This window comes from Myxocyprinus asiaticus, chromosome 49 (assembly GCF_019703515.2).
Source record: "Myxocyprinus asiaticus isolate MX2 ecotype Aquarium Trade chromosome 49, UBuf_Myxa_2, whole genome shotgun sequence".
Classification (NCBI taxonomy): domain Eukaryota; kingdom Metazoa; phylum Chordata; class Actinopteri; order Cypriniformes; family Catostomidae; genus Myxocyprinus; species Myxocyprinus asiaticus.
In genome coordinates this window covers 20,536,202-20,680,380 of record NC_059392.1, presented here as the reverse complement: position 1 = coordinate 20,680,380, position 144,179 = coordinate 20,536,202, and the positions used below count along the sequence as shown (strand labels likewise).

General features: G+C 37.4%; 1 protein-coding gene across 7 annotated transcripts; it reads right to left on the bottom strand.

The window, feature by feature from the left end:
* Positions 1-69,449: 69,449 nt before the first annotated feature.
* Positions 69,450-133,710, bottom strand: LOC127438130 (ephrin type-B receptor 3-like). Of its 7 annotated transcripts, XM_051693449.1 has the most exons (17): positions 133,609-133,710; positions 133,156-133,317; positions 100,101-100,165; positions 93,692-94,364; positions 89,408-89,563; positions 87,741-88,076; positions 83,822-83,946; positions 83,291-83,453; positions 83,021-83,129; positions 81,671-81,723; positions 80,747-80,968; positions 79,256-79,503; positions 78,348-78,563; positions 78,034-78,183; positions 77,757-77,950; positions 74,532-74,687; positions 69,450-71,081 (listed from the first exon to the last, which is right to left on the bottom strand). In XM_051693449.1, the coding sequence occupies exons 2-17, from the start codon at positions 133,217-133,219 to the stop codon at positions 70,973-70,975; spliced, it is 3,039 nt and encodes a 1,012-aa protein (XP_051549409.1). In that variant the 5' UTR covers positions 133,220-133,317; positions 133,609-133,710; the 3' UTR covers positions 69,450-70,972. The 7 variants fall into 7 exon arrangements, with proteins under 7 accessions (XP_051549409.1, XP_051549405.1, XP_051549407.1 ...); XM_051693445.1 differs by having other exon boundaries at positions 133,156-133,704; XM_051693447.1 differs by having other exon boundaries at positions 80,834-80,968; positions 133,156-133,704.
* Between the last annotated feature and the right edge of the window lie 10,469 nt (positions 133,711-144,179).

The following is a 144,179-nucleotide window of genomic DNA, read 5'->3' as shown; positions in this document are numbered from 1 at the left end:
CCAGGAGGCTGAATCCCTCCAGACCACGCCTTGTTCCCTCATGGGACCTCTATAGTTCTTCAGGGTCTACAGAGAGCCCCCTTTGAGCCTTTGCAGTCAGCTGGGCTTAAGGCACTCTCCTTGAAGACTGCCCTCCTGACTGCGCTCACTTCCATCAAGAGGGTAGGAGACCTGTAAGCATTCTCTGTCAGCTAAACATGCCTGGAGTTCGGTCCAGGTTACTCTTACGTGATCTTGAGACCCCGACCGGGCTATGTGCCCAAGGTTCCCACGACCCCTTTTAGGGACCAGGTGGTGAACCTGCAAGCGCTGCCCCAGGAGGAGGCAGACCCAGCCCTGTCGTTACTGTGTCCAGTGCACGCTTTACGCATCTATTTAGATCACACGCAGAGCTTTAGAGTCTCTGAGCAGCTCTTTGTCTGCTTTGGTGCACAGCGGAAAGGAAGCGCTGTCTCTAAGCAAAGGATCGGCCACTGGCTCATTGATGCCATAGCTATGGCATATCACGCCCAGGACATGCCACCCCCGGTAGGGCTACGAGCCCATTCTACCAGGGGTGTAGCGGCCTCCTGGGCCCTGGCCAGGGGTGCCTCTCTAACAGACATTTGCAGAGCAGCAGGCTGGGTAACACCCAACACCTTTGCGAGGTTCTACAACCTCCGGGTGGAGAGGTGTCTCGGGCTCCCAAGAGTGACCCCTAGTGTCACTACATCAACACAACGTCTCGTTCCCTCCATCAGGGAACGGAGGTTACACAAGTAACCATGACGTTTCTTAGCAAAATTATGTACATTAAATTGTATAGTATAAAGGCACCAATATATTTCAAGCAAAATAAAAGAATGGGTGTGACTTCATTTTGAACAAAACCTAGTCAGTAAGGTGTTTTTGAGTACATACCAGTAGTTACAAAGAGCTTGTGCACAGCAAACTTTCAGGGAAACTTCATGCCAGCAGTTTAACAATTTCTTACAGCCACTGTCCACATGATAGGTGGGCGTGGCCCTGTGCTTCACCTACTTTGACACCAACTTTTTCTGGTTAATTTTTTTCACTCATTTGAGATCAGTCAACATGAACTCAATGGACTGCAGATTTGCCACCCTTTTATGCAGCCATCTTAGCAGTAGTATTGATGTTGCTCTTTAAAAAAACAAATATTAAAAATCTTCACATGATGAAGATGTGGCTTTTTTGTTTTTAAATTAATCATAAAATACAATACTTGAGGGTAAACAGTGCATATTATGACCACACATAGCACGTTAACGCCATGAATGCAGAATGTTAGCATGACAAATTAAAAATTTTCTATTGCACATATTCATCCTCCACTGAAAATGTTTTGGCCACCCAAGCAAAATATCAGGACACTGAGGCAAATTGTATGATATTTATCTCACGTTCTGCACTTTATAATCACTAAATTTGCTTTTCATCGGAACAAGGGAAACAGACCTCCCTAGATATCTCAGCACAGACCATAAAACTGATGCAACACATTTCAATGATGAAAATGTGTTAAACTCTTGAAGCAATTTTTCACACACAAATTTAAAAGTACACCATTTACACAATACTGTGGACTGACTGCCAAAAAATAGTCTAATTTAGAGCTATTTTAAAGACTTTTATATTCATATGAATATTTCTACCACATAACAAGTAGGTGGTGCTTATTTGCAGTGCAGATGTTTTAAGGCCTTATTTTGTTATTTGATGTAACATAAATGCAGAAGTGATGGTTGTCTATGAACATTTCAGATTCTAAGCTTCAAACGATACCACATATGTCTGACTTACGTATACGGGGACTTGAGCATTTTAAGCATAACTCTTTTTTCACGATATAGCACTCCCACAGAGTTTAAAAGTTAAGATATTGTTTATTTTATTTTCTGTATCATTAAAAATAACACTATTATTGACCTACTTCCATCTGCGTTATTTATATTGTTGGTTTACATACTCACGCGTCAGATGGACGCTTTTGGAGCATCTCACTTTTGTTACGTCAAATATTAATAGTTTTCAGCGTCTTTAGTCATAAGTGCTGTGTTTTTAGGATGCTGTGTCAAGTTAAGTGTAATTTTAAACTTTGAAATACACTTTTCGAGATCCCTGCCTTTTGTTGTGCTTGGTTCAGCTGACTTTGAGTGCAAGAGAGCATTATCTGTGGAAGGTTATGCTGCCTGCTGGACTCATTTGCTGTTACTAAGGTTAGGTTATGGGTTCCATTTAGTGGTAGGGTTAAGATTATGGTTAGGTTTAGGGGTAGGTGTAAGGTTTCTGTAAGACTCTAAATAAATACAAAAAAAAACAGTGTATGAACATTCAATGTGGCTCTCGTGAGACTTTGGGTAACTGGGGGGTTACCTTCTAGACACAACCTGCCTGCTGCTCTCATTGGTTTGATTGTTCATGTTGCCTGTACAGATGCACAGAGTTGTGCTGACTGCCCCTTACTGCCAACATCATGAAAACCTCAATATGGTGCATCAAGCTTGAATTGCTCCAATGGTATGAGCATTCCTTATTACAGAATTTATGTACGGGTCGAGGGAATGATTAATTGCAATTTTTTTAACATTCGTTTTCATATAATTAATCACACTAAATTAGCGTGTTAAATCAACAGCCCTGTGGTTAAAACAGCCTCTTCTGCTGATCTCATGTGGAATCTATTTATAGAATGAGGAGTATAGTCAATGATAACACATTTTAATTGGTTTAAATTGGTTTTACATGTAGTAAACCAGGATAGATCCAGATCTGTTTTCAGGATAGCATATGTGCCATATTTAAATGCTTCCTAATTGTTGGCCCAGTGGCATGGGCATTGTCTGACTGTTTGCACAGTATACCATTGCTCAGCTATTTCGACCTTCTTTCCAGCTCTGAGCGAAGAATGAAGAATAATTTCATCATGAGTGTGTCGGACCCATAACAATTAGAATACCCCAATGTACTGATTATTCAAGTTTCAATTTTTGTATTTTTTTTATTGCTAAATAATCTAGCAGACAACTTCGGTCAAATGAATGATTGATTTGCCAAGAATATAAATGTACAAATAAGCTGCAAAGATTTTGCCTGTAAACAAAATCTAATATGGAAGCCAGTGAATGAGGGCAGGGATAAGCAAGACTGCCAGATTCTGATCAAAGTCAAGATTAGAGAGGAGAAAGAGAGAGAGAGAGAGAGAACGAGAAAGGATGTCTTCGAGAAAAGGGGCAGTGATCAAAGCTCGAGATGAAGGGGATGCAGCAAACTGGGAAAAGAAGGCAGAGGAAGTGAAAGGAAACTGCAGCACCTTTCAGATTCACTGAACTTGACTGTAGTGTGTGCCTTCTGGCTTCATTATTTCCTGTTCATAACTTTACAGTGGCTGGCTGAAATAGACATGATAAAAGAGAATGGCAAAGCTCCTACTGTGTGTCCCTGTCTGGTTTGTTGCCGAGACCATAAAGATAATGTTGAGGAACTGTCATGTGATCAAACAGCCACAATGCAATTTACCACAACCTCAACTACAGTTCAGATTCACTAATGAGCTATACACAACAGTAGAAGAAAAATTCTAAAGTTTATCTTTCAATGCATTAAAGCAGATGTTCCCAAACTAGGGTCCCAGAGTTCACAAGAGGGGCCCGGAACCACATATACTTTGATGAGGTCAAAGCTATATAAAATGCGCCACACCATAACACAGCACGTCAGCCTCCTCATCTAACATGATATACACAAAATCTCAACCTAAACATTACAAAACTGTCCAAAGACCCTGACACCTTGGAAACTGTAGCAAAACTTCATCAAATCTCGCTTTACCAACAATCTTTGCACAACTGCATGAGGATGAAGTGCACCAAGTGCTTATATGTTTCTTTTTATTGGATCTTAAACACGCATATAATTGATTCTCAAGTTAAAAATGCCGGGAGCCACTTGATTAAATGATTGGTTTAGCCAAAAAAATAATAATAATGTTCTGTCATTATTTACTCACCCTCATGTCATTTCAGTCCAGTAAGACTTTCTTTCTTTGTGGAACACAAATGTAGACATTTAGAAGAATGCACTGATCACTGTTTTCCATGAAATTACAATGAATGAGGACTTGATTTTAAGTCAGTATTGGTTGAATGGTAAAAAAGTGATTGTTTCATACCAGAATGGAGCCAGAACTGAATGTTAGTTTGCAGTGGATTGTGGATGGCTACTCCCCTCCTGCAACACTGCCAGCACCTACTTTAGAGGCAGCTTTTTGACAGCAACTTGTAGGCTGAAGGTCAATTTCATCCGGAGCATCCTTACAAATTCCAATGGTAACACTTCTTATTCAAATCTATTCACCTTTTTCCTGAACGCAGAAGTGTTCCATGATTCAACTGTTTTCAGTTTTCAGTCTCCAATGTTATCACTCACATCAGCGTATATTCTTAGCGGGTAATGTAATGTTTAAGGTATTACATTTGTAAAAACTGTCAAAAAAAAAAATAATTCACAGAGTCTAGATGACCATTTTTAGACAGCCAACAATGACACAAGTTGAGCCTGAATCGTTTTTACACAAAGCAACACTTACATTTTTGCTCTTCTTCTCTGGATTGCTCGTTTCCAATTTGGAATGCCCAATTCCCAATGCACTCTAAGTCCTCGTAGTGGCGTAGTGACTCACCTCAATCCGGGCGGCGGAGGACGAATGTCAGTTGCTTCCGTGTCTGAGACCGTCAATCTGTGCATCTTATCATGTGGCTTGTTGAGCTCGTTACCGCGGAGACATTGCGCGTGTGGAGGCTTCACGCCATCCACTGCGGCATCCACGCACAACTCACCACGTGCCCCACCGAGAGCGAACCACATTATAGCGACCATGAGGAGGTTACCCCATGTGACTCTACCCTCCCTAGCAACCGGGCCAATTTGGTTGCTTAGGAGACCTGGCTGGAGTCACTCAGCAAGCCCTGGGATTCAAACTCGCGAACTCCAGGGGTGGTAGTCAGCGTCTTTACACACTGAGCTACCCAGGTCCCTGTTTTGGCAGTTTTTACTAGGCGTCTCGAGACCAGAAATACAAAACAATTAGAATCATCATGGCGTCACCCAGTGTTTAGTCATGAAAACTGTGGATTGTTAATTGCAATCGTTGGCGTAATCTTCATTTAAGTGATGTCAACTTGTATTATGCTTTAAAGGAATATTCCGGGTTCAATACAAGATAAGCTCAATCGACAGCATTTGTGGCAATAATGTTGATTACCACAAAAAAATTATTTTTACTCATCCTTCCTTTTCTTAAATAAAGCAAATTTAAGGCTTCATGCAAGATCATGACATTAAAGGAAGTCATTTGTACTTTTTAAAATTCATTTTTCACCCCACATTTAAAATAGTTGTAAAAGCAATACAAAATAAAACGTGCACTTTTCAAGTTTAAAGTTTTTATTGGTCACATACATAACCATACACAGTACAACATGTAGTGAAATTCTTGGTACGACTTTTCTCCCCATTATATAGATAAGGAGTAGAAATAGAAGTAAAAAAAACACAATTAAAAAACACAATAAAATACACAATAAAATAGGAGAAAGAAGAAATATACTGTATGTACAAAGTATTCATATGAATATGAAATAGTGCATAATGACAGATGTAAAGGTGGTAGCAGCAACAGTTGACTCGCAATATGTACATGATTTATGTGTGTGTGTGTGTGTGGGGGGGGCAGGTTTGGGTGGTTTACGAGGGAAAAAAAATAGGTTACAAACTGGTAATTACAAGGGTATTATGCTATAAATGTGGTTTATGAGGACATTTCTAGTGTCCCCATAAATCAAATGGCTTAAAAAACATACTAAATGATGTTTTTTGAAAATGTAAAAATGCAGAAATGCAATCTTTTTTTGTGAGGGTTAGGTTTAGGGCTAGGGTTAGGGGATAGAATCTATAGTTTGTACAGTATAAAAATCATTATGTCTATGGAGAGTCCTCATCAGGATAGCCACACCAACATGCGTGTGTGGATAGAGTAGCACCCCTTCCCACAACTCGATTTAACCCTCAAAAAATCTGCTCACCTGAACTATAACGCAATGGGTAAATTACACAAGAATATGGTCAGAGGTGTCTTACAGAGATATTTTTAATGACTTTGTGTTGTCTCTTGGAGTATCAGGAACATAGAGGCATATCAGTATGTCCACAGCTTGAAGGTAGTATCTTATGGATTTATGAATGAAGTACTCTTGTTTTAAAATCTACCCGATCTGCTTTCCGTTGTTATGACATCCCCTGAACACTTTAAAATACTCATGATAGCTTTTGGTAACTCTACAACCTGTAAATCCACTTTGCTAGCTAATTACACTTAGACATCAGCACCATAGATATCTATATTGAACCACTAGACCGGAAATTCCGTGACAAAATTTTCAAGATGGCTGCACGCTAGTTTCTCTGGTGCATAAGGTAATCACACTAAAACCATGTTAACATGCATATTGTTAATGTTTTGTGGCTATACTTTTGAAACATTTTAGTTTCAAAACATGAGTATTTTAACATTTATGGGTTGGCCACATTAACTTTCACTGTAAGTGTATCACCGGAACCCTGATTTTTGCTTTTTTTAAAGATAAAGAGAGGCAAGTCAAAATAAATGTTTGTGGTAATCAGCATTATGCCACACATTCTGTCAACGGAGCTTAACTTTTATTGAACCTGGAATATTTCTATTGGCAATATATTAGAAAGGCGGCATTGTTTACACATTAGCCTAAAATAGTGCCTAAATTGCATTTGGCTATTGTTTAACATGATTGTCCTCATCTGTGCAGCTTAATTCCAAACACGTTTTTTGTAGACTCCGAAGGCTTTATTCTTTGAAATGATGTGCACTGATGAATTATGCATAATAAGTCCAGGGACATGTATTAAGAAAGTAAATATGGCCAATTTTGACTTTATGTTGACTTTAACCAGCTCAACCATATCCCCTCAATCATATGCCTCGAGGTCAGCTGACTTCTCAAAACATGTCACCGTGTTACTTTTTGATAAAGATTGTGAATTGATGCCAGAGTTTATCAACAAATTCACAGGACCCCCTTTTCAATATTTTACACAAACATTTGGTCCAACCACTCACTTCTTCCTGCTCTAGCCTCTTAAATGTTTGTATATCCTGGATACAAACCCCTTTTTAGGGTTAAACTAGTTAAACTCACCAGCAATGGGACCAAATAGAATACAATAAGGCAGTCAGACGAACTCATTCTTCCAGAACCTAAACCAATGTCGTAGCACTACTATGTGAAATGTATATTCATTAGTCTTCTGCTTACTTAACTGAGCTTCTGAGGACAATTATGGCATATTAATGTATATTTGTGGCAAAGAGTACAAGTAGTTGTGTACACAGTCAGTTTCTTGGTGAAACAGCACCTTACATAAAAACAACACAACCGACTGGGATTTGTGTTTAAAAGTTTAACGCTGAATATTTGTTACCACATGAAGTTATAGAGTAACAAAAATAAAAGAAAAAGAGTTTGACCTTCTAGCTTACTAAAACGATGCACAAAATTCACTAATTTTCGTAAATTGCATTTTAAACCATGTATTTGCAATTCCAAACAACTGACCAGGATTTAAATTGTATTTACTCCCCAAAAGCTGTGGGAAAGATCATTTTTACGTACTAATTTCGAACCTTGGTCCCAACAGTGCAAATAAAATGCTTTTTTACTTTAGATTCCCTTTCAAGGCAAGTCAGTCCACTTGGCGACCATCTTGGGAACACTACCAGGCAGCCATTTTCTAGGCAATATAAAAGTCTGCTTGAATGGGGAAAATCTCCAAAATGGTTGGTCAATATTATGATCAAATAACATATTTCAAATTAGCAATAAAATTGGCAAAAATGGTGGCCTATCATACATTGATTGTCTCTTTTATCTATAAGGTTGGACCTTTTCTACGCCCGCCATATTGGGCATTCCAATTTCTCCCATTCATTTTAATACACATGCTCTGTCTCGAGCTAAACAGTCTTTGTTTACTTGCATTCATTATATCACTTACTTGACCAAACGTTTTATGATCAATATTGTTATTAAATAAATATTGTTGTTACAAGTCATTATGTTAATGGAAAAATTTGCTGCGATGAAGATTTTAAGTACAAACAATAGATTCCAATGGAGCCATTCACACTTGAAGTGTACATTCGCATGCTGAAACGGTGAGTGTTTCAAATTTACGTTCCGCGATGAAATGGCCTGACCTTTAAAATATGAGCTTTAGATCACATCTCAGTTTGTACCATTCTTATGGATATTTTTATGCCAAACATTAATTATATTAATACTATTGCTGTGACTAGCAGAGCACCCTGTATATGTCTTTGTATCAAAATAAGGGATACAAATCTTTGGGAATTTAATGATTCCGGTTCCGATTCGTAATTGCAGGTTTTTGAACCAATGTACATAACACATGTATATATACATGGCAATAAGATATAATCAATAGTCTTCCAATTGAGATGTGCAAACTTATATGTGCATGGCAATGGTATTGGCTGAGTTCGGAATTGCATACTACCCATACTACTTCTGCCATCTCTGTCTATGGCAGAAATAGTTAAAGTAGTATGGTAGTATGCAATTCTGAACTTAGCGATACTATCTTCATTGTTCTTCTCATCCGTGATGGGCGGAGGACAGACCAGCTCAAAGGTCACGTTGCACCACTTACTGTACACGAGTACAAGTACTTGATTAGTGCCACCTATTGTAAAGGTGTGAATTTGCTAACAACAATCATTCGCCTCGCTTTTAATGTGAATTGGCCACTTATCGCCAATTTGTCTCTCGTTTTCGCATTGCCTTTGATGTGAAAAGGCTGTCACAGAAACAGGTGTAATTTCTCGCAACACCTATTTCAGTGGTATCTGCCATGTGTTGACATTTTATGTTGTGCTATTCCACATTTGCTGCACCCTACACTTCCTAGCTTCCTAAAAAGATGTGCTACGCTCACTGATTTTCATTGATATGTTAATCTTGGACCTTGCTCATGAACTGCTCCTGTACATGCAGAGCATTAATTAGCATAACCTTGTTAATTTGCAGCATATTAACAAACAGCTCAAAGTTGAGGAAGTGCTATAAATGCAAGCCAAGTGATAATGTTGAGGGAAAGTGAATGAGTTGAAGGATACGAAAGGTGCCAAAGCACCCTGTTTTTGAACTCTAATCAATGATGTATGGGCTAGTTTAAATATGGTTGAGGAAGAAGTTTCTTAAAAAAAATAAAATAAATAAATAACTAAATAAATAAATAAATAAAAATTGACATCAAGTGTTCTGGACTTCCCTGACCTTAGCTCATTTCTAGCCAGGAAAATGCAGAGAAATTATTCGGGGAAGTTAGACGGCTAGAAAGCAAACTAACAGCGGATGAAGTTAGGGTATGAAAGGTGGCAAAAGAGAGCGAGGCACAGAGTGGGAGAAGAAGATAAAAGAGAATTGGTTAAATAAGGATGAAAGGAAGTTAGCGTTGAGGAGGAAGGTGAAAGAAAGGCTGTTTCTCGATGTGAGTTCTTATGTGTTCTTACGTTTTCGTGGACTCGATCAACATCATCATCCACTGTTGAATGTCAATTCCAATCCTCAAGAACACAAGTACCAAGATTGCATTAAATTACCCAGATGTGTTTTTGATTACGCCGAATATTGAGGATGCATCAGATAGTGACTTGTCGCAAGCACCCATTTGAAGTCACAGAAGTCACAGCGGCACTACGGTGGCAACCAGAGGACAGTTATCATGTTTTCCGTCAAGAGTTTCCCGCTGTAAGCTCGTGAAAAGTCTGATGGCTCATGAGAATCTTTTTTGCAGCACACATACACTGCTACTCTAATGAATGAGCACTTGCTCAGCTCTTGAAACATACAGTGTGGCCTCAGGAGTTGGTGGCAATTCTAAGCATTCATGATTTAAACTTTCAGACATGCTGTAATTCAGATGAATATGCCGGTTTGTTTTACAACATGTGTAAGAATAACATGTGTATGAATATTAAGCTGCCCATTTTCTAGAGTCATTATGGTAGTAATTCTGGCTCGCTGCACAGTGAGCATGGAGAGAATAAAAAGTCTGCAAATGGGCATAAAAACTAAATAAACAACAAATAAACATGCAATTACAAATTTGAATATACGTGATGTAACGTGAGTCGTGACAATCAGACGGTGTGTGTGGAGCGATAGAGACTGTTTGAGCGATCATGAGCGCTATTAGCTTCTCTTCCTTCAACATGAGCGTTCTCGTGTCAATCATACAAGCGCACTCTCCAGGTGCTCTCAATATCTCATCAGTCACTCATCTCAGCGCTATTCCCAGTTTAATTGAGGATCCCAGTTTAAATCAGACTGATGTTGGTCGCAATGCCACTAATAACAGATATAACTGTTTAACCTTAAATAATGGCACAGTGTCTTCACGCATTTGCTTAATAATATGTGATTTGTATTGCAACAAAATGCCAAAGGCAGTAAGCAAATCATAAATACTAATGATCCCTCACAGAAGCAGTTTTGGAGCTAATTGTAACATTGCTGAGCGATAAGGTAAACGAAGAGACAATGGAATGATGGAACCCAAGTGCAGTTTATTTCCAAATATGATAACCAGTAACCCTAACTATAAATGTGAACAAAACATAAACATGAATGACTTAACTAAACTTAACTTGACATGACTTGACTATTGACTTGACATAAACATAACATGACTTGACATGGCATGGCATGAACTATCCAACAATGTTACAATCACAATACCTGACAAACAACAATGGAAAACATGAGGGGTTAAATACATGGACATGGGAGAACATAAACCAATGAACAAACAGAACTCTAAACAAGATAATCAAACAATAAACTAATGAAAACAAGACAAATGAACATGGAGGGAAAACAGGACATCACATGACTAGGGACACATGACATGAAACAGGAACTAAACTTTTCAAAATAAAAGACATGAAAAACATGAATCAACAAAATACACATGACATATCCCCCCACTAAGGGGCGGCTCCTGATGCCCCAAGACATGAACAAACACATAAAATATGAATCAACCTAAAGTTCTGTAGGGAGCTGGGGGGGGGCCTTGAAGCGTGGCTATGAATGGCATGGCGTGGGGTGTGGCCTGGTGAGACAGGGCATGGGGCGTGGGACCAGGGCAGAGTCAATGGAAGGTGGCAGGGAGGACCAAGGTGGTACTAGAGGCTCAGAGGAGCAAGGTGGAGCTGTGGGATCAGAAGACTGAGGCGGAGCCGGTGGGACTGAGGACCAAGGTGGAGCCATAGGGAAGAAGGTCCCCAGTGGAGCTGACGGATCGGAGGGACAAGTCGTAGCCAGAGGATCGGAGAGCCAAGGCAGAGCCAGGTGACCGACAGACCAAGGAGGAGCCGGAGGGACGAAGGACCCTGGCAAAGCCGACAGGCTGAAGGACTGCAGTGGAGCTGAGGGAATGCAGAGCCGAGGCGATGTTGAGGGACCGACAGGTCAAGGCTGAGTCCAGGGTTCGGAGGGTCCAGGCGGGGTCAGAGGGTTGAAAGTTCCCCTTGCCTGCTCAGGAGAACTAAGGGTGGGTACAGGGGTGGGAACCATCTCCAGGTCTAATTGCTCAGATGTGGCTATGACAAGGCGTGGAGCAGACTCAGGCTGAGGCGTTGCTGTGACATGGCATGGAGCAGGCTGAGGCGTTGCCGTGACATGGCATGGAGCAGGCTGAGGCGTTGCCGTGACATGGCATGGAGCAGGCTGAGGCATTGCCGTGACATGGCATGGAGCAGGCTGAGGCGTTGCCGTGACATGGCATGGAGCAGGCTGAGGCGTTGCAGTGACATGGCATGGAGCAGATGGAGGTGTTGCCGTGACATGGCTGTAAGCCCCAAATAGCTAAAAACTTTATATATCTGCTCTTACCTTAGGCAGTTTTCTAAAAAATTAGCCTTTTTTTTTTTATTTGTCTGTGATCTTGCTTGGCTGAATAATCTAATGTTATATCTTGTTATAATGTTATATATGGTCAGAACAAAAACATTTATTTTCAGTTACAAGTATGTCTTTTTGTGGTTTGAGAGCTTGAACGATGCCCATTCAATGTTACACACAGTGAAATTGCATAATAAACCTCGCCATTTCTAATCATTCAGTTTGCGCAGTTACAATAGTTTCATACAAACCTACTTTGTGATCAACGTCGCTCAGTTTATTCTTGAAGGAAAAAACCTTGGTAACTTTTGTGATTACTGTCTGCCACCTGAATCGCATTGACGTGCCCTGTTTTTGAAACCTGTGCCGCGTCCTACCCGCAACGCATCGTGACACTTCTCGTCCAGGTTGCAACCGCCTTAAGACTTCAGGTTGATCCAATTGATTTTGTGTGAGAACAGGCCAAAATATACGTATTTTTTCATTATAAAACTTGACATTAGCAGTCCCCTTTGCAATCATAATTTCAAGCTCGATTACTCTTCCTAGCACCATCTAGCACTCTGCGCATGCGTCACTGGTTGCATTGAGTGTTGTTCATTGTAGATACAAAAAATAAACATCTCTTAAGGCTCATTCATTTGGGGAAAAATGTCCACTTGTAGGGCTGTATATTGTGCACTATAGTTTTAAAAGAACCAACTTCAAAACCAACTGGATTTAGACTCCACTAGCCATGCTGTGTGTTTTGCGCTGCAGATATTTAATGTGTTATCAATGACGTTATGCCTTATTCTATGAGTAAAATTCACAATAGATCAGTAAAAGATGCTTTTTAACCACTTTATGATGATTTAATGTAATATCTGCAAGAGAAAATGTGCATTTTGTCTTGCTTACATTCTGAATTCATGATGCTAATGTGCTAACACACTACACGAAGCCATAATATGTGCCGATTACACTCTGTTATTGTAATTTATGATGACAAATACTACTGCAAAGATATAAAAGAGTGTTAATGGGAAAAATACAGACTAAAGAATGATGATAGGCCTACCTTATTATGGGCAGATGTGTGAATGGCTTTCACTGAAGAAGGCACATGTGTGAAGCAGCATATAAAACAAAAGAGTGAATGGGCTATTAAGAGTATTTGAGTAGATTTGTAGACAATTTGTAGACTAACTAAACAAAAAATATCTACGCAAACAAACGTACAGATCTAGATAAATTTGCAACAGCTCGGCAATAACTGCATGCTGGTGTGTCCTTGTTGACTGATCTTAACTGATTGAATGCCGTGAACAGGAATTAGCTGCCGGCCTCAAGGAAGGTGGAGCTCCAGGTCACACCTATCAATGATGTGGACCAATGGCAGTAAGGAGTTGTTTAGCAGCCGGTAAGATGTTTTGATAAAAGTTTGCCTCAGTTCCTGGCCGAGAGCAAACTATAGGAGCTGTGGGACTGCTGACTCCTCGCCTTCACCAGGAAGACCTGTTGGTCACAAAACAAATGTCTCTATAAAAAGATGTGCACACGTTTGATATTGGCCTCAGAGCAGTACTGCGAGCTATCCAGAAGGGTGGTGAACTGCTCGTTTGTTCCTGGAGAACTGTGCGCTTTTGCTCGAGTTCTGGCAGGTGTGCAGGCATATAGAAACACACACTCTGCAGTTCTCATCGATTGTCTGGCAGATATGCTTATGTGTGTGTGTAGGTGCAATCCTTAAGGAAGGGAGAAGTAAGTTGTATTTCTCCTAGAATTTGTGCAGTACCTTACTGAATCAATGTATTATTAAAGGAATATTTCAACCAAAATTGAACATTTTGTCATCGTTTACTCATCCTCATTCCTATCATATTATTTTCTTTCTTTCTTTTTTTTTTTTTTTTTTTTTTTTTTGTGGAATACAAAATGAGATTCTAGGCAGAATGTCCGAATTGCTCTTTGTGGAAGTATGCTTTTCCAAGTCTACCATACAATTGCTTTGTGTGAGAACAGACCACAATTGAAGTCATTATTTGCTGAAAGTTTTCTTCTTCATTGTAGTTTCCCGACTTTTGTGGTCGCATATATTCAAGCTTCTGTCCAAATCAGTCATGTGACATGGGTATTTATTTTTCAGGTGATTAATCTTATTAAAAAAGTAATTAGTTACTGTAATATAATTACTTTAAAGTCAGAAAGGAATGTAACATTACATTTAAAAAATCTGTAATCAGATTAATCACCTGACTTTCAGTTAAATATTATTTATGTGCGATACTTTTAAAATATGCATTCATGTGTTCATATGTATGCGCTCATTTGTTTGTGTTTCTGACAGCTGAAGGGTGTGTAGCAATGAACAAGGAGGAGTGAGTGGACAAACAAAACAAATAATCAGTCAAATGTTATACAGAGTATCTTAAAAGGAAAATAGTAATGTGATTAAAGGTGCTGTAAGTGATTTTTTTCATGCAAAAAAAAAAAAAAAAATTCCTACTACCTGAAAGATATTAATGAAATAAGTGTTGTGAGATATCTCACCCATCTCTGTGACAGCTCTAGACTCTGTAAACAGCAAACAAATATGTGTCAACCTGTCAATCATTTTGCGAGTATTGTAGTTGCAGCGAATTATTGAGGCTTACTGCCATTTTTATGCCATGTTGTTCATAACAGTTGTCAGTTGAGGGCACTATTTTGCTGCTGTTGTTTATAACAACCATTTCTGTATGATGGCAGTCTCATTAAAGCTAATTTGGTATCTTTGGAGTGCAGAGTTTTGGAAGGAGGGGCAATTTAATTTTGTGTTGCATGTAAACAACTTTACTGCCATTCTTACCGACTTATCCAATGTGTGCAGGTGTTGTGCGCATGCCAGTTTACGTTTTGATGTCAAAAGCAGAGACTTGTCCAATAATTAAAAATCTTATGTAAACACGGATTTGTTAAATGGATTGTTTTGATAAGCTGATTTTTGAAAGTAACCAGTGATGTCATCCCTGTCGTGATGCGTCTAAAGGAGCTATTATTGAATCAAACACAAGTAAAATATGAGAGCTATGGCAGAAGGAATCATTTTCAGTGAATATCAACTTGCTATCGTATGGATTTAGAAGGCTACTTTTCTAATAGTTTATGGTGTTTGTTGTCCTTTTGAAGAATCACTATAAATCACCACAACAACTACATTTGTTATATGGAATAGAGCAATTCGGACAATCTGTCTAACATCTCCTTTTGTGTTCCACTAAAGAAAGTCATTCAGGAACGACATGAGGGTGAGTAAATAACAGAATTTTAATTTTTGGGTGAACAATCCTTTTAATATTTAATTACAAAACCTACACTGCTTCCTCAACAGATAAGAACAAGAGGTTCTATTCTGTACAGTTGATTGAATCTGATGCACGTGTGTCTGGAAGTATCTGTCATGTATACAAATTCAATTTCAACAAATGCCTAACTATAAAGCTGAAGTATGTTACTTTCTCAGTGTTAAAATAATTTCTTCTATCCCAGCTTAATATGCAGAAACAACTACACTGATGAGCCAAAAGATTATGACCAGCTGCCTAATAAGCTGTTGGTCCTCCGCATGCTTCCAAAACAGCGCTGACATGCCGAGGCATGGAGATTTGAAGGCCAGAGCAACACCTTAAACTCTTCATTATGTTCTTCAAACCATTCCCGAACAATGTGTGCAGTGTGGCAAGGCACATTATCCTGCTGAAAGAGGCCACTGCCATCAGGGAATAACATTGCCATGAAGGGGTGTACCAGGTCTGCAACGATGTTTAGGTAGGTGGCACGTGTCAAATAGATGTCCACATGAATGGCCGGACCCAGGGTTTCCCGGCAGAACATTGCCCAGACCATCACACTCTCTCCACCAACTTGTCATCTTCCCACAGTGTATCCTGGTGCCATCACTTCCACAAGTAAACGGCGCACACATACACGGCTGTCCAGATGATGTAAAAGAAAACGGGACTCATCAAACAAGGTGAGTTTTCTTCCACTGCTCCAAGGTGCAGTTCCGACACTTGCGTGCCCATTGTAGGTGCTTTCGACAGTGGACAGGGGTCATCATAGGCATTCTGACCAGTCTGTGGCGATGCAGCCCCAGATGATGCACTGTGTGTTGTGGCACATTCCTCCTGTAACCATAATTAAAATGTTCTGTGACTTATGCCACAGTAGACCTTCTGTTGGTTCAGACCAGATGGGATAGCCTTCGTTGTCCTCGTGCATCAATGAGCATTGGGCGCCAAACTCCCTGTAGCCAGTTTGTGGTTTGTCCCTCTTCGGACCACTGTCTGTAGTTACTCACCACTGCTGACCGGGAGCACACTACAAGCCTTGCCATTTCAGAGATGCTCTGACCTAGTTGTCTAGCCATTACAATTTGGCCCTTGTCAAAGTCACTCATGCCTTTACTCCTGCCAGTTTCTTCTGCATTCAACACATGAACTGCAAGAACTGATTGTTCACTTACCATCTTATATACCCAGACCTTGACATGTGCCCTTGTTAAGAGATGATCAATGTAATTCGCTTCACCTGTATCATAATGTTTTGGCTCATCGGTGTATAAGTAAAACATTCATAGGTTAATTTTCTCAAAAACTGAAAACACTGTCTCTGTGGTGCAACCAATGGTATGAGTTGGAGGCGGGACTTCTGACTATTTGAACAACTGCAAATGAGGGGCGTATTAAGAAAGCTGTTTTGAAAACATTGTTATTTTTGCAATTTTGTTCGGTGGCGCTAGTGTAGCTGAAATAACATTCTTCAGCTTAAGTACTAAATTTCAATACTTATTTTGTGCTGTCTGTGCTATGGATAATTATGGCAATATGAAACATGCAGCTTGTTGAGCAGAGGTGTGCTATTACTTTTCTAAGCAATTATACATAAGGTTTTGCCTGGCAAACTATAAAACGGGTGAAAAAAACTATAGACATAGATTGAAGGAGAGAGCTGAGCCATATATAGGGACCAAAATATCATACAGACTTGCCGATGGGTATTTCTAACTTGGGACAGTTAGCAACCACTCTGAACACCCTAGCAACCACATAGAAATACCTTGACAACCACACACAATACTCAATAGCATGAGTTTTGTATGAGCAAAATACAGATTAATTGCAATACATAACAATAAATTCGAACTCACAGTATACTGCACAAGAGAGGCATTAATGCTTTTTGCTTGCTCTGCTTGAATTTCTGAACAGTAGTAGTATTTATTGTTGACTGAAAATTAAAGATAAAATTGGGTACACATTTATGTGTTTTTTTCCCCATTTCAATGAATCTAATTACTCATGGGGATGTGTGCATGGTTTAATGTGTTGTTTATTGTTAAGAGTGTCATTATGGTAATATCCCAAAGTGTCTTTGAAAATTTCTTGAATTAATTGGCTCATTTAGCTTGATGTAGCTAAAAGAAAAAGACATATAGGATATCTTCACACAGCCAGAATATACCTAACAGAAAACAGCCCTATCTGTCTCATTGTGTGAATTTCTCTTTTTTCTCTTTCCAAAGAGTGTTTTTCATCACCTTTCCTATAAATTCAGTTTCTTAATAAGTGTGCTTTATTTATGTATTTATTTGGGCAGAAAGATAGTCAGAAAGAGACCACTGTCATTCAGTTTGGTGAATTGCAAGGTTCTGGCGCTGGAAATACACTGATGAGCCAAAACATAATGACAACACACAGGTGAAGCGAATAACATTGATCATCTCCTAACAAGGCCACATGTCAAAGTCTGGGTAGATTAGATGGTAAGCGAACAGTCAGTTCTTGTAGTCAATGTGTTGAATGCAGGAGAAAAGGGCAGGAGTAAAGACCTGAGCGACTTTGACAAGGGCCAAATTGTTATGGCCAGACGACTGGCTCAGAGCATCTCTGAAACGGCAAGGCTTGTGGGGTTCTCCCAGTCGGCAGTGGCGAGTACCTACTGACAGTGGTCCGAGGAGGGACAAACCATAAACCGGCGACAGGGTGTTAGCGCCCAAGGATCATCGATGTGCGAGGGCAACAAAGGCTACCCCGTCTGGTCCAAACCAACAGAAGGTCTACTGTGGCACAAGTCACAGAACATTTTAATGATGCTTAAAGGAGGAATGTGTAGGGCTTTACTGGTTGTTTAGATCAGTGTTACTATCAGAAATAATTAATAAATATTTCTGTAGTTATTAATCAATATTTAAATTAATTAATTGGATCTAACTCATTAAAACCTCATATGGGACTCCAATAAATGTAGAGTGCTACGTTTAGGAGCAAGTTTGGTTATTAGCAATAATTAATAATTATCAAAGATAATTATTAATTATTAAAATCAATAGAACATTGATGAGAATCAATGTTAGCTTTTTTTAATCCTTTAAATCAACAGTTATCAAAGATAATCGTTAATTGTTAATGTCGATGAAACATTAATTAAAATTAACACTAGCTTGCTGATCATTCAAATTCAATCAAAGATAATTATCAATTATCAAAAATCAATAGAATATTAATAAGGATTAACATTGACGGGGCACCACCCTGAAATCAGGGACTAATAACCGAATATTAAAACAGTCTCAATATTAGATTGTTTTCTTAGGAAAATCGACATCCGAAGAATATCGATTTTCAGAAAAAAAAACAATGAATGAAGGTTTGAATCCGAGCACTGACATCCCGTCAGCATGACACAGGCGTATGCAAAACAAACCAAAACACTTCTCTTTTTAATATAAACAAAGTTTATTTCTGCAGTAATATCAATTAATAATTAATACAATGCAGTCAATAAACTTCCGACTTACAACCACAAACTAAACAGTGATATGATTAGATATGGAAATAAAAATAATCCTATAACACATAAGGTGTGTGTGTGACAGTGTGTGTGTGTGTGTGTGTGTGTCAGTGTGGTTAGTGAGAGAGAGAGAGAGAGAGAGAGAGAGAGAGAGAGATGATTAAGTGACAGCCCGAAAGCTGATTTCGCGATAGCTGGAGATAAAGCAGCCGTGTTCATCACTCAGAGACGCGGTTTTACGAGCGGGGCTCATAGAAGTCCTGTGTTATTTGACTCTAATGGATGAACTCAGTTGCTGTCTCACCCGCGATGGCGAAAATGCACAACAATCCAATTTGGTTGGACCACAATACAGCAAAACAAATTCGTGATAATTAATACCCTGAGTATTAATAATGAGCGGACATGGCGGTCCGTAAACTGTACAAGCAAAAACCTTGAAACACAAGAATAACACGCTATAATATTCTATCTCTGCCCAGACGTAACCTCTTACTTGAATCGCATGAGGACACAGGTAGAATGTGTTTTACTCCGTCCTTTAACTTTGACCCGGTTTCTTGAGGCTCGTGTGATGACGAGAGGCCATTTCCACGCGCTGTCGGCGGGCGGTACGGCTGTTGATTGTCGGCGGCCGGTACGGCTGTTGATTCTCAGAGGGCGGTACGGCTGTTGATTCTCGGCGGGCTGGCGGAGAACTCAGAAATGTCGACTTGACTGAAGATGGAAGAGAAATCTTTAATCTCTTCACTTCTGTAGGCCAACGGATGAAGATGCGAATTGCTCGGCGGTCTCCTTCGGATCCGTTAGAGTGTTCGGTTGAACACAGAGTAATCTCAACTCGTCCAGCGAGATGGAGATTGTATGGCCACAGTTTCAGGTCGGACATTACTTCCTTATGCCACGAGGTTGCACCAGAGAGCAGCAAAAAGCTACGTCCGTATTCTGTGAACGAAGTCGCTGGAAGCCACTTTGGAAGCATTTCAGAATTATTTGAAGTCCTGATGATGTCATGTTTGAGGGACGTTCTGTGGTGTGCCTCATCCAATAGGAGTTGAGAGCTCGATCCTTTAGAGGGCAAGGCTTCCTGGATCTGTAGTCTGTTTTGGACTCCCTTTGTTTGATTTTGGCGCGATTTTTATCAGTAAAATTTACGACTTAGAAGGAGGGGGCTTGAGGAATGTTTTTGACTGTTAGGCCTGCCTTTGTCTTCTATCCGAATACATGAGGCCCAACAAATGTGTCACAACACACAGTGCATCGCACCCTGCTGTATATGGGGCTGCATAGCCGCAGACCAGTCAGAGTGCCCATGCTGACCCCCGTCCAACGTCAAAAGCACTTACAATGGGCATGCAAGTGTCGGAACTGGACCTTGGAGCAGTGGAAGAATGTCGCCTTGTCCCATGAGTCCCGTTTTCTTTTACATCATGTGGACAGCTGAGTATGTGTGCACCATATACCTGGAGAAGTGATGGCACCAGGATGCACTGTGGGAAGACGACCAGCCAGTGGAGAGAGTGTGATGCTCTGGGCAATGATCTGCAGGGAAACCCTGGGTCTGGCCATTCATGTGGATGTCAGTTTGACAGGTGCCACCTATCTAAACATTGTTACAGACCAGGTACACCCCTTCATGGCAGTGGTATTCCCTGATGGCAGTGGCCTTTCAGCAGGATAATGTGCTCTGCCATGCTGCACACATTGTTTGGGAATGGTTTGAGGAACACGATGAAGAGTTTAAGGTGTTGCCCTGGCCTCTAAATTCCCCAGATCTCAATGCGATTGAGCATCTGTGGGATGTGCTGGACCTACAAGTCCAATCCATAGCGGCTCCACCTCACATCTTACAGGACTTGAAGGATCTGCTGCTAATGTCTTGGTGCCAGATACCACAGGAAACCTTCAGGGGTCTTGTAGAGTCCATGCCTCGGCAGGTCGGTGCTGTTTTGGTGGCACACGGAGGACCAACAGCATATTAGGCATGTGGTCATAAATTTTTGGCTCATTGGTGTAAATAATGACAATCAAATTAGTTTGGAGAAATATTGGTGTGCTGAAACAACATAAATCCACATGAAATCACTTTTCCACAGACATCCTGCAGCAATGTTCCAGCAATCTGCCAATCATTGTCTTAAACTGAGTTTAATGGAAGTATTTACTGCTGTTTTATCATATCAGGAGTTCACTAATGAACAAACACAAGAGAGGCTATATGTTGTTGTCAAGTCATGTCAAAATGATAATATTTATGAGATGAGCGCACATGAATGCCACTACAATTCATCAGAATCAGGTCTATTCATCAGAAACTCAGGATTTTCTTTAAAGGGATAGTTCACCTAAAAATGACAATTCTGGAATCATTTACTTACCCTTCATTTCATTCCAAACTCCTTGTGGGAAATTCATGAAGAATGAATAGCGCCTGGTTAAAGTGCCTGTTATTTGCATGCTCTGTCTGCGCTTGTTCAGCGCCCAATTCACTAAAGGAATTATGCAGATCAGGCAATGGTGCAAACACACTCGCAAAATCACTGCTTAAAGCAATTTGCACATGTACTTCCGATCGTGTGGGCTGATTCTTAGCGATGTTTAGCGAAGGATGCAGCACACCACCATGAGCTGACATACTCTAGTGGGACTGTATATCATCAGCCCAGTACTGTGATCCAGACACTCTTTAACATGCCGAAAGCACATTTGACTGCAACCGCACATCTGGATATATGGCAGGTTATTCTCCTTAATTTGACCATTATTTGATAAATTACTGTTGATATGGTTGAAAGTGTACACAAACATCTCTTTTAAATAAAATGTATATAACTGCCTGCTTTCATATGGCGGTAATAGCGGAAAGTCAACTGTTTAGTGAATTTTCCCCTTTGTGCCTTCCGAGGACAAAAGTTCGTACAACGTAATGGTGAGTAAATTATGATGACATTTCCATTTATGGGTGAACTATCCCTCTAAGCTCCCATTTTCTGATTGTGTGGCTTGTCAGTTTTATTTAAAAAAAAATGGTCTTTGGTATCAGGGTTCCCATTTTTACAATGCATAATTTTCCATTACATTTTATGTGCCCAATGGGCAAAAACACACAAGAGGTCATGATGCATATTGTAGTTATTGAATGGTTATTTTTTCTGAATGCATTACACACATTAATTTTGAAGTGCACAGCACATGCAGATTATATATTTGTTTAATTAAATTGCAGCCTTTTGCAGTTTAATAATCAGGTTAGGACATATCACAATTTTAATTTGATTATTTGTGCATTCTAACTTTTTTTTTCGTGCCAAATATGTCAAATTATGAGACATTCTGCATTCAATAGCTAATGCCATTTTTATGACTGGATCCAGTGATTCCGTCCCTGGTTTTCACATTGTGAAAATCATAGGGCCCTACATGTGGTAACCACATTATAAGCGGACTCGGATCGTTCATTTATTATTTAAAAATACATTACATTCATATCCCGAGATGTAAAGGAAGCATCACCACGCTACCATCTTGGCTTGTTAACTCGTTTAAAAAAACAAATCAGATGTCTGACCGTCAACCATTGTCTAAGATTTACAACTTAAATGTTTTTGTTGTTAACACAACAGTAATGTTAGAACAACAGCAACAACAACAACAACAACAAATCATATTTTTCACTTTATCAATACATAAACAATTTTGTCGGAGCAAAGTAGAGAATGTATGTGACAGGACTTCGTTCATGACAGTCAACCTTTGACGTTGTTTCACAAGGTGCAGCCGCCGGCAGTGTCAAAACAACTGATGCACCGATGGATCGGCTGCCGATGTTTATCGACCAGTTTTTGACCAAATTAAAACCACTGGCATATCACTTATAATCATGAAGACACCGATATGAAACGTTTGATTTAATTAATTAGAAACACGCTTTATAAAAGCTCTGTGAATTTAAATCCAGAAATAATTAAAATAGAAAGTAGTTAGTATTCTATTTTTATTCTTTCTCGTTCTTATGTTAATGTGAAAAAAACTGCCATAAATGGATGGGACAGTTGTGAAAACAGCGCTTACCTATAGGCTACATGATGAGGGAAACCATCATAAAACACTTTGAAACCAGCAGACGTTGACTTCATGACAGTTTGACCTGTCATGTGTTCAACAGACCCTTTCCCTGTTCAATGGAAAAAAAAATGTGTTAGTACATTAAATATATATATTTATTTTGGAATTATGCTTTAAAAATTTACAAAGCGGTACATTTTATATATATATATATAAAATGTACCGCTTTGTACATTTTTAAAGCATAATTCCAAAATAAATAAAATGATCTGATAACAAAATATTGTAAAGGGAAAAAATATCAGTATTGGCCTATGGTTTTTGTTCAAATCAGAATTGGTCAAAAATTTTCAGATTGGTGCATCCCTAGACAAAACTATAAGAATTAGTGTATTTGACACCTATCCCAAGTCCCGATCATTACAATGTTTTTGTACATTTAACAAAAACCATGTTAGCCACACAGTCAAACTTATTATTATACTTAAATATATTCCAGGACAAATAATTATTTTCCAGGACATTTAGGTATTTTTCTAATTTTCCATGATTTTTCCATGACTGGAAAACTGCACTGCAAAATTTTCCAGGTTTTCCAGGTTATGTGAGAACCCTGGGTATTGGTCATAATTGAGGTTTATTTGTAAATGTTGAATGTTGTGCAATGTTGTGCACAACTGCCCAATGCAACCTTTATATTCAGACAAAAATGAATTAAACCAGCGATTGTCAATACCCCCCAACCTAATCTGGTCAAAAAAGCAAAAAAAAAACAAAAAACGATTTTTTTTTTTTTTTTTTAAACACTGTTCTGTTATTTTTTATATATGCTTTCTGTCACAAAAATAAAGCATTTTAAACATATACTTTAAAATATCAAAAAATAGAACAAATAAAAAAATGCTATACTGCTTCTTAATCAAGCTAAAATAAAAATAAAATAAATAAATAAATAAAAAACACACAAATTCAGGGCCATTTCTAGGCATAGCTGCTGAGAAGGCGCCAAAGGGAGGCCTCTGCCATACCAAACCCTCTCCCCACAATGGGGGCGCCAATAGGGATCTTGCCTAGAGTGCCAGAATGGTCTGAAATGGTACTGCACAAAGTCATTCTAATGACAAATCGTAAGAATTTGTACGAGACGGCAAAATTTTAAGAATTCGGTGTCATACAAAAGTGTACGACTTTCATAAACCAATGGTCGATCTGTCAATGTTTTCCAAAGTTAAACGCCAAACCCAGCCCCACACCAAAACCTAATAAAGTCATACCTCATAAGAGACAAGTTGTACAATATGTTACGTATGTTATGTTTTCATTTTTGTTAGAAATCGTAAGAAATCTTTTCTGTAAGATTATATTTTTTAAAAGAAATCGTAAGAATCATAAGAAATATCTTACTAAATTGTATGAAATTGTACAATCTGTACAACCTAAACCTAAAAAAGTCAAACCCTTTCGTAAGAGATAAATTGGATATGTTACAATTAGGCCATCTTGTACAAATTATTGCGAGTTGTCATGAGACTATGTTGTCCATGTCACTGTGTACTATATTTCAAGTCATCCAAAGCCATAAAATAGCATTGTGTCAAAAACAGACCAAAATTCAATTTAATCTTCTCCTTACCCATTCAACATGTTTGTTTACATGTCATGCAGTAAGTGCAGTGCGTTGAGCACACCTGATAACATATAAAAGGCAATAGTGGTGAGAAATAAATTGCGCACAAGCTTCATTGGTTCTTCCGTGAATTGTCAGCTTCGCAGCTAGCTGTGAAGTTTCCCACCAGGGGATGATTTGCATTAAGTTCTCCCCCTGACATTTAAGCGTGATACGCTCTATAAGTTAAGCAGGACACTGTTTGTGTGTGTGTGTACTGTATATGCTGTAGAGAGATGCTTGAGTGTGGTAGATGGGGAAGTAATTGTGTGTAAATGTGCGATAGCCCCCTGGTGTTTGAGAGATAAGTCTGTCTGACTGTGAACTGAGACGCTGTGGTTAAGGCCACATTAACCACCTGTGGAGTCAAAACACAGAGTAAACACAGCCTAAGGAGATGAGAGCTGCTCAACTACAGGGCACTACAATAAATAAACCATCATATTTGAAAGAGGCTTCAAAAGAGTTTCCTTATTATGCCCATAGCGAAAGCCTGTATGCAAAAAAACAAACAAAAAAAAAAAAACAAACAAACAAAAAAAACTAGAAAACATTAGAAAATGTATAGCTCTGATCATGGATGCTGACTGGTGAATATAAAGCATTCCAGTCATGCTAAAATACATGAAATGGTTAAAGCTATGTGTAACGAGTCAGGTGAGGATGGAGGATCTAAATGCAGCTTTTAATAAAACAAAGATAAACAAAGTAACTCAGAACAAAAAGAAACAAAACACAGGTAACAAACGCAGAGCACAGCATAATACATGTGAAGACTGACAAAGAAACCAGGGGAAACAAGGGCTTAAATACACAAGGGAAAACAAGGGAACGAGGAACACTTGGGAAAACAATCAGAGGAAAACCAATCAAGAAATAAAACTACAAAGGACTACAAAACTAACACAGGAAACAGGAATGGGGAACTAAACAAATTTCAACATAAAATCTACACAAAAACCAGGGAATATATGACAGAGCCCCCCTTTAAAGAGCAGATTACAGACGCTACAAACAAATAAATGAAAATAAATTGTCTATGGGGTGTGGGGGAAAGGAGGAAAACATGTAGTTCAGGGGGGCACAAGGGGCAAACAGGCAGTTCAAGGGGGCACAAGGGGCAAGGAGAGCAGAGGAACAAGGCAAAGTCAGGGAAGCTTGAGACCAAGGCAGAGCCGGAGGGATGGAGAGCCAAGGCAATGCTGCAGGATCAGAGGACCAAGCTGGAGCCAGAGGTTCAGAGGGCTGAGGTGGAGCTGGGGCCCGGAAGACCGAGGCAGAGCTGGTGGGAGTGAGGACCAAGGAGACCAGAGCAGATCAGGCAGACGGCCAGGAGACCAAGGAGACCAGAGAAAATCAGGCGGACGGCCAGGTGACCAAGGAGACCAGAGCAGATCAGGCGGATGGCCCGGAGACCAAGGAGACCAGAGCAGATTAGGCAGATGGCCAGGAGACCAGAGCAGATCAGGCGGACGGCCAGGAGACCAAGGAGACCAGAGCAGATCAGGCAGATGGCCGGAGATGACCTCAAGGTGGGGACTGTGTCAGGAGTCCTGGTAGGCGGCCGTAGGGCCAAGACAGGGTCAGAAGGCCTGGGAGGCGGCTGCAGAGCCGAGACAGGGTCAGGAGGCCTGGGAGGCGGCTGCAGGGCTGAGACAGGGTCAGGAGGCCTGGGAGGCGGCAACAGGACAGGGGCTGGGTCAGGCAGCGGAGCCTCTGTAGGAGGAGTCACTGGACTGAACCGCTGGAGGAATAGTCTCTGGACGAGTGGGCGGAGCCGCTGGAGGAATAGTCTCTGGGGTAGTGGGCGGAGCCGCTGGAGGAATAGTCTCTGGGGGAGCGGGCGGAGCTGCTGGAGGAATAGTCTCTGGGGGAGAGGGCAGAGCCGCTGGAGGAATAGTCTCTGGGGGAGCAGGCGGAGCCATGAAGACTCTGTGGGCAGAGCCGTGGAAGACTATGTGGGCAGAGCTGGGAGAGGCTCGACAAAGGCAGGCATAGCCAGGAGAGTCTCAAGGGGTGAAGCCATGGAAGATGGAGCCTTGGGAGGCTCGAGGAGCGAAGCCAAGGAAGGCAAAGCCATGGTAGGCTCGATGGGCGAAGCCATGGAAGGCGGAGCCATGGAAGACTCTGTGGGCAGAGCCATGGAAGACTCTGTGGGTGGAGCCAGGAGAGGCTCGACGAAGGCAGGTGTAGCCAGGAGAATCTCGAGGGGCGAAGCCATGGCAAGCGTGGCCGTTGGTTCCTTGGCCATGGCAGGTGTGGCCATTTGCTCGTTGGCCATGGCAGGCGTGGCTGTTGGCTCGTTGGCCGTGGCAGGCATGGGCGCTGACAATTTGTGAGGTAGGGTCTTCATGGCCCTACGCACTGACATCAGTGGCAGATCATTCAACTTGGAGCAAGGAGTCACGGAAGGCTTGGCTGTGACATGGTGTAGAGCAGACTCAGACTTGGCTGTGACATGGCGTGGAGCAGATCGGACTTGGCTGTGACATGGCGCGGAGCAGAGCCGTGGAAGACTATGTGGGCAGAGCTGGGAGAGGCTCGACAAAGGCAGGCGTAGCCAGGAGAGTCTCAAGGGGTGAAGCCATGGAAGGTGGAGCCTTGGGAGGCTCGAGGAGCGAAGCCAAGGAAGGCAAAGCCATGGTAGGCTCGATGGGCGAAGCCATGGAAGGCGGAGCCATGGAAGACTCTGTGGGCAGAGCCATGGAAGACTCTGTGGGTGGAGCCAGGAGAGGCTCGACGAAGGCAGGTGTAGCCAGGAGAATCTCGAGGGGCGAAGCCATGGCAAGCATGGCCGTTGGTTCCTTGGCCATGGCAGGTGTGGCCATTTGCTCGTTGGCCATGGCAGGCGTGGCTGTTGGCTCGTTGGCTGTGGCAGGCATGGGCGCTGACAATTTGTGAGGTAGGGTCTTCATGGCCCTACGCACTGACATCAGTGGCAGATCATTCAACTTGGAGCAAGGAGTCGCGGAAGGCTTGGCTGTGACATGGTGTAGAGCAGACTCAGACTTGGCTGTGACATGGCGTGGAGCAGATCGGACTTGGCTGTGACATGGCGTGGAGCAGACTCGGGCGTGGCTGTGACATGGCGTGGAGCAGACTCGGGCGTGGCTGTGACATGGTGTGGAGCAGACTCGGCCGTGGCTGTGACATGGTGTGGAGCAGACTCGGCCGTGGCTGTGACATGGCGTGGAGCAGACTCGGGCGTGGCTGTGACATGGCGTGGAGCAGAATCGGGCGTGGCTGTGACATGGCGTGGAGCAGACTCGGGCGTGGCTGTGACATGGCGTGGAGCAGATTCAGGCATGGGCGCTGGCTTGGAGCAAGAAGCCATGGAAGGCTTGGACAAGGGAGCCGAAGATGCAGGTTTTGGCCCGGGGTTCCCGCCTTAATCCACTGTGTAAAAGGAACCGCAAAGTTCCAGAGCCTTCTCCACATATTCGTAGAGAGTCCAGTGAGGATCAGCCGGAGGCATTAGTTCCTTCAGTGCACTATTCAGACCAGTCTGGAAGAAAACCACCAGAGAGCGGTCTGGATAGTGCACTAAATTCGCTAGCTCTAAAAACTCACGGACGTTATCCTCAGCTGGACGGTCCCCTTGCTTAAGGAGCAGAATTTGGACGGCCGCTAGATCTATTTTTGCTCACTCTTTCTGTAACGAGTCAGGTGAGGATGGAGGATCTAAATGCGGCTTATAATAAAACAAAGATAAACAAGGTAACTCAGAACATAAAGAAACAAAACACAGGGAACAAACGTACAGCATAATACATGTGAAGACTGACAAAGAAACCAGGGGAAACAAGGGCTTAAATACACAAGGGAAAACAAAGGAACGAGGAACACCTGGGGAAAAAATAAGGGGAAAACCAATCAAGAAATAAAACTACAAATGACTACAAAACTAACACAGGAAACAGGAACGGGGAACTAAACAAGAATTTCAACATAAAAGTCTAGACAAAAACCAGGGAATATGTGACACTATGGTGTGAATGACAGCTATACTGTGTAAATGATTGTATAAAAAAAGGACAAATAGCTTTTACCAAGAAAAAAATTACATTTAAAATCATAAGTTCAAATTTAGTATTGGGACGTCTTCATGCTTACATGGTTTAAAAATTTAGCCCATGAACACTTATCATGAACATATTGCATATGCATAGATATCCAACGATGGGAAATGAATATTGAAAGCGACTGAATAAGGAGCTTGTTTGGTTGTGCTTTACTCAATAACTAAGTTGGGCAGCACCTGCTGATAACCGATTAATTAACCGATAGTTTTTAAAATTGATACTGAATGAAAAAATAACACTCAAAGTAAAATAGTGCTGAACTTTATAACAAAAATAAATAGTACTGACTGAACCATGAAAATGTATTGTCTTTTTTTAAAATGAAATAAATATATAAATATTAACATATATGAACTAATATTCTAATTTTAAAGTCAGCTGATTTTTAAATTGATGTTGTTTCCTTAGTTCATGTTATCAAATATTAAGTAAAAAGTAAAATGAGGGGGGAAAACGCTTCAATAGACAGTTCACATGGTGTTACACTTGCACTGATTCCTACTACTCCAGACTCAAGCTTCATAATAACAGCGAAATACCACATTGTTTTTTATTCAGTACAGTTGTATGTAGAGTAGCAATATTCACAGATAGCAGTGGTATTTGGCTGAACTCGGTGGTGAAGCGGCTCAGACTATGAGCACAGAGGCCAGGGGCTGTTCAAACAGACGGAACACAACAGACTGGAACTGAACGCGAGGATCTCGAGACACATGTTTCCAAGTTGAACATCTTTCCTGACAAAGCATTTAAACAACTCATTGCTTGATCTGAGAAACGCTTATAAGAGAGCAAGACGCAATGGCCAAAGACTTCCACCAAATGTAAGGGGCTGTTCACACCGAACGCTTTTGCAACCGTCCATTTGTTTTTCTATGTAAACGCGTGCTAGACCAACGTCTTTGTTTTCCTTTGTTTTTGTTTATTCAGCGTCTCGTGCAGGAGCATTTAGATGCTGTGTCTAATTAAAAAGAACTTTAAAAGCATATTGAGACACCTGCTTTCTAGTCAACAAATTAATTACTTTATAATGATATGACAATGTGTACTGTAGTGTACTGTATACATATCTTTTCATTGTTGATGTTTTAAATCCGCATCTGAAGTGTTCCGCTCAATGCAAAGTCTCACGTGTCAAAACACCACAAAGCATCAGTGAAGTGATAGTTTTTATTTCACCTCTAGAGGCCGCTTTCATACTGTATAATGACAGCGGACCCTTCCCAGCCGCTCCAGCACAGAACGCAACAGGGAAAAACTATCGGTGTGGATTTTTGCCAATAACCGATAGTTCCAGAAATCTGTTATCAGTGCAGATTAATCGGCAAAACAATATATCGGTTAGCCTCTAATTGCTTGCACTATGATGTTGGTTGTTAATAATTTAACAGACAGCGTTATGTTCAATCCAAGCTCACTTTGTTATTTATATGATGTACAGCATAGAAGCACTCTAGACTAGAAGCTGTGAACAGAAATTGCAGAGTTTGCATTTTCATCTGCAATCAGGATAATATTTACCCCAGGCAAAGTCAGTCTATCTGAGAAGATTGTGGTGCCCAATTTAATATCAAATTTTGGAAATCCCTGCTTGAAACTCATGTGACCGTAGAGCACAAAAAGTTAATTTTTAAAGAAAACCCTTGCCACTCTTTTCCATATAATGAAAGTGAATGAGGACTGAAGCTTTAAAGCTGCAAAAAAAAAAAAAAAAAAAAAAATCATCATTAATGTATCAAAACATATATATATATATATATATAAACTGTTTGCTAATTGTAATATGTTTACAGCTATGTTTAACGATTTTTGAGCTTTTGTGATAAATTCAATGAGACGGCATCCACTAATAGCTTGTCCAGAATATCTTCCGATGCATAACACTGATTCACCTCGTACCAAAAGCACACTAATCAGTCTAAGCAAATCACACTTGGTCTATTGACAAATTTACAAGCTCAGCAAACTAATGAAGAAAATGAAAATTTGCCAAAGGCCTCATTTGAGTCTTTTGTGCAAACGTTGCTTGCAGAAAATCAGTCTGAAAGGATTAGTGGAATCAGAATTATATTTGCTCTTCCAAAACAACACCCAAGTGCCACATTATTCAGAGGTGGAAACGTTTATAGCCAAATAGGTATTGAGGTATGTGCAATATCACTAAATACTACTGCTCATATTTAGTTTTAGGGATTTAAACAAACCCCTAAACATAAAAACAAAACTTTAACTTGTCCCACACCGTATGTGCTACAGACATGAATGATAACTCAAATCATGTGGCATGCAGAGTTATGATTTTCTGGTATTATATCATCTGGCGAACAATTTAACGAGCAAAGTTTCTCATAGACATGCATTGAAGGAGGGACCCAAGCCATATATGGGTGTCTCTTCAACTGCAGCTCTTTTAGCACTGGATTTCTAGAGAGTAAAGTCTTGTTAAAACACTTTTCACACTTTTCTTATTTGTCAACTATGAATGTCAAATAGTGTATGTACATACAATATATCACAGGAGTTTTAGGTTACTTTGTTTCTGAAAGTCATGAAAATTTCCACCACAGTATCATTGTCAGCACATCTCAAATTCTGTATTGTCTTTAACTGCTTAATACATAGTGTCACATATTTTTAGCATTTGCAACAAAACTGCTTTTCCCATCATTAAATGTGGTTGCAAAAGAATAATAAAATAGGTAGATAAAACATTAAATACACACCTAATGTGTGGCTTTGCTCTTCATTTTGTTGCATTGGTGCTAAAAAAAAAAAAAAAAACGTTCTGCCAAAGCTAGTATGTAAAAATAAATAAATAAATATGAAATTGTAAACGGGTCCGTTCTTTCCAACTAAAATCACTTGAACACATCAAAAAGTATTTACGATATACAACCTCAGGATTCAGTTTTTGCAATCCTAAATGTTTAGGACCAACCAACAATGGTCCGAGGAGGGACAAACCACAAACCGGCGACAGGGTGTTGGACGCCCAAGGCACATCGATGCACAATGGCAACGAATACTATCCCATCTGGTCTGAGCCGACAGTAGGTCTACTGTGGCACAATTCAGAGAAAATTTTAATGATGGTTGCGGGAGTAATATGTCACAACACACAGTGCATCGCACTCTGCTGTGTATGGGACTGTGTAGCTGCAGACCGGTCAGAGTGCCCATGATGACCCCTGTCCACCATCAAAAGCTCCTACAATAGACATGCGAGCGTCGGAACTGGACCTTGGAGCAGTGGAAGAAGGTTGCCTGGTCTGATGAGTCCTCTTTTATTTTACATCATGTGGACGGCCGTGTACGTGTGTGTCATTGACCTGTGGAATTGATGGTACCAGGATGCACTGTGGGAAGACAACAAGCCGGTGGAGGGAGTGTGATGCTCTGGGCAATGTTCTGCTGGGAAAACCTGAGTCCGGCCATTCATGTGGACGTCAATTTGATACGTGCCACCTACCTAAACATCATTTAGATTACATTACTGACCTTGAGTAATCTAACGTAATACGTTACAAATTACATTTTACAGCATGCATTCTGTAATCTGTAGTGGAATACTTTTTAAAAGTAACGTTTCAGTTGAAATTGTGTTTTTTAATATCATGTGTGCTTTATGACACTATTGGTTAGGTTTAGGTTTAAGGTTTAGACCTAGGTTAGGTTTATCGGAACTATCGCAATAATTGTAATGAACCACGTGATATCATTTTGCTAAAAAGTCACCATGATCACGTCATTTTCATGAGATCAGTCTGTAATTTTTGTGAGGTTTATAATTGCCAATGGGGTAAGCAAAATAAACTTAATTTAAGATATATTCTCTGAAAACAAGTCTTGTTTTATTTCATAATTATGCAGTTTTTTTTACTGATTTTTTTATTCTTAATTGTCTGACGTGTCCAAAAGTAATTTTGTGATTCTAATGGCATTTATTCTGAATAAAAAGAGAATACAGGCAAGGATATGACCTGATTTCCCTCTATTACATCCATTGAAGAAGAAAATGGTTTTACCATCATTTCATTCATCATAATTATTCCTTTGATATTGTGTGAACACAGCCTTGAGACGACAATCAGTTTTATACTTCATTTCCATGCAACGTTAATTGACTGCAAAGTGCTTAAATGAGCTCAGTCATTATCTAATTCGTTTAAGGTAACAAGGAAAATTCTGGTGGAATGTGTATTGATTGGTTGTAGTATATGAGCTGACATTCTGCACATCACGTGGGTGTCAGGAAATGGTTTGAGATGGAGGAATTATTTTTAGATTAGTCGCAGTTAGAATTCATTATTAGGCAGCTCTGCTGTCAAACGGACTGAAACAAGGAATTTTGCACATGTTGGGAGCTTGTATTTAAAAGTGAAGTGTGCAATTTTTTATGTCTTGGAATAAATTGGATTTGAACCACAGTATTGGATGCAAGTACAATGTCTGACCTCAGAAGGAGGGATTGAGGGGTGGATGGGTCACTTCTGCCAGCACACCCTCTCTTCATTCATCCTATGTGGGCCTAAATCTGGGCAAACAGTCGCCGATGATGAAGCCTAAGTCTGTTAATTGCAATCGCACACCAAACCCCACAGATGGCTAATCTGCCCTTTGTCTCCCCTCACTCGGCAAACACACATCCCCTCCATCCCCCCGACATTCACTGAGACTGTATTTATTTCATTCTGTAAGTTCTTAATCCTGTTTAGCAACACTCTTTGCACCCTGAATGGCCTTTTCCACTCCTTCCCCTCCCGCTCTTTTGTTTTTCCCATCTAAAAGAGCCCTAAAAAGGAGATATTCTTTATCCTTTATTCGCGACAGCTGATTGGTGGAGAGAAGATGCTTCTAGATTTCAGTTCTTTTGCTTTATTCTTTTTTCTGAGGGTTCATGCCCCAACTAATTGATGATTATGATAGCTACCCAGCAAGCGCACAATGTTTTGCAACATTTCGCAATGTTGCATTTTGGTTTCAGTTAGGTTATGTCGCAGTACAACTTTTAAAAATGCTCTAGAGACCACACCTAAAAAAATTAAATACAAAATGAATATGTATTGTACTACGTTCTAAAATATTTAATCACTAAAATTTGCTCTTTGTTAGTTCATTATTAAAACTTATTTTCTAGTTATAGATAAGACATGAAAATTCATTGGTCAACAAGAATGGGAACCTCTATGCCATGTCAAAACTTATATGTTGAAAATGCATACATTTTAAATACATTTAAATACTTCTCATCCACACTAAATAGTGTTCTCCTCCACTGAAAATGGAGCATTTTGAAAACGAAAAAAAAAAATACAAAAAAATAAAAATAGTTTAGTAGTGTGGATGTGGCCTGTTTAACCTTACAAAAATCGAGAGTTCCTGGAGACTTGCTTCTCTGCAGAAAAAAAAAAAAAATGCTTTTTCAAACCTGGATAGGCGTTTTTCAACCACTTTACATTATTTGCCTACTACATTGAGATTCCCTATTTTCGCTGGAAAGTTGAGAAACACCTATCCTGGTATGGAAACACCCACTGATTGGGAAATGCCCATTATTGTTTCACAGAAACCTATACTTCAGTTTATGGCAAATTCAACCTTGCAGCAAATTTGCCACTGATAATTTTAACATGCAAAATGAGATTTGCGACAAACTTGCGGCAAATTGTCCATTGTTGCCAAAAGTTTGCTGCAGATTCACCACTACCGGTGAAGAGCTGCAAACTTCAAACAGTTTCTTCAAATCAGATCCTTCTGAGTGATGAATAGTGATTATTTGTAGCACAAACTCTGATTGGAATCCTTATCCAGGAATCATGAACAACTGGACAAGACATGGCAGTTAATTCATTAACAAGTGTGGGAACCCTGAGGCGACGTCCATACTAATATATTTTCATTCGAAAATACATTAATTTCACCAAATTTACACCTCTTATCCACACTGGAATGGTGTTTTCTTCCATCAAAAACAGGGCAATTTTGGTGAAAATGCACCCACTTAACTCATACTTTGGGAAATTACAATGTTAGGAAATTGAACACGAAAACGTGTTAGTGTGGATGTGGCCTGAATGTTTCCGAAACATGTAGTGCAGTTTACATTTTAGGATGACCAAAAATTATCATATCAAATGGAAACTAAAAAAAAGAAGAAAAAAAAAGAAATACATTTTGGCTGCAAATACATCTTAATTTAATACAACCACAATAAAACGTCAAGGAAAGATTGTGGTTTGAAGTAGCCTTAAAATGTCAATATAAAGTTTTTTTTTTTTTTTTTTTACTACACAAAAGATCAAACTGCAAGATTTATGGAACATTTTATTTAACTTGTAAAATAATGAAAAAATTGTCATGTAAATTAAACATTTAAAATTGTAGAGAAAATACTTCGGTTTTGACGCAGACTGTACAGTCGAACGCTAACTTTTCAAAGTAAGATACAGGCGGTCTGCGCATGCACGCTACGACTGCTATGAGAGACTGGACTATTTATCTTCAAGAATTTAGACCCTAAAATATGTCTTTATATGTCACCACCTTCTTATTATTATTGTCACCACCATATGGACCCACTAAATAGTGCAAATAATTCCTTGCGCATAATGCGCGTTCAGAGTACGTGTGGTTACAAAAATCGGGCTGCACGCATTCAGTGCCTGAGCACTCTGCTGATGATTAAATTTGCATCACGAGTCCTGTCTGGATACTTTGGGCTTAATGCAACATCTGACTAAAATGTGCATTCTGTACCACACAGCAGCATTTTGTGTAACTGTGATATAGATGATACTCTAAATTTTGTACACATTTCGGTTGACACATTTCTACCAGTATATAAGTTTAACCAGTATAACGCCCACCCCTGGGCCGATACGAGTTAAACCTCAGAACAACACAAACATTCTGACCAATTAAGGGGCAGTTAGCTTACATGTGACTTCTATTTTATTTTTATTTTTTAAATGTAACCTTTTGAAAGAGAGCCGAACCAAGAAGACAATGCATCATTGCAACAATTTAGTTCCTGTTTTGAAACAAAGCAAATGAACAACAGGTCTGAAAATGCCTTCACGTGCTGTCGAAATTATAGTAAATACGAGTTTCCCACTCGGAAGTTGCACATGAATGACCCTTCAAGTCGTAATTCCAACTGGGAAACTCGGCGGAGAGTACGGTTTCTGTAGTGAATGACAGGTTTTATTATTAAAAAGAAAAAAAAAACAGCTAATTGTTAGCGCTTGCCGTTTTGGTCATTTTCATTTATGTATATCAGCAACCATTTGATGCATGTTGAACATTTTTACACCATGAAAATAGCTTGTATTTGACCCAAATTCCAGTAATATGTATTATGGTGTCAAAATAAAAGTTTCTCAAAAAATATGTATGAATGAACCTGGCGTCGTCCACGTTTCCTGTTCTTTCTGACAACAAAGCACTTGAACGTGACATGTTCGTAAATACCACTTCAGAAGTGGGAAGTAGGATCATTCCAACAGTACATGAAAGCAGCATGAGACTATGATCTTTCATGTGATTGATGGCTTGGCTCAACCATGATAAACTCCAGTAATTACGAAATCAAGCCAAACCAAAAATGTTTGGAGGTATTTTCTGATTTTCATTGTTGGTATAGTTACTGTGTTTTGCCTTTATAGGGCAGTAAAACCTACAACATAATTAAAATCCATAATAAATAAATAAATAAACAAATAAACTACATTTGTTTTATAAAGTATGTGGGATCAAAATGTTATCATAATCTATTCTCAACTTTTGTGAAATGTCTTGATGTAGTTGGCCAATTAAGACGATAAAAAAGAAAGAAAAAAAAAGAAACCGAAAACGAAATGCTGACATTTTCAAATTCCTAAACTTATCTGTTTCTCCTCTTGTCCAAGATCCACTGTCACTGTTTTCCCACAAGCACTCAGCGGCTGTCAGAAGATAGAGCAGTCTGCTAAGCATCTGCTTTGAGTCGCAGCCGAGCGACAAACACACACACGGTGTCCAAATCCAGCACAGACCATTCCCTGCGGAATTTTAAACAAGGATCATTCAGCTTGCGGCATTCCCATACTGTCTTTGTTCTTCCTTTGTTTCCAGTATCAAAGTTCCTCCACATTTATTTTATTTGATAAGACACACTGGCATTTCTAGAGGTTAACTCAATGTGACTACCCACCCTAGCAACAAGGCCAACTGGTTGCTTAGGAAGCCTGACTGGAATCAAATGAAAGCTCTCATTCTCATGAATGCGACTGCACAGTTTGTCTGTCCAGAACAAAATATGCAGTCCAACGGGGGATCTCAACGTTCTAATGATTTCATCTAGATTGAGCTTCTAGTCCACTCAGAGGCCAAGAGATACAATGGAACAATGGGGGTGGTGCATGAATTTAAAATTAGACTGAATTTCTATGGTCGAGCACATCTGTGAGGCCTAAAATGCATTAGAGCGCCACCTACATTTCAGATCGGCATTTTGGATTTCAGATTTTGTGAGAGAATGTGATAGATGAAAACTATTTCTTTCTAATACTTTATACCATCTAGTGAATGAAAGAAGACTTTTTGGAGGGAGATGGGTTTAACAGGACCAGAATTGCATGCTTACAAAATTAGGACAATTTTTTTTTTTTTTTAAACTTAAAAAAATTGACAAATTTTGCCAATTAGTCCACAGTATGTATAAATGTTACACTTTTAAATTTGAGTGTGAAATAATTGCGGACGGCAGCCCCAAACTGCCCCATAGTTTGAGGCCCAAACACTGGCTACAAAACAACAAATTGAATGTTTTTCTTTTATCCACTGGCTTAAAAGATTATTAGTAATGAAAAGACTTTACACATTATGCACCTGCTTGTTTTGATCTCATCTGATTTTGAACAAACATCATATCCCTTACAAAAACTTGCCGCAAATTCGCCACTGATAATTTTCACATGCAAATGAGCTTTGTGGCAAACTTGCAAATTGGCAAATTGTCCATTGTTGCCAAAGGTTTTCCGGAGGTTCACCACTACCAGTGAAGAGCTGCAAACTTCTGGCAAACATTTGCGGCAAATCACAAGCTCATTTGCATGTGAAAATAATGAGAGGCAAACTTATAGCAAATCTGCATGTACAATTGGACATGTATCAGTAATGTCCTCCACATCAAAGGCTTATTGTGGACTTTGAAGTAAAACATAAGACGAGACACCTGCTTTTCAGCCATAATGACTGAGCAGTCAGCCCACATTTAAACTCTTGCTGAATAATAGAGTGAAGGCGTTGTGTTGAAAAGTCAACTGTACTTAAGCTGAAATCCAGTTAGGTTTTACTGACTAACGATCAAAGCGACTGCAAAGCAAACTGCACTTACCCACATAGGTTTATATTCTTCAATCACGAACATTTCAAGTTCAATAATATCTTTTCAAGCCTGCTTTTGGAAATGAAATGACAATACAAATATGCTTAGTCATTCAACAACTACTCAAGTAAAGAAAGAATTGGCAGGTAAGACAAAACAAAAAACTTGCACTTAAAAGCACAAGGTGTAACAAAGGCAGTCTTCAAAAGCACAAATGAGTAATGCACTGTTTTGAAGAACACAGAACAAAAGAAAGCAGTTAGTTGGAATGAATATGAATAGAGATAGCCCCAAATGTGAATAAAACACATTGAAGTTAGATGAAAAGAAAGTATGATAGTGACAACTGAATAAAATTTGTGTTAGAAGCAAAATTGTGATTTTCTTTGATTTCAGACACAGCCTACGTATTTAGCTTTAAAAGGCTGTTGTCAAACTCAAGAATCTTCAGTTCCATCAGTTTTCACCAAACTAAAAGACTCCACCAAAATAAAGACTCCACCAAAATAAAAGCTTGATGGTTTAACTGACTGCATAGCAATGTCACAAGCAAGTTAAGAAATTATTAATTAAATAAATGACTTATAACAATACAAATATATATTTGGTACTTTGTGTTAAATAATAATGAAAATGTTCTATAATAATGAATTAATAATAAAAGTTATTATTAGGGCTGTGGATTTAACGTGTTAGTTCAGTGCGATTAATTATATAAAAAATAACACGTTAAAAACATTTACGCAATTAATCATGTCCCAGGACCGAAATAAGGAATATTCCTTCATATAAGCAATTCAAGCATGGAGTGCCACCTGTTTTCTCCGGGGGCAGTAAGCGAAACTCGCTGTATAGGCAACGCACAGCTCAAACAAACAGAGAACAAACCACATTTACCGACAGCAGACAGCACAAGATGAGAACACGTTCTTGCGTGCAAACACAGCTTGATAGAGCACAAATCTGAAAGCAGGGATCTTAAGACATGTTTTTTCTAAGTTTCAAACTTTGTTTAACTTGACAAACAGCTACCTAAAAATGGTATGTTTAAAAAAATGCTCCAAAAGTGTTCGTCTGACACAGGTGAACATCGACACATCCTTAGACAAGCCCTTAGAATAAATCTCGGACTGATTGATAAATTCAACTGAAAAATAATTTGCTGTGAACTGTAGACCAATGACTGGCAATAATATGGAAATAAACAATATATTGCTTTCTAAAGCCACTTTTTGTATCGTCTTTTTTAATGTGCCAAAATAATGTAATGCATTTTAATTAGCTGTATTATTATTTTTTATTATATATAAGTACTGTGCAAAAGTTTTAGGCACTTGTGAAAAATGTTGCATAGTGAGGATGTCTTAAAAAATAATGAAATAAATAGTTTTCATTTATCACTTAATGTCATACAAAGTCCAGTAAACATAAAAAATCAAAATCAATATTCAGTGTGACAACCTTTGCCTTTAAAACAGCACCAATTCTCCTATATACACCTGGACACAGTTTTTCTTGGTTGTTGGCAAATAGGATGTTCCAAGCTTCTTGGAGAATTCGCCAACAGTTCTTCTATCTATGTAGGCTGTCTCAATTGCTTCTGTCTCTTTATGTATTCTCAGACTGACACGATGTTCAGTGGGGGGCTTTGTGGGGGCCATGACATCTGTTGCAGGGCTCCCTGTTCTTCTGTTCTAATCTTTTCTATTTGCAAAAGTAATGTTTGGGAATCTAACATTTATATTTCCTATTGATACATTAAAGCTGAAGATATAAATAACCATCTTAAGACAAATGCTTTTGTGAAACATCTTATGTGCCTAAGACTTTTGCACAGTACTGTATATACAGTATATATATATATATATATATATATATATATATATATATATATATATATATATATACACTATATTGCCAAAAGTATTTGCTCATCTGTGTTTAGACGCATATGAACTTAAGTGACATCCCATTCTTAATCCATAGGGTTTAATATGACGTCAGCCCACCCTTTGCAGCTATAACAGCTTCAACTCTTCTGGGAAGGCTTTCCACAAGGTTTAGGAGTGTGTTTATGGGAATTTTTGACCATTCTTCCAGAAGCGCATTTGTGAGGTCAGACACTGATGTTGGACGAGAAGGCCTGGCTCGCAGTCTTCACTCTAATTCATCCCAAAGGTGCTCTATTGGGTTGAGGTCAGGACTCTGTGCAGGCCAGTCAAGTTCTTCCACACCAAACTCGCTCATCCATGTCTTTATGGACCTTGCTTTGTGCACTGGTGCGCAGTCATGTTGGAACAGGAAGGGGCCATCCCCAAACTGTTCCCACAAAGTTGGGAGCATGGAATTGTCCAAAATCTCTTGGTATGCTGAAGCATTCAGAGTTCCTTTCACTGGAACTAAGGGGCCAAGCCCAGCTCCTGAAAAACAACCCCACACCATAATCCCCCCTCCACCAAACTTCACAGTTGGCACAATGCAGTCAGACAAGTACCGTTCTCCTGGCAACCGCCAAACCCAGACTCGTCCATCAGATTGCCAGATGGAGAAGCGTGATTCGTCACTCCAGAGAACGCGTCTCCACTGCTCTAGAGTCCAGTGGCGGCATGCTTTACACCACTGCATCCGACGCTTTGCATTGCACTTGGTGATGTATGGCTTGGATGCAGCTGCTCGGCCATGGAAACCCATTCCATGAAGCTCTCTACGCACTGTTCTTGAGCTAATCTGAAGGCCACATGAACATTGGAGGTCTGTAGTGATTGACTCTGCAGAAAGTTGGCGACCTCTGCGCACTATGCGCCTCAACATCCGCTGACCCCGCTCTGTCATTTTACGTGGCCTACCACTTCATGGCTGAGTTGCTGTCATTCCCAATTATTTCCAATTTTTTATAATACCACTGACAGTTGACTGTGGAATATTTAGTAGCGAGGAAATTTCACGACTGGACTTGTTGCACAGGTGGCATCCTATCACAGTACCACGCTGGAATTCACTGAGCTCCTGAGAGCGGCCCATTCTTTCACAAATGTTTGTAGAAGCAGTCTGCATGCCTAGGTGCTTCATTTTATACACCTGTGGCCGTGGAAGTGATTGGAACACCTGAATTCAATTATTTGGATGGGTGAGCGAATACTTTTGGCAATATAGTGTATATATATATATATATATATATCATTATATATTGAATTATTGTTATTTGAGGGGCTTTCTCAGCAAATATTTATGTATGTGATTAATTGTGATTAATTAGATTAATTAATCAGAATACCGTGTAATTAATTCTATGGCCTACAAAGATAGCAGAAAAAGAGACAGACAGACCTCTGCAGAATCTCTCAGATGAGCCTACACACTTGGCACAGTCACACTGAATCATTGCCCTAAAAAAAGTCCTTGAAAATCAAGGAACTCTACTATGTGGCCACAGTTGCAACCTTAGGACAGTAAATGTGAATGGGTCTGGCATAATTGAAATCATTAATCGTATTTTATTCCATTTGCCGGCTCCCATAAGTCTCCTTCATTTAGAACGATTATGGTGTCTAGGAGAATTCTCGAGATTTACAGTACTCGTGCTGAGGCCGGTGGGTCATTGTCGGTCATATTACAGGTTACTGAACTAGCAAGCTAATTCACAGCCTTTTTTGCCACTTAATCAGTGATCAGCACCATAACATATAAGATTTTTGCAGCTCATTAATGTGGCCTTAATATGTTTATATTGGGGCTCTTGATTTAATAGGCTAAGTGAGATTAATTATGTGCAAAATTATCATGCTATTAACCCTTGTGCGTCAATTTAAAGAAGTTACTCATAGGTCCTTAGAGGACAAAAATGTCTGCGTCAAAATACTGCCATAATAATAATATTATAGAAATATTATTTCCCACTTTCAATTAGATAATTGTTTTAACCAACATTAGTCCTGATCATAACTACAAAATATTAATTTATTTTCAGGATTTAAACCCTTTAAATGCCAGTTTATATAATGCTACTGTTGTTTTTTACACACACACACACACACACACACACACACACATTTCTCAATATACACATACAAAACATACTCTGACATCCATACCAACACACCCACACAATTTTAGCTGCGTCATTCATTCAATTGGCCTGCAGTGCTCTATAATACAGCAAACAGAAAATAGGAAAAAAGCATGTATTTGCTCCATTGGGTAAACATGGGAAAAATGGTGCCATCTGGTGGAAAATATTAAAAATGTACATTTTGAAGCCAGGTCTCAGGAATGAAAGCATAATATCATAGAATTCATGATTTAATGGCACTGGGATTAAATATTGCAGTTTTAATGGGTTTCAATGGGGACATTTTTGTCTTTAAGGTCCTGAGTGTAACTATTTTGTGTACACAGTGTATTATAGATGTACTATAGGAACTGAGGTTGAAATATAAAAAAAAAATCCCCCAAAAATACACACCTTTGGCAAAAATGTATGCCGTTGGCATTAACACAGCCAAAATGATCAAAAAAACAAAAATGAAAAAGACAAAAATGTCCTGAAGATCGCACAAGGGTTAACTTAACACAATAAGTCATTCCCCATCCCGTAGATAAATTCAGCAATAAGTAATATTCCATCCTAGCAATTCAAGCTTGATGTACCACCTTGATGTTTTTGTGAATATGTGGCAGTAGGTGGCGGTCAGCGTAACTCCAGCTGTACAGTCAATGAAACTGACTAGAGCAGGCAGCACAGTCTTACAGAGATGATGTGCTTTTGTGCTCACAGACGGCTGGATCAAGCACAACTGTGCAGCAATTTCGAGGCACGTTTTTCAAAGTTTCAAACAACATTTAACCAGACAGCATCCTAAAAACACAACATTTATGTGTAGAAATACTGAAAATTATTAAGATGTGACACAACCTAGGGAGTCTGTGTAGCTCAGCGAATACTGATGCTGACTACCACCCCTGGTCGCAAGTTTGAATCCAGGGCATGCTGAGTGACTCCAGCCAGTTCTTCTAAGCAACCAAATTGGCCCAGTTGCTAGGCAGGGTAGAGTCAAATGAGGTAACCTCCTCGTGGTCATGATTAGTGGTTCTCGCTCTCAATGGGGCATGTGGTAAGTTGTGCATGGATCGTGGAGAGTAGCATGAGCCTCCACATGCGGAGTCTGTACGGTGTCGTGCACAGCGAGCCATGTGAAAAGATCCGCAGACTGACTGTCTCAGAAGCAGAGGCAACTGAGACTTGTCCTCCGCCACCTGGATTGAGGTGAGTAACCGTGCCACCACGAGGACCTACAAAAGTAGTGGGAATTGGGCATTACAAATTGGGAGAAAAGGGGATAATAAAAAAAAAATAATAAAAAAAGATTTGACACAACCAAAGTGAAGTCCTGTAATTGTCTGATGCATGAGTACACAAACCAACTGAGACCAACAATTAAAAATAACACAGACAGAAGAAGGCCAATAATAAGTTCCAATGACATGGAAATAAAAAAAATAAAAAAAACATTTTGACTTTTATAGCCACTTTTTGTATTATACTATTTTGTATTTGTATTTATGCTACTTGTCTGTTGCCACAATATAAATGTTTATGATGTAATGTATTACATTAGTAATGCTAATGTAGTACAATTATCTGAACTGTAATATTTATTGTATGTCAGTCCTGACAAATCTCGAAAAGGTTTAGCATGTTGATGTACAGTAGGTATGACATATAGATAGGATTTTTGTCTTGGTGGACTATATGTGCTACGCTGGTGCTGCTGCAGAGAAAATACAAAGACATGCTACTGCTAAAACATACACAGACATACTGAGTTAACGTGTACATGCTGTTGCTGCTGCACAAAATGCAAGACATGCTGCACAAATAGACAATACAAACAATCCCCATTTAGCAGATCTAGACAAGTGGTGCTGGGGTGGAGGTGGGTTTTTGCGCTGCAGTGAAACCAGCTTATCTGCAAAATTTAGCAATTTAAATGTTATGCAAGAGAGATGCAAGTTGATTGGCTACCTGATTACACATCAAAGAACCAATCAGCTTACACCAAGTGCACCGATTGGCTTAACATGTCACATATGAGTGAGCCAATTTGCTAAACAGATACCATTCAGAGAACCTATCAGCTTGCACCACACAGAGTTTCATGGCTGAACTTTAGGTAATTTATACTTATTTGAACTATAATATACTAAATTGTTTTTTTATTTGGGTGTCTTTCTCTGTAAATGTTGATGAAGTTCAAATGGAAATGTGACTGAAAATCATGCTTTAAAAATTATTTGTCTTTAGGCCCCTAGTGAGCAAGCCAAAGGCAACTGTGGCAAGGAACCCAAAACTTCATAAGATGTTAGTTAATGGAAAAAAAACATTGGGAGAAGTATTTTAATTTAATCCAGTTTCTTCACAAACTTTCAAAAGATGTTTTATAACATCTATACGAAATTATCCCAGTGAGATCTTGGGTAACAAACATGGCACAATGTGCAACATTATGTCAGACTGTACGATACACGACATAGACTTTGATCCTAATCATCACGTTTGACAACTAGTGTTTTGTCATCTGGCCAGTTTGATGTTTCACAGACTTTACAGTACTTTGTGATTTCAGTCCCGCCCTAATTTAACAGGTCTGTGTTTTCTCTCACAACCCAGGTAAAAATTACGGTGGAAATTACCTACTGTTTTAACTCGGGCGTCCTCTGAGAAATCTAATCCTGTCTGGATGGGAATGTCTGTGATTGCTTCACATTTATTTTGACCTTCATTGAATGTAACTAAAGCTTAAGTCTCTTGTTGCGCTGCCTGGTGCACATTTATTAATGGATTTAAACCTTAGTAAAGGAGACCAGAGTTGGTTGGCTACATGGGTTGGTTGGAGTTAATTTCTGGTAATTTTTCAAAAACATTTTCATTTAAATATTCACTTTCTTGACCTACACTGATTGATTCTATTAGGGCATAAAATCATATTACTTACATAATCATTACTCATATTTATGATCAAAGACAAACATGTGTTGAGTTCTGTCATCCCTGTTTAAAATAAACTGTTGTTTGCTTGCCTGTGCCTACCAATATGTGGTTGGTTAGCACAAATGCACAACATAACTTTGACCATGAATTAACAAAACTCAATAAATATTTGGTGACGTTGAAGGCATTTGATTGTTACCTAATAACTTAAGCTTGCATTTGCACCTACTTGGGAAGTCTTAACATTTGTTTCACCAGAAATATTCAACAAAGGATTGCCAACCAACCCCGATCTCCCCTACCATGGAAAAGAGTTATTACATACAATAAACCCAAACACTACCAAATACTGAGTCATAAGCCCTATTTGGATGTTAATTGTTTCACATGGGGATGTAAAAGAATTTACAGGGGATTCGGAATTATCCGAATCAGAAACGTCTGTGTTTTTCTCCAACCATCTACAACAAAAAATTCCTGGCCGAATTACCTACCTTTTTTTTTTTTTTTTTTTTTTTACAAATACCAAGGTCGTGTGGTAATTTAATGCCTGTCCAAATCCAAATCTCTGGGTTTCAAAGCAAATTAACATGCATGTGTATATTTTTTAACACAATGGAGACTTATATCACAGATTTTTTTATTTTTTTATTATTACCATTAATTATTACTATGCACACAATACAATAATGAATACTATACAAATCTATTCAGTTTATTACATAAAATAAAAAAAAATAAAAAAATGTGTGATCACTTGTGCGATTTGTTTCTAGTATGCTGAGCAGCTGCACGCAGACAGGACGTCTTGTCTCGACATGCAGCGAGCGCAATGTTAAGCAGGGTGTTAATGCATGTCAGTGGAGCAGGCAGAGGTTGTGTCGGCCACAGCAGGGCTCGGCTGTTAGCAAGACAGAGAACATGGTGTCCTGCGAGGTGATAGCACCATTCAAGCAACCTCTGCTCAGTGGAGGTTAAAGTGTCCTCTGTTCGGCTGTGACCTCTGTCTTTCCGCCTGCTGCTTTGAGCCGTAACCGTGTTTATGATGGCAGAAGATGCGAACAGGTCCTCTGTGGCTCAATGCAAAAGCTGAAACCAATGGATTCTGGCCAAAATCATCAATTTCAACACATTTAAAATTTATATTTTAGCTTTGTGAAGAAATTCAAACCTAGGCACAATTTATATTTGTCTTTAAAACAAATTTAGCATTTAAGCACAAGCTTTTAGATGAAAAGGTTTTTATGTTCATGAGAAAAAATAAAAATAAAAAATATCAGTCAAGTGTGTCCAAACGTTTTACTTGTTGAGTAGTTGTGTGTTGAATGCATGCATGCTTGGTTCCTTGACATGCATTTGATTGCACACTACACACGCACATGGCTCTCAAAACATATTAGCATTTTAGACAGATTAAAATATTTCTGGAAAATATGACCCATCAATGACCTTTCAGCTACTGCGGATATCATTAATGAAGAGACAAATCATTGATTGAAGTTCACAGCCTCAACAAGAAATCAACCTGCTACGATGAAGTTCAGCTACTCTGTAAGCATTTTGGAGTCCACGAAGAAATCAAAAGGCATGATAAAGATTGAATAGCATACATCCTGAAAGAAGAAAGTTGGACATATATGATATGTAGTGTAGTATAGTGTTTTTGAAAGCACTTCCACAGAGTTTTTTCTTGAGAGTCTTGGCTTTGCATGTGTAGTGGTACTGATTGATTGATTCATTCATTAATGTAGTTATATATTTATTTTTTCAGTTGGTGAAATAAACAAAATTCAATAACATTGAAAAATATCAAAATTTTTACATTTAACGTTCTGAAGTTTCTAAATTCCTCATTCAGAATTTTTTGTCATTTTTATATATATATATATATATATATTTTTTACTTTCTAATTATTTATTTATTATCATTCTGAAGGGGGAATTCACTCAAAATAAATTGCATCCACTGAAAGTGTTGTTCTGAGTCATAATTCCTGAACTGTATGTCACAGAGACATACTTGGCTCAAGATAAACAAAATGTTTATCTCCGATTCCATTTCCATCATGAAAATGTTTCCGCCATTTTGGATTTTTTGCAAAACCTACTTTTCAAGCTAGTCCTAGGCCCTTTGGCCAATTGGAACCAAACCAGTGCAGAAAGATTCTCTGAAGTTCCAATATCAATAATTATATATTAATTAATCGTTGCAACGGTACGTCAAAATGTACAAAGTGGGTGTGGCCTCTTTTACTTAAATGGTTCTAACTCTTGAGATACAATATTTACACATAACTTGAGAAACTTATGTATGGGGTCATTCTGAGGACACAGGAAAAAATACCTGTTTTGTCCACTTGGTGGCGCTATAAAACTGAATAACCTAAAAATAGCTGTAACTATGGAACCCTTGGTTCCATTGACTTGAAATTTTGCATGCAGTGTCTTTGTCCAAGGTGCCATAAATATCTATGAGGATAGCTTCATATCTTGAAAATTTGACAAGGTTAACAAAGGCCGATCGGAACAAAAAATGGTGGGGATATTTGTCTTTTGGTCCAAGAGACCGGGAGGAGCGATCACATTTAAAAAGCACTATCTGTGCTCTTTTAGCACCCGATTCACAGAAGCAATTCAGGTAACAATGCAACCGGTACAAATGTGCTAGCAAAATCAGTGCTGAATACAATTTCTATGGTGCCGCTTTCTGTTGCCGATAATGGCATGATTATCATGTTGCCACAACAGCAACAATTTTTAAAATCACTGAACTGTGTGGTTTTGAGAAGGGATGTCCCAAAACGGAATCGGGTCAGATACCACTCTCATGTACTTGTAATTGTGCTCAAAACAATGCTCCGATATCATCTGTCTTTCGAATGTCATTCCGTAAATATTCACCGCACAAATTAAAATCAAGTTATGTCCTACTGTGATTGTTGAAACCACAAAGGCTGCGATTTAATGAGATAAATATATAGTTTGCATGTGCTGCACGCATCAAATGTAAGCGCTTGCAATGATGGGCATTAGCTAAAAATAGCGAAGCTATTAGCTTAACTACATTTCTGAGTAGCGAGGTGGTAGCTCCGCTAGTTTTTAATCAAGTAGCTTTTCAGTAGCGAAGCTATATTTTTGATTAGGTAGCGCGTAGCTTTGACAAAAACTACACAGCTATATCATACATCACACCGGTGTTTACTATAACCAGTTTTGAATCAGAACTAAAGATGTCCGACTCAAAAATGAATCGCTCTGAGTCAGTTCTTTACAATGAATTGGTCACACATTATAGCAAAGCGGTCTGAATCGATTCACGATTCAATCTGAACTGAAAGCTCACGCGCGTGCTGCTGAATCAATTGGTGCGTGCTATCATTTGCCAACATGCTCATGGAATATTTCAAAATATGGATAATAAAGAAAAGGCTGGTTGCAGTAGATCTACAATCAATGGAAACCAAACCTACAAATGTGTCTTATCGTATGCCAGTGATGAAGAAGGTCTTTATTAAGTTCAACATGTGTACAGCTTGATTGGCACTGCAGGTAAAGCTTTTACCACCAAAAGAGTATCAAAAGACTTAGTAGTCTATGAAAAAACACATTAAAAAAGTACCATGGTATTACCATCTGATACATTCAGATATCACATTGTTATTGCCCAGATGTGCTCACACACATACATGAAATTTGGCCTCTGATCAGAAGCTTCCAGTACATACAAAAATACAACAGCAAGACACAGAATTACAGGATAAGATGAAAAGTATATGTATGAGTTTTTATACAGGAATGTGCAAAGGAAATTATGTTCAAATGGACATGGGTTTGTAGAGGTAGTACTATAAATATGAAAGATAAAATGTAAAAATAGTGATTTTGCATATTGAACACACTGGTATAGGTAGCATGCATAAATAGGACATGTTTTTACATGAATATTATATTGCACCATACTGCATACTTGTTTACTGTACTGCACTATACTGTACTATGCTGTGCCATGGCTTTGATAAACATCAAGTCTTTTAGATGTTTTGTCTATGAAAGTATGCTCCATGAATCTGATTGAAAAAAATAAATAAAAAATAAGTAGCTTAAATATAGCAAGCTACTTTTGGTGTGTAGCTTGTAGTGTAACTTGTTACTTTCCCTGAAGTGTAGCTTTTAGCTTAGCGTAACTAAATTTTCTGTTGAGTAATTGGTAGCTGAGCTAGCTACATTTTTTGAGTAGCTTGCCCAACACTGAGCGCTTGTGATTGTGTGGCGCCGGTGTTGTTCCGCCTACTCATACCTTTTAGAGCTCCTTGGCTCATACACGGAAAACACCATCACGAGCATTGAGTGCTCTTCTGTAGCAGATGACAGCAGGCAGAGCGCTAATTCACTTTGTAGTGAAAGGCACATGCAGACTACAGATTTATTTAATATGCAGCCTTGTACAGTTTATTAATAACATTAGGTGTGTTTTCCATTCAGAAGTGATTCTCCATATGCCCTATTTCCTTTGAAGACTTTACCATTCACTGTGAGAGCTTTGGAGGGCTGACAGGTTTTAGATATAAAACAAAAATAATAATAATTCGGAACTCACCTTTTAAGTAATTTTTGGGGAAATTATGTTCAAAGTGATCTTGCAACATGTATTCATGTTCAACATGATTGTTCTCCATTGTAAGTGCCATTCAGAGGCTGATTTATCCTGACTGGAACATAGGGTGTCACGAGCGACTTGCTTTTCCGGAGGTGAGAAGCTATCGTCAAAAACACACAGAAACTGAAAGGGCTTCACTCCAAAATAAAAGCTTTCACCAAAATAAAAGCTAAATTTAAATGGAAAAAAATAGGACAGAAATATATCATTACTGTATAGTTATTTAATATCCACTGTAATACTACAACTACTGTTATTACTGATAATAAGTCAGTAGTATTTGTATTTAAGCAATATCTCTCATCTATTGCTCTGTTAGGCAGCACTTTATTTGATAAAAAAGTATACAATATTATCTTAAAATAAAAAAATAAAAAGTATCGGTTTTGGTACTGGTTCTCCTACTCGTTCTCAAAAAAATGGTAACGGGACATAACTAGTTTTAAGTTAAACCTGTTTACTTTGGCAGCCAGTCAAAGTGTTTGATAAGTAAAGCTGGTTTGCTCTAAGAGTTAGTCTCCTTGGTCATGATGAATATTTTAGTTTTGCTTTACCATATACAACCATCTGAAGTTCTGGCTTCAACAGCAGGAGCAACTGAGCGAGCAGCCCACCACACACAGTCTCATACCCTCGACCTGCCGCTTTTAAGTAGATGCAGATTAAATATACGCAAGTCTGAAAATAAAATTCACTTTTATCAAGGTTAAATTATTTTCATATTCATGCAAATGAAGTTCTTAGTTTCCAATCATTTCAACAACTGCTCGGGGTTCCTTTAGAGCAATTACCAGGCCAAACACATTGTAGTCTCGACTGAAACCTATTTATCACAACAAGAGCTCTGCACCGCACTGAGTGGATTTTTTTTGCTTGCAGCACGCAGAACTCGTTTTAAAAGTAACAGGATTTTTTTTTTTTCTAATCATGATAGCACAATTTATTAAACTGATATTCTGGAATAACCTTCCACTTTACATTAAACCTTCTTCTACAGTTGAGACCATTTAAGGAATAATAAATCCAAAAATGAAAATGTTGTAATTATTGTGGCCAGGTCTAAATTTGAGACTTTTTTCATTTCTATGGGCTACGTTTGGAATGGAATACTAGCTTACTACATACTATTTTTTTTTAAATTATTATTATTGTTTTTTTTTTTTAAATAGTATGCAGTATAGTTTATGCTACGCATTATTCAATAAATGGAACAGTACACATTCTGCAACCATAAATGTTGAACATAAACATTTTATTTTGCTTTTGTAATTCAATTTTGTGTAAAAATGTAGCAACTTTTTTCAGTCTGATCAAATAATAAAAATAAAAAAATAAAAAGAGATTGTCCGGTTCATTTGTCACACTGGAAATTGAGTGCATTGCATACAGTGCCCATTACGGTTTAATATATACTGCTGAACTAGCATAAATAATATGTTTGTATGCTATTTCAAACATAGCCATACTTAATTCTCTCATTCATGAAAAAAAAAAAAAAAAAAAAAAACCAGGATATGAGGGAGACACACACACTTACACATACACAGATAGACAATGAATTACTGTTTCACACCAACTAAACTATTTTGGGGAAAATATGACCCATCTGTGACTTCTCATTCAATGCTGGTGGCCGTATGGATTAAGTGTTTTCATCACAGTGGATCAAACAGAAAAGGAGGGGTGAGAGAGACACACACAGGGTGAGAGAGAGATGCACAGATAGTTGTGAACAAAGCTGTTGGGGAAAAAGAAAAAAGCTAGACTCTTAAACTGGCCCCATTTTCCACGGCACAAAGATGCATTAACATAATCGGCATCAGACTCCACCGTCAAATCAATCCAATTGGCCACAGAAACCTCATTACCTGAGTATGCAGGGGGAATTTAGTGGTCTGATGCGTGTGTGTGTGTGTGTGTGTGTGTGTGTGTGTATGGGGGTTGAAAGGACGCTGAATGCTGGGAGTTCCTTGAAACCATCTGAGGCTATGATTATACCAAGACTACACTGAGAGCGAGTGATGCAAGAAAACTAGATTTTTTGCATTTTAATGAAACTTCAGAAACTTCAATACATGTCTCAACATAAGCAACATGAACCACTTTCACTAGACACACAAAGATCATTGTGGATAGCGTCATGGAAGGCCAATTTTTCAAGGTTTCTAGAGAGCAAGAAAGAAAAGTTGTGGATGGGTACAGTATAAACATTACCTAACAAAACAGGAAGCACAATTTAACAGGTCTCAATCGGTGAACTATCGGTAACAACATCTTAGAACTGATACAGGTTCTTTTAAAAATCACCAAAAGAGCAGAAAAAAAAAAAATATCCGAACATTGGATTACAAAACTTTACTTTCTTTTGAAGCTTAGGATCTTGTGGAATATAATGGAATTATTATTATTTTTTATTTTTTATTTTTTTTATTATTCTTTATTTTCAATTTAGTTTAAATTTTAAATATACTTAAAATACTCTGGTAACTTATTATTATTATTATTATTATTATTATTATTTTAGTGCTACCAAAGTTAATGTGCTAACAGACATAATTTAAATATGGTTATAGTTTTGTTTAATTAATTTAGTTTTAGTTTCTATTTAAAATGTAAAATTTCAAGTTAGTTTAGTTTTTGTTACTTTTTACTCTATGAAGTTTAATTTTCAAATGTAGTTGTCATTTTTATAGTATTTTAGCATTTAAATATAGTGAAATATAGTTTAGAATTTTTAATTTAGTGTTAAAGTAATTTTAATTTCCTTTTTTTCTTTCAATTTATTTTTTTATTTTTTATTCTATGACTTTAAATGTACTCTTTAAAATACTCTAATAAAACTCTCAAGTTAGTTTAGTTTTTGTTACTTTTTACTCTATGATGTTTAGTTTTAATTTTATCAGTATTTTAGAATTTTAGGGCTATATACTGTAATTTAAATATGGGTAAAATATAGATTTGAATTTTTAATTTAGTGTTAATATCTATTTTATTTTCCTTTTTAAATTCAATTTAATTTAGTTTTTCATAGCTTTTATTCTAGGACTTTAACTATACTTAATCTAAATACTCTGATAAAACTTTTATTATCATAATCATTATTATTATTATTATTATTTCAGTGCTACCAAAGTTAATGTGCTAACAGATATAATTTAAATATGGTTATAGTTTTGTATTATTGGTTTAGTTTTTGTTACTTTTTACTCTGTAACATTTAATTTACATTTTAGTTTTAATGTTATCAGTATTTTAGGGCTATACAATTTAAATATGGTTAAATATAGTTGTATTTATTTTTTAATTAGTGTTAAAATAAATTGTATTTTCCTTTTTTATTTTTATTTTTTTATTTTTTTTTCAGTTAAGTTCACTGTATGACTTTCCATTTCAGTTCTATCAGAATATTTTAATTTAAACATATTTAGTTATTTCAGTCAGCCAACGTTAATGCATATGATTTAGATATAGTTAACAACATTGCATATCACTATCTAGTAGCATTTTCTTGTTTATTGAAAGCGTCCAATAAAAGTTAAGATATTTATAATACACTGCGTATCAAGAACTCAAAATGAAATCATTCGAGGTCCTTTTTATTTTATGAAAATGTATTTTAGTTTGGTTGATTTTTTATTTTTTTTTTATTTTAGATTTTTATTTGATTTGATTTAACAAAAATATGTTTGGTTTCCCTGTAGTTTTTGTTAACAATAACACTGTGTCACTGTGTAACAGATGTATCTACTGACAGTACTTCTACTTACTCTTTTCCACTTTGTTATTATTTTTACCACCCATGAAATGATACATTATATAAATTGTAATTTAATCGTTAACTGTGCTTCGAAAGTTACGCAGAAAACAGGGTAAAAAAACAAATAGTTTTAACCTGTGCACAACTGGAATTGGGGTAATGGAGCTGTGGTGGTGTAGTGGGCTAAAGCACATAACTGGTAATCCCCACAGCCATCACCATTGTGTCCTTGAGCAAGGCACTTAACTCCTGGTTGCTCCAGGGGGATTGTCCCTGTAATAAGTGCACTGTAAGTCGCTTTGGATAAAAGTGTCTGCCAAATGCATAAATGTAAATGTAAAAATGTAATGCTGTAGCTTGATGGCTCACTCCTTAGAGTTCAATGCATTGGAGAATGTTAACTTGAATCATGCGAAGGGCCTTTACAGTCATTAGAGCTTGCATTGTGTACAGCTTAATTTGTTTTAGTGGGAGCATTCTAGTTTCGACAAGTTGCGTTGCTCATTTATGGTATAGCATCGTTGCTTTGCGTGATGGACATTGAACAGTAAAGGGCCGTGATGTGGGGTAAGTGTGTTTTCAAGGCAGTAGTATTTTGATCCCCTTTCAGTTACACTCTGTCAACCAGATTAATTCTGTTGATAGTTTCATAAAAATTAGAGAATTGAACCATGACATACTGTATACACACACACATACTTACATACACATAAAAACATACTTTTGGTGTGTGCAGGTGCATAACTGTACAATTCAGACATCTGTTGAAAGGTATGAGGGCAAAACAAAACATTTTCAGTAATGCAAGTTTTTCTATGCATTACGGTATTGCATAAATGGTAATTTCTTAATTTCCTTGAAAAAAATAAGTATGACAATGCAAAAAAGTCTTGATGGTCTTACAATTAAGCTTAATTTTCCATAAACAAAATATAATTTCGTATTTCTTTCTGTTGATTTTGGGGTGAATTATAACCTCAACATGTTCTTGACAAGTTTTGTGAGATTCACCGCAAAATGATTAACCTTAATCTTTTTCCCTGTCCTTTTCGCTGTCCAACCGATTTTTTTCCCACCAAAATGCAACATGCCTGCATTGTCCTTTCCATGACCCCACTTGCAATTATGCCAGTCTAGCCAAGAGCGGGTTCACATTTCGGCCACTTTGGTCCAATCAGATGCGTTCAGACAGACTCCGCCCCTGCGTCATGTAACTGAAGCGCAACTGCGATTGACCCATCTGAGTGCGCTCTAAAACTGTAAACGTCGTTAGCGGTGGCAAAGCCCTAAACACAATCCACTTTTAAGTTCACCATCATTCAGTTTCCCATTGTTTTTGCCAAACGTGTCAAATTCCTACTAAGGTCGAGTCTTTTTTCCTGTCCTGCTCTTTGTTTTCGTGTCAGCTCACCACATTTACAGGTCAGCGATAGTAGAAAAAGATAAAGCGTTAGGTGTAATGAGGTGACACATTGTTGAACATTAAAACATCTCCCACTCTAATTCACACAGCTGCAGAAATGTTAACACACAACACTAACCCCCCCCCCACACAGACAGAAGGCAAAGGTTTTGGTAGATGGGCCACCTGGTCCAAAGAGGTCTGCTATTTTACATAAGAATGTATGAATGTCTTTGTTCTTGTTCAAAAGGATGGTTCTAATATATGTCATTCTGATTCATTTTTAGCTACTAATATGCAGAAATTGCATTTAATAAATATGCATTTAATAAATATTAAGTTCCAGTGTTATTCTACTCTTTGAAAGCATTAGGTTTTATAGGGTCAGACTTTCTAAAATAAAATAAAATAAAATAATAAAATTAAAATAATACAAAATAAATTACATTAAAATTGTGGCTCTAGAATACTGTTATCTGTAAAACTCAGTTACAATTATAGAAGCACATTAAAAATTTATGATAAAATTAAAACACTGAGTAAGCGAATAACCTTTACAAACAAAAGAAAATAGCCAGATGGAAATGGTTTGGCAGCTACATAACTCTAAATTGATAATGGCGGGCACTTGGTGAGCACAAAAGGACCTACACACTAAAGAAGCACAATCCAGGTGCACTTACTCTGCTTTTACATAGGCAGATCAAACTTGTCATAAAAAGTGAGGACAATCTACTTACTGAGTAAACAAAACCAGTTGTTAAGAGTCTGTCTGGTATACATACAGATGAGGAAAAAATATACAGTAGGTGTTCTTACCATCACTATATTTACATAATATATTAGTATGTTAATTGTAGGTTTTTATTGTAATTTTTACATTTATTTTAAAAAGTTGAAATATTTAAGGTAGTCTTTTAATATTAAGCCATAAAACTACATGCATGTTGATGATAATAATAATAAAAACAAATAATCATATTTAATTAGCTGGCAAGTTGGGTAGTTAGTTTTGCTTTAATAAAGCACATTTTTCATTTGGTGGTCTCTGCCATTTCTTATAGCCATCAAGGACGCGTGAGAGGACACTGGTCGTCTCTTTGCCGGGAAATAATCACAGCACGTCTGCCTCAAATTTGATTAAGACTGATAAATATCAACGCTCGGTTAATGAGATGTCAGCCGCTAACTGGACGTTCCCAGCCTAACCTTTTCCACCAGGAAAAAAATCATATCAAAACAGGACGCCGTGTTCCCACATATCTCAAGGTCATCTACCAATGCGCTGGTCAGGAGGGAGAGCTATTCATTTTCATCAAAAGACGACAAGTTGAAGACCCTCAAAGCTGGGAATAACATGCTGATTAAAAGTTCAAGGTATCAAGCATTGAAAGGATTCCTCACACTGACATCAAAGCCACTGGATATTGTAGCATATGTGCTTGCCTTAAAAAGTGTGACCACGAGGTGGTCAAGGCTAGTGTAGAAGGTAGGTATAGACCTAGATGCTAAATTTGTAAAATAAATAACAATTGAAATGAACTGAACAACTGTCTCCTCACCCATGTAACACTGTTATGTACTCCCACACTTATGAATACCACAAACATTACAGCATTTAGAAATACCCTGCATGAGATGTTTCAGGCTTTATGATGGGTCATAACTGATATTTTGTTTGAGTTATGTCAGAAGCAGTGTATGTTGAACTAATCCACCCTTAGACACGCAGCTGCACTCAACAAAGGCCTGCTTGTTGTGCCACTGTCAATGCAGGCAGCCATTTTGGATGGATAGTCAAGATGAATAGAAGTTCTTTGGGGGGTTGGGGGTTGGAATGGGCTAATCCTTCTTGACTTTGTGGACTAGGCATGGTGGAGTCTCCCAGAAAGTCAATGGAGAAACATTTAGTTTTTGAAGAACTGTGCCTTTCTAGAATCCATCCTTTCTAGTAAACGCATTAGGAATCATGAACGAACAATGAACAATAATTTGAAAGCACTTAATATTAGTTAATTTCAAAACAAAATTGTTAATTGATAGCTTATGCTAGTAAAGTGGGACAACTACATTTACCTTTAAAAACGCTGTCAAAATGATTAGCAGGCACAACAATGCTGCTACGATTGTTTTGGGTTGAATGGATTATATGACTGTGTCACTTGACAACAAATACATCACCATTTTTGAAAATCTCCATATTCCCTGGCCACACAACAATGCGAAGACAGCATTTTCAAATGTAAAACGCTAGGGAGAGCGTTTTCAAAAAGTTTTTACTGGACAAAAACACCGTCTCAGTGTGGTCTGAAGGCCAAAACCCTGATAGCACATGTACGTCACCTAGACGTCTATTTGATATCGGTGTTTACATCTGGAAGACATATTTTTTACGTCGTTTGCTCATCTTCAATACGTCTATGAGACATTTCCTCTCGGATGTCAATAAGACATTCAGCAGATGTCTTTGAGATGTCTGTGGTTTAGAATGTTGGTAATTCCACTATTTATTAATTAGAATGTTTTTTTTTTGTTGTTGTTTTTCCTGAGGTCCACTTATAATGTAGTAAAGTTTTTTTATTTTATTTTTGCATCAAAACAGTCATAATGTAATAATGATCTGATCATTTTTTTCACCCTGTCTCTGGCCCTCTGACTGAAACACTTGGTTTTCGTTTTTACATTTATGCATTTGGCAGACGCTTTTATCCAAAGCAACTTACAGTGCACTTATTACAGGGACAATCCCCCTGGAGCAACCTGGAGTTTAGTGCTTTGCTCAAGGACACAATGGTGATGGCTGTGGGAATTGAACCAGCAACCTTCTTATTACCAGTTATGTGCTTTAGCCCACTACGCCACCACCACGGTTTTGTTCATCAAATGTAAATGGCCACTGTTATGATTGGCTAACATTATGCAGCCCCTCGAAATCAACCATATCAATTTGAAACCAGGGGCGTCTCTAGGATTTCATAACATCAAGAGCAGAGGCCAAAACATCGGGGACTGAGGGTATCACGAAATCCCCGCCCCCACCACCCCACCAAAGAAAATTATTAATTAATTAATTAAAAAACAATAATCATAAGAGACTGCCTATGTTTTGTTTTTCACATTCAACAGATGTTTCTATCCTTTCATCATTCACCCATTAAATCACATAGTGCTTCCTTATTATGTAGAGGGGTTCGGTGGCATTCTCCCCCTTGAGATTTATTTAATTTTTGTTTTTTTTACAATGTGAATCTGGAGACTTTTGGAGAATCATTTTAACATTCTCAAAGCATCTCTAGGCTTAAAGGATTCACATGACGTTTTCACGTGAGTTCCAAACAAAGATTCAGGGCAAGACCAAAACCATTTGAGGCTGTTTTGCCCTAACAACGCCCCTGTTTGAAGCTCTATCAGAAGAGAATGAACCAGCTCCACAACAATAAAAACTATGTTTCAGGGTTTAAACATAACACACATCCAACACACTGCATCTAAATGTATCAAACTGTTCATGACAGATGAAACATTGGTGAATGAAACTGGTTGCTTACGGTTTTGCGGTAGGGTCCAATAGTGTTTTTAACTGCCACATCTTTCAATAACAGTTCCATTGCAAAGCTTGAATCATATTGTGACTGCTGTGTTTCTTAATAAATTGTCTCCAAGTGCTGGAGACATGGCAAAAATGGCAACATTTGCTTAAACCAAAATGATGAAATTCACCCCATATTGGTTTGATTGTGATGTTGTGATGGAATAAAACTAATTGGAATTCTATCTTTAAAAATTGTTAGTTTAATATTTTTAATATGTTAAAACATGTGATGGTGACATGAAAATGCACTGCGGCACAGAAATATCATACTTGTGTACTAATTTCTTTTTTGGAGCAGTACATATTTTCTCTGTGGTCTTGGCATTGGTTTCAGCTGCCATCTTAGTCTGCTGTCAACTTCTCTACACATACAAACACCCCCATTCTTGTGGGAACCCTCTTCCAATTAAGTGATGTGGCGCTGGGCCTGTAATTAGCATTTCAAGTCAGTTGCTGTCTGCATGTTGCTTAGCCAAGACAGGCCTGATGCTAAACGGCACACTATTTGTCCAACAATTATGTCAGGTCCCCATATCGTGGCACAGACGTGACCAATTAGCCGAACCTCTGCACAGAGCGCGAGGAAGAATCAAGGGATTAGAGCGGAGGAGATGGGTAAGGATGAAAACAGGGTGAGGGGGAGAGAGGGAGTGGGTGGAGAAGAAGATGAGTCTAAAGGGAATAAGAGAAAAGAATGGATAGAAAGCCTTTGCCGGGAGATGCAAGGCTGCTCTCTCTCTCTGTCTGTACTGTGTTTTGGTTAAAGAAATGATTAGTACATCCTCAGAAAACACTAAGTCCATAATATTCATCAAAGGACACAGTGTAATGCTCAGAAAATAGTTGATATTTTCTAATTTTGTGCATAATATGGTTGTGTTAATACATTATAATGCATTCATAATGCATCTTATACTGTAATCAGATATATATTCTCATAAATAATTTTAAACACTTAATAATACACTATGATACTTACCTATTCATGTTGTACACATTTAAAGGATATTTAAGCAGTAGGATACTCAAGGTTGTGATGAAAAATGTTAAATTTAGAGTAAAAGAACGGTCAGCTGTGGTTGCAAAAAATATTTTGACCACGTTTCAGGCATTTTGGGATGCCAATTTGGTGCCTGTACTGTATATTTTACCCCACTAATGAATACAGTATCTTAAATGAGATTGCAAATATACCAACCTACTACAAAAAATAAATAAATCTGCTTTGCAGTGTTAACCACAATAGTAATGCAGGTGGTAAAACAAAGGCCACATGATGACTTACTGTAAAGGAGCAATGGCAAATAAATATGAATAGACAGTGCACAGTGTCACTCACACAAACACAAAACACCATCAGGAAACAAATATAACACTAGCATAATGCAATAAACATTAACTAAACAATATAATGTAACACATGCAATATAAACCACCCCATATAATGTATACTGTATACATAAATAAAGTAATAAGTAGAAATCGATCTATTTCAGTAAAATATAATCAAATGTGATGGGCCGCACAGGGACTTCTGGGAACCCAAACCTTTTCACTTTTTATTTATTTATTTATTGACTGTATTTTTAACTATAATTTACAGTCAAAGGACATGTATTTTTGTATTAAACAATAAAATAAATAATTAAGTACTTTGTAACTATTTATTATTAAAGTGATCATATTTTTATATGATTTAATATTCAATAAATTTTCACTGTTAACTATAAGGTAAATCATACATATAAATCTACAGACATATTTGTACAATATTGTACAATAAAATTACATCTGTCTTGTTAAAAAAAAAAAAAAAAAATAATTTCTAACTGTAAGGTTAGTTATCAGTTAACTACCAGTTAACCAATTTACAGATTTTTTTCTGTAGCTTTTTAAATTCCAATTTTTTTTTTACAGCTTATACTATTTATGCATCCTATATGCTTTTATAAAATGGTTACATACACAATAATAGTATTAAAGACATAAATGTTCATTAAAACATTATTTTATCAAGTAAATTGAGTGCCATCATTCCGATAGAACATACAGTCCCTGATATATACACAGTAGCTGGTGTACAGGTGTTTCGCATCATACCTGTTACTATGTTGTGTATTTTAGCATGGCTGAAATGCTTTATTGTTGTATAGACCAATCAGCATAAAAAACCGTACAGTTTCATTAAATGCATTATAACTACTGCTATTAGTTTTTTGTAGTGAATCGTGATTAATCGCAGATTTTGAAAATGCTGAACTTTGACACCATATATTGTTCTTTTCCTGTCAAAATGCATTTATTTCCATTTTAGGAAAGAAAACAAAACAATATGCACAAATATAACGCCTTATTAACATTTTCCAACAAAGCCTTCAACAGTATAAAGATAGAAATGCACTAAAATAGCACCAATTCAAGTTGCATTAATTGTTTCCCAAAGTCAAATTGGGAGTTTGACTAATCTCCCCATAGGTTGCATTTTAATTGCAATGGGCATTAAATATCTGAAACTCTCATCCTCCCAAATATTAATCTGCCGGTGGACTGGGGATATCCGCTTTCCTACAGCAATCGTGAAGCTGCTTTCATGATTCGCGTCAGAGTGTCAATGCCAGCATCAATTGTTGCTTTGAACTCCACATGAAAAGCTCTTGCAGACAAAAATGTCTCATTCTGCGTTTTGGTGATAGTTAAGACATTTGAACGGATGCAAATTATGTTTTGAGGGCTTTGGTGGAGGGTAATATTTTTTTTAACAATTTGCAGCAGTTTATTCATCACACAAAGCTATTGTGTGGCTCCAGAGGACTTGCAATAAAGCGCAAATCAAATGGACCCCTTTTTTCCACTTTGTGTCCTTTTTGGTGCTTGACGGCACCCATCCCCATTTCCTGCCACTGAATGGAAAAGAGCTTACAGCTCATTCTGCTAAACTAAATTTGTGTTCCACGTTTGTGTTCATTGTAGTTGAACCAAAGCAGTTGTTATAATAGTACAAGATGCAGATCAAGAAAAGTGGTGCTGGGGAGGAGGGGCTTTCAGGGAAAACACTCTTAGGCTGTTTCTCAATGCAAAGAATGCAGAGAATGGACATGCTTTCTTATGAAGACCAGTCTTGTCAAGCTACCTTGGAAGAATGAACTTTGAAGGATAGGAGGACATGTCTGTTGCGAGCTTTGAGATGTGCTGCGATCTTCCTGTTGCGCAGTTAACCGTCACAGCACATTAGAAACCAGTGACAGAACTACTGGCATTATAACACCAGTGACAGCATTATTATCATCAGGTTTTGCAGGACTAGTGACACGTTAAAAGAATAAAGTCTGCAAACACTTGTTTCCTTCATCTGTTTATTACTATTTAAAATTATGCCAACAAAACAACAAATGTTGACGGAGTATAAGGTCCCTCATGAGCTGTCAAACTTTCGCAAGCTTACAGCTGGAAACTGAGGTAAAACACAACAATAAATGTCCTTTGTCTGCCACCGTAGTACTGGGTTCTTGCCCACAAGTCACCATCCGATGCATCCTCGATATTTTGCCTGATCAAGAACACATCCAGGTAATTTTATACATTCTTAGTACTTGCATTCTTGAGTACTGGAATTGAACTTTGGCAGTGGATGATGACGTCGAACAAGCCCATGAGAACATAAAAACACAAAAGAACACACACTGAGAAACAGCCTTAGTGTGCTGCTGTAAAATCGGCTTACCTGGCAACAACTAAGGCGATTTAAAAGTTAGACAAAGAGAAAGTACGCAAGTTGACTGGCTAACAGATTACTTGTCAATGAATGCATTGTTAATCTGAATTAAAATGTAATGCAATACTGATCTGTAAGCAAAAATCTGTCAAAATATTTTGCCATATAGGATGTGCGGTTATCCCGTCTGGAGGCACCTCTGTTTCTCTTTCCAATCTGACAATAGCTCTTGTGTGAGTGCCAGCCACTATAATGTCATGCATTTCACCGCTGCCACTGACAGCGGCTGGTTACCATTGCAAATCAAGAGATAGCACACAATACAAGCACTGTGTCATCACATTCCAGCCACTGAGTATCTGTCTGGGCTTGCGTATATCAAGTATGGCCTGGGGAACGCTAACCATCTTGAGTTTGGTTTGGTTTGTTTGGTGAGATTGCTTTTGTATCCCCTCTCTCTCTCTCTCTCTCTCTCTCTCTCTCTCTCTCTCTCTCTCTCTCTCTCTCTCACTCTTGCCATTCAATGCAGCCAACAAACAAGTAATCCTTCTTTAAAGGAGCTCTGAGCGTATCCACTGAAGTCCTGAAAGAAGCTTACAACAGCACAGCTTCTTTATATGGACAGTGAGGGAGAGATGAGAGCATGAATTAGAGGAATTTTGACACCATACTGAACTGAACTGTAAATTAGTTGTTGTTGTTTTTTTAATGAAAAGATATAACATTTTTAGCTGAACTTACTAGATTCATATTTTACATATTTCTTATAAGTACAATAGCAATTAGGGCTGGGCGATCAAGCTAGAAAAATGAGATCTTTCAAACTTTTTGACATTCAGTATATATCTCAATAGATTCTAAGTTCAGTCATGGAACTCAACATTGTGCAAGCTGATAGGTCCTTTAACATGTAATCAATTAGCCAATCAACTTGTGTACTCTATGTTTGTCTACACTTAGATTGCCTCAATTGATTGCAGGTAAGCCGGTTTCACTGTAGCACATTACAAGAGCTTTTTCACTAAAACCCTCCTCCTCCCCAGCATCACTTGACTAGAGCTGCTCCGTGGGATCGTATGTATATATAATTGTGCAGCAGAATGTCTAACATCCTCAACATATTATGTCTGTGTATTTTCTATCAGAAGCAAGTCTTCGTACTTGCTCTGCTGCAGCAGCGTAAGCAGATCTAGTTCGCCAAGGCCAAACCTAATAACTTGTCATATGCATTATAACACATTAAATCTATTCCGAGAGTTGTCATGACTGAAATTTGCTTTGCAATGGCTTAAAAGGGTTTCAGCCAAACAATTATTGTTGTCAAGTAGATTAAATAAATAAATTAAAAAAAAAAAAAATTATCCCTTAAGCTCTGTTTGGTATAATATAAAATTAAACTTTAACATTTTTTTAATGATATAGATTACAATAAATTATGAGACTCTCAGCCTGAGAAACTGCTGAAAAATCACAAATGAACTTAAGCCAAAAATTAACCTATTTTCTTATTTTTCTGATTTGACATTATATATCTCAGGGTGTAAATAAGGTAGTTCCAAAAATTATTATTATTTTTATTTTTTTTTCCAATCATGTCACCTGTAACTGAGTAAAAATTGTTTTAAAACGAAAAAGCAATCAACAGTTATAGAATTACAAAAATAATTTATCCTAGTGCCCAAAAATGTCTCCAATTGTCCACAAGTCTCTCCAAATAAATAAAAACATAATAATTGTACATTGAACTAATTACACATGCAAATACAACAATGACTAAAGGTATGCTCTCTCTCCAAAGCATGCAGGCATGAGTAACGATATCTCATTCAGTTCCATTCTGTGTCAGCTGAGCCATCATTGAGTCAGTGCCATGTACTTGCCGCCATCTCCAGGTGGCCATATGTAATTAGAGTGAATGATCCTCTCTGCCCATATTTGTATGACTTCCACCTTGGTTTAGCATTCCATGACGCTGGACAATGTACTACATCATTTTCGATTAAGTCATCTGAGCCAGGAAATCTAGCTTGTTTTTAGCCAGATAGCACATTATATGCTATGTGCACATTGTGCTTCGTGTGGATTATCTAATTATCTATGCATCAAAATACGTTGTGTATAGACTCGTTTTAATGGGAATCCCCTCCTCTAAGTAATGCTATGTTATATTTGATTTTCTGTTTATTTTTTTGTGAAGTTATAAGCAAATATGCGGCATATAATGCCTAGTGGACACTACACGACTCAAGCTAGTCTCTTTTGATGTTTTGTGTTGGCAACTGGTCTGTGACCAGAAGTCTCGGATCTCACAATGAGACAGGCTGAGACGAGTCCCAGATGCTACGACTGTTTTCAAAACTGCCTAATATCTAGATGACTTGTCATCATGTGTGTGCACTGTCCCGATGAGTGAAAGATGCTCAGGTACCACACTAAAATAACTCAGAATTCTGCTCTAAACATCATTTTTGGGAATATTAAGAGAAACTGTGCTACGGTTTTTAGTGCTTTCTTTCTCGTCTTTTATTTTTTTATGCATTATTATCATTCAGTAAAACAGATGCAATGATTGATGTATGTCCTCATGAAATCAAAGGCTCTCTCAAAATCTGAACACAAGTGGTCAAAAGAGACGACAAGGTGTAACGGTGATGTCTCGCTTGTACATTTGTGATCGGATCACCCAAAACTCATCTTAATACCAGGTGTACACATGGTCTTAGTCGGGGACGAATGGTCGTGTAGTTGATGCACTACAGTCCTGAAGTGTTCACACCAGCGTGACGAAAACTGGACTGTGCAAGTCATGCAGTATACACTTGGCTCTACCTGTTTACATGTAACATGTTTTTCAAAGACATATGCTTAGCTATTACTTGCTAGATTTTGTCTGTGAGTAAAACTAATACACTGATTGTAATATATATAATACTCTTTGAAAGCTTTCCAATGGCATATGACACATGTCTATTTGATCAGTTTGATGTATTACCGATTACAATAAAAATGTGCAGTGCAAAATTATTATTAAATTATCAAAATGGAACACTTCTCAGTTGTCTGCAAACTTTAAATCTGGCGTACTCATCCGAGCTTTAAGGGTTAAGGTAACTATATCTGAAAAATCTGGTTATATGTGATCACTGTTTTTCACTAAATTAACACATTTATATGCACCAATGTAACAATATATAGTAATTACTCACCCTCAGGCTATCCAAGATGTATATGACCTTTTTTCATCAGAACAAGATTTAAGATTTTTAGGAAAGTATCCCAGGTTTTTAGCTTCATCCAATGCAAGTGAATGGACACCAATTTTTGCTGGTCCAAAAAGCATATTTAGTCAGCATCAAAGTAATCCACACGACTCCAGTCGATCAATTAATGTCTTCTGAAGTTAATCGATATGTTTGAGTGAAAAACAAATCGCTAATTAAAAGTTTTTAACTTTAAATCGGTGCTTCTGCCAGCTCTTTTTAGCTGTATGAATTGAACTCTCACGTGAAGTACGTTCCTCTGTGGTAAACAGATCGTAACTTCTGAATTCTCGCATGGACGCACCAACGTGATGACGTCACGCGACAGCGACGTGAGGCATTGAGTGTTGACAGGAAGCGATTTTTTAAAGTGAATGAAGTTTAAATTAGCGATTAGTTTTTCACACAAACATTTAGATTCACTTCAGAATACATTACTTGATTGGCTGGAGTCGTGTGGACTGCTTTGATGCTGACTAAGGGGGCTTTCACACTGGGCACATTTGCTGCGGTCCGATTCCGAGTGCGATTGTTCCCGGTGCCCCCTGCAGCTATGGTCTGATTTCACACTCACTTGATTCTATCGAACCCCAGTCCATTTGCATTCATCTTACGTCATCACAAACACGCATGGAGAACACAACGCGACTCATCATACTTTTTGTTATTTTGCTGCCATTATGCACAGCAGAGTGAACAACAACTGTGAATATGTGCGCTTCATGGTGTAACTCATCAGATGTCTAGGGGAAGGCGACTTGCTGCTGCTCGCAAATGGCGTTTTTTGAGGAGACAGCTGATTGCAAGGAATTCATTTGCATCTTTGTTTACACTGCACGCTTACTCACGCTCGTGTCCAAGGTGAAGTTATCGCCACTGTCATCTCCTATTATACCCTATATTTATAACCTATAATAGTATTTATATATAGTATTTATAAGGTGTATAGATAGATAGATAGATGTCGTCATCGGCTAAAATGCATGCGCAGGTTACTTTACTTCCTGAACGAGTGCGCACCTGAGTCCGTGTTGCTTTCACATTCACGCGAATCGCGCTACAGTTCCATTGCAACCGAGCTCAGACCACCTCCTAGAGGTAGTCTCGGGTTCGGTACCGCAGTGCGCTCCCCGGTCCGCATGACAGCTTTCACATTACCAATTTTTCATGTGAACCGTGCTGTGTTTCGAACTAAACTGCCAGTGTGAAAGCACCCTAAGTGTGCTTTTTGAACCGTCAAAAATTGGTGTCTGTTCACATGCACTGGATGAAGCTAAAAACCTGGGATACTTTCCTAAAAATCATAAATCTTGTTCTAATGAAGAAAGAAGGTCAGATACATCTTGGATGGCCTGAGGGTGAGTAAATTATCAGCAAATGTTCATTTTTGGGTGAACTATTCCTTTAAATTTAAATCAGATCAGTTGAAATCAAACTGCCAGAATACGTACAACGAGGCACGAACAATCATTTAGCAAAAATGTTCGAATAGTAACATGATTCTGTGAGACCAGATTGGTTTGAACAATATAAGGGTAAATATGGACAGAATTGTCTTTTTTTGCTTAAACTATTCCTTTCATATTGGACAGCTACAAAGGTCAGTGCAGCCATAGTCAGAAAAACACATGAACTCATGAACATTCTTTCTCACAGAACATTGCCTATCTGCGAGGCATGTGTCCTGACCTGTAAAGATCTCCTATCTCAAATTCAGAGCAGAATGGTTTATCAATTAAGCAGGAATCTGTGGCCTCAACATGCCTGAAAAAGCTAGTATTTATCTGGAAAAGATTCAATTGAATGTTAAGCATGTCAGTATCACAAACACGTCCACCAGGTAACATTTTGCAATAAGGCTGTATACGTTGACATTATACGAGCCATTAGGTTTCATGAACTAACAACGAACAAGATTTTTACAGCATTTATAAGTCTTGGCTAATGTTAGTTTACAACAAATATTCTATTGTTTAGTTTTAGCTAATACTGCATTAACTTATGCTAACTTATACGACTTTAAATGTTACAAACATATTAGCAAATGTAGAAATGAACAAAAATGAAGATCAATAAATGCTGTAAAAGTATTATTCATTGTTAGTTCATGTTATCTAAAGTGTTTGCTAATATTAACATTTACAACCTTACTGTAAAGTGTTACCAATTAAACTCCACACAAGAATTCACACGGCAAACGTGGGTATTTCTTAAATAATTTAATTGCAAAAAGGTTTGTTTTTTTTTAAAAATATTTCTACAAGAACGCATTATTTCATCGTTGTTTTTGTCTTCACAATTAAATACATCCCAATGCTTTCCAAAAAAAAAAAAAAAAAAAAAAAAGAAACAAAGAAAGTATAATCTTGAAATGTGTCTTGCTTCTCTCAATATAAGTACAGCACACAGCAGACATTTTGTGTTTTTACCTCAGTGGTTTTGTGATGTGATAAGAAGCTTGGAACAAAAAAACAAAAAAACATTTTTTTTTTTTTTTTTGCTTGATTCAATACAAAAGAGTATCTTAGATTTTGAAGGACACGGTACAAAGAGAAAGAGAGAGAGAGAGAGAGAGAGAGAGAGAGAGAGAGAGAGAGAGATGGAGACCATTGGCACAAAGGTATTGAACCAAAATCATGCAAGTTCTGTTCCTCAAAAACAATGACAACAGCACCTTACTCAAACAATAACTCACTCATACATTCATACATACACATATACGGATCCAGTTATGTGAAAATACACTGTCAAATGTGTTAAATGTGACAAAAGCAGCTAAGCTGACTCCCTAACAGCTCTTAAAGGAACTTAAAGCAATAGGGTTTATATACAAGATATTTTGTGTGTTAATATAATTTGGGGGAAGTTTAACAAAAAAGCAACACAAATTCTTACGTTTCTTTCATTAAAATTTAACTAAAGCAACTGCAGCGTTTGATTAAATGGAATTCTAATTGAGAATAAAAGGCATACTTTGGGAACTTGATGTGTGAAATTACAAATGACATAAAAGCATATTGCTGTCTTAAAGATCCACAATTTGGTATACGCTCTGAAACTTAGCATTTCTCAAAATAACAATGTTTTTTGTTTTGTTTTAGCTAAATAGTGATAAAATATGTATATTAAAAAAATAAAAAAAAATCACCTTTGCACTTTATATTAAATTATGCAATTGTAATCAAGAAAAAAAAAAGAGGCATACTTCAGGAACTTTGGAATAACAAAACCCACATCTTAAAAAAAAAAAAAAAACTGGGTAAAGATATTTGGCAGAATATATGCAGTACAATTGCCCATAGTACTATTTATATACAGCAAATAATTTTCTTAATCAGTATTTTTGTTTTTTGTCCAATATAAATATATAACCATTCTTAAAACAAACTAAATTTACTTGAGAAGCAAAATTGTGTAGTATAATATGGCATGTTTCAGAGAACATTTTGAATTAAGTTTAGTTTTCTTACCCCATTATTTGTTTCTTTAAGCATAAACCATATTAAAGTGCGTTATAATTGTGCTTAAATGTTTTACTGGAGATAATTTTACTGTACAAAATAAACACACAAAAATACTGGTTAAGAAAACTACTTTTTGCACTGTACACATCATATACAGTATGTGCAAGAAAAAGAGGCTGGAAATATGTGGAAGCCAAAAACTGTAAAAAATCTACTATTTCAGGATGTATAACGTATCCTGCCTCTTGCATGTAGTACTATGGTGAATTACCATTGTAGTCAAAGATCTCATTTGAAAACGCCCCAGGAAATCCTGCAATTTTAAAAATATTATTTCTTGAAGCGAACAAAATGCTTGGTGAATGAGCTTTACAATAGGATATCTCTCAGAATTGGTTCTAACATATTCTCTTTGTGTCTCTGATGGAAAGGCTTAGCTTTAATATAGGAGAGATTTAGTAGGAATCTGCATACTGAACATCAGTGATGACACGCTATACACCTCTATTCGGTATTTCAATAAACTTCCTCTGCAATAAACTTTCTGACACATTGCAAATTTCATGACATCATCCCAAACGTTTTTTTATTGTTGGTGCATATCTTTCTTTTTCTTTTTTCTTTTTTTTTTTTTTTTTTTTTTTTTTTGCAAAACATTAACACACTTCTAGAATGTCAACATAGGCAGTTTCCAATTTATATCTTTCAAAGTATTTTGTTTTTGTTTGTTTAAATGGGTTTATGGGCTATATTTCCTCCTGATAAAATAAAATAATAAAACAAAATAAAATCAATAAAAAATAAAAATAAAATAAAATAAGCAGGTTCAAATTTATATCAGATCATTCAAAATAATATTTTGTTTAAATAATGGAAGGAAACTAATCCAAAGTAATTCAATTCAATTTGGCCTCTTGGGAAATGTAAAATAAAATAAAATAAAATATGCAGGTTCAAATTTATATCAGATAATTTTAAAGATTTTTTTTTTTTTTAATTCAAAGGGTTCTCTGGGCTATATTTTCTCTTGACTGAAGGAAATACCTGTAAATCCTTAATGATTAACTATTAAAAAAATTTTTTTTTTTTAAAAACTGCAGCTCCTTGTCACAATTTATACATTAGTTCTCCACCGTGGAAAACAACTGAAGGCTTATGTACAGTATTTGTACTGAATAATCCTTATAATCGCTCTCTGTTTTATACACACATACACACACAAATGCATACACTACACCACAGTCATTCTGACACACACACATTCGCTCATTATAGAGATGGCCAGTGATTAACACTGTTTATAGTACAAGTTATCATGGTCCTTCTCTATCTAACTGCTAAAGAATTGTGATATAATGAACTCAATGTGAAACAGGAACTAAAGGAGGGTGTGGAAAAACAAAGGAAGAGAATAAAAGAAAAACATCAATTGAAATTGTGAGAATCCATTATTTAACTATGAAAGCATCCTGAGTTCACCAGGTATTTTCTTATAAGTCCTTTGTCAGTTTAAACCTGGTGGACAGACGCAGCTTCCTCAAATTCCAGTCCTGCAGCATCTGCAACCTTTCGCCTCTGCCGTGTGCCTCTCCGTGCCTTTAAATTAAACACCTTCAATATGAAGATGGGGAATATGCACAAGATCATACACTAAACATCTGCTAGGATTTGAGAGATTTCCTTGTCCACACGCATTGTTTATGAGTGTACATATTCACTCTTAGTCTTTTATTTTCAAGTTATGTGTACTATTAGAGGAGTATCTCCATATGCAGTGTCCATCCGGAAAGGGTTTGCCCTTCCATGTCAGTTTCAGGGAAAATGCATTGTGGGAGGCTTTGGAGATGGGGCGAGTTCCACGCAGCCTCCGTAAAAGAAAATATCACACGCACGCATGCAAACACCACCCCATATCGGAGCCTCACCAGGCATGCATGGGATACGGCCTTTCCTCTCTCCATTCTTAAAAAGAAATACAAAATAACTATCTAATCCTGTCGTATGTAAAATAATGCAGGAAAACAGAAAAAGGGAAAGGAAAAAGTTGTCCGAGGCACAGCAAGCCAGTTTCATCTGATTAGCCGAGATGATCAGGCATCCGCTAGAACAGTTTCGCCCCATCCGAACTCAAACCTGGACGGGCAGCGTTTGGTTCATTTGCAGTCTCATGTCTTGGATGCTGCCGAGAATCTTCTTTTGGTGGCCAGCTAATGTCACACCTATCCGTAGCAGATCTCTGCAGGAAACAAAACAAAAAGACACTTTATTTAACCGTAATGTGTATATTTAACTACAAGTTGGCATATGAACAAAAAGCCTGATGAATGCATGTTTTAGAACCATTAACAGAATGAAAGTTGAGAAAATAATTTGGTTCTGGTATTTATTTCAGTTCCAGTTCCTTAACGATTCTTTTATATTAATTACTTAATTTATATACAATTTGACTTATTACAATAAAACCAATACTGTGTATCTTTAACTATAACTTGTCATATGAACAAGTCTATAGAATGCATGTTTGAGAACCGTTAACGGAACTGAAAGTCAAGAAAATAATTTGGTTCTGGTATATTTTTTCAGTCCCAGTTCCTAAACGATTCCATTAATGATTCTTTTAGATTAATCAATTGATATAAAATGTGACTTTTTATAATAAAACCCATCAAGTGTATCTTATAATACAACTTGTCATATGAATAAGTCTGTAGAATGCATGTTTGAGAACCTTAAATGGAACTGAATGTTGAGAAAATAATTTTTCTTTTGTTTCGTTTTTTTTCAGTTCCAGTTCCTTAACGGTTCTTTTAGTTAATTCATACATTAATATAAAATTTTACTTATTACAATAAAGCCCATAATGTGTATATTTAATACAACTTGTCATATGAATGTCAGTAGAATGCATGTTTGAGAACCGTAAACGGAACTGAAAGTTGAGAAAATAATTTGGTTCTGGTATTCTTTTTTAGTTCTAGTTCTTTAACGATTCCATTAATGATTATTTTAGATTAATTACTAAATGACTTGATAAAAAAAAAAAGAAAAATACAATAAAATCCATACTGTATATCTTTTACTACAACTTGTCATATGAACAAGTTTGTAGAATGCATTTTTGAGAACTGTTAGTGGAACTGAAAGTTGAGAAAATAATTTGGTTCTGGTATTTTATTCAGTTCCAGTTCCTTAACGATTCCATTAATGATATTTGACTTATTACACTAAAACCCATAATCTGTATCTTTTACTACAACTTGTCACATGAATAAGTCTGAATAATGCAAGTTTGCGAACCATTAAAGGAACTGAAAGTAGAGAAAATTATTTCAGTTTCAGTTCCTTAATTATTCTTTAAGATTTATTCATTAATTGATATAAAATTTGACTTATTACAATGAAGTCCATAACGTGTACCTTTCACTACAACTTTGTCACATGAATAAGTCTGTAGAATGCATGTTTGAGAACCGTTAACGGAACTGAATCAGTTGCATTTTTTTTCTTCTTCAATTCCAGTGCCTTAACGATTCCATTAACAATTATTTTACATTTATTAATTAATTATTTAATTCATATTAAATATAGCTTATTGAAACAAAACCCATAATGTGTATCTTTAACCACAACTTGTCATATGAACATCAAGTCTGAAGAATGCTCATTCGACAACATTTAATGGAATCTAAAATCGAGAATGTTTGGTTTATTTTTTGTTTTTTTTAAGGAAACAGGAAAAAAAACTACTTGGAATATTATGCATTTTTAAATATTGTTTTTTAATCAGAGATTCTTATTCATATGGTTTGGATCAGGTTTTTACTGCTCAGACAACAAACACTAAACACATCTGATTTTTGCTGCCTGTCCTACCAAAGCCAGTGTGGCTTCTAAAAAAGAAACAGAATTAATCTCATTCAAGTAATAATACTCCTGTGGGAATGTATTCAGGTGAGCAAATCTGATCGCAAATTGTTGCTAGAATGTGTAAATAGAGCAGCCCCACCCTTTGGCTACTGAACTAAGACAAGTTTGTGGTGCAAAGCCAATTCCCAGACTGGAGGTAGGTCAAATGTTTGGTCAATGATTTATTCGATTTTGCACATTAGGCTACCAGATGTCAAATTTCACATGAAACGTTTAGAGAGTGCTACTAGTTAAACCATACACACAGAATAATATTTTACCACACAATAGACAGTGATTATTCAGCAGAACAATAACAAAAAGGGAAAATGGTATGAAAGGACATTCTAACCATAAAAAATAAATAAATAAATAAAATAAAAAATAAAAAATCTGTATTTTTAATTTATTTTTTTCAGTAAAAAATATCTAAACATCATTAAATGATAAATTTACTTTAAAATATTTAATTTAATTTACCTTTTAATTGTATAAGATATTAAGAGAATATACTGTATATTGAATTAATTGTATTTCTTTTTTTTTTTTTTTTTTTTTTTTTTCCGTTTTACAAAAGTTAGTGAGGTTTATACTTACAACAAAAAGAAAGAAAAAAAATCCAACGGGGCGAGAAAACAACTTATTTCAAGATATGTTCTTTGAAAACATTATTTGGTAACACTTCACAATAAGGTTGTATTTCTTAACATTAGTAAATGCATTTGGTATCATGAACTAACGATAGATATACATTTAAAGCATATGCTAATCTTGGTTAAAATGAATTTATAAATATAAAATTGTTGATTGTTAGTTCATTATGGATTAACTAATGTTTACATATACTATATTTCATGTTTATTAACGCAATCAATAAATGCTAATTAATTCAACCTAATTTTTATTAAGTGTTACCCATTAGTTATTAACTAACTTACAAACCTTTGGTTCTCAAGTATATGTTATTTTTAATAAAATTACTGAAAATTAGTTGCAGTGCATTAAAGAATCAGCATCAAAAACTCCTTCCTGTTGTATTGCATTTGTCAATGTAATCTAATCCCTTCATGAGGTTTTAGTTTACACAGCCAAAAAACAAAAAAACAAAAAAAAATGATTATAGACACTTTTCGTTTCTTGTTTTTTTCCACAACTGATAAGTGGTGGAGGTGGAAAGCGACGGACTCTATGTCAACCCCATCTCATCTCTACAAGCGCACGGCATTAGCAAAGTGATTTCACGCAATGTAAATGTGTTTTCTCTCTTTTCCCCCTGTTGGCCCAATCAATGCAACAACGTTGGATAAAATGATAATAAATGGGGCCCATTAGGAGAATTACATGTCATTAAGACCAGGGGAAAACCACCGACTGCTCCACCTGTCAAATCGGCATATTGAAACAAATTACTCCTGCCTCCATCCTTTATTACCCTTTAATGGGCGTGATGAATTTATGATTTTTTTCTTTATTCGTTTATTTAATCCTAACTGCTCTCCTCATATGTCTAGACATTCAATATACCGAAAAATCATGGATTTCCTTTTTAGACAATGACCTTTGTAAGGTTTTTCATTCATTACATTTTCTGAGGGATGTCTCTTGAATTCTAACTGAAGTTCTGTTTTACTTGCTTTACTCAAGTCCACCAAAACTATGGTGATCAGATGCCCCAGTTTTACAACCCACATATCCCAAGTCCTGACCAGTCCCAATTCCCTTTCTGGTCACCCTAACCAAAACAAAGAACCCCATCCTATCCAATTGAGCAGCCACTCACTCTGCGGTCATCTGGGCCACCAGTTCAAAAGAAGCAAAGCCTGCATTGAGAAAGTTGTCTCGGTAGCGGCTCATCTTGATGGCATCCAGCCAGTCGCCCACAGTGGTGAAGGTGGTGTAGTCAGGCACACAGCGGTCAAGAAGCGGCTGGGAGGCCCTACAGAGAGAGAGAGAGAGAGAGAGAGAGAGAGAGAGAGAGAGAGAGGAGATAACAAGAGAGAGAGAGAGGGTTAGGTCAAGCAAGGCCTCCACCACCGAAACCTCACCCCAAACCCCCACCACCACCACCACCATCACCTCTCCTGGCCTGTAGGGCCTCAACCTGCCACTGTGGCCTACTGGCTAGAGACATGCAGGGACCCGCTTGAGAAAACTTCACTGGAAATAGTGGGTGCTCCTCAGTCAGTATGTTTACATGCACTTTAAAAGTTCGATTTCAGTCGGACTAGACCAAGAAATGCAGTTGTAGCTCAGCTTCATCCATAATGTATACAATGTTAATCTGACCACAACTGGCCTCGGCATTGTGCACATGTATGCTCCAAAAAAAAAAACAGAGAAAATTGGACTTCTAAAATTCTCGTTGTTCAACGAATTGCAACGAAAGAATGAGTTGCAGCAAATGTTAAAATTTCTGCATCTTTTGGTCACATGATGGAGCATTACCTTCACAAAACCCTTTCTAAAAACATTGTAACACACCGTCCCTTTGAAACCAATAGATTTGCACAGTTTGCACCTTGAACACTAGGGTGTAGACAGCATAAAAATTACTGTGTTGCTTACACACTATGTGATTCACCCAAGAAGGGTAGCTGAGTGGTTAGCTAGGTAGGTTAGGTAGGTGGATCAACATCCTTTGCTGGTCCTGGAAAACATTACCCTACTCTTAGCCCTAACCCTAACCCTGTTCCTAAAATCAGAGGGAAATGATTTAGCCTGAGCTTATGAAAATTACGTTATTGTGTTGACATTTTTGCTAAATGATATAACATGGTTCTTGACACGCATTGCGAAAATTTCTAAGAGAAATGTCCAATATGTGGTGCTAAAAACGAATTAAATGTTCTCCCAAACAGAGTTTTTAAATCAACAAAACATACTTCCTTACCCTAAGCCTAACCAATAGTACCATAAAAGCAAATGTTGATGAAAACACAATTGCTGAAGCAACCACATAATTTTGTGGTGCTTATGACACTTTCGCCTCACATGTCGACTTGCATGCTCTTCAGGACTCATACCTCGGTCCTTTGCATCACATTCGCAAGTGCAAATCAGTTGAGGTAACACACAATTTGACCGTGCTTGAACCAGCTTGTAAATGTAGTTGGATACGTAATGCCGACATTAAAATATAATCACCTCTAGTGTTAGCATTGCGAACAATGACCAATTGGGCAAAAATGTAGGTAAAGTAACATGATTCTGTGAGACTAGGTTATTATTGGTTGATAACAAAGTTCTTAAAATCCCAAACCCCAGCCCTATTACTCTTAAGAAGTTGATAAGAATGTTATGTCAAGACCAGTATGGATGTTGATTAAGGAACGTGTTCTAGTTATATAAAACACATTTAGGTTTTTCTTACATGCTTCCTAAAATATCCCTCTTACCCCATAGTGCAAATAAATTTCATGTCAGGCACAAAAGAAGCCATGCTAATCCAGTTCAGTCTAAAACCAACAGAGACTAGACCTCATCAATGCCCAGACCTGACTCTTAATAACTCAACAGTACAGTCTGGATAGTGGGGACAAGGAGGCAAAGTCTTGAGAGCAAAGACACTTCTGTCCGCAAGCTCTCTACTCAGCTGAACCTCGCTGTTTTTTGATGGCATTAGATTAATTAACAATTAAAAGCAGAAGAAAAACGTTAATAAGAGCAGAACAGAGGCTCTATTGAGGATAACGTCTATAGATGGATGGAAAGAGTGATTTTTTAATAAGCTCCTGCCTTTAGGGCTAAAGGGTTTGTGGTCATTAACCTGGAAGGCAGCTTCTCTTAATGGAGCATTGTTAGAGCTTGCCTGACTCTCACATCTTAGAGAGATGTTGACTTTAAATACAAATGTCAAAACCACATGAGGAAGGTCCATAACTAAATTGATTTTAACTCAAGAATGACAGCAACTATTATTGTTTAGTCAGTGTAAATGTGGTATAAGGCCTGTTCGGTTTATTTATACAGTCAATAAAGTGAATTTTGGGTTACTATATTGAATAATTCCTTTAATAATGGTCATGCATTACAAAAAGATTATCAGGAGTGGATGATTGAGAATTTTTATAAACTTGATCATCATGAAATCTTAATTTTACATGAGGAGGGGAATCACAATTACATGGTAATTAATCTACACATAACGGAACCCAAACACCAACATTGTCGACAATATCTGCTTAAATTGTCTGAATTCATTTAGATTTACTGAATAGAAAGTGCTGGTTGTGCCAATTTTATGTTGCTTTATAAAAGCCTAAATTGCAAAACATTGTGTTGATAAACACACTTACAGTGTACTTTTAACATGTTTTCCATTAAGTGGCAAAACTAAACTGTACATCCCTGGTTTAGTAAAGGAATGAATCACAATGCATCAAATGTCACTCCTCTTTCATTAAGTTCAGCAGGGGGGCCACCTCTCCATTGGCCCTTTCAAAATCTCGTTACTTGCTAATTAAAACCAGACCCATCTTTGCATTACATTAACTAATTACTCTTCTTCTATCCTCTGATATTTGTGGAGCAGACGTAGTGGCTCCCTCGGTTTCCTGGTTGTCAGCAGCCCTTCTCCAGGATGCCCAGCGCAGAGGCAGACAACCTAAGGTGGGTCAATCCCCTGTCAATGCCCACCTAGAGCTTCTGACCACCACACACATTCCTAGCAATTACTAGGCAAAAAAAAGTCACTAAGCAAATACTGACATCTGTTATTAACAATCAATTTACTATGCGGAAGATGGCTTGCATGATTAAATATCTCTAATTTCTTTTATGGAACACAATTAACAAAACGTTCACAAACGAATCACTTTTGCAGTGCTTTTTGCATTCTTTTTGAAGCATGAAAGCTCCGGCCCCCATTTACTGTAAATACATGGAAAAGAGTGACCATTTATGAAAATTAAGAAAATGACTACAGGATATTCATTAAATATCGCTTGATAGATGACAAGCTAACATGCTAACAAGCTAATATACCTCAGTTCATGCATGCACTTACCCAGAATGTGTGCTGGTGACCACCTTAAGGCTGGCAGCATTGCGGATAAGTTTGTCCAGGGTGTTAACGATCTGGGAGAACTTGGGTCTCAAATTTCTTTCTTTCACCCAACAGTCTAGCATGAGTTGGTGCAAGGCAGTAGGGCAGTCCATGGGTGGAGGCAGCCGATAGTCCTGCTCCACTGCGTTAATCACCTGTGGAAGAAAATGTATAGTTTGGTCTTAATCTTTGTACAGTTGAGAATAATTAGTTAAAATGAAGTGGACACGAGACTCACATCTTGGTTGCTCATGTCCCAGTATGGGCGCTCGCCGTATGACATCACCTCCCACATGACGATACCGTAGCTCCAAACATCACTGGCTGATGTGAATTTCCTGTAAGCAATAGCTTCAGGGGCCGTCCAGCGAATAGGGATCTTTCCTCCCTACAGATACAAGATGATACAGAGATTTTTAACCTAATTTGAGAGCTGGTAATTATTATTTGCTCTTAATAATGAAGAATATCAATATTTAATTTGTTTAAATATATTGCCCAGCCCAAATTTCTATAAATATTAAATGAACAAGAAGATATATGATTGCTGACCAATGAGCTGGTGTAAGTCGGATCTGTTGGGTCATCCTCCAAAAAGCGAGAAAGGCCAAAATCAGACACCTTACAGACCAGGTTGCTGTTGACCAGGATGTTACGAGCAGCCAGGTCACGGTGCACATAGTTCATGTCGGACAGATATTTCATGCCAGCTGCAATTCCTCTCAGCATACCAACCAGCTGAATGACTGTGAACTGGCCGTCATTTAACTGTTGGAGAGAGAGAGAGGAGATGTCACAGACTCATTCATAACAGTGTTGTTCCTCAATGCTGTCAGTGTGTTTTCGGAGTTCCAGTATGTGACTCATCAGCCTGATGATTCATTTCTGAATGTCACAGCTAGCAGCTATGCTATCTGTCATAGCCATTTAGAGAATTGTTTATGATTTTTCAAGGGGTTAGGTGAAAACATCTCTTTTTATTAGACATATTAAGGAGGCAGGAATTTGTGCTAGATTGCAGCAAGGATGGCAAATAAGATAATGGAACAATTTCATGAAAAATATCACTTTCTATGAAGTATTACTTCCTTTCTACGAACTACTAGTATAGAACTTAAAGGAATAGTTCACCCCAAAATGAAAATTCTGTCATCATGTATTCACCCTCAAGAAAGTCATGGGTTTGGAAAGTGAGTAATCATGACAAAATGTAAATTTTTGTGTGAACTATCCCTTTAATGGTGATATGTGTAATTTTTTCATTGTTAAAATATTATCTCCTAGTGCAGCTTAAAATGCAGAGACAACTATAAGTAAGACATTCGAAGGTTGATTCCTCCAAAAACTGTAAATATTTCGGCACCAAATTCTATTTGTTGACACAAGTGGTGCCAAAATTACAATTCACTTTTAAAGACAAACATTATTCTAACTTTATTATGGTAGTAGGTGACTCTCACCCGGAGAAAGGAATCCAGTGCTCCATTCTCCATGAACTCAGTTACAATCATGACTGGCCGGCTCTTGGTCACAACCCCTTCCAAACGGATAATATTGGGATGATCAAACTGGCCCATAATGCTGGCCTCACTCAAGAAGTCTCTCCTCTGACGCTCGGTGTAGCCTGCCTTCAATGTCTTGATTGCCACAATGATCTCACGGCGTCCAGGGAGCTTGAGGCGCCCACGGCACACCTCTCCAAACTCTCCTGCATGAACAGTGGACAGACGAGAAAGTGGAAGAAACGGTGGAGTGGAGAGAGAGGAGAGGGAAAAGTGGTGGAGTGTGGGAGAGAAAGGGGAGAGGGACCGTTACTGGTTAGAATCAAGGAGCCAAGGGGAGGCGGGGGGGAGACAGCAAGAGAAGCCAGGGCTAAAGGTGGAGCTATTGGAGTGTGTCCAGGGAAGGGGGTGGCCAGGAATGCTTTAGTGGCAAAAGCTCTTAGAGGGTTGCTGGGGGTTGGGATTTAGAAAAGAGGGAAGAGAAAGGGGTAAAGGGCAAGAAGAGGGAATATTAGGGTCTTGGGGGAGTGAGGGTAGTAGGGCGAGACGTAGGTGGGGACAAAAGCTTGGTAGGGTTGTAGGACTTGCGTCTGGTGTCTAGACCAACATGGGATATGGTCCAAAAGTGACAGAGGTTTAAAAGGGGTTGGGAAAGGACATGGTAGGGGTTCATCACTTTAGAAGCTAGGAAGCAACAGGTTTAGGAAGCAGCGCTAGATGTTAATGCCTTGCTTGTTGTAGTCTGGCATGGGACTCCTCAACTCCAATTACAACATGGCTTCATGTCCTACTGAACCAGAATCCTACTTCTCTTTGTTCTTGGCTCTTAAAATGGTTCAAATTCATGACATTTGTAAAGCAAACTGCTTTTATCAATATTAATATTTAAATGAAATCAACAAAACAAAGGAGAGTGGTCTCAGGGGCAGGAAGGAGCCATAGATGGAGAGGTTAAAGGCTAGGGTATACTTCGTTTTTCCATGTGCCGTTCCATCTCGCATATGATCCAGTGTTCAGCCTTTCAAAGTATACTCTTGATCGTGGCCTGTACAGATATGTTCGACGAATGCACACTACTTTTAGCACAGCCAATGGCAGGAGTATGCACTAACGACAAGCAAAAACGTGGACTGTCCGCATGTCTAGGAAAACTTGGCTGCACACAGACAGTTAGCGCTTACTGTGCTGATGACAAAATTTTAACCACCATGCGGAAAACCGAAGTATACTTTGGCCTTAACAGGTAAGGAGGACAATTAGTTATCCAGGAGATACCATCAAGCTCAGGGTAGGCTTGGTAAGTTGACAGAGGGCAGTAGCAGGAATGGTAGCTCTATAGTTAGCTCTAAAGATAACCTCAGGAGCTCCCTCTTGTAAGTAAAGCTGTTAGAGATGTCGGTAAGTTGCTAGGGGGTCGGGTTTCGGAGTGGGATGAGGGGATTCAAGTACCGCTTGGAGTGAAGTCCTCCAAAGGTATGGCCTGGGTGTGCCTAGCTGTCATCCCCCTGTTGCTCAGGAGCTTGTGTTGTTGGTTACCTGCGCCGATGACCTCCTCGATTTTCACGCAGGAAACGTCAATCTCTTTGGCGAACTCGCGGACAGCCTCATTAGGATCCTCGTAGGTGAAGGGATCAATGTAGACCTTCATTCCCGGAGTGACTATTGGGGATTCAATAGTGTGAATAGCCATATGAATTGCACTGCTATAATACGCCACAGTATCTAAACCATTCTTTGAGGCCGTTCACACCGTACATGTTTTTGCATCCATCTGCCCTGTATTTCACTTCCCTTCTCCTCATTGTGAGCCTTTTTTTTTTTTTTTTTGATGCCATGTCAAGTTAAAAATATTTTAAAAACACATCTGCAGACACCAGCATTCTGTTCCATTGATTCGCTACGTCTAGCTTTTGTATCGCAAGAAAGCATTTTTTAGACGGCGTGTCAAGTTAAATGTACTTCAAATTTTAAAAAGCATCTCGAGGCAGCTGCATTCTGTTCCATTTGTTGTGCTGTGTCTAGCTTTTTTTAACGCAAGAACGCATTCAGTCTGAACAGCCCCAAATTATTGCGATCACATGTGCCTGCTGAAAAGACCAGCTTAGACCAGCATGAATTTCCATGCTGGTTCAGGCAGGCTTATGCTGGTTTGGTGGTGGTCTAGCTGGTGGTGGACCAGCATAGCCATGCAGTTCACTGGCAAAACTTAGTTGGTGAAGCTTTTTGACCATGGAAGTCTTGCTTGTTTAGCTAGCTAAGAAGCCTGGTGGGTACACCATCAAACCAGAATTCAAAACACAATATTCTGGTTTCTTCAGCAGGGGTAGTGCATACAATGGAAGAATATGGCAAATAAAATCTTTAGAATCTTACTGTATTGTTGCAGTTTCTCTGTGTACTCTGATTCCGAGCCACTGCGTTGCTTCCTGTGAAGCAAAGACAATAAAATTAGTCACCAGAGGTTGATGATTTCCTAACAAATTGTAGCAATGTAAGCGTTTTGAAAGGGACCTGCATTTTTCCCTGTCAGCCCCTTCAGAGACACAAATTGAGGTCAATTAAAGGAGGGCAATGATTTTAAAATTAACAGAACAACAGTTTTAGCCTCAAGAGACACGTCACTTCAGTTGACTGAACGTTAGAAGTAAAATCTGCATAAAGACAGCTAAGAAGAATGGAGGAAGACCTAAAACAACAGCGGCAGTCTTAGCTTCCATGCTCCTGTTAGATGTGGAGGAATCTTTGCTTCCACATTTTTCATTATTCCACATAATTCACTATCCTCTCCTAAATCCTTCCTCCACACTTTCTCTACTATCAGTCTGTTAAATGCAGTGCAATTTCAACAAACCCAGCCCCCCTCCCAGAACATGTTAATGTGGTCCCTTTGTTGTCTAACTGGTAACCGGGCCAATAATACCCGCTGGTAATTTGTATCTCATTTCCAATTCAAATGCAGTTCCGGAATATGCCAAGGCCTACATTTTTTTTCAATCACAGACGTGTTAAGATACCAAGACGCTGTGCTGATTAGAAAGAAAGAGAGTGGAAATTGAGAACTTCTGCATGATAAGGGTTTAAATACACAGCTGCCTTGCCCTCTACACTGGCAATGGGATGGTGGCCACAAGATGGAGAGTGCCAGTGCCAATGATCAACATACTGCAAAATTGCAATGTAGGACACATGTAAATCTGAGGCCAATGGCTACAATTTAAAAAGTGCAAGATTTGAATCTACTTATGAAACTGGATAAATGTATTGCCCAAAAGGTTCTCAAAAAGAGAGGCTAAATCTAGGGGAATGAAAGCATCATGGTGACTATGGGTGCATATGTTTTGGGGCTTGAAAAAAAAAAAAAAAAAAAATATATATATATATATATATATATATATATATATATATATATATATATATATATATATATATATATAATAATAATAATATATATATATATATATATATATATATATATATATATATATATATATATATATTATTATTATTATTATTATTATTATTTTATTTTTATTTTTTACAATTTAATGCAAAGACTACTTTAATGTGTGGTTAAAATGTCCAAATAGTTTTTGGGACCACTGCATAAGCAATAGTGCTGTTTCATAGCTATTTTTTGGCTCCTTACCCCTAAATTTGGTGTAATTCATTTTGGAAATGGAAAATAGTACTAAATGTAGGTAAATTCAAAGTTGAACTCTGTACCTGAGGCAAACTATGGCAATGACAACAACAACAATGATGAAGACCAGCCCAGCTGTGAGGGAGCCCACAATGAGAGGCAGCTGCTCCTGTAGTGTCTTGTCTGAGTCAGCTGTAAGAGAATGGAATTGTTCAGATCTATTTATAACACTTCTCTTCTGGTAAGGTATATTTATAGGATAAAAAAAATAAAAAAAATCCACTTTGATAAGTATGAATGCTTGACACATTGTTTTGATGTGGAAAAATTAAAATATAACGTGTTTTACATACCCTGGTTGTTGGTGCTAAAGTCGGCAGGGCTGCTGTAGCGGCCATACCCCGCCACCGTTCGGGCTCGAACCTGCACCACGTATTGCGTGCCAGGTTTTAAACCCTCAATACGTGCAGAGCTACGCTGGGCTGTCATGGTGTGGGCAATAGCTTCTCCCTGGTCCTGTGGGAACAGTGATAAAACAAGCCATATAAAACCAGCCAGCATTTAAAAGTGAGCGTCTGGCAGCTCCAGTTTAATCTGTCAGTACAACACATCAAACATGCAGCAGATATGCCCGGCCCTTTCTTCTCCCCTATGCAAATCCTCCTGCCTCTATTCCTGCCAAGCACCGGCTGCCTCGCGGTATCAGCGCTCAAAAGAAGGGAATGAATTGAGGAAGGAGTGAGGGAGGAGAGTGTTAGGCTATGAGAGAGAGAGGATGGGTTGACACTGTTGTCAGTATGAACGATTATGTATAGAGCAGAGGATGACAGTGGCAGAATTGTGATTGAATGCCGTTCGCTTCATTGATTTACACTGACTCTCACCTTCTCATGGTATTTAATCTCGTAATCCAAGATGATGCCATTTGGTTTTTCAGGAGGGAGCCAGGAGAGACTCATGGTATTTGCTGACGCCCCCATCAGGTGGACCGTAGGAACTGCGGAAGGAGCTATATAGGGAAAAGGATAAAAATCTTGTTTTAATGAAAGCTGAATTTCAATTTTTTCATATTCAAAGAGTTTTCAGATTCAAAATTACCAACAACCGGTTTTGATGCGTCTGCTTGCATGCATCAGATAGAAATGGCTCTAAGTCTTGGGCCCTTTCGGGGCTCCTGCTTCTCAAATGAGACATACTAGATTGTGTTCTGTTAGAAGCATTTAGTGGTTGGGATTTTGATTCATCCCAGTGACTCAAGTCTTTTGAATCCATTCACCAAAAAGATTCATTCAGATTTGTTAATTGATTCGTTCATTGACCATTTCTGCAAATTGCGCCTTTATGGCAGGAGTTGGTAACAAATGACCGTATTTTACGTTTTGACCGAGTAATTGCATTGAACCAAAAGCACAGAGTCATTTACGACAAGAACAAATCTAATTATCCTTTATCAAAATTTGCGCGTCTACAATTCTACTAAGAGACTTCAGCACTGCAGAGAGTTTTCCCACAAATGACAACAGAGCATATCTATCATCTTGTGAACTGCTGAGCACAACTTTTTTAATTTTGTTTTATTATCAAGCTAAAAAAATAAAAATAAATCCTAGCCTAAAAAATAATTATAAGTTTTAACAAAAACAGTATGTCATTGTAATGTGTGGTCATTAGTAACTTTTATTCAGAATTCATCCAGCCCCTTTTCTTCTTGAACGAGATTGCTGAACTGAACTAACGAATTACCTTCTGCTCTCATTCAGTCAGTCAACAGATCTTCTTAAGTCTTTTGAGTCATTAGAAGACAAGCTCAAGTGTAAGTCAAAGCCTTATTTTCTCTTTTAAAAATATGTTGTTTTTTAATGTCCTTCATCCATAAAGACCCTGAAGGGGAAACAATCTTTTAAATATTAGAGTTGTTAAAAGAAGTTTAAAAATACACTCCTTTATTTTTTTATTTTTGCAATTTATCTTATATATATATATATATATATATATATGTGTGTGTATATATATAATTTTTAGTTTTTTTTCACACTGTACATTTATATATCTACAACGAAAATCCACGACAGTGGCAATAATACAGTGACGTTGATTAATGCCAATCATGTGGCAGTTCATAAGATCAAAAGTGTCCCAATGTTCAGTGGATGAACACCCTTGCCAGTGCCCGAATTAATGTTCACGATATACTGATTCAAGACATAGGGGGCTAGGGAGCTGATTGAGTCACACCCTTGAGCTCACTGGCTTTGAAAGGAAGAGATGTGAGTGAACGAGAAAAATGAGTGATGTATGTATATGGAGTGTACGATTCGTTCACTTAAAGGTTTATTCCAAATGACTGATTTGTACACAAACAAAACATCACTAGAAACATTATGTTTAATTCCTATAAAAAGTGCCATGACAGACACACCAGAAGGCTTAGTATATATGGCAGATTCAGTCCACACCACTTACCACACAACATGCACAAATGTGTATGGCTATACACACCCACATGATCACAAAAAAAAAAAAAAAAAAAAAAAAAAAAGGCTTAATTCTCTTTAAGCAAAATAATGTTTCATATAATAAATATAATTTATATAAAATGTACAGTATACAAAATATAGATTTTTTTATTTAATGTTTTATTTTGTAGTTAAATGTGACCTGGACAAGTTTTCATGAAATTCATTCATATATGTGTTGTCACTCATCATCTTCCATAGCACATTATCTATTTTAACAACTACCTTTACACAATCTATACTGTCCCCATTTGTCCTCAGGTGTGATGTTAGTATCTCTGGTTTCTAATTTTAAAACGTCTTGTTCAGAATACAGTACCTCTCAACATTGCACTCCCTTTTTGTCTCTGTTTCTCTCTCTCTCACTCTTTCTTTGAGTGTTTTAATCCCCAGGTCCGGTTCTTCGATCCTTCCACTGTTCCATCTCTCTCTCTCTTTGTCTGTCCTGACAAAGCCCTCTTTCCCCCAACCCACCATCAACCTCTTTACCTAAGCCTTGTTCAGAAAAAAAGCTCACCCTGAAGAAAATACTCCCTGCTCAGCCCACATGCTTACTCTCGCTGAGACGAGTGCAAGCAAGCAGGCTGACCAGGAAGTATTGAGGATTAAGGGGCCTCCTCCTGAGGAGACAGTGGAAGTTACCATGACGCCCCTTGAGCTGATGGCCCATATTTATTTTTTGTCTTAAAAGGGATGAATATTCAATCACAGCTCTGGGAGAATAATCAGTTAATCTGATCACAGGCCCTTCTGAATTCTGGAACCGTGAGGGTGGGCTGCTTTGTGGGCGTGCATGTAACCCTGGGCTTGACCTGGGCTGAACAGTGCCTGGGTCATATTACAACGCCTGTGGACAATTCCAGATAGCAAACATTCTGGGATTTGGATGCTATCATAGAGCGCAAATAAGAGGGTTAAGCATATGCAGTGATCCTGAGAAGTCCAGTGTTCAATTCAAACATGGATCACACAATAAGAGGCCATCTCTCCTCAAATGTTTATGCATCTCCACATCTCGCTAACCAAGCACCCTCTATCTTAGCTATTGAGCATTGTAGCACAGCTCTTTGGCATATATATGTTATGTGGGCTGAGCTCTGTGGGTTGAGTATCATGGGCTGGAAGTGCCTTAATTGAACCCATTATACTTTACTATTTCAAGCCAGTGAGGATGTAATTTCCATGCTGGCCTAGGCTGGTTTATGCTGGTTAGTGCTACTAGCTAGACCAACACCACCATAGCTAATGAAGCTTGTCAACCAACATGGCCTTGTGTGGCTGGTTAATCTAGTCAAGAAGTCTTTTTTTTTTTTTTTTTTTTTTAAAACCAGCACAACTGAAGTTCCATGCTGGTTTATGCTGGTTAGTGTTTGTGTGGTGCTGGTCTAGTTGGTTGACCAGCATTACTTTAGTTGGTAAAGCTGGTCAATCAGCATGGCCTTTTTCTTGAAGCTGGTTGACAAAGAAAATATTGCTGGTTAAGCTAGTTAAAAAGCATGGTGGGGAAACCAGCACACCAGAATTCCCATGTTGGACTAGGCTGGTTTATGTAGGTAAGTGTTGGTTTAGTTCTAGTTTAGCTGGTGGACAAGCATCATGTTAGCTGGTGAAGCTAGTCAACCAAAATGGCCTTTTTCATGAATCTGGTTGACCAAGGAGGAAGTTGTGCTGGTCAAGCTAGTCAAGAAACCTGGCCGAGACACCAGCACACCTGAATTTCCATGCGGTCTAGGCTGGTTTATGTTGGTTAGTGCTGACCGGCATATCCTTGGCTGGTGAAGCTGGTCAACCGGCATTACCTTTTTCATGAAGCTGGTTAACAAATTACGTCTTGCTGGCTAAACAAGTCAAGAAGCCTGGTTGAGACCCTTTAGTTTAGCTGGTGGACCAGAATCACTTTAGCTGGTGAAGCTGGTCAACCAAAATAGCCTTTTTTCATGAAACTGGTTGACCAAGGAAGAAGTTGTGCTGGTTATGCTAGTCAAGAAGCCTGGTTAAGACACTAGCACTCCTGAATTTCCAAGGTGGTTTAGGCTGGTTTAAGCTGTTTAATGCTGGTCTAGTTTATGAAATCAGCATCACCTTAGCTGGTGACGCTGATTAACCAGCCTAGCCTTTGTTTCTGAAGCTGGTTAATTAAGAAAGTCTTGCTGATTAAGCTAGTTAACAAGACTGGTGGGGACACCAGCATACCATCATCCAAAACACAGCATATGTTGGTGACCATTCTGGTCTTTTCAGAAAGAATATAAGAGCACATTTGTTAAACAAAAACCATTGAACTCACCAGCCTGGTTGGTGGTGATGTTAACAGCTGCAAAATGGGGTGCGTATGGACTCTTGTTGGAGACTCCGTTGACGGCCTGAATCTCAAAGCTGTACTGAGTATGAGCTTGAAGGTTCCTGACAGTCACGTGTCTCTCGGTCAGCCCAAGGTGGCGAGGAGAGATGTCTACGTTGTCATCACACCGTGTGCAGGTACCGCGCTCTGGCAGACACTTTTTACAGATGACATTGTAGAGAAGGTCATCCCTGCCACCTTGGTCACGTGGTTCACTCCACTCGAGTATCAGCGACGTCTCATTTACACTGGAGATTACATTGCGAGGAGCAGAGGGCACGGCTGCAAAAAAGAACAAATGTTGTTGTTATCTTTTGAAGATACTAGTATACATGGAAATGATTTAGATAAGGTTAAACCAGACTATGGTTGTTTGCTGGTCTTAGCTGCTTTTGGTGGTTTTACAGCCTGACCAAGATGTTTTTAGCAGGTCTAGCAAGTCGACCAGTTGATCTCCAGCCTGACCAACAGACACATGCAATAAACCCCTCTAAAACCATCAAACTAGACCAGCCTAAGCAGTGAAACCAGCCTGGTGGCCAGCTGAGACCAGCAAACCACCGTAGCCTGTAAAATGGTTAAATGGGGCTTCATGAATGAACGGCTGGCTCACTGGTGCAGTTTGGAGCTCAACACACTCAAAACAGTGGAGATAATTGTGAACACCCCAACACTGACCCCGCTCACCATTCTAAACAGCACTGTGGCAGCAGTGGAGTCATTCAGGTTCCTGGGCACTACCATCTCACAGGACCTGAAGTGGGATACCCACATTGACTCCATTGTGAAAAAGGCCCAGCAGAGGTTGTACTTCCTTCACCAGTTGAGGAAGTTCAACCTGCTACAGGCGCTGCTAATCCAGTTCTACTCAGGCTATCCATCTCATGAACAGTTAAAACTACACTTAAATTACATGCAATACACAGTCTAGTCAGTTATATTATTTAACATATCCTACCTCTTCTGCATTATATTCCTTTGCACTGTATATAACAGATTTGCATTTGTACATACTATATGTATATTTTCTTTTATTATTATTATTATTATTATTATTATCTCTGTCTTGTTGTTGTATTGTTGTGCACTGGAAGCTTCTGTCACCAAGAAAAATTCCTTGTATGTGGAAGCACATTTTGGCAATAAAGCTCTTTCTGATTCTGATTCTGATGTACACTCTTTGAAGAGCTAATATTCAAATAAGGTCTTATATTAAACTGAAATTAAGCTAAACTTTGTTTTTCATTCTTGTACAGCTCATTTTAAGATACAAAAAAAATAAAATAAAAAAAAATAAAATAAAAATAGTAAGAAATAGCTTTGGTGCTCTTGGGAAAAGCATTTTTGGATGCATTTGCTTAGACTGCTGACAAACACAGCTAGAGAGAAGCTTATATAAAGCAAGAGAACAGCAAATGATTCCAAAACAATCATTCTCCTGACTGTCGGACTAGTGACTAAGGATTCAGTTTGAATGAATATAATAGATGACTTCAGAAATTATCCAATGGTGTTTAGGCCAATATGGTTTTGTGCACAAATGACATGCAAATAAACAGCACTGCTTTTGTCTGGATGAAGTCATGCAGGGTTGAGTCGAGGAAATCACTCACTGGTGCATCCTGAGTCAGGAGAATCGTTGTCTGCACGGTAGTAGCCATTTCGGCAGGAGCAGATGCTGGCTGCTCCAGAACTTGTCCGACTGTTGGGTGGACATGGGGAGCAGAACCCTTCACCTTGCTTGGACTTGAAGGTGCCTGGGCTGCAAGCTAAAAAAAAAAGAAGAAATGTTGTTTTTTAACAATGCATTGAAAATGACTTTAACAATTAGTGATAAAAACAGTAATAGCTTTACTAGCTTTATGCCTAGCATGGATTTCTACTACAGAATTCATGAGTTCTCTTTCATTTAGGTGTTAGGCAAATAGTTAAGTAGTTGTTATGGTGCGTTAAAATCATCTGCAGTTTTCGACCTCAATGTTTTGCCACATTACTCTTGGTGCGAACAAGGAAAATTTACTGTTAAAATGGGAGCTTTGGGCATATGTTAACCTTAATTTACTTTCTTTTTTTTCTCTCTCTTGCCCACAGTATGTGGTCTATTTTTCCATACTGATTCTGACAATCTTGGCATCATAAAATGCAAAGGCGCACAGGTTCTTGCTTACATATTTGTTTGGCAATGTCAATTCACTGTTGCTTTCCCTGGGGGAAATAAACCCCTTACAACTAGACGAGTTCCAACAACATACCCTGGCCTTACATAAACCCCATGTGCATATACTAACTGTCAACTTCAATTACAAACACATGGCTGTTAGCTCCAAACATGGGCACTCTTCATAATTAACTCCTTCAATCAATACTCAAACACAGGGCATGTCGATGTGTACCAGAGGAAATGTTCAAATCGTATTTTAAGGGGTACAAGAGAAAGTGTGAGCCATTATCTTATGAATACAAAGATTAGAGCGTCATTCACAGGTCTTTGGACTTGTGGTGCCCTGAGACCACTTACACAGCTTGTGTACACATTTTAGCACACCTTTGATAAATATGGATGTGCTCTATGGGGCACCCAACGCCACTATGATCTTTCAGCTCTGTAGGTCACTTTAAATGTTTTGTTAAGTGATTAAGCAGACAGTTTTATGTTAATTAACAGCAGAGAAGGAGTATAATGGGAGGTTTCCAACTTTATCAGTAAATAAAGAACCACTGCAATGTTTCTGAGAAAAAGGTTTGAACATCTGGTTTCTAGGATGAGGTCATCTTCCAAGTTCCCTTTCTCAGAATGTGCAATATTGACACAAGGTTCCATTAGCCCAGGGAAACTGTGTTAACTTAGTAAACGGGGGGTTGTTTGTTCGACCATTAATCAAAGGTGTCTAGAGGTACGTAGTGAAGAAGGAACTTAGGAAATGATTCACGTAGGGATAAAGATGAAAGAGTGTAGGCCTTGTCAATCTGAGTTTATCGCATTAATGCATCACCTTGGAGATGAATGAGTCCTTAGTGTTTTCCCTCAGATTTCAGATGCACATAAATCAAGCAAATCTTAGCTAGACAAATGAGTCCAAATAGCTTCAAGTCTCCATGAAAGACTGCTCGAAATTCCCCTTTTAAAAAAGTCAGGATATTTTTTGAAAGGTTGAAAGTGCTGATTAATCGCTTCCAAGAAGGTAAGAAGTCAGCCCTTTGCTTTCATCCTCATCTTTCCTCTAGCAGCAGTCCTCACAGAGCGAGAGAGCGGAGAGGTGAAAGCAGGCAAATAAATGCAAATCCTGCAAGCTTTTTTCATGAATTCTCTCACTTGTGCACTCTTTTCAACACAGTCTATTGCTCACACTATTGCACAAATGTTCTCCCCCCCCCCCACCCCCACTGAGAGCAGAACATAGGGTTTAAGGAAGTTATTAGAATCTGTGCTGAAATTGGAAGTGAGCGGGAAAAAAACGGAGAGGGAAAATGTGGAGTGCCATAAAAAAGGGATCTCCAAAATTAATATTCATGTGAATGTCCTAACCGTGCTCTGGCAGGGTATAAATGAGACCAGTGGCCCTCAGATGAAGGAGAGAGAGAGATAGAGAGAGAGAGAGAGTGACAGAGAGATTTACCCCTCCTTTAGTTTTTGATCGACTTGATTTGAGAATTTTTTTCACCAGGGCTTAGCCGCCAGGGCTCTCACCTTGAGCCACCACAAGCAAACAAATGAGGTTTTAACTGTACATCACACTACAGATTTGCTAGGACTGCCCATATTTCCCCCACAGCTATGAATATGCTTAAATTTTAGTTGACAGCAGTAGAAAATCACTTTATTACTATGATGCAACAGTGGTTGCCAGAGCATTGATCTACAGTTGCTAGGGTGTCCTGGGTGGTTGCTATGGTGTTGCTAGCTAATAGGGTGTTCTTGTTGGGCACTTACTGGCCCAAGTCAAAAGAGCCCACCCCCAAGACTCTAGGACATTCAATATAGTGGAAGACCGATATGTCGTCCAGACCGATTAATCGGCCAATACTTGGCCATTTTGAGATCGGCTGATAACCATACCTGCTTGACTGACAGAAATGTTAGCTCCTCTCTCTGTCAGTTCCTAAATCTACTGACATGAATTATAAACAATTTCTCCTTAGAAATTCTTTGAGAATTTTGAATAAAATGCTCTCTAGATATCTGTATCAGCCATTAAAAAATCTCTGGTCAACCATTACTTGGGTTCTTCCTTTGATGAAGATCTCAAGATATTTTTGATGTTTTATCATCTGCCGTAAATTGAAAATTAAGATGAAAAACAATAACCCTAACCTAACCTAACTTAACCTAAACTAATCCTTACCCTAGCTCACAATTTGAGATAATTCAGATCTGTAACACAAACAGTGCAGAATGAGTTACACTGAAGTTATACTGAAGTTTAATACGTATGATTAGAGGTTTGTTCAAAGCCCTAACCCTGAGTGTGAGCAATAGTAATTGCCTTAGCAAACCCTGCTAATAATCCTCTTTTCTCTGTACACATATTACTAACTGTTAAATTTACATTTACATTAATGCAGATGCTTTTATCCAAAGTAACTTGCAGTGCACATATTACAGGGACAGCCCCCCTGGAGCAACCTGTAGTTGAGTGCCTTGCTCAAGGACACAATGGTGGTGGCTGTGGGGTTTAAACCAGCAACCTTCTGCTTACCAGTACTGTGCTTTAGCCCACTACGCCACCACCACTCCAATTTAGTTCTTTACTCCAAAGTTTCACTGCTCAGTATTTCTGCCTTTGTAGTTCTTAAAATGTGTTGGAACCAACTGTCTATCTATGACATTTAACCTCTGATGCCTTAACTGTCAGGATTACTTTTCTCTCTCTATTTCATGATCTTCATTAATGTTTCACTGCAGCCCTTGCCCTTGATCCGCAAATCGATTCCTGGTCAACTCTCACTCCCAGATCTCCATTTGACCCTTGACCTCACACTGTCTGCTCTGCTCACTTTCACCGCTGCTATGTTACATGCCAGCTTAATTCACCTTGGTCTAAACCTGATATGTTTTTCATCAAGACTGTTCCTTTCTCTCTGCAAAATGTTCCACTCCGACAGACATACAGAGTCTTTTACTTATTCATTGCTTTGCTCTGCTTAAATTGAGGTCGAATAACCAAATTGCTGTTTGGCCAAACACCCTCAATAAAAATGTGCCTTAATGTGATACTGTAATAAAAGACTGAACTGCAAATTGGGGGAAAACACATACATCAGCACTTCTGATGGGTGATACAGCTAAAAACATGATCACAATATGTTTCAGCCTTTTCACGATATTCGATATGTATCTCATTATTTATGTATTTGCTCTGAAATTACTTAAAAAGGAGATTTGTTTTTCATTGTTGCCGAGTAGATGATCAAAAATGTTAATGTAAGAACTATATAAGTAATAAATAGTAATTAATAGTAATGAAATAAGTAATTAAAGCATTGTTCCACTGTTTTTTACTTGATATACACAAGCAAGAATATCTAACAATTTTAATTTATATGCCGCAATTGAACAATTGATAGTATACTGTATGTGTAGTATCTAGTATACACAATATACTTAGTATACTATAAACTATATGCACCAATATAAGAATACATATTAATAAACAGCAATATTTATTTGCATAAACTGTTTTAATAAATACATTAAAAAAATGCCACACAGGGAATTCAGTGATGCCGCAAACAAATCGTTAAATTAGTCATAGTCTCTCAAGTCCCGAAAAAAAAAAAAAAAGGGCATTAAAATCATTAAGATATTCACAGTGTTGCAGAATTTTATACTGGCAAAAAAATCAATATGAATATCTTGTGAATATTCTATATATCACCCAGCCCTAATCAGCACTCACCTTGGCAATGTGTTTCCTTAACAGCAGGCTCGAACCCAGCCATACAAGTGCAGGAACCTACAGGAACCATCCATTCTCCATCTCCATTGCAGTAGAGTTTGAGAGGAACCGACACTTCCAGAGCATTAGCCACACAAGTTCCAGGGGCAATGACTAGTGAAGTGGCCTCCGCGCCAGTTGCCGTCTCAGGGAAGACCGCAAAATTGGCAATGGTTGTTGAACACTTCTTGTAGAAAACTCGTACAGAGATCAAAGACATGCAGGCACCTAAGTCTTGGAAGGCCAGGTAGAAGCCAGCTTTGGAAAGTGGACCAAAGCTGCGAATCTTGGTGTTGACGCGACCAGACTCCAACATGGAGAAGCTCTCATCTGGAGCAATGGTGTCCACCTTGACATAAGGGTTCTCCATCCAAAATGGACTGGTGGCTGTTGCTGAATCCGAGTCGGACTCGTAGTAGAACAGGTTGAAGGTCTCTTTACAAGATCCTGGAATATTGGGAATGCTGTTGCAATCCCGTACAGTAAATTTCATTTCCACATACACACGGAGAACGTCCTTGCGAGGGATGAAGTCACTACGAAGCCAATTGTTCTGATTAAGCTCACGAACATTGCACACTTGGTATGTTCGGATGGGGTTCATGGCATCATCATATCCACTAACTTCCTCCCACTGAGCATAAGGTGAAAGAGACAAATAGTAGGAAATAGTTAACACTTTTAGTCATAGATACAACAACAACAACAACAACACCATTCAAGGTCACCTTGTGACTTCAAGTCTACAGGGTGACCTACAATAGTAGGTGTCTTCTACAGAACAAAAGCAATAACAAGTGTTTTATCTATAGTACAGTACAATAAGTTTTATTGTCAGTCTTACATATGAAACCATTTTCATTTTGATGTTATCCAGGGCTTTAGAATTCAAGCACTACAAAGGTATGGCAGGCAATAAATCGCTCTTAGCTACGGCTTCACACGCTACAAGAAAGGAGCTCAAGAAACAATATAAAGGAGAGAGAAAGGCGAGAAACAAAGTGAATGGGGTGGATAAAAGCGAGGGGAAATTAAATGTTGTGCTTTTTGGTTTGTGCCTTTTCAATTACACATTGTACATGCCATCATTAAGTAGGGAGCTGCGTGCTGGTCTTTCATCCATGTTCACCTTGGCAAATTCATCAAAATTACTGTGGAATGTCAGAACTCTATCAACAAAAACAACGAGTGGATGTTTACCTCATACCTCGAGTGTGGAGCACTCTCGGCATCACTTCACAATCAATTACCATTCAATTACACCATCATGATTACATTGTATTCAAGCAGAGAAATAAGCTGTCAAATTGTCTGCCTGAATTATTTCCTTTTTATCTAGCTGAATGAAGAGAAATTATTTTCTAATAGTTAACGAAACAGCATTTTATAGTGAGTATATTTAGAAGAAGTATTTTTTTTATGCCATTGTGGTCCTCGAAGCTGCATTGCTTTGGGGGAGGGGAATTATCATTCTAGAGAGCGTTTAATTGGACTAATATCTGTGAAGTACATGATGAATCATCAATATTTTTGGCCTGTTTTCCCAGATGAGAAAAAAATCAAATTTTAAATGTGTACATCTGCTTGAAATAAATTGTGTTTTCTTGTAGGAGGACTTGTAGCATATCGATGGCCTCATAGCTAACAGACAAAAGCCACAAAACTCCTATTTTAATTTAATGGGGTCATTAAATGGGGTCTGAACCCAAAGCGAACAGAAAACTTAAAGAAATGAGCGATAAAAAAAAAAAAAAAAACAAACACCAATATTTATATATATATATATATATATATATTAAAATGTGCTACAAAAAAAAAAGAATAAAAATTCCATGCAAGGGAATCAGTGCAAATCTTTTTTGAGTGATGATGCAAACAAATTGTTTTATCTAAAGGCGCGGTCACACATACCTTCGTATGGTGGAATTCCGTGGGCGAAGATGGCGTGGGCGGATGTTGAGCAGTTGTGAAACCAGCAAAACAATTATTGTCAAGCAGTGTCTTTTTAATGCTGCAGTTTGTACTCTGTGAGGATTAAGTTAAAAAGAAACTCACCGCTAAAATGATATCCTTGTACATTGTGAATATTCAGTGTAGCGGTGAACAAAGCACCACCCACACAGAGGTCACTGCCAAACCAAACAATTTCCCATTGTTTGGCGAATTCACGTAACTTCAAAATTTGTGAGGGGAAATTCTTCACCTGAAGTTCATTGGGCGAAATTCACTATCGCGCAGATTCCCATTGAGATGACTGTATTCCACCTACAGAATTTCGCCATGCGAAGGTATGTGTGAGCGTGCCTTAAATCAAATTTTATACTAATTTACAGAAATTAATCTATTTAGCCAACTGTAACATTGTTTTTGTTACTGAAGTTTAAAATGTTTAAGTCACGAAACAGTGAGGGATCATGAAACAAATTGCGGTAAATTGAAAACATTGTTTTTTTAAATTTTTACATAATTTACATTTTTATTCCATTGGGTCAGTGTGAATGCAATGCGAACTGCAAATGCGCTAGAGTCGAAAGGGAAGAGAAAACTAGTCCGGCATCCAGAGATTCGCTGATCAGAGCGATGTAGTGTTTGTGTAAGGGTGAAGTCTTTAATTTACACAGCGATATGCATGTGGTGTGGACAGGACATTCATCCGTATCAGCCTCGGGGACCCAAGGTAGACTGAGGCATCCAGAAATCTCTACTTTATCACGGCCTCACTGAGCCAGGGGTGCAGGGATCAATATTCAGCAGCAGGTCAATGGGACAGCAGAAAATATGAGGTGTAAATGATCATTTAGTTCAGTGGAATAAATTGCTGAGTGAGTGAAGATGGGGCAGAGGAAGTGGCCCGCACTTTGCACTTTCTTTGACTCCTCTGGGTATTACGAAGCACCAGTATCTGACATCAAAGTTTTCTCTATCTAGGATTAATGCATTAAATAGGCTGCGGGAAAAAGGGTCAGGTTCCCTGCCATTAATTTTACTTGATGAATAGTTGAATAGTCGATGAATAGTTATATACGTTTCTTATTTTTTCACTTCTGCAATCTTAGTGGGACAGTGAATTTACTTCTTGATGAAGATGGTGGCATAGCAGGATGGTTAATGTGGTTATATACAGATACAGTATATATTGATAGTAGAAGGTAATTTGACATAGAAAATACCTTTAAACATAAACAATAACAATGGTTATATATATAAATATGTATATTGCATGTTTATTTTTCCTTTATGGTCTAAAGGAAGAGTCTTTGTTTTATTGTGTTTATGGCTTTGGTTGGTTACAGGTGCGAGAGTAATAGTCTTTTTCTTCTTCTTCTTCTTCTTCTTGACAGTTTAAATAAGAAAGAACAAAAGAAACAAAAGAGTAAGACTGGGATTTAATCCAATTTATTTGCTCCGCTGGTTTTATTAATATGCGGGCACAGTTCCCTTTTTTTTTTTTTTTTTTGGGCACAACATACCATTCAATTTCATGTCAGACAAAGTAACAAATGAGTATTGCATAGGAAAGAGCGATATGGAAGATGCAGTTGTGCCAATTATGCCAGTGGGTGAATCTCACAAAACTGTCAAGAATATCTCTGGGTCATACTTTAACCCAAAATCAAAAGACGGATAAGAATACAAATAAGAATAAAATAAAATGTAGCCTATATTCGGGACCATTGTTTTGTTTTTTGTTTTTTACCTTATCCATGGTATTATTCCCTTAAGCACATTTCCTCCCCTAATTTGCATTACTGCAATGCAAAAAACTATTGAAATATTATTCAAATTGTAAGCTATTCACACATCAAGATCGTAGTACGAAGCCCTTTAGAGGACAGGGCATACAACTTTTTTCTTAAATAGTTTGCCTTCTCTCACAATAACTTTTGTGTTCCCTCACAATAGTTTGCGTTCCCTTGCAATAAGTTTTGCCTTCCCTCGCAATGGTTTGCATTCCCTCGCAATAAGTTTTGCGTTACCTCGCAATAGTTTGCAGTCCCTCACAAAAAGTTTTGCATTCCTCACTATAGTTATCCGTTCCCTTGGAATAAGTTGTGCGTTTCCTTGCAATAAGTTGTGCGTTTCCTCGCAATAAGTTTTGTGTTTCCTCGCAATATTTTGTGTTCTTTCACAATAAGTTTTGCGTTCCCTCGCAATAGTTTTGCGTTCTTTCACAATAAGTTTTGCATTCCCTCACAATAGTTTGCATTCTCTCACAATAAGTTTTGCATTCCCTCGCAATAGTTTGAGTTCCCTCACAATACATTTTGTGTTCCCTCGCAATAGTTTGCGTTCCCTTAGCAATACGTTTTGCCTTCCTTCGCAATAAGTTATGCGTTCCCTCACAATAGCTTGCTTTCCCTCACAATATGTTTTGCATTCCCTTGCAATAAGTTTTGCTTTCCCTCGCAATAAGTTTTGCGTTCCCACACAATAAGTTTTGCATTCTCTTGCAATAAGTTTTGCATTCTCTTGCAAAGGTTTGCGTTCTGTCGCAATAGTTTGCATTCCCTCGCAATACGTTTTGCGTTCTCTTGCTACAATTTTTGCGTACTCTTGCAAAGGTTTGCATTCTGTCGCAATAGTTTGCTTTCCCTCGCAATAAGTTTTGCGTTCCCTCGCAATAAGTTTTGCGTTCTCTTGCAAAGGTTTGTGTTCTGTTGCAATAGTTTGCATTCCCTCGCAATACGTTTTGCGTTCCCTCGCAGTAGATTGCGTTCCCTCACCATAAGTTTTGCTTTCTCTCGCAAAAGTCTGTGTTCTCTTTACAATAAGTTTCGCGTTCCCTTTACAGTAAATTTTGTGTTCCCTTTGCAATAAGTTTTGCATTCCCTCGCAATAGTTTGCATTCCTTTGCAATAAGTTTTGCGTTCCCTTGCAATAGTTTGCATTCCTTCACAATAAGTTTTGCATTCCCTCACAATAGTTTGCATTCCCTCGCAATAAGTTTTGCGTTTCCTCGCAATAAGTATTGCATTCCCTCGCAATAGTTTGCGTTCCTTCACAATAATTTTTGTATTCCCTCACTATAAGTTTTGCGTTCCCTCACAATAGTTTGCATTCCCTTGCGATAAGTTTTGCGTTCCCTCGTGATAAGTTTTGCATTTCCTTGCAATAGTTTGTGTTCACTCATGATAATAGTTTGGGTTCTTTCGCAATAAGTTTTGCATTCACTCGCAATAAGTTTTTCATTACCTCACAATAACTTTTGCGTTCCTCTCACAAAAATTAAGAATTTTATTAACATTGTTTTTATTTTCCTGTATTATTACTATGGTTTTACTATGAATATCAAGGTTAAAATATGGTTACTGTAGTAATAACTCTAAGGGGTTCCATATGATAGTTTCTGTTTTACTGCTTTTCTATGCTGATATCAATAACAAAAATCATTGCTTAACAGTCATTTATTTAAAGTTATATAGTTAAAAAATCCTAAAAGATTACAATAAATAAAATTGTATTACAGTATATTTTTACTAACTGTATCTAATATAGTTAAACATTACTAATACTAATTTTCACTGTACTACAGTAACTAAATCTAGTAAGAAGGACCATTAATAATAAAGGAAACAACAAAAATTATAATAAAAAAATAGTCACGAAAATAATGTCACAATGCAAACAAATCTAAATGGCCCAATTACAGGCTTAATTTTCTTTATGCAAAGTCTATATTTATTTATTTATTTATTCCTTTCAGTTTGGGGGTAAAATTTTACCTGGACATGTTTTCATGAGAGTCACCCCAGTAGAGGCAATATTTATGTTTCAGATTGAAAATAAATCTGCCAGAACCCTGTGAAATTTAAGGGAGTGCAGCCCTGGTGCCACATTTCCCCTGTCCGCCCTGAAATACAGTGGGGCGTTGTGGGTGAAATGTATACCTGTGTGCCTGACAGGGAGCAGAAGGGGAAGAATTGGGCAATGTATATTCTGAAAGGAGGCATCTGTTGGGGTGCAAAATGGGTGTGCTGTGACCCATTGTGCTTGTGGGAGTTTAAGGGCTTTAATGGGGGTAGGGAGGGAAATTTACAAGCATAATATATGGACATGGAAGGATGATATGTGTCACTGGGGCTGGGGGGGGGGTGGGGTTATTGTTCGGAAAATGATGCTTCAATGTAAAAATCTAAATGTTTCTAACTGTAGGCTTAACAATCTTTATGAAAATGTGTCTTTATGCAAAAATAATCATATTTAATTATTTTCTGTTAATTTAACCATTCACTTTTAATCATTATTTTTGTATTACTATTTTAAATAAAAATATTGATTTTGATTTAACGTGAAATGTGACCTGAACATGTTTTTGTGAGAGTCATCCTTTATACTTTATTAAAAGTCAAACACAAAAATAGTAACTCACCCCAGTTTCAGGATGTGAAGTCCATGCAAGTTCAGTTGTAGCCCATTTGGTGTCCATCAGTGTTTCTGCAAACAAACAACAAAGATCCACTCAGTTTTAGTAACAATATTTCAGAATTTTATAAAAACTCTTAAATTAGTAAGAGAGAGTAAAAAGAAAGAAAGAAAGAAAGAAAGAAAAGAAAAAAATAATAAAAAGCCTAAAAATGAATTGATTTCACACTGTGCAGGAGGAGCCAGCCAACATATAACTGTCCCTGTTCATATTGTTAATCATAATTAATGGATCGTGGTAAATTCACGGGCGCAGGAACACAGAAACACTATCATGCTAATCAACAGTGAAAAGACGGTGAAAAGCAAAAATATCTTTGTGGGTGATCCAGAAGGCATTGTCAAAGATTTATGACAGCACTCCTCTAATTAGATTTAATTAGCCGTGTATTTGCTGGGTGAGAAAGAAAAGCTAAGTGTTTTTGAAAGACAAACCAGCTCCCCTTCTCAAACGTACACACACAAAATATCCACACACTCGAACCCTTAAGCTAGCAGCTGTAAACTCAAGAGAATATATAACTGAGCAAAGGCATTCTTGAATGGCACCATAAAACTGACAAAAGAAGAGCTTCACAATTTCCTCAATACCCAATATGCTCTGTCTGTCTGTTTTGTTATGTTCTTCAATTTTCATTACACCTGCCATATGTGCAGTCCTCTGTTTTTATTATAATAAAAGCATACTCACTTAGCGTAGACTACAAACATGTTGAGAGAACCATTTCGGCCACCTGCTTCAGCTGTTTATATATAGCTTATAGCGTTTACGATTGCAAGTTGTGATTCTGTTTCAGAAAATTAAATGGATGGGCCTTTTTTAAACAGCGATCTGAATTTGTACGCCAGGGTATAAGACAGCAGAGTATCGTTTTTCAAACTTAAAGCTAAATTTGTCCAGCAAAGTGAACGGTAGACCCTGTTTACACCTGGTATTAGCAAACTTTTTGGGTGATTTGATTACAAGTGTACAGCGCTAAATAGGTAAGCGCTAAATAAATGTTTGAAAAAGTGATGTTTGAAGAAAAGTAAGCAAATTCATGGTAAATATCACTTATGAGCAGAATAGTTTTATTTGGTGTCATTTCCAATCAAGCTGTAACTGCAAAAAGTTTTAAAAAATATATAATGTAACTGTATTAAGTATACATAAAATGTAAGCTATGAAATTAGCATTAGCAAGACAAAGGAGTCATGTTTTTCGTTCAAAATGTCATAATACAGCTGCTTCACTAAAACAACAATGTGATTTCTGCTAGAAATGGCATGTCTGTAGTGAGATTAAAATTAAATGTTTGGAGTATGTGTGTCAACTTTACGTCCTATTTTTGAGTCAGCCATTTTCTTTCAAAAGCATTAAAAATGTCATAATACAGCTACTTCACTAATACAACAATGAGATTTCCGCTCAATATCACGTTTGTAGCGTGATTAAAATGTAAAAGTTTGGAGTACATGTGTCGACTTTTACATCCTATTTTGAGTCAGCCATTTTCTTTCAAAAGTGTTAAATATGTCATAATACAGCTGCTTCACTAAAACAACAACGCAATTTACCCTCGAAATGTCACGTTTGTAGCGAGATTAAAATGTAAAAGTTTGGAGTACATGTGTGTCGACTTTTACGTCCTATTTTTGAGTCAGCCATTTTCTTTTAAAAGCATTAAGAATGTCATAATACAGCTGCTTCACTAAACAACAATGCAATATCCACTCGAAATGTCACGTTTGTAGCGTGATTAAAATTAAAAGTATTTTGGAGTACATGTGTGTCGACTTTTACGTCATTTTTTTTTTTTTTTTGCACTATTGACATACAGTAGCACAGTAACGTAGTAATCCCTTACAAAGGAGAGTTCTGGGAAACTTGGTGCAAACTTGGCGCAAATTTGCAGTGAATTCGCCACGCGATATTTTCACATAAAAATGAGCTTTGCGGCAAACTCTTCATTGTCACCAAAGGTTTGCTACAGGTTCACCACTACCGGTGAAAACTGCAAACTTCTGGCAAACATTTGCGGCGAATCGCAAGCTCATTTACATGTGAAAATAATGAGTGGCAATGAAGAATGACTCTAGATTTTTTATAAAGGGAAATTATGTACTGTATGAAGTCACGCCATTGGAGCCCATTTGCTAGAAGCTTGCTAGAAGTTAGCTGTCCATTGTTTTATATCTCCTCTACTGTACACAATGCGAGGCGTCTGCATGAAATATTAAAACTGACTGTGGCTACACAAGATGTTTTTATACAAGAAGCCATTTGGACAATAACTTTATTTTATTTATTTTTTTTTGTCTTTAGTTAGAATTCGCCAGTGATTTCCTGTTGAGATGTCATGCACTGATGACATCCACTGCGATGAGAGATTACGTGTCATATCCTGTTGCTGACTGACAGGTCCACTGACATTTAAACACACTCTACAAAAGCTTTCATGGTTTGAAAGAAGGCAGCTGGCAACATCGACTGCTGTCGAAAAGCTGGCATGCAGGTAACCAGCCAAATACAATTCAGGGTAAAACCAGAGAAAAAGGAATCGAGTGAAAGCAAATGCATGTGTGAGTGAGTCTTAGTTCTGACTCAGTGAAACACAGAGAACGTTCCGGAGCATGCGGCGACTAACTCAGAGCGTTCTGCAGCCTTCGGTTTTGTTTGCATTTTGTAAGCTGCACTGAAAAACAGCAAAGCCATGCATTGTGTCAGCTGAGTGCGCTTTTAGATGAGGAAGCAGTCCTGACTCAATGAGAGAAAGAACACAGCGGAGGGTGACCCTCCCCTCACCCCAGCCCTTCGTGAGAGAGAGAGGCCGTGCCCTCAATGCACCAATTTGTTCGCACTTCTGCTGGAAGCCTCTGCATGGAGCCCGATTATGACTATAGATAATTTTGTAACAGTTAAAATGGCTCCATGACTCCACACATGGAAAGGTTTGTTTAAGCTACAGAGAATCGAGGGTTTATTCTCGTTTCTACCCAAGAATATGAGCATTTTATAATGCTATGCTTTCAGGGTGTTGCTCAAAAACCTGACAGACAAGTCCTCAAACATGCTTCGAGAAGTAAGAACATGGACAAAAACAGACTTTAAACCAAAAACTCAACCACGTAACCACATAAACTAATTGGTGAAGCAGATTAATTATGAAATATGAGAAAGCAGGCCAACACATTTATTAACTGCCACAAATTTTCCTTTATTGACCTCTTATTTACTTACAGTAACTGTCATGAAAGTTTCAAATTTACTTTTTTCAAAAAACAAAACACTGTTGAATAAATTGCAAACTGATTACTTATTCATGTGTACAATTATAAATGGGTAATTAAATGTGTGTGTGTGTGTGTGTGTGTGTGTGTGTATATATATATATATATATATATATATATATATATACACACACACACAGTTGAAGTCAGAAGTTAACATGCACCTTAGCCAAATACATTTAAACTCAGTTTTTTCACAAGTCTTGAAATTTAATTGTAGAAAACATTGCCTGTCTTAGGTCAGTTAGGATCACTACTTTATTTTTAGAATGTGAAATATCAAGATAATAACAGAGAGAATTATTTATTTCAGCTTTTATTTCTTTCATCACATTCCCAGTGGGTAAGAAGTTACATACACTTTGTTAGTATTTGGTAGCATTGCCTTTAAACTGTTTAACTTGGGTCAAACATTTTTGGTACAAATGTGCTTCTCACAATAAGTTGCTGGAATTTTGGCCCATTCCCCCAGACAGAACTGGTGTAACTGAGTCAGGTTTGTAGGCCTGTTTGTAGACTCGCACATGCTTTTTCAGTTCTGCCCACAAATTTTCTATCCGATTGAGGTCAGGGCATTGTGATGGCCACTCCAATACCTTGACTTTGTTGTCCTTAAGCCATTTTGCCACAATTTTGGAGGTATGCTTGGGGTTATTGTCCATTTGGAAGACCCATTTGCGACCAAGCTTTAACTTCATGGATGATGTCTTGAGATTTTGTTTCAATATATCCACATAATTTTCCTTCCTCATGATGCCATCTTTTTTGTGAAGTGCACCAGTCCCTCCTGCAGCAAAGCACCCCCACAACATGATGCTGCCACCCCCATGCTTTACGGTTGAGATGGAGTTCTTCGGCTTGCAAGCCTCATCTTTTTTCCTCCAAACATAACAATGGTCATTATAGCCAAACAGTTAAATTTTTGTTTCATCATACCAGAGGAAATTTCTCCAAAAAGTAAGATCTTTGTCCCCATGTGCACTTGCAAACTGTAGTCTGTTTTTTTATGGTGGTTTTGGAGCATTGGCTTCTTCCTTGCTGAGCAGCCTTTCAGGTTATGTCAATATAGGACTCGTTTTACTGTGGATATAGATACTTGTCTACCTGTTTCCTCCAACATCTTCACAAGGTCCTTTCCTGTTGTTCTGTGATTGATTTGCACTTTTTGCACCAAACTACGTTCATCTCTAGGAGACAGAATGTGTCTCCTTCCTTAGCAGTATGATGGCTGTGTGGTCCCATGGTGTTTATACTTGCGTACTATTGTTTGTACAGATGAACATGGTACCTTCAGGCGTTTGGAAATTGCTTCCAAGGATGAACCAGACTTGTGGATGTCCACAATTTCTTTTTTGTCTTTTTCTGAGGTCTTGGCTGATTTCTTTTGATTTCCCCATGATGTCAAGCAAAGAGGCAGTGAGTTCGAAGGTAGGCCTTAAAATACATCCACATGTACACCTCCAATTGACTCCAATTAGCATATCAGAAGCTAATTGGCTAATTGCCTAAAGCTTGACATCATTTTCTGGAATTTTCTAAGCTGCTTAAAGGCACAGTTAACTTAGTGAATGTAAACTTCTGACCCACCTGGATTGTGATATAGTCAATTAAAAGTGAATCAATCTGTCTGTAAACAATTGATGGAAAAATTACTCATGTCATGCAAAAAGTAGATGTCCTAAATGACTTGCCAAAAATATAATTTGCTAATATGAAACCTGTGGAGTGGTTAAAAAAAAAAAAAAGAGTTTTAATGACTTCAACCTAAGTGTATGTAAACTTCTGACTGATATATATATATATATATATATATATATATATATATATATATATATATATATACACACACACACCAAACAGTAAATAGTAAACAGTAATATCCTATATTATGGGTATTTACTGACATGGGTATTTACAATAATACATAGGTAACACCTTATAATAAATTAAGTCAGTAAATAAAAGATGTTAGCCAATTATTATTGTAAATACCCATGTATTATATCATGTTAAATGTTAATGTTGCATAATGTTAAAATATTAATGTTAGTGACTTACTAATGAAAGTAATGAACCTTCTCAAAGTGTTTCTGGGAAATTTGTGCTACAAAAAAAAAATTTAAAAAAAATTGTGCAGCCAACCTGAGTTAAAAATATTAACGATTTAATTATGTAACGATTACTCTTTGTTTCTGGTTCAAACACTAAACATACAAGTTGCATGTCATGTACACATTGAAAATCAAATTAAAATTCTCCGAGTTGCATGCTACAAACACACACACATTAATGTAATAAAGGTCAGCGCTTACATTCTAATCCACTAATTATAGAGCAGTGTTAATAACAGAGAAAGAGAGAGAAACTCACACACATACATACTCATTTTGTGGGTTTACAAGTACCTTCAAATATTTATTTGTTCCAGTAAGCTATCTTTTTAAAAGAGGGGTATGTGAACAAAACCGCCTCTATTGATACAAAGAATGTTCAGTGGATTTAGAAACTGACTGCCGTGTGGGCAGACAGGTGAGAGATTAGCACAGGATTTCTGCTGAACTGCTTCCAGCTTTAGCGATTTCTTTTCTTATGTTGTTTGGAGATTTTTTTTTTTTTTTAAACCTGAACTGCTCGACTGATCAGGATTCTGGAGCTTGAATTCTATTAAACTGAATTTTATTTACATTTATTTTTGCATTTATGAAAATTAAAGGTGCAGTTTGTAATTTCTGCAGTACTTGCATCACTAAATGGATTAGCAAAATATGACCTCCCCCATCTGTCACTGGTCAGTCAGCTAAACAGATATTTCCGCCCCAAACTCACATGATTGGTTGAGACAATGTTGATGTGTTGGGCTAGTCAGAATGCTTAAAAAAACTGAGCAATGTTTTGATAGCAATGTTTGATGCTATTTTAAACTCTACATAATTTATATGAATAATTATATAATGATGATTTAATAATAATATGATAATTCTAAAATAATTTTCTAATAATAATTGTATTAATTTATTCATTTAAAATATTGCTCTCTCTCTCTATATATAGCTATTTACATATATAAATATATACACATTTTTATGCAAACAATTTTATTAAATATTTATGAAATAACTTTGTGAATTTGTGTATGAAATGTATATGCCATCAAATGTACAGGTTTGTAATTATTTATTTTTTGTTATGTAATTTTTTTATTTTATTAAAACATTTATTTATTGTTTTTATTAATTTTATCAATTTTATTTAATGTGTTCTGAATTGAGATTCAAACTGTGCATTCTGAATGACTTAATATTCACAATTTGTATAATAACTCTAGTTATTTTCACTTGTGTCTCAAAATATGTCTATTCTCTCTCATGCTGCGTTGTTGTGAAAACTCACCGAACGGCAGGCCACACATGGCACAAAACGGGGAAAAAAGGAACGTCTCTCTGTCTCCAAACACTTGAGCTCTGTTTGGCCACCCAACACATCGATGTGTCAACAGTGTGAGGAAAACACTGCATTAAACTTATTAAAGCCATTAGACTGATTGCTTTGTATGTGCTTTTGTTGCGGCTTTTATTAGCTCTTGGGGGGTTAGGTGAAGCAGGCATAAAGTGGGGGAGAGGAGAGAGGGAGAAAAACATTGAAAGAGGACGAGAGGCAAAAGAGGAGGGGGAATCCTATTTAAATTGAAATGTGGTGAGTGGCCCGGGCTTTTGTGGCACAGTGGAGTGTGGTGATTAGAGGAGAGGGTTGCTTTTGGCGAGTTGGCGTGGAACCTCTAATTGGTCGACAGTTCTTGATGTAGTTGGCTGGATCTTAAACACCCGGAATCCTCCATGGGAATTCCATGAAAGGAGTCTCCTTATCCCCATCCGTCCACTTGCCGTCAGTCATTGCACAATGCTTGTCACTCTCTCGGCTTTTGAAGAACTAACAAGGTGCACTGTCAGTTCTACGGAAGTAATGCTGCGTTCATGTCATTAATTACTATAATTAAAGGGATAGTTCTGTAGTGATGACAAAATGATAATTTTTGGGTGAACTTTCCCTTTAAAAGTATACATCTAGTAAAACAATGTTCTCGTCTTGTCGACTTGTACTGTACAGTGTGTTACAAGTTGGAAACAGAGACACTTGTTCTGGTCCCGTGGAAGCCAGGAAGTAATCACGTTCCCATAAACAATGGTGAGCGCAATTCAGAGGTTGCATTTTCCCGCTAAAATTATATTTTTACTCCACTGACGTTTAGGTTAACAGTTGGGGTTTGGCGTTAATAGGGTTAATAAAATATGCACTCTGTTTGCCTGTATTCCATCATTTACAACTAAAAATACAACTTGCTTTTGGCGGCACTCTGTGGACATTTCACTCAGAAACTGAAGCTCACACGCAGCATACGTTCAATGACACTTCCAGCTTCGGCCACTGGTGGCAAAGGTTTGAATTACGGAATGCAAAGACCGATTTCAGGTGGAGAACTTTCGACCTACTGTCACCGAATTCACAGTGCGATCAGTCTGTGTTAGCGACATAAACTACTAGTTGAGGTAAGGGAACATATAGCCAATGTTACCTAGTGCGTTTTCTAAATTCGTCAAGATTTTGAAGTATATAGAGGCAAATTACTGTATTGATAAAGTATTTTATCTCAACTGCAATAAAGCTGCATATTGATTAATGTTGGGGTTATGAGCGTTGTTGTAGAAATAAATCATTTCTGAATACTAAGACGTTAACAACTCTTAGTGTAATATCAGAGTAGTCATATTTACGGTAATCCTGACAAAATGTGAATGTAGCGTAAGCTAGTGTATCTTATTTTCCATGCAAATAGCATAGAACATCTGAGAGCTGCTGTTGTTTTTCCTACTTTTTTGCTTTTGTGATCTTTTGTTGAAAAAATTATACCCTTCAAGCATGTGGCCACAGCACAAATCTAAAACAATTGTTTTTAATGATCTTGATGCCAGTTACGATGACAGCATTTGACAGGGAGGTGGCAAAGAGCATAAGTGCGCCTGCAACATTTTTGTTTGTTGTGTTAATTAGTTCTTTTTGGCAGATGTTAGAAGACTGTGGGGTTGTAACGGGTTGTAGGGGGTCTGATTTTGAAGCTGACATCATCAGGAAAATGGGGTTACAGAAATAAGACGGTTTACTTTGATCAAACAGAGTCAGACACAGCGCTAACGCTCCCAGACAGCACAGGGTGCAGGGTTCATACTGCGACCAAGAGATGAGCTGCAACCGAGATGAATATTTAAGGCCTATCCGATGATGTGTGCATGTGTCAAACTGAAAAGAACCTTCTGCACCCTGCTGTCTGGTCTTGCATGATTATTATAGTTTTGAATTTTGAATTTGTTTTTATTTCCATTTTATTTTCATTTTGTCCTTTCAATTATGTGTTGTCTAGTGTTTCAATCTAGTGTTTTCTGGTTATAGTTTAGTTTTTTCGTATATTTCGTTTTTAGTTTTAGTATGTAAGAGCTGTGTTAATGCGCTAACAGTTATCATTTAAAGCTAAAGTGTATAATTTCTGAGCCACTAACGTCACCAAATGGAACTGCAAAAATAATAATTGTTTTCTGCCATTGGTCGTCCAAACAGATAGCTCCATCCCAAACTCAGAGTACAAAACAGTGTGATATCACCACAGACCCACATTGTTTACACTTTTCAAGGGTATTAACCAACAAATGGCTTACTTATAGTCAGTGTTAGGTGTAATGTGATTAAAAAGAAATTAGTTACTGTAATCTAATTACTTTATTAAAAAGTATTGTAATACATTACATTTTAAAATATTGTAATCAGATTACAAGTACTTACTTTTTTAGAGTCAGTTAATTACTTTTAAGTACATTACTTGGGTTATACAAATTCCTAAGATAATATTATTTATGTGGAATATGTTTAAAACGTTAATTATATTCATACCAGTGCATGGTTTGCATGTGGATGAGGAGGAAATACAGACATTATTTTGCATTTGTTGAGCAGAAACACACACAAAAAAATCATTCTGTGAAAAGTGTTGTAAGGAGTTTTAGAAAGTAACTTAAAAGTAAAGTAATTAGTAATTAAATTACTTTTTCCATGACCTAAGTAGTAGTTTAAACTGATTACAATTTTAGAGAAGTAATAATTAATCTTTAATAAGTTACTTTTTTGTGTAATCCAACACTGCTTATGGTTGTGTCTGCATATTAAACTGAGGCCTCGTCCACATTAGAACATTTTCGTTTGGAAACGTATTAATTTTATTGTTTGCGGCTCTCATCCACACTAGAACAACATTTTCCTACACCAAAAACAGAGCGTTTCAAAAACACTCTCCATTATGCTGTTAGAAAACTGAATACAGAGCTTTCAAAAAAAAAAAAAAAAAAACTGATTTGTGTGGACATGGCTTGAAGTAGGAGCATTTTTTTATTTTAATAAATAACTAAATAAATTACAAACTTCAGCTTTAAATATGTTGATAAGCATTGCATTTTTCATGGCCATGTAGCTTTAACTCTATCTTAACTAAAATGTATTTATTGTTGTTTTTATTCAAAAATACTGTATTTAAAAAATAAAAATAATAATAAAAATAATAAGTAATGCATAATAAATAAAAAAAGAAATGTATTTTTTGAATTAAATAAGCTTTTACAATAATATTAGTTTTAGAGCTGCCAGTTGATTAAATTATTTAATTGCGATTAATTGCATAATTATTCATAGTTAATTTTGATTAATCACAGATTTTGAAAGTGCTGAAATTTGACTCTCTCTATATATATTTATTTTTCTATTAAACATTTATTTAGTTCCTTCTTAGAAAATAATATGTAACAATAATGTTTTATACAAAAAAAATCAAACAAAGCCTTCCACACTATAAAGACAGAAATGCCCTAAAATAAAGCCAATTCAAGTAACATTAAATGTTTCACAAAGTTTAAGTGGGAAGTTATTTATTCAAAGAACTATTTCCAATAGTTTGCGTATTCATTGCAATGGGCATTTAATCGCTTAAACTCTCGTCCTCCACAAAATTTACCATGGCTATCCAATTTGATACAGCAATCGTGAAGCTGCATTTACATGATTAGCGCTGCTATAAACTCAACATGAAAAGCGCTTGCAGTGAAAAGCCTTGTTTTGCTTTTACATTTTAAATGAATCGCAAGCATTAACGCGTTAATTTCAAAAGCTCTTGTTAGTTTTAATTTTTATTTCAGCAAAAATGTTCATTTAGTTTTCGTTTTCTTTAACGATAATAACTGTGGTCCGGTTGCTGTTCTGCCTCAGAAATGGGCATTCTATCCCACTACCCACTATTTTTTGTCATGCTCTCTTTCTTCCTTCTTCCTTTTTCCAAGGCCTTTAATTGCAGAGGAGAGGCAATCTGATGAACAGTGAGCCCCTGGGGCGGCTGTCTGCTAACCAGGTGTGCTAGTAAGTATGCGTTTAAGTGTCTAAATGTGTGTCCTGGCTAACATATCCATGCCACTGTAGCTGCATGTGCAAAAGCCTCTAAGAAGCCGGGTGATCATGTCCTGGTCAGGTCATGTCTCAAAAAATAGGTGCATGATGCCCCTGCCCCTGAATAACCCAACAGCTGCAACTGATTGTGGTCAGATCAGAGTATGTCCCCTAAAGCACTTAGTTGACAAGTCGCAATACTGCACATGAGTTACTCTGTTGTGGCTAGACGCGACACAAGATGCTTTGAGATCGAGATAAAGCACGTTCAGCTATTAATGAGCACTTAAGCTAACACGTTGGTGTATTGTGATACTGTACGTTGATCCGATTACAGATTTCACACTAAACAAGGGCAGTCTACTCACATCACTGAAAGAGTGCAATCAATTAATGCGTTCATTTATTTTCTTGTCTAGGAGAGTTAGTATATGTTCAGAAGGCATACAACAATGCATTTTTAAATTTTGTTTGCCGTGTTTTGTTCAGAAATATTCACTTAAATTCATTCTCTATGGATCAGTATCCAACAAGACAACCACAAAAGTCATTCACCTGGTGAGTAAACCTTAACCAGTCTAATCAGGTTTGCTGGTCTTAGCTGGTTCAAGAAGGTCTTACTGGTCTCCTAGCTTGGCCAATTTGGTCTTTAGCTGGTCTCTGACAAGTCCAGTTGACAAGTCTCCCAACCCCTCTAAAACCAGCAAACAAGACCAGCAAGCCAGACTAGACTGGTTCATTATTATTTTATTTTACTTCTTTTTTTTTATTTATTTTTTTTTATTATTATTATTATTATTATTATTATTATTATCAGTAAAGTCAAAAGTTTGCAGAGTTATATGTAAAATGTCTTTTGTTCTCCATTCCTTCACTCGAAACATTAAAGCTATGACGTCTTCGGTAGTGCTGACGCTTTAGTTATCATTACACAACTTTAATGATAGTGTTTGAGGATCTGAGAGAAATACAGCTGTTCCTTTATGGTTGTTTCACTGTATGATGTGATGCTTGTGGTTTGTCAGCCCAAAAGAGTAGCTACCTCAAAACCAGACACAATTTATGCTTCAGAACATGTGATTTCAAATACTTCCCACTGTCATGTAGGCATCACTGTTGATTGTAATATTGTTTGTGGGATCAAAGCATTGGATGCTTCTTTGTGTCTGAGGTTTTGTTTGATTTGTTGTACCAAATCATAAAAGAAAATGCCATGAACAGACTCAACTACACTACCAATCAAAAGTCCGGGCACACCTGCTCATTATTCATTATTACCATTTTCCACATTTTATAATAGGACATAAATAGGATAAAACGATGAGATGACACAAATTAAAGTATGGGAATTATGTAGTGACCATAAAATTTTAAGCAAATCAAAATTATGTTACAATTTTACCTTCTTCAAAGTTGTCACCCTTTGTCTAAATCATGAGGTGCAAATAGTTACCGATTTGTACCGGCAAAGTGTTACAAATTTGTTAATAAACTTAACTCAACATATACTCCCTTAAAAACAACTCTTAAAGGGATAGTTCACCCTAAAATGAAAATTCCCTCATCATTTAATCACCCTCATGCCATCCCAGATGTGTATGACTTTCTTTCTCTTCAGAACAGAAACAAAGTTTTTTCAGAAGACTATTTCAGCTCTGTAGGTTCATACAATGCAAGTGAAGGGTGACCAGATTTTTCAAGCTCCAAAAATAACATAAAGACAGCATAAAAGTAATCCTTATGACCCCAGTTGTTAAATCTTTATATTTAGAAGTGATATAACAGGTGTGGTTGAGAAACAGATCAATATTTAAGTCCCTTTTTACTATCAATCTCCACTTTCACTTTTACTTTAACATTCTTTTTCTTTTGTTTTTGCCGATTAGCATTCTTCGTGCATATCCCTGCCTGCTGGGCATGGAGGAGAATTTATAGTAGACAAAAACTTAAATATTGCTTGTTTCTCACTCACACTTATATCACTTTCAAAGACATTTATTAAACCACTGGAGATGTATGGATTACTTTTATGCTGCCTTTATGTGCTTTTTGGAGATTCAAAGTTCTGGTCACCATTTACTTGCACTGTATGGATCTACAGAGCTGAGATATTCTTTTAGAAATCTTTGTTTGTGTTCAGCAGAAGAAAGAAAGTCATACACATCTTGGCATGATGTGAGAAAATGATGAGATGGATGGCATGAGGGTGAGAAATTAATGAGAGAATTTTTGAGATGAGATGAATTTCATTTTTGGGTGAACTATTTCTTAAGTATTTTCCACAGTTTTGCTTCTTAAGTAAATCTAACTTGTTTTAAAGATTTCTAGAAAACAAGACATAAATACTGCTTAAGAAAATATATTTTTTTGCAGTGTTCTCTCTCTCCCTCTCTCTGTTTTTATGTTGTATTCACACCTCTATCTCTCACTTCCTCTGCTCAGTGACTTCGGTGTATCAGTCAACAGGAAGCATTTTGACAGGCAGTGCTGATCACAGCTTTCCTTTCCATCCACTTCATTCTCCCATTCCCTCATATCTTTGAAAGCCCTTCTCTCTTCTTCTCACTGTCTATCATGCTCCCTAGGTCTCCATTACTGTCAGCAGGGAGCAGGGCCAGCTAGAATAAATACAGATGACTCAACCAACCCCACTGAAAAATGTAAGCAGGCGAGGGTAAACAGTGGAGAAATGTGAGGTAGGACAGTTTGGCTCCTTAAGCTTCTCTTAAATGGCATGGAGAGATATTAAAAAATATTCATAGGTCACAGAAGGTCACAAAGTTAGAAACATACCTCATTGTGTTCCACGCACAAAATATAGTTAATTTTGTCAAAACAGCACCATTGGAAATAACTCTAAAGACCATTTCAAGGTAAGAACATTTTCTGAAAGTCTTTCTTTAATTCTGGTAACAATTCTCAGTAAGGCTAGGAAACTTGTGCATTATGTAACACTGAGTCATGTGTGTCTAATGTAAAATAAAGCAATAAGCAAAGAGAGGCAGTGTGTTATGGTGATTTATCTATGTCTAAAATCACTAAAATGCTTGGTCTCGACTTTTTGCTTCAAAATGGTGGCAATGTGATTAAAGACACCAATTTTTAATAAATAATTACATATATAAAGTATTAACAATCCAACCTGGTCCCACAGAGTCACAATACTATACTTAAAGTTTTGCAAAAAAGGTTTTTCGTGGCTCGTTGTACGTATCGTGGCAGTTTCCTGGTAAAATGAACATTAGAGGCGCTATAAATGACAATTATTGTTTTTTTAAGGGTATGGAGGTAGGTTTTGTTGATTTAAAAATCAATAAAGCATTAATACTAAAAACGTCATCTGTTAGGGAGATGATTTAACTCGCTTTTAGCGCCACATAGTGGACATTTCACCTATAAAAGTGGACCATTCAGTCACAGGTGTGTGTGTTTTGGTATTTGGCAAATGGCTTCGAGTATGGCTCATCCAATCAGAATATAGAGGCAAAACTATCCATTTTATAAAGAAGTTTTAACAGTAAAGCTGCTTTTGTTTATCCCCAAAACAACCCTAAAGCCCCCAAGGTGTGTAAAAAATAATCAGCGAGTTTGCGTTTTGAAATTGCAATCCAGAGAGCGTGATGAATCGTGCCGTTGGCTGGGTTTGGTGTAAGCACATTTTAACAGTCAAACACCTATGCCTCTCCTCAAGCGAGAAGCATAAAAGGACTATGATCACGATAACTATGTTTTGATTGATTTTTTCGTTCTGGTTGAAATTCTACTCTGGCTTTAATAAACTGCCAGGAATGCAAGTCTGCCAATACTGCTGAAAAAACATCTTTTTGAAACTGCCTGAAATATGTCTCCATGCTCAATAGAGCTCAATGCGTAATTATCCACGACTCTCAGGCAGGCTACGTCGCAAACTCTGGCACTCGGTCCCGAAAGCCTGCTATGAACTGTACCGGAGGGTGTTCTTTGCATAAATCAAAAAGGATAAGAGTGCATTGGCATAATTTATGAGCTGGAACAAAGGACAGTGGTTGATACCTCTCTTTGTATGTGTAGCACACCAATCCTCAACAAGGTGTGATTGAGTCTTATAAAAGATGTGGAGAAAATCTGTTTAAATTTTGCTTTTAGTCCATGTATGTTAGCTTTGAGACATCTGTATGCTAGTGTACAACTAAAAGTTGACAAAATTAGCATATTTACAATTTACAGTCCTTCTCCTCCAGGAAAATGGACCAAACACATAGACCAATACTTTAGCAATGTCACCGCCTACGTCACAGATGGAAGTGGTGGCAAAAAAAACGGATGGAAAGAAAACGGTAAACCGAACCTGTAGTTAACTGACCCAACAGTCCTAAAAAAAGTTAGCTGTTGGCTTTAAATTGTCTTTAAAAAATTATAGCAATTGCGAGAAATAAAGTCGAAATTGCGAGATATAAAGTCGCAGTTGCTGGAAATAAAAACAAAACTGCAAGTTACAAATTCTAAATTATGAGATATAAAATAGCAATTGCAAGAAACAGTCTAAATAAATTCACAATGTTAAGCTATTAAGTCAAATTTAGGACTAACATTTTTTATTTATTTTTTTCTCCATGGTGGGATCAGATAAAAAAAATCACAATTGTAAGACAAAGTCACAATTGTGAGATGTAAAGTCAGAATTACCTTTTTATTTATTTTTTCCTCAGTGACAGAATCAAGGAACTATACAACAGCACAAATCACTGTTTTCAAACAGGTTTCCCAAACACTCCCCATGTCTTCTATTGGTTGGATATTCCCGCCAAACTCACACATTGGTTCAGCTAATGTTGCTGTGTTGGCCTGGTCGGGAAGTTCAAACAAATATTTTATTTCGTAGTATCACAGAGCCGCAGTGTTTAAGATTTTCGGGGGAAACAATCTACGAATGCAGTACTTATAGTTGTCTCTGCACATTAAACTGGGGTAGGAGACAGTATATTAACAAAATAATAATAGTAATAATAATAATTACAATTTTACGAAATTACAAAAAAAAAATCATCCTTCCAAAATACGGAAGTATTCCCTTTTTAGCCCTTGTGTTTTGTAGTGCAAGCCAAAGAATGGGACAGAAGCCATTCCAGGTTCATTATTGAGGTATTTTGGCACAGTGCTGCCCACTGGCCTCGCCTGTCAATGGCGGAGAGGAACTGTCTGCTGTAACAGCCGCCCAGGGACTCATCTCCATCTCTCCAACAGCAGATTGCCATACTTGCCTCCCTTTGACGCGTTCATTATACCTCTACCGAGGCAGCCAGCACACATCCAGGCTAAATATATGGTAATAGTATGATCCTGTGGGACCTCTGGGAGGTGTTGGCCATGCTGAGGAGGTACTATGGCAGTTGCTGAAATGTCCAGAGAACGCTAATTTTCTCCATCTCTTTTTACCTTGAGACAAGATGTTTGTGGAGGGACACGTTGAGGATGATGTCAAAGATCTGCTATTACTGTATCGCGAGATGTGAAGCTGAGCAGAGTATAAACCAAGAGGCTTTGGGTAGAGCGTTTTTAGTAGCAGAAATGTTCTGGTTTGAATTAGATATTGAGCTGTCTGTCAGGGTAAAGTTGCCCTTGATAAAGTCCTCAGCCAAATGTACAAAATCATCTTACCATGCAAACATACAATACTCTGCAATGGCTAGGTTAAGTATAATGAGACATTTCTGCTTTACATCATAGGACAGCTGTTTGTCAGCAGCTACCAGACTGATGTGATCCACATTTACAGCATTCCAGTGGCTTTCAATCGGTTCATAATGTTTCAAATATACCGTCTGGGGAAGCCAATGAGGTTCAGATAGATTCCTTTTCATTTCTTTAGAAAACACAAAACTGTGCGGCCGATCCAGTTTCGTCATTTTGGTTATGTTCACACAGTCAATGTTTGAGATTGAAAATCATATTTACTTTTACTAACAGGTGTAACAAGAGTTTAAACTTTGCCAGTTACAAGCAATTTTGAAAGGAAATAACTGTCCGATCTAAAAATTTACACCAGAAACTGGATTCCAATTGACGCAACATTATTTAATAGACAGGTCCAATCGAGGTGCAAGCTTATCTGTTAAACCTTAATTAACCCTCAGCAGCTTCTAATGCCTTTTTAAATTTACAACAGAGCGTAAACTCACTTTTGGAGCCATCTCTGGGCATTTCACCCAAAAACTAGAGCTCACATATAATCTTTTGTTCAAAAACACTTCCCGCTTTGGCCACTGGGGGCAGAGCTTCAGATTTTTGTAAGCACAGATCGAGTTTAGCTGAAGTTAACCTACTGTTTCTTAATTCACTGTGAAATCATCTTTGAAAGCGGTAGTCATTCTCGTTTATAAGTGCACTGTGTGTGAATGTAACTGTATTTAACACTCTACAACTGGACTGACAACCGTATTCTGCTGATGTGTAAATGTAGCAACATTAGCATTGGCATCAACCACCAAAGACATGGGAATAAATCTGTAGCTCAGTTTCGTCATGCTGCATGCTAATTATCAGGATATGTTGCGGTTTACCTGCTTCAACAAAGAAAACACATCCAATGACTCCAACTCCACCGCAGTGTAATAGGAGTTATTATCTTCAGTTCTTTGGTCTTCCTCTCTTAACATTTTTGGCAACATGTGACACTAGCCTGAGGCAGTGCAGGTCTCCTTCAACTGCTTCTTCTCACGTTAGTTCATTAAGCCCAGAGCTCCTCGTTAATGTTTACCTGCCCACTCATTATCTGATTCAGGTCAGGGCCGCAATTACAAAGAAAGGTTAGGCAGTAAGCGACAGGAATGCGGTTGGGTCGGGCTTTTGTGAATGCTGAGCCGACAAATACACGCACAAATACAAATACACACCCACGAAGGCACTCTGAATATGCTCAATGACTTCAGCGTGGTTTGTAGGGTTTGGAAACGGGTGCTGAGTGAAAGGCACACCATCATTTATGTTGTCATTGCTTTGTGTTTTCATATAGGTCACATTATCAGACTCGTTTTAGCAATCTGTGCCATGCTCTAGCACTGTGGCAGTACCTATAATAAAAGGCGGGGCAATGAGGTATGCAAATTTCAGATGTTCTTATAACCAGTGACAAACATCTGAATATACACTGGCCCCAACAAGTACTTTAACACTGAAAAGTGACGACTTTTAAAAGTGTATGAATGTCTTTGCATAATACAGTAAATATTATAAATTATCAAATCAAGTGTCATTTATTTTAACCCTCAGACTTAGACGCAGACCTAGTGTAACATAATTGCAACGTTTGTTTAAAGTAATTAAGTCTAAAAACGTCTAATATTCATGAAATATGGGTAAATATGGGTACACATAACATAAGCTGACAATACTGAAACAATTTAGGTGGGGGGAAAAATTGCATATTAACTGTCAGTGCGCTCACAAAAGGTCACAGCTAGTTAACACTTTTGAAAAAAAAAAAAAAACATATGAACAATATTCATTATATATATTAACTTTCATAAATCTAAAACCAATTTTTCTAAACTTAGCAAAAATGCAATGCTAGGCATTAGCAGTCAAACTTTTTCTATATTTACAAAATGGAGCCATTCAGTAAATCACAGATAAATTATTTCAAATGATTTTTAGCATTTTTTTATTTATTCTTTTATTATTATTATTATTATTATTATTATTAATTTCTTTTGCTGTTTTGTCAATATTGTTAATATTATTATTTATATGTTTATGGTATTCATGGTATATTAAATATACTACATTATATAGAGATGTTTTTTTTTTATTATTATTTTGAATATGCTAGCAAATATATATTCAATATCATTAGTCCTCAAAAGTTTTAAAGAATCACATTTCTTACTTGTTCATGAATTTACCCTTACTGCTTGTAATAAATTATTTTTGATATACTTTTGTGTGCTAAATTGTGTTGTGAATTGTTTTCTTTTATTATTATTATTATTATTATTACTATTATTATTATTATTATTATTATTGTTATTGCAACCCTAAATGCCCAGCTTTGCATTTTTTTTCCCCCTTAAATTTACCTCCAAACCAAAATATACATAAAAAGAATATTTTTTTTTTACAAAAAGAGTCTCCTTTTTTTTTTTTTTTATCAATATCAATGCTCTGATCATTGATGGTTAAAGATAGCACAAGTGCATTCATTTTGTTAGGTTTTAAATGATGACAAAATGTATTTTGACACTTCCAGGTTGTCAAACATTAATGGAACATTTCCATAGTTAATGTGTTGAACTACACCTGTAGCTACTCTGCTTGGACACCTGTGTGACCTTGAGGGGAACTGACTCCAAACATCCAAAAGGTAAACACCTAAAGGTCTAGCATAATTTGTTTGCAGTTTCCAATTGGTATGATATTGTGTATCTAATGCAATGACAATTAGATGTTTTTAACTGTGACTTCAGGGCCCAAATACTCTTTTTTTATTTTTTTTATTCTTGGTCCTAGAACAACATTTGTACAAACCAATTAGTTCCCTAAACCATACCTCTAAAATCTGAGGGCACTGAATGATTGATAAGAATGTTGTTCCAAGACCAACAAAGGATATATTGTGGACAGAGTAGCCTAGTCTTCTATTGGCAGTAGAATTTTCTTATTTGCTGTTTGGGCTTTATAGCTAGTTAATTTTGTTTACTCTTTTTTTTCCCTCCCAAATGGCTAAAGCTAATAAATTGGGTTGGTTATGACTCTCCCCGCGCCGATCTGCGAGATGTTGTCGAGCTCTTAATTGCCGCTCAGTTAATTAATCTCACACTTGGCTGCAGTAATAACTTGACTCGTTAGACCTCTCTAAATGGTCTTCGGCTCTTTAACACACTGACGCAGGCTGGCAGAGTGTAAGGAAGGGTAATTTATTCGCCAGGCGTGACTGTCCGATCCTAAGCAGACACCACCCCTGAGTTCTGGCTGTTGATTAAAAAAGAAACAACTGCCTGATTAGGACACATGGGCATCTAGGTCATTGGTGATCACATAGTCACGCACTTAAGTGTTTCACTTACAGCAAATTGACTTGCAGATTGTGACAGAAGGTATTAGCAATGCAAGTTCATTTCTGGGCAATTATGCTGGAGAAGGTTGATAGAATGGTTGACATCCAATTCTAGGATGCCCCATATGGCCAGGGGTTTACATGTCTCTGAACAATTAAATAAAAGCATCAATATATTTGGAAGGATAATGTGTTTGTTTGTAAATGTGCATGCAAGGAAGAGGGCTTGGCACATTGACATATTTGAATGTACAGTGGCCCGAGAAAAGCCATTGCATTAGGTATCAAAATATCAAAACTAGTGTGAACTAGTCATTTTTGCAAAGACATTTCAACTGGGGTCAAGGTGATTTTTAATGGATGTATGAAGTCGATTCCCCTCAGGTGTCCTAGCAGAGGACACTAATTTTTGACAACCAGAAAGTGTCCAAATGCTGTCTTCATTTTTTTTTTTATATATACATCTATTATCCTTGAAAACATTCTTCAAAACACCTCCTTTATTGTTCAATGGAAGAATGAAATGTTTGCAATGACTTGAGGGTGAGTGAATGAAGACTGGGTGAACAATCCTTTTAGCCCCTATAGTGTTTAAATAATGTAATATTTGCACACCCGATAAGTAAATCAGGTGAAAGAGTGGTAGGCCACACTGATGCAGATCTCCAGAGGCTGATTATGGCACAGATGCACTGATGATGGGCCAGGGGAGGCTCCGTCTGCCTGCCCGACTAGAGCTGCTCTGTGAGGGACTGACTAATGTATTATTCACCCTTCATTGATGTGTAACTAAAGCCAGCGGCTAGGAAGCCCGGGCCACCAATACCCCCCACAGACAGTAAACTCCCGACAGGCTACTGAGCTCCATTGATTTATGGGTCTCAGTAGAGGCCCTGGTGAGAAGGCGGAGAAGAATGGATGGGGGGTTGAGATGGAGATGGTGGAGAAATGAGACCGGCTGAGTGTGCATGACAAGTAATGGCAAATTTGTATTGCCAAAGCAGTTGCAGCTTAGCAGCAGACAATGAAGTACAATTCAAAATACCATCAATAAAAGTGTCAAAATGGCCAAAGAATGATATTATAATGTATAAGGACTAAATGTGGGTGTAGATTGAGTAGGTGTGGGTGGTATGACCTAAATCCCATATCACTGTATGAGTAATTTATTTTATTTTTGCATCCAAGTAATAATAATTTATACAAATCTAGTTACTTTTGCTGGGAATGCATCCCAAAATTTATATTTGTTTCATAACCATGTAGTATTATGTAGAATTTTCATATATGTAGCATGTGTATATACTGTATATTTATTTCATAACAAAATAATAATTTTTGCATCAGCACAAAAACAGCTGCTTCACATTAAATCAAAAGACTCAAAACAGTTGAATTCTGTATGCAAAAAGTTGTGATGTTGCTTGGGCCATGTCCACACTATTACTTTTTTTTTGTTTTTAAAACAAATTCATTTAGTTACATTTACACCTCTCGCCCCCACTGGAACAGCGTTTTCCTCCACCGAAAATGGAGCGTTTAGAAAACGCTCTCCTTTACCACATACTTTGGAAAACAATGATGTTAGGAATTTGAAAATAGAGTTTTCTAGTGAAAATGGATAAGTGTGGATGTGGCCTTGGTCGGTGTTAACAGCCCACAGTTATACGCGAGCAATGTGACACAATAACAAAACTGTCTACACCGGAAGCTCCCATCCGCCATACAGTTTACGGTATAATGGTATAGCAAAATCTCTAGTGGTTGACAGATTTCTACTGTCGCATGGATATACAGTCATGACACTTGGCCAAAAACTAGAGACATGGCATTAAAACATTGCACAGCTATCATGTGAATGCACTGGTGCTGATAGAGAAACTAAGTGAAATGGTCTCGTGATAAAACAGTTGAGTCAACAGGGACAGTATACAAGAGAAAGAGAAATGGGGAAAGCTTGGAGCGCAGGTGACACTGAGGGTAAGCACAATCTAGAGTCAATCATTGACTTATAAATCAAACACAGTGGCTTTAACAGCGTTTACACTGAACCAATAAAGGCCTCCAATAAGACCATGTACTGTGGTATTAACGTCCATGGGTGGTTTGTTGCGGTAATGAGAAATGCATGAAAACAAACTGTGCAGATGGCAAAGGTGGTACTAAGACAACAACTGGGGAAGAGATTTTTATATGAGAATGACCTTCAATTTAGGAAGTACAGGTGCAGGGAGATGCAATTGACTGGTAGGGAGATAATGAGAAGTTGCACACTGAAACACACACACATATAGATCCACTAAACCCAATACATACAAACATAGACATCATGAAGACTTGGTGGCCTCTAATTACAGAGCTGCTAACCACACCTTGACTGCCTAGAACCTGCAAGTGAACTTTTTGCAGTTCAGGTACGTTAGATCTCTTGGTGGTCTCCGAAGTAGGAAGAGTCCAACATGCTAACATTCATCAAAACAACCACAGGGTGTGGACTGAACCTCAGCATAGATTACTCATAGGAAAAAAAAAAAACTGTACAGGAGTTCCATCATTGGAGTGACCATGCACTCATGAGAACCCTGCATTTACTGCTTCCACAAATGAGTGATGATGCATGAATGGACATGTTTTCCCCAGTCTGAACCTCATAACCTATCAAACTAACACCAGTTGTACACAATATTTCCTAAAAATTCATTAAAAAAAATTAAAAAAATAAAAAATCATTGACAATGCTGTCAGTAGATTTTGAAAATGACACTAAAGGCCAAATTATACCTTGGTTTTCCACGTGCCGGTACATCTAGTGCACACGCTACAGTACAGTTGGACTTTCTATTCTAGACATGCGGACAGTCCGCATCCTTGCGTGTCACTTGAGTAGGCTATACTTTTAAAGGCTGAATGCTTGACCGTGCATGAGACGGAACGCAACGTGCAAAACTAAGTTTACCCTAGCACAGTTATCGGCCAATGTCAATAATATCAAAACTCTATATCAATCAAAGTTCCAAAAAGGTGAATAAATTGCCTTGATATGATTTAGTTATAAGCATCTTTGTATTTATGACACCTCTGCAGTGCCTTGGTTAATTAAACAGGCACAAAGCATCCACTGTTAAACTCTATAGATTGCTTTTAAGTGCTCGACTACTTAGCTAGCCTCTACAGACCAAGCCATCTCAAATCGAAGGGAAGATTTATGAATAAGTAAAAACAGTGACAAATTGCCTGCTTAATTAACCAAGGAAGAGAAGCCAAGTCCCTGGAGATTTCGATCGCCAACCTGTTTTGATGGAGAGGGAGCATCAACAACCATCTCCTCATGGCCAGCTGCATTGACCGATGGCTGGCTAAATTGAATAGCTAATCATCACCATCCTTTTAAGCCATTTCCCCGAGGACACAACTGGGCAAAAGTGGCAATGAAGCTGTATCCCTGTGGTGAATCTTACACCCAGGATTCAAATATGGCCTCTTAGTTCACCATCCCCATCTGGCAACAGGTTTGTTTTCATTTGATTCTAGTGCCAGCTCCATTTCACATCAATATGCTTGCTTTCACATCCCTTGAGAGTTTACGTCACTTCGGTATTCGTATATTCTTAGTTAGAGACCTCTGTTTGACTTGCCTTTGAGCGGTGTATGGGATTACGGCAGTTTGGGAATGCTTTACATTCTTGTACCTTGATTATTTCACTCATATGTCATGAGCAGGAACCTGCTTTTATATTTTCCTAAATGCCATGGGTGACAGAGTATCAAGAGGCTGAACATGTCAACTCTATCAAGCAAGAGCTTGACTTGCATTGCCTATAGACGTACCATTTGTCTCCCAACGGATACATTGACAGAATAGAGTTGTAAGCACAGAACACACATGGATGGTCACAAATCTTATCAATGATTAGGCCCAACAAAGGTTTGATGGGTAAATAGGCCTTGTCTCCCAGCTTCTAGTTCTGTTCTGGGATACCGATATAACTAAAGGGGTGAGATAACAGATAGGGACAATAATACCACAATTAGAAGCTCTCCTTGATAAGAGAGAGCCACAGGGAGAACAGGGAGGACTGAAAGGGGATGGTGGGAAAGTATAGCAATGAAGTGACAGAGAAGTGGAGAGAGGGATGGGTAAACAGAGTAGAGAAAGAGGGGCATTGTCTTTACCCCCTCTGTCTGGATAAAGCCCACCTGTTAGGGGAAAGGCCTATGAACTTTCCACTCTTGTTCTCTGGATTTTCACCAGGTTGCTGCCTCTTTTACTGTCTGCTTGCATCTAGATGTCGTCGCACCCTTAGGCCCTGTTTACACTTGTAATAAGACCCATCTCGTGTGATCCGATCGAAAAAAAGAATGAAAAGAAAGTGAAAATAACCCACGGTGATATTACGTACAGTACCTGATTTTCACCGAATGTGGTTTGGGTGGTTGGATCAAAAAACATTTTTAAACCACCAACACTTGCAACATAAATGATACCATCTGTCTGTAAAACTGCAGAGTAAAACTGGAGTTTCTCCATTCTGTCTCTCTTTCCCACTGTCAGGTGGGCCTGATCTCGAGTGCAGGCTCAAGGCTGTCATTGATCGACACTCGCTGGCTTTTCAGATTCATTAAAAACCCTTGCATATGCCTTCCAGAACACATCAAGAATTCTTCATGCATAAAAAAAGAGAATGATAGGTAGAAAGACAGACAGAGAGAGAGAGAAGAAACAATGATCTCCTCTCAGGCGGAGCTAGGCAGAGCAAGTAAAATTTAAGATACAGAGATAGATCCATGGCAGCTGTCCAAGACACAAGATGAAAACTCTGGGTTCTTTAGACTTGAGCTCTGCCTCAATTCCCACTGCATTTATAACCTCCTCTGACTGGCCCCAGTCTGTTCCCTTTGTCTCTGCTCTCAGCACCTTTTCAGATGAACTGCTCAACCAATACCATACCAAGTGCCTTTTGGATAAAACAATTCCCTCAATCTTATTCTGTCCTTTTGTTTACCTATGTCCTCATCTCTCCAGTTCAGGGAGCTTCAACAACATATAAGCCACAGTTTGTGACTCCCAGTGACTTGGGGTGCATTGCATACCTCAAATGGTGATGTCTAGATGGTAAAGCTCCTACTGCGAGACTATCGTGAGAGTCGCATATGCTGCTATAAAGGTTAGGGTTATGGTTAGGTATAGGTGTAGGGTTTCTGTGGGACTTCAAATAAACATAAGCAAGTGCATGAATGTCGCATATGACTCTCTTAAGGCTTTTCACAATTGAGGGTTACCATCTAGTCATGTTCTACCTTATATCCATCACCTCTTCTCGGGAGCTCAGACATTAGAGTTCAGTACATGAAAAGGGCAGTTCTCAGGTCACTGTCGAAACATGTCACTTCATCTAAGGGATGGGTTTGAGACGAGCACCCTTTCTCCATGTCAGTTCTGGTCTATGCCATTTGCACAGCAGGTTGATGGTGAGTCCACTGGATAGATACTATCTTCTAACTATCTCCTCTATTCTGCCATTCTTCAACAGCTTCTAAAAAGCTGGTAATGAGAGGCTTTAGAAGGCTTGGCACATTTCGAAAGGGCAGTTGCCAGAAAGGCTAAGTGAGAAGGAAGTGTGATCGATCAAGCCTGACAATGAGCCATAAATGGATCAGTCACACTGATTCATCAGGAATCGCTGATTGGATGAGGGTGGTGACCCTGCAGAATATGGACGTTGTGTTAAAGGAATGAGAAATAGAAGGTTGGAATTTATTTACCAGGTTGGAGGAATTTATGCTAACAGTCTTTAACAATAAGCAAATCTCTAATGCACTGCATCTTACTGTACAACACTGTTTGATGCTATTTGGGCCTATGTTCATTTGTTTATTTTTTTTTAATTTTTTTTATGTGATGTTTAAACACACATATTGAACACAAAATATCAGGAAATGTTTGGGACATGCCCTTGCTTTGTATTACATGAATCATGATATATAAATACACTATCAAAACAATCCAGCAAGCTGAATTTCAAAATACTTGCAGTACAGCTACAACAGACAAACCTGCAACCGCCTTCAGGGGCTTTTACGACACTCAACACACTGTTTTTCACACATTCCTGCATTTGCACCTTGCCGAAGTGTCGTTGCTCTCACTCCAAGCACCAAATGGAGAGGTGACACATCAAGTAAGCAGTAAAAGAATTTCTGTCTGACACCAGTACTTTACATTTGTTAAGGTCTAAAAATATTACCATTACAACAATTTACCATGGTAATCCAGCCTGATCTCACAGTGAAATCGGAAAGAGTAGACTGACTTTTCTTTCGTCAAAATCGGTATATGTTGACCGAAATTTCAAAACACTGCCCCCAGTGGCCAAAGCGGTAAGTGTTGTAGGGCATGTGGGCACATGTGAGCTCCATTTATGTCCAGGAGAGTTCACCAAAAGCTAGTAGTGAAGCAAGTTGTTTTCAGCTTTACAGGACCTTATACAATGAAGAGAAAAGCATCTATTTATAGATTCTATCCCCCAACCCAAACCTTACCTTAACCATTAGTGTAAACAAGTAATGTTAGAGGGAAAAGTGAAACCTCCAAACCATGTTCGTCATTGATTATTCAAACATGGTTACTGTCTGGCCTTGAACCCTAGTCTCCCACACAGCTAATGTAATGTGCTGTCAATCGTGCCAGGTGGAAAGTAACCAAATGAAAACCACTGAAAACATGTCTGATAAGAATGATGCATGTCTGCGCATCGGTACACAGTCGCCGGTCCTAAGGTACCAAAACTATCGGAAACATCATGCTGACTTCACATGTGATCATGTTGGGTAATCATACTAGTTTCCACTAAAATAACATATAGTTATTGTTACTACTGTAGAATTGTGATAACTTGTGATAAGCCACAGACTGGTCAGAAGACAACACTGCAAAATACTAAATGTTTTTAATCAGTTTGAAGGAGATCCCACAGTAATTTCAGATTTTACCATAAGAACAGTACATTTAGTATAATATTTTGGCATCTGCTAAATCCATATATTAAAATGGAAATGTTGGGGGTTAGCATATTATGTAAGTGTATCCTTAGTGTTATTACTATTTTTTTTCCCATTCACTGCCTTTTTGCATTTTAATATATAAATATTATCAACACAATATTAAATTAATACAATTAATGACATCAATTAATAAATAACCTTTAACAAATTAATACAAACTATTATTAATATTAGAGATTGTTTTGGTCTTTTGCAAATATTCTAAAATGCAAAAATCAAACCAGCGAAAACTCATCTTTTTTAGATATTAATATTTACAAAATAATTCATTAATAAAGTGTCCAGATGTGTTATTAAACAGCATGGCGCTAAATTGCAAATTAGGGTCTAGATTTAACAGAAAGAGTGAAGGGCCAGGATGCTTTCAGGTCTGACTCTGAGGCTCCCAATGTTTGATGTGGAGATTAGGAGCATGTTTTAACAATCTAGAGGCCCAGTCTGATTGGGAGCATGGAATTTAGCGGCCATCATTAGTCCTAACACCCCCAACCCTGTTCACACATGCCCATACTGCTAATCAAAGCAGACTTTTGCACCTAGCACTAGCATTAGCCATTTCCTTCAGGGCTTCTGACATCACACATTCCCTCATTTGAATGGCTGAAAAATACCACAATATTTCACAATGACAGTTACATTGTTTCCCCCAAAAGGTAACTTCCTTGTGTTGGACATTGTCAGTTCAGACTTAACTTCACCTTTTTGTATAGGATTTTTGCTATTTAAAAGCTAAAATACGGTTGTGGATTATGGATATTTGTTTTTTGTCTCTACTCTAATCATGATGAATTCATATCAAAGAACTCTTCTGTTTCAGAGTTGGACAGCGGAGTGTGCAAATGCTTATGACATTTAAGAACTGTTGTCTCACAGGGACCCAGGTTCGAGTCTGCCAAAAGAATAAAAATAAAACAAAATTATAAAGTTATATAAAAAGAACTCTTCTGCTCTATCAGCAGAACTGGCTACACTACAGATCATAAAACATGGTCCAGCAAAAGATCAAACCATTGCAGCAAAAGTCCTACTTGCCAAACGGCTTCAACACAGAGTAATGGCTATGGCATTCTTGTAAAAATGCATTAGTCATTTCTCAGGAGCAGGGCAGGACTACATGTGTGCTGCCAATCACATGTCATCTTACTCCATACGCTGAACTCTATTTCGGCATGCAACTTCTGTTTAAATGGGTAGTAGCATAACATGTCCATGAGCTTTTTGAATCACATACATTTTTCCGTTAAAATGTATAGGAATGTATAGAAGGTAAAGTGTATATGTTAGGTGCTGTGACTAGATTTTCGTGATGTTTTTCACAATTTTTACACTGCTTTATTTTAAGTACAACTATTTAATACAAAAGAAATAGCGAAGCGCTGTTTAAAATAGTTTTATATGGAGTACAACATGACAAACCACAGGACAATGTTACCTAAATGTTTAGGGTTTGGTGTCCTTTCAATACTGAGAACTGCCTCTGTTTTATCTGGTGGTTTCTGATGCAAATTGTTTCATAAACAAATCATGTACGCATCAGGTTCTACGGTGACCAAGTTAAACGATGGTGTCATTTGTACAGCGTTGTTTGCTTTAGAGTTTATAGATGTGCAATCTTCAAGTGTCTATAAAATGTCAAGCATCCTATAACAGTCAGAAGTATGAACACACTTGACTGAATTTATGTTTGTCATGATCTTAAAAAAAAACCTTTTGATTTAAACGCTTATGCTGAAATGCTTGAAATTAGTTTTGCAAACAAATATAAACTGTACCTACATATGACATTTATTTACACAACTAAAATTGTTTATGAAAATGTATATCTTTTGAAATGGATAAGTTGGACCGATTGTGAAGGAAAAGCAGCCAACAAGTGTCCAACATGAATAGGAACTCATTCAATCCTGTTTGTTTTGACTTGTTTTACTTTTTTGGTCACATAATTTCACAGTTTAATGGTTTTAATGGCTTATAAAAATACAGAACGAGTAGGGTGTCTTCAAACTTTTGACAGTATTTCTACATTTCAAAACTATACTTTAAAGTAGTATTTACGCAGCAAAAAAACCAACAACAAAAAAAAAAAAAAAAAAAAAACATTATACTTTCTGTACTTTGCCTGACCAAATGTGCTCCAGCTGTAAAGTTACTGAACACATGCACACCGACAAAACGTAAAAATCCCTATGGCACTGCCTGAGAGGGAAAACCATTCAGATGGAAAGTAAAATTTATTGTGCCTGTCATCATGTGACTTTGTTTGGCTATTCTGCACTACCGCCCTCCTTTTCAATGGGTGCTTTGGTAGCAGATATATCGCTTGCCAGCGCCACCCATCTTGCTAGCAACCAACTAAAGACAGAAAGCAAGCTCCGATGTCTCTCTTTCTCTCAATACCTCAATCTCTCTGCCTCTCTTTTGCTCTCAATTTCTCTCTCTCATTCCGCTTCATTAGCTGCAGACAGCAGTGGGGGCGATTTTGGCAGTGTCCAGCCCAGGACACATTCTCTCCTCACACTGTCATGGGTGTCAAAGACCTATTTTTCTGCGAAGGCCTTTGCGTCAGCTGCCAGAACTGCCCTTTTGAGTGGACACCCCAAAAAGAGCAAATTCTACATTCCAGTCAGCATCCAGTCCACTTCTTCATCAATTAACAGAACACTTGGTTCAATATCGGCTTCGGCTTTCTCTAACTGGGCTCATATTACCGTCAGATTTTACAGCCAAAGCATTCTTGAACTCGAGAGGTTATCAGTGCTGATGTTTGTAGGTTAGTAATGCTAGCATGCTTAGTGTGCATCTCTGGGGTTATTGTGCTCATGAATATGACTGGGTTTCATAGCATCTTTAAACCTGACTAAGTCTGAAACCCCTTTGAGCTTCTTACCAGGGTCTGAAACAAAGCCAGTGGACATCTGCTCAACCTGCCTTCTGTTGAACATATGACCTTTCAGTGGCACTACAAAACATATATAATGATAGGAATAAAAGTAATCATTTTCTTAAAAGCAACAATTTAAAGAGAAAGAATTGCACGTAAAAAAATATACTGTATATATAACACACGCAAAAGTATTGAATTTGTGGCCGTCCACCAGCCTGACCCAGCCAAACTTATGATAGCTAAAATCGATATAGCCGCTATTTATATATCGATATAGCCCTAGAAAGCAATATTAGCCTATTTGATAGTTTTATTTTAAGATAACTTTAAGAACACCCTAAATACATATCAAAATGTAAGATGAATGACTGCAATTATGGATTAAAATGCTATATGGTCCTATATCAAATTGCATATTTACATGGCTTTTCTCTAGTTGAATGAATTACGAATTATGTCACTTAATGGAGTGTATGCTGTGTCTATAGGCCTACTGTGAAGAGCTGATCCAAGCTTTGACCTTTTGAAGCCCTTTCGGCCTCAGATTTTCCAAATCGATAAAGTCGCATTGATTGGAGAACCCAAGTGTTGAGTTCAACAACTAACGTACTAACAGACCTAATAATAATAATAATAATAATAATAATAACAGCAGCAGCATATAAACAATTGTTATCATTTATTGATTCATTAATTAATTTAGCTATCTTTTGCTGTTGTTGTTACAGTATATCAGTGGGACATTAAAACAGTCGGCTACATTTCAGTGTAAATGCATGTGTGTTTTTAAAATAAGTGGATTTAGTGACCTTAGCGTTGAATTCTGTGGCAGAGAGCGTCCTTTTCTAAATATACAGTACAAATGCAGAGTTTTGCTTACAGGATCCCGTTCACCCCTGGCCGTTCTTCAAACTCAAGTCGCAGCTCTTCTGCAGCAAATGTGCCCTGTAATTATTCTCTTATGTTTCATGTCAATGCTCTTTACCCCCAAAATGACCAGAGTCTGTTATTTCGTAAATAAAGGATATATTCTGCGTTTACCTTTGAATTACCCCTGTCAATGGGACATAAAGAGGGCAGAATGCACGGACTCAGGACGTTTAAGTGCTTTTTCGATTGCATTCAAATTAGAGCATGTAAGGCAGAACATGTAGAAGAAAGTCAAGAGATGTCAGTATTTTAGCACCATGATTTATGAGGTCAAATGGCCCGCGCATTCTTACAGTTTAGACTGTTCAGTTCAGCTGATGCGAAGGCCTATTTTACAATCCTTAGATTACCTTAGATAACTCAGAGTCAGTATTTATAGGCTTTTTTTTTTTTTTTAATACAAGTAGGTGCTAAAATAATAATAATAATAATAATAATAATAATAATAATAATAATAATAATAATACAATTATAAATAGGTCAAAATATATGGTGAGAATTAAAAGCAGGCCTTTAAAATACACTAAATGGACAAGGAAAGAGGGAAACACGCAAAGAAAGTGAAGATTGAATGCTTAACTAAAATTTTTAAAATGCAATATATTAAAGTATGGATATGAATCAAATAAAAATCAAAATAAATAAATAAATACATAAAAGCATAACAGTTACTTTTATGTATGTTTGATAGTTTCAGTGGGCACTATAAAATCTGAAAAAGCAGTCTGTCTGTCGCTCCATCAGAAAACTGTAAATACTGTAAATAGTTCATATTCTCTTTAGAAATTTAAGCACAATTAAAAATGCGTCGCAATTCAAACCGAAACAACATCGAGTCCAACTATTGTTAGTCGCTTAATAAGTTAGTTATTACATTATTATCACTTATAACACTTACGCCAACAAGCATTATAATCATAATAGGCTACTTGGATCAAGTCAACTGGAGAGTTCGTTATTTGCGAATTGTCGGATAAAATATAGTAGCCTATAAACAGAGGCCCGTGTTTCCCTAGAAATAATCACACCAATTTTTCTGAGAAGTTGCTGGACATGAACATAAACCAACGAGAAATACTGGTAAAGAAAAGTTTTGATAATATGCCTAGTTTATACCATGATTTTGCGGTAAATAAAAATAAATAAAAAAATAAATAAAAAATAAATAAAAAAATTACAAATTGTTTCAACAAGACCCCAAACAGGCTAACATCCATCCAGTTCAATTGAAATATATATATATATATATATATATATATATATATATATGCGTTGTCAAATGGGTATTATAGCCATCTATGACTATACGGCATAGGCAATTACCCACAATTGTATTTATTTATTTATTTAATCATTAAAAAAGTGTTGTTTTAACGGAGCTATCTTGATGACACCAAAAAAAATAAAAAATAAAAATAAAAATAAAAATAAATAAAAAAGGACTGCATTACAATAAGCATTCATGGATGTTTACGATTTCATGCTTCAATTTTTTAGCTTAAAAAAAAAAAAAAAAAAAAAACAATAATAATAATAATAAAAAAATAGCAGCAATGAAATAAATCGACATTGTTGTTCTCTCTTAAAATCTATTACCCTACAGCGCTCTCTCATTTTCATTTTTATTGGTGTCAATAGGTCTCGAGGTCTACTGGGGGTCCAGACCTCGAATAATTAATTGAATCAAACGCAACTATTTGAGCCATTATAAAATCAGTCAAGTCGCAAACACAGACCAAAAACTGTTTTTGCCATCATTGCCCAACAATATACCCGACGTAAGACCAACCTACAGGTTTTAGACACAAATGCGCAAATAAAACGCTGGTCTTGCTCGATTTGCGCGTTAGTCAAACTGCTTCAGCGCCATAATAATAATAATAATAAATAAATAAATAAATAAATACTCTCAAAACTGCTGAAATTACACACCGACCGTGTCTTTTTATGATAGCCTGGATTTGTGACTGACATGGAGAATGTTGAAGTGGGACTCCCTGTAGGGACATTTCCTTTAGGAGAGACAAAAACGATTGTCTTGGTGAAGGAAAATAAACAACAATTAGCTGGCAGAAGTTTTGCATGTGTATTGGTGTCAACTGATGCTTAGAATGATTCTAATGTGCTTTTAGAAGTATCAGACCAGGCGCATGCCGCTGCATTAATTCTAACGCATAAACTTCAACCTAAACACTCACTGTAATTCACGGTGTCCAAAGCGCATCTTCTATGGGTGCGCATCAATACACATCGACCCGTGACGCGCGTCCCTGACTCTTTTTTGAGCTGATAAACACTGTGCGTCAAAACCTCTTGAAAATAGGTGTGATGAAATCATATTTCGTATCTTACCTTCTACAGCCGAGGACAGAGGCAGCAAAAAGCTGCATAAAAACAGCAAATAATCCATCGTCATAAACCAAAGACTTCGGACATGAAAGTGGGGCTCCAGAAGGAGATGGTAAAATCCAGACACCCTCTTCTCCAACTTCAGATCTCTTCTTCTTCTCAGCTCTATTTCCATAAACCACAAACCTCTCAACATACAGATAATTTCTTGTTGCGTTTATGTACTCCAACAACTGATGTGCAAAATATCTAAAGCAGCATTGCAGGTTTAGAACTCCTCCACTAGGTATAACTCCTTATTTTACATTAGCAGAGAACATGTGTGTCCGTTTATAGATGTTGCACAGTGAAATTCCTATACGGCGAGTAGTTGTTTAAATGTCAATCCCATCTCAAGTAACATTTGGTTGTAGTCCGAAAATAAAGCGCGTCCCAGTGTAAGTCCTGTTAAATTACCTTATAGTGGCTTTAGGCGTAAAATCCCTGAGCGAATTTCAACATCTGAGCGCCGATCGTTGCTGCTCCTGCTCCTGCCTTTCCATGTGCGCTGGAAAGAAGATCGGCTGCTCTGAAACCAAGAAAGAGTAAAAGAGGGAGAGAGAAAGGCAGTAGTGGGAGGAGTTTTACTCAAACTCAGCCGCCAGTCATTCTATGGTCCCTCCCTCCCACAAACTGTCTGGCGCAGTGGACAGGGTGAGAGCGCCCCTATGCGGGATTGAAATCTTGAAGTTATCCTCTCAACACTCTCTAATGGAGTCGGAGTACACAAACATATAAAAGAATACATCTTGTTTTGGTAGCATTTCACATTACAGTGTATGTTACAACATTATTACAGTATTATAAATGTTTAATTAATAGTAATAACTACAATGTCTTGTAATTGAAATGTTCCACACAATAATTGCACATTAAGTACAAGTTGTTCGTTTGTATTACTCAGTACCTAAATACATAATTATACTTTTATTTATTTATTTATTTATTATTTATTTATTTATTTATTTATTTTATTTTATTTTCTGGTTGCAAAATGTATCAAGATTGAAAAATCCCTTCAACACTCTCTAATGGAGTCAGCGTACACAAACATACAAAAGAATGCATCCTGTTTTGGTAGCACTTCACATTACAGTGTATGTTACAACATTATTACAGTATTATAAATGTTTAATTAATAGTAATAATAACAATAATGTTTTGTAATTGAAACGTTCCACACAATAATTACACATTATGTACAAGTTGTTTGTTTGTATTACTCAGTACCTAAATACATAATTATACTTTTATTTATTTATTTATTTATTTATATAGTATTATTATAATGTATTTATTTGTTTTTTTTATTTCTATTTTTTATTTTTATTTTTCTGGTTGCAAAATGTATCAAGATTGAAAAATCCCCTCAACACTCTCTAATGGAGTCAGCCTACACAAACACATAAAAGAATACATCTTGTTTTGGTAACACTTCACATTACAGTGTATGTTACAGTATTACTGCAGTATTATAAATGTCTAATTAATAGTAATAGCAACAATAATGGCATGTAATTGAAAGATGTTCCACAAAATAATTACACAGCAAGTACAAGTTGTTCGTTTGTATTACTAAATAACTAAATACATAATTATACTACTTTTTTTTATTTTATTTATTTTTTTTTGGTTGCAAAGTGTATCAGGTTTGAAATATCCCCTCAACACTCTCTAATGAAGTCAGCGTACACAAACATACAAAAGAATACATCTTGTTTTTGTAACACTTCACATTACAGTATATGTTACAGTATTATAAATGTCTAATTAATAGTAATAGCAACAATAAAGGAGCGTAATTGAAAGATGTTCCAGAAAATAATTACACAGTAAGTACAAGTTGTTCATTTGTATTACTAAATAACTAAATACATAATTATACTTTTTCTGGTCGCAAAGTGTGTCAAGAATGAAAAAAAAAATGATTTTTTTTTTTTATTATTATTAAGTATAGATGGAGTAACATAATCTGTGTGTAATGGAAGGTTGTTTTTATTTATTTATTTATTTATTTATTTATTTTTTTTAAGGAGTGAGGGGGCCTTTTACCTCACACTTGGGGTAAAAGGCTTGTAGATATAGGGTTAATAGTTAAAGGGCAAAGTTTATCAATTTATGCAAATATTATTTTTTTTTTTTTTTTTTTTTTTGCAAATTAAGATTATCCCTTTTCAAAATATCCATTTTAGAAAAGGATGCACAGCTTTTCATAATATCTCAAGTATTCCATCCACAAAATAATTTCCCTTGTGTTTGGATCAGTCAATGTGAGCCCACTTTGAATGTACTTCATGACAAATCTATTTCCCCCCACTTAAGAAAAAAAGTGTTTTATTGGGGCCTTTTGCCCCTGCAGCAATAGGGTTTTTTACCCCAAACATTACATTTCACTTATTGGGCATATGTTGAAAAAACTGATTTAAATTGGAGAGAGAGAGAGAGAGAGAGAGAGAGAGAGAGAGAGAGAGAGAGAGAGAGAGATGAATAAAGTGTTTTGTTTCAAAATAAATGTGAACATTTCAGGGATTGTGGTGTTTAGCCCTGTTGTGCCCTATTATTTCTTGTAACAATCACTGAATTTTGGAAGCTACTTTCAGAATGGTAAGCCAGTCCACAGACTAGTGAAACATTTAAGATTTGTCACACAGACCTGTCTGAATATGTTGCATATTTATTTTATTATTTATTTTATTTTATTTGTTTATAATGCGATGCTACTCTACATTCGATGCACCCTAGGAATAGTCAGTATAATATTTTTTATTGTTTTTTTATTTATTTTTTATTGGTAGCAAAAATAGCTCAGATAAAAGTCTTTAAAAGATTTTATAAGCAAATATGCATGTTATACACTACCAGTCAAAATTCTTAACACACTCAATTTATGTCTCTCTTCATCTTAAAAATCCTTCTAAAGGCATACAGTATGCTTAAATGCTTGCAATTATTAGACAAATATAAATGGTCAATATATGAATTCCTTTACAAAACTTAAACTTAATTTACGGCTACTTTGAAAGAAGCTAAAATACAAGATTGTTTAGTCCTACTCAAGATATGACTTAGCACAATAGTCTAATAATTTCCAACTTTATGGGTAAATTATAGACATGACATATTATGAATAATAAATGAGAATTGATCAAGCTAAAGCAAGTCATGGCTGTATATTTTACATAGCTTGTATGTTGTGCGTAGTAATGTGTATGCCATAATGAATATTATGTGAAAGGTATTAACCTCGTGAAAACACAAAGACGGTTGCCTGTGCTAAAAAAAAAAAAAAAAAAATGACACTATTACATATCAACATATCTAGGGTCATTTATGACCCTATACACTAATCAAGTAATTATTAAGTATATATATATATATATATATATATATATATATATATATATATATATATATACACAGACACTACCGGTCAAAAGTTTTGAAACACTTACTCATTCTTTATTATAATTTTTTTTTCTTCACATTTTAGAATAATAGTCAAGTCATCAAAACTATGGAACTATGGGAATTATGTTGTGACTAAACAAAATCCAAAATAAATCAAAACTGTGATATAGTTTAGCATCTTCAAAGTAGTCACCCTTTGCCTAGAATTTGCAGACATGTACTCTTGACATTTTCTCAACCAACTTCTTGAGGTATCACCCTGGGATGCTTTTTAAACAGTATTGAAGGAGTTCCTATCTATGTTGGGCACTTATTGGCTGCTTTTCTTTATTATTTGGTCCAAGTCATAAATTTCAAAAACTTTTTTTTTAATTACATTTTAGTTTTATAATGAAATAAATTAATATGGTGGCACAATTATATTTTTGTCTACAAAACTAATTTCAAACATTTAAGCATACGCCTTCAGATCAAAAGATTTTTAAGATCATGAGAAACATTTCAGTCAGTCAAAACTTTTGACCGGTTGTGTGTGTGTGTGTGTGTGTGTGTGTGTGTGTGTGTGTAGTGTGTGTGTGTGTGTGTGTGTGTATATATATATATATATATATATATATATATATATATATATATATATATATATGTATGTATTTATTTATTTTTTGCAATTTTGCCATTTAATAAATTTTATTTTATTTTTTTCAAAAATAAGGTCAAAGGGCGCACCTATATTGCTGTACGCATTATTATCGTAAATATAATTAATTTCAGATCATAAATTACTTTAAAAAAAAAATACTAACTAGAGCTGTGATGTTCATTAAAACTAAAGTATTTCAAAATCACTTTTGAATTACTTCTATAGTATTAATAGTGTTATAATATTAAACGTTTTGTATGGCTGTATGTGATTACTTCATTTAGATACAGTACATCTGGTATCATGCTAGGTGTTGTTCAACTAACAATGAACAAATATTTTTTACAGCATTATTTTTTGGTTAATGTTCATTTATAAATATACTATTGTTCTTGTTAGTTTATATTGCATTAACTAATTTAACACATACATACATGTAACATCATTTCTATCTATCTATCTATCCATCCATCCATCCATCCATCCATCCGGTGATAATTGTGGTTTGTGAATTTGTTTGTAACATGTTCATTCTATATTTTTATCTTTATTGTCAATTTCTTTTTTTTTTAAAGCCATATTACAAAATATACAATAAAAGAACAAATTAAATTCTGTGATTAAGCAACAAAAGCCTTTTTAAAATCACAAAAATGTAAGTGAGACTTTATAGAACAAGTCAAAGTCAAGCCAAGAGAGTGCAGAGCTCTACAGGATTATAGAGGTAATCAATCCAGAAAAAATAAACAATTCCACATTTCTGCCATATATTGGTTATTTGTAAGGCTGTCTGTGCTTGACTGCATAAAGACTCGATGGAGATTTGATTTACTATGTAGGCAGCCTTGTGTTTTAATGAAATCATATGTGTGATCAGAAAGAGAGTTGGATCATGAGATAAAGAATTAGCCTCACACTGAGCAAGTCTTCTAATAAGAATGTCTGTTAAAGTAAAAAAGTATGTGTGTGAAACCATAAATATGGGGTTGAGCTAAAACCATGACATAAATCTTTGCGGTCTATTTTGCATGAATGGAAAATTCTAGTTAATAGACTGCCTGTCTCATTTAGATTTGTGTTGTTTTGCAAATATTTGATCACTTGGTTATTTGTTGAACTGTTTATAAAAGTTAAATATTATTAGAGTTCCAATTTGGATTGTGATCTTTTACTTTGCTTTTTATTGTCTCAGTGAGCAGTAATATCTGTGCTTTATATGTTATCATCTTTTCTTGAAAAATCTACTATAGGTCTAACAGTTCTTTTGTTGAATGCCCAATGTGTGTTTTGAAAAAAACAGACTACACACCTGGCGTTCATTAAGAACTCAATAAGTAAAGTGTCAGACATTTTATTGCCATGTGGACATATGGAAATTTCTCAAACTTTCACCTTATCCTATTCCACTACTGGTGCATCTGCTTGTTCCTAGTGCCACCCGTCCAACTCAATCCCAATTTTGATGCTGGCATAAGCTCCTGGGTAAATGCTGTGAATAACAAAGGTGGTGCTCTATAGATTTTGAGATAAACTTCCATTTCCACCAACTAGGTGTTAATGCTGGAGCCAGTGCCCAATCTGGCCCCATTCCACAAGAATCCCTACCAAAGAAAAGGCAGTTCAGGCAAAAAAAATAAATAAAAAAGGCACTGCACTGGCCTGTAAACTTGTTGGTTTTGAACAAGGAACTGTTAACATCAGTGGCAGAGGTCGGGTTAATGTCTTCGTCCAAGTAAAGTTTTCATAACAACAATATTGGCCAGACTGATGCAGAACAAAACACTGTACACTGTAAATTACACTGTAAAAATGTCAACCCACTTAAATGTAAAACTTATGTTTAATTGCTGCCTTAAATTTTTGAGTAAACTCAAAGTGGTGCCAAAGTAAAAGTCTATAATCATTGAACCTTTTTGACCACTTTGAAATGAATTGACTGACATATAATCACTCAATTAACAGTGTATAATCAATGAAGCTGTCTACAATAGAAGTACCCGATGTGGCACAATGTGACGCACTGTCAGACGATGGAAACCCCGTTCCTATTTTTCACACACTGCACCACTAATAACATGGTCACACGGGAAGTCGACATGTTGCTGCTGAATGTTCTAATACCCAGACATTGACCTTATTGTGCCGAGTTACTTTCAAGCGGCATCTCCCATCAGCTATATTTGCATCGGTTCATGTGTGTTTACCTTCTCCTATTGTGCAACTGATAGCACATTGTGTCAGCAGCGTCAGAGACCTGGGTTCACGTCTCGCATTAAAAACCATGTGGTAATCGTGTATTCATAGTCGTGACGAGCATGACTCAGAGGTTCTATTTTTCCCTCTAAGATGACATTTTTACTCCACTAATGGTTATGTTTAGGGTTGGGGTTTGGGTTAGAGGGTAGAGTTAAGGTGCAGTCACACATACCTTTGCATGGCAAAATTCCGCAGGAGAAATACAGTCATCTCAATGGTAATCCACACAATCATGAATTTCACACCATGAATTTTGGTGACGAAGAATTTCCCCTCATGGATTTCGCTCAAGCTCAAGCTTAGTGAGTTGACAGGTGAATTTTGCCGCATTGACCAATGGGAAGTTGTTTGGTTGGGAAGTGACCTCTGTGTGGGTAGTGCTTCATATACAGCTACACTGAATATTCACAATGGACAAGGATAAGTTGAGTTTCTTTTCAACTTAAGTCTCACAGAGTATAAAGTACAACATTAAAAGAGGCAGCTTCAACAGTTATATTTTTGGTGGTTTCACACGAGCTCAATGTCTGCCAACGCCATCTTCCTTCGGCCATGGAATTTCGCCATGCAAAGGTATGTGTGACCGCACCTTTACAACTAAAAACAACTTGCTTTACAACTCGCTTTTGGCGCCACTCGGTAGACATTTCACTTGAAAACTGCAGCTCACACGTGCCCATATGTTCATCAACACTTCCCCTCAAATGTTTGTAAGTACAGACCGAATATAGCATAAGAAATGTTGACCTACTCTTTCCAAATTCACTGTGAGATCAGGCTGGTTCACCTAGCATAAATCTACAAATAGCCACTGATGCACAGCCAAGCAATTTTGTTTGAAATATTTAAAGACCATGTAAATACAACGTGCCATCACTTCAATTCCACTGTTGGCCATTGACGTTTCCTACAAATCCAGGTGCAAACAGAGTCTGGCTGTATTAGCACTGTAATATCAGTACAGTGGCTGTGGCTATTAAGAGCCGATCACCATAGGTCAACATCAACACACCTTCTAAGCCTCTGAGGAAGCGGGACATTAGAGGGCAAGGGGGAATTCACTTTCATTTCCAAATGCATTGCGGATACGATCACTCGTTATTATGGGATTGAGGTGATCCAAGGGTCAGGAAGCTTGATAAGTTTTCATCCTGAAAAGTACATTACATATATGGGTATTAAAAGCCCATCTGTCTTCAAGCCCCTTACGGTTGTGCTGATCTCATTTAATTAGTTTTATATTTTTTGTCATTTTTAGTATTATGGCAGGCCAATGGCGGAAAGCAATACTTGAAGTAGGGTTATTATACTTATGAATTTAGTTTTTATTTGTATTTTATTTTCATTTTGTCCTTTAAATTTTGTTTAGTTTTCATTAGATTTTACTTTTACTTTATGATCTTTAGTTCTAGTTTACATTGTTTTTTCAGTGTTCTCCATTTTCAGACCAGTTTTAATCTTTCCAAAATTAATTTTAAAGGAAAATTATAATCTTTTAACCCTCCACAAACTGGCCCATTTCACTTCCATTGTAAGTGCCTCACTGTAACTTGTAACTCACCCCTGTGTTGTTATAACGCTAAAGGACTTTCTTTTTTTTTTTCTTAACACAAAGGGAGAAATTGTGAAAAAATGTTGTGCTCAGTGATGTCATACAATGGCAGTTAATGGTGACCACCTCTTCAAGCTTCAAAAGAATGCAAAAGTATAATTTAGAAGTCTAATAAATTATTCCATGAGACTCATGATTGCTATGAAAGCATACGAAAAAACTTTGGTGAGAAACAAACCAAAATCGAATGTAGTACTTAGTGGAAATGTTCACTGACTGTTGATTTCCTGTGTGCATTCATGATAGAACACGAGAGCAACAGTGCAGCAACAGTTTCTATATTCGGCGCAATGCCGAATATAGAAAACAAGCGGTCAATAGAATGTACCGTCGATCATCACTGCTGGTTAGGACAAAAACTCAGATTAACATAGAAAATATACCTTTTATAGCATGTCGTTTGCCATCAGGTTAGGACACGGTGTGTCTGTGACTGCCTGTAGCCTCCTCTATGTTTCTGTTTGATTTCTGAGTACTCCGTTCAAAAAAATAAAGCTGGGCATAGAAATGCATAAATTCTTCGACTACAAACACTTCAGACATGTTTACTAAGTTCTGTTCTCTGTTTTGTGTGCAGCTGTGTTGTGTTCTGTTGTCGCTATCACTGTGGAGGACCTGTTTTTAGACAAACAAAACAAGTTTTCGCTTGAACACCCCAATTTTGCAAAGGGACTGCGTGAACTGTTGCTCTCGTGCCCTATTATGAACCCGCACAGGAGATCAACAGTCTGTGAACATTTTCACTAAATAATACATTAGATTTTGATTTGTTTCTCACAAAACCCTTTCATAACAATCATGAGCCTCATGAAATAATTTATTAGACTTCTGAATTACACTTTTGCATTCTTTTGAAGTAGTAGTAACCATAAACTGCCATTGTTTTACATCACTGAGCACAACACTTTTTCACAAGTTCTCCCTTTGTGTTAAGAAAAAGAAACAAAATCATGTAGGGTTTTAACAACACAGGGCTGAGTAAACAATGGCTGAATTTTCATTTTTGGGTGAATTACCCCTTTAAGCTAACAATTGCCACTTTTACAGTGTAGTTTTATCACTATCTAGTGTGATTTTCATGTTTAATAATGGTGGGTTGTAATGGTTTTAAATTTTGTATAATATACTTTGCATCAAAAATTAAACTAAAAGTGATTTGTGGTCATTTTTGTTTAATTTTAGTTCATTTTGGAGTCATGAAGATGTATTGTAGTTTCAGCTTGTATAAGTATGTTGTTTTTATTTCAGTTAACAAAACTTTTCTAATTTTCTTTAAGCGTTCATTAACAATTATAACAGTGAATTGAAACACCTTTGTGAAACACGCTCTTTAGTATTTACTGTAATGCACCTAGCCACAAATGTGTCTGGTTTGAATTTAGGGCAAGCTACTTCCAACATGGGTCCCCTACTGTTGTGCAGTGTGTGATCAAACCACCCATATTTCTCAGCTCAAGAACTCATGGGTAATGGAAACCAGAGTCATTGGTAATGTTTGGGCAGACCTGACATGTACAAAGCCCCTTGATCCCACTGATGTTTCTTGGAATCTTTCGAGTAGGGGGCTGTTGACTGATGCAAGTGCTGAAGAAGAGGGAATGTCGACATGACAAAACATGATCATTGTTCTTTGTCTCTAGGTGTCAGATTGTTTTTGGGGCCTCATGAATCTTCACAGCAAACACCTGAAGATATTGAGCAACGTTTATGAATGCAACCCAAATGTAGATAAAGTTATTTGAGGTTGCACGGTGGTAATTATACAACTTTTCCCAGAATGCATTGCCAAAATTCTAGTCAGATAAGTAGGTTACATTGAGAAGGAGGGCTCAGTGATTTCCTGTAGCTCAGCTCGTACAGCTTGCAATGCCAAGTCCATTGGTTGGATTCCCGGGGAAAACACCTACTGATAAAATAGATATATTTAATGCATTGTCGCTTTAATTAAAAAAGTCAGATAAATGCATAAATGTAAAATAACAATGAACTCAACAATGAGCCACTGATAAACCGTATAACTTCTCATAACTTAACCAGCAAGACTTCCTTGGACAACCAACTTCGCCAGAGAGCACATGCTGTTTGCTTCACTAGCAAAGCAGATGTCCTTGCTTGTTTCTCTCTGAACAACATATTAATGGACAAAATTATTTTTACCATATGTAAGGGATGATGAACAGTAAGCTGGTCATTATCACAAAATAAACCCAGAGTTCCAACACAAAGAGGTAGGGTTAAACCCTGAAGGGGTTTATTTTACGATAATGACCAGCTGACTGTATATTATTCCACTTATTACATGGCTACTTAAAAATAAATATTGATGTGATTTAAGAAACCAGTTGGCTGGAACAATGGCCAATGATAAAGTTTAGCTTCCATTAAACAAACATATTTGACTGTAGAAAGCCATGATTGACCAATCACAATCACATAAGCTGTGTAATAGAGTGCAGCATCATCCACGGTATTTTTCCTGTTCATTTTTTTTTTCAATAGAGTTTTGATAAAAATCAATTTTAAAAGAATTCTAAGTCATGAACGAAACCAAACAGTTCTGATGTTAATCACAAAATCATAAACTTTGATTTGAAGCAAAAAAAAAAAAAAAAAAAAAATGAAAATCGGACAAAAAGACAAAGGTACAAGACTGTGTACTTACTGTCTTTAATGAGGGAATGAACTACAATGACATAATCCAAATTTAAATGATGGAAAAATATAAAACTATTTAAAGTTGTTAATTAGAAGTTTAGAAAAAATATGTTTAAAAGTATTGCAAGGTACAATATTCAGATTATATTAAATATATAAGTAGTTTCAGAGTATAAGGAGACACTTATTTTTGCATCATTCACAGTGCACCATGCAAGTGGTAGCCACTGCAAAGCTCTTTTGGTGCACTTTGTTGGCCGTGTTTTTCTGATTGGTGGCTCTTGCTCTTCAGGATCATGGGTAGTGTAGTTCTTCACCAAGAATTGCGCTATTTCTAAAAAATAAAGTTAAAGTAACATGGATTTTGGCTTCAGCAGAAGCATATACCATCGATTAACAACCTTGTAGTTCACTGTA

What these genes read in the sequence shown, in the direction of transcription:
- LOC127438130 (XM_051693445.1), bottom strand. Translation starts at nt 133,348, where the DNA reads ATGTTGAGAGGTTTGTGGTTTATGGAAATAGAGCTGAGAAGAAGAAGA. An exon ending in TCTGTCCTCGGCTGTAGAAG is followed by an intron (nt 100,166 to 133,155) that starts GTAAGATACGAA and finishes GTTTGTTTGCAG; the next exon opens with AAACACTGATGGACACCAAA. An exon ending in AGATTAAATACCATGAGAAG is followed by an intron (nt 83,454 to 83,821) that starts GTGAGAGTCAGT and finishes CTGTTCCCACAG; the next exon opens with GACCAGGGAGAAGCTATTGC.